Source organism: Lissotriton helveticus, chromosome 2_1 (assembly GCF_964261635.1).
Source record: "Lissotriton helveticus chromosome 2_1, aLisHel1.1, whole genome shotgun sequence".
NCBI lineage: Eukaryota > Metazoa > Chordata > Amphibia > Caudata > Salamandridae > Lissotriton > Lissotriton helveticus.
The window spans coordinates 1,331,060,875-1,331,205,053 of NC_136059.1; the positions used below are offsets into that span (position 1 = coordinate 1,331,060,875).

The 144,179-nt window shown below is 44.7% G+C and overlaps 1 long non-coding RNA gene across 1 annotated transcript; it reads left to right on the forward strand.

Moving 5' to 3' along the window:
- The first annotated feature begins 13,133 nt into the window (after positions 1 to 13,133).
- LOC144819736 (uncharacterized) lies at positions 13,134 to 113,832 on the forward strand. Its single transcript, XR_013607540.1, has 3 exons — positions 13,134 to 13,157; positions 112,719 to 112,856; positions 113,418 to 113,832. It is a non-coding gene; the product is annotated as an uncharacterized LOC144819736 (long non-coding RNA).
- The last annotated feature ends 30,347 nt before the right edge of the window (positions 113,833 to 144,179 follow it).

The window sequence follows — 144,179 nt, forward strand, 5'->3', positions numbered from 1 at the left end:
CAAGTAAGTTCCGCGACCGTTTGCCAGTCAGCTTTCTTCGGTAACAGGCGAGGAGGAGCTTCCACTCGTAACAGCTTCATTTTTTATTTGGTTTCAGCGAGGATCTCTGCCGCGCTGTTCCCGTAACAAATAACTTCAGCATACTGTAATACCCGATAAGGTAGGAAGCCTTCCATTTATGGCTCCAAGCTTGTTTACATCAATTCAATGGCAATTTTACATCACGCCCGTTCTTTTACAGGGCGACCAGTTTTCCAGAGCTCGCAACCAGATTGTAGCCAAGTCGTGGGCACAAGTGAATTCGGCATCCTCCTCCCCACGCCTAATACAACAAGGTACGGCAACACACAGAGTGTCATACACCAATGATTTAGATAGTCCATCAAGCGAAATGATAGCGGTCTCTCAAAACTTTCTCGCTTCTAGGATACTATTGGGCGTCTGTGAAGACATCTTACGACCTATGTGACCTTAGAAGTCTTTAAGAGGTAAAATCCGGTCAGGGTTATAGAAGTCTGAGCAAAAAGATGAACCCTCACAGGTTCAATTATATTGTTACCACTGTTCATTACTCTTGTTTACAGTGACAGCGATCCCCAGTCCGTGTCCTGAGGAGAACCCGAAAATAATAAAGGGTTCGAAACGCGTTGGCTCGCCACCTGAGACAGAATAAAGGGAGGGGCTAATTGGGGGCAAAAAGAATGCACTACAACTGCACAACTGTTCCCACTTATGTATCCTTAATTTGACCCCCTTATAAATAAAATTACAAATCTCAGGCTGGTTTTGACAAGTAGGCTGTTAGAATAAATCCAATGTCCGCTTGTCTGTTTGTGTATATAATGGACGGGTGCCTCACAACTAAGTGATTTGAGGCATTGCACAGTTGTCTTTGTGATTTTGCACATTTATTGGTTGTACATGTTTTTTTCTCATTTGTGTAACATTTTCAGTGTATCTAATTGTTTATTAATGTGTGTTTTTTGATGACATATGATGCATTTCATGAAAACAGTTTTTGACAAAATACAAAAATGAATTTAATTAAACTGTTGTGCAACCTAATAATTCATTGACTAGGGAGCGGTACTAGTAATTGAACCTTTCTGGCCATTTGTTTTTGTTTACTCCATTGTAGAGGTCCAGGCCAGTCAGTGACAGGACTAAAGCCTCCTTGTGTTCCCCTGTTTGTAGAGCGGGCGCTAGTCCGCAAGGCTTCTTATCAACAAATAGATACAATTTGAATTCATTAACTGAATCCAGGAAACTCCCTTCCTGTGATAACAAATATGTCTGAAAAAGACACTTTGTCATTCAGTGAGGATCACATTCAAAAACTCCTCTCAGACTCCTCACTTTTTGCATCAGTCACCCTGAGTAGCACAGCCAAGCAGCAAAATGTTACACATAAACTCATTAGGCTGCAAAAAAAAACATGTGGGAACTGAACTGCATGGTAAATTCCTTCTTGCCAATCTGAAGGCTGGAACCATACCCTGGGGCCTCCAGATAAAAAATGTACCAGTCATATTTACTGATGATCCAATATACAAGAAAGGGTTCAGCTGCATCAGTACTAAATGCAGCCGGAACCTAATGGTACATACAATCGAGACAGCCCACAGAATCTGTCAGAAAGAGATAGAGGAAATTGAGGAACAATTACAAAACATCAAGAACAACAACACCGAAACAGAGGCTAAAGCACTTCTTGAGAAGATCGAAAAGGAACTTACAACATTTAAAGACCACACGATCAATTTCAAGACATCTAAGTTTGAAAAAGACCAAAAGACCTTTAACCTCGAGACTGTGTATCCTTACCTCAAAGATGACTTCTATACACGACCTGACTCTGTTAGGCATCTCAATACGTACCAGGGTAGATCAAGAAAGAAGTTTCTCACTTTCTCTGAAACATCATCTTCGAAATCGTCAGCAGAATCGGACCCGGGAGAGGGGTTTTCCAACAGAAACCCTCAAAAGAGGCCTTTTTTAGGGCAGGGCCAGCAACAACCGCGGATCAAATTCAAACCCCAGCAATGGGAAATGACCACACGCAAACAGCATTACAAGTCGTAAATAAGTCCCCTATCATCAACCTATCGGACAGAACATTATCCAAAGCCGAAGAAGATCTTTTACAACTGGGCTTGTCATTTGTGCCAGGAACTCACATCGACTTCACAAAAATCAAACTTGAAGTCATTGAATTTTTTAGAAAAATCAGACTGAGATGGTTTTTCAAAGACTCGGAGAATCTGTCCCAGACAGAAGTTTCCGGTCTTAGAAACAAGTCCTGCTTCTGCCCGCCTAACAACAACATGGCAAAGAACATAATCACCTTTGAAGGGAAAGTCATGTCCTCACTAAATACGTTGGAAAGAAAGCGACCATTTGTCCCAACCAACCTTTCTAGAAGCCAAAAAGAGGCGATCAGCACACTCAAAAACCAACAAGATGCAGTTATCAGACCAGCTGATAAGAGAGGAGCAGTAGTCCTGTGGTCGAAACAACTGTACAAGGCAGAAGGTAGGAGTCATGTTGACAACCAGGACTGGTATCGGCGCATCACACAGGATCCAACGCCGCAAATTATACAAGATGTATCGAGATTGGTCAATGAGGCGAGAGAGAATGGAGTAGTCGGTCCCAAAGAAGCAGAATACCTGGTGAAAAAACATCCCCGGGTACCCCATCTCTACTTTCTCCCTATAGTACATAAAGATCTGGTGACACCCCCGGGTCGCCCCATCGTGTCGGGTTGCGACTCCATATTGGAACCAATCTCCAAGTTTGTGGATGTTTTTTTTAAACCGTTTTTTCTGGAAGTACCTTCACACTTGCGAGACACGATGGAATTCATCAATAAGGTGGAGGGATTCCAGTTTGCTCCCACGTCACAACTTCTTGTGACAATGGATGTGGCGTCTTTATATACGCAGATTCCCCAACAAGATGGACTGGATGCAATGGAAATCTATCAAGAGAAAAGACCTCGCCCCCACAGAGTGCCGACGTAACTAATCATCAATCTAGCATCCATAGCTTTGAAAAGGAATTTCTTCATGTTTGAAGACGAGCTGTTCCTCCAAGTGAAGGGGACAGCGATGGGTTGTCCCTTTGCACCAGAGATGGCCATACTATACATGGCTCAATACGAAGAAAAATGTGCGTACAATAACAACCCATACAAGGCACACATCCTGCAATGGCTCAGGTATATAGACGACGTGTGGTGTATTTGGAATGGAACGTCTCAACAATTGCAGGAATTCCACAGTTGGCTCAACAATCGGAGCACCGACATTAAGTTTAGTCTCACGTATGATTCAAAATCTTTACCATTCTTTGACGTTGAGATTAAATCAACATCGGAAGGACTTATGTCATCTCTGTTCCTTAAGAAAACTGACAAAAATAATGCCCTGCATTTCAAGAGCTACCACCCGCGCAGCCTTAAAAACAACCTCCCCTATGGACAATTCCTCAGGGTGAGAAGGAATTGTTCACGAGTACAAGACTTTGAAATACATGGCCAATCATTGGTACAAAAGCTCCAAGAAAGAGGCTACCCACGTAAGCTCCTTAGACACTCAATGAAGAGAGCCAGATGGACACCAAGAGAGGATCTTCTGCAAAAGAGAGAAAAAACACCCACTCAACGCATGGTATGCGTATCACCTTTGGACCTCACACCCATCCAGTGCAAAAAATCATCCAGAACAGCTGGCATCTAGTGGAAGAAGTCATCCCCGATATCGGGTCTCCATTGTTCGCGCTCAAAAAGAACTGTAGCGTTGGACAGCAGATTACATCTACACGCCCGGCAATCAAAAAGGACACACAAAGCACACTGTTTAATCTCAGTCCGGTAAAAGGACACCATAAATGTGGCACCTGTTCTGTGTGTAGCATAACGATGGAGGGTACATTATTCACCGATGGAAAAAAGTACTGGCGCCATGATGAGTTCACTAATTGTAAAACCAAGTATGCAGTCTATGCGATTGTGTGTCCATGTAAAAAAGTTTACATTGGCAAAACTACACAGGAGGTGCGACAACGCATAATTCAACATCGCTTCAGAATAAACAAGAAAGTTCTCACTGCACCGTTGGTACCACACTACCTGCAACAAAATCACTCCGCTGATGATTTAAGTTGGACAATTCTATCCGTCATAAGGAGCCCAGCAGGAGCAGGAGGTGACCCCGATTTGCGTCTTTCTCAAAAAGAGGCATATCTAATTTTGAAATTTGATACAGCTATGACTGGTCTTAATGACCTCAATGAACTGAGCAATCTGTAATCTTCAACTTCCCAACAGGGATATCAAGTATCATTCTGCCCTCAGGTGTCTCTCAGGGCTGATCGATCTTAGCAAATGCACTTGGACTACAAACCCCAGAATTCCCTCTGTACGCCACGTATCCTTGCAGTGACGGCCGCCACCTCAAAAAGCGTTTTCACGTTCTTTCTGTAACCACGCGTCATGCCTGGTGTTAGGAGATGGATGCCGGTACTAAGGAGCTAGCAGCAGCTTTTCAAGTAAGTTCCGCGACCGTTTGCCAGTCAGCTTTCTTCGGTAACAGGCGAGGAGGAGCTTCCACTCGTAACAGCTTCATTTTTGATTCGGTTTCAGCGAGGATCTCTGCCGCGCTGTTCCCGTAACAAATAACTTCGGCATACTGTAATACCCGATAAGGTAGGAAGCCTTCCATTTATGGCTCCAAGCTTGTTTACATCAATTCAATGTGCATTTTATATCACACCCGTCCTTTTACAGGGCGAACAGTTTTCCAGAGCTCGCAACCAGAGTGTAGCCAAGTTGTGGGCACAAGGGAATTCGGCATCCTCCTCCCCACACCTAATACAACAAGGTACGGCAACACACAGAGTGTCATACACCAATGATTTAGATAGTCCATCAAGCGAAATTATAGCGGTCTCTCAAAACTTTCTCGCTTCTAGGATACTATTTGGCGTCTGTGAAGACATCTTACGACCTATGTGACCTGAGAAGTCTTTAAGAGGTAAAATCCGGTCAGGGTTATAGAAGTCTGAGCAAAAAGATGAACCCTCACAGGTTCAATTATATTGATACCACTGTTCATTACTCTTGTTTACAGTGACAGCGATCCCCAGTCCGTGTCCTGAGGAGAACCCGAAAATAATAAAGGGTTCGAAACGCGTTGGCTCGCCGCTGAGACAGAATAAAGGGAGGGGCTAATTAGGGGCAAAAAAAATGCACTACAACTGCACAACTGTTCCCACTTATGTGTCCTTAATTTGACCCCCTTATAAATAAAATTACAAATCTCAGGCTGGTTTTGACAAGTAGGCTGTTAGAATAAATCCAATGTCCGCTTGTCTGTTTGTGTATATAATGGACTGGTGCCTCACAACTAAGTGATTTGAGGCATTGCACAGTTGTCTTTGTGATTTTGCACATTTATTGGTTGTACATGTTTTTTTTTTCTCATTTGTGTAACATTTTCAGTGTATGTAATTGTTTATTAATGTGTGTTTTTTGATTACATATGATGCATTTCATGAAAACAGTTTTTGACAAAATACAAAAATGAATTTAATTAAACTGTTGTGCAACCTAGTAATTAATTCACTAGGGAGCAGTACTAGTAATTGAACCTTTCTGGCCATTTGTTTTTGTTTACTCCATTGTAGAGGTCCAGGCCAGTCAGTGACAGGACCCAAGCCTCCTTGTGTTCCCCGGTGTTTCGTCATCATGTCCCCAGCCCGGTAAGATGATACTACCGAGGCGGACTGCGAAGACTTGGCCGTAGGAGAAAGTTCTTATATAAAACTACTGGACGGTACCAGGATCCGGATGAGTTTAAAAAACAAACTTTGGGTTTCTCAGTTATCACTTTTATTCGTGAGGACCCTAGGAATGTTAAATAATCCAATCTAATAATGGGTGTCACAGAGTACAATGACTCATGCCCGTTCTATATTTGGCAACATGTTTCTGCCCTCACAACTTAGAAGGTCTGGGGCATTCATCAGGGCTAGTGGATCCCTACAGTGTTATCCTGAGAGTCACAAGGACCCCGGCTATTAATCTCAGGGAATCCTACCTGGACTGTAACCTCCAAGATTCTGTAGATGACCCTAAACTTTAGGGGATGCCAGCAGGCCGATCAAGGACAGGGTGGTATCTGTTGTGTTTACTTAAGTTAAGGTACCATGCAATGTAATAGCACGCGCGCTGCTTACTGCACGCGCGTCCTGCCAAAGCACTGTGACGTCAGAGGGTTCCATCTGACCTGACAGGTTGACAGTTCATGTTGACAGTTGCTGCGAGAGGCTCTGAGGAGAAGACGTGCCTCGGTGTCAGTTGTTGTATACCTAATAAAGGCAGTTCACACATACTTGTACCATGTGTCATCTTTACAAGTTGGCGATGGGACGGGACTGCTGACACAGCAACGAACCCACCTGAGGCAACCTGTTGTTTATCCTGGGGACGTCTTCTGCCTGCAGAGGTTGCCCTCTCATTTTTGTTTCTGCTTGTCACCGACGGAGTCTCGAGTCATTCTCCAGCAGTTCGTCGAGCGGAGTCTTCAGGGATTGATGGGCAGTTCGAGCTCATTCAGCCAGAGTTTTCATCGATCGGTGTAAAGATCCGCATCTTGACAGCTCATATTCTTCTTGTGAAGTTTACTATTCCTGAAGGCAGCAAGTTGGACTTTGTTCTGTCCACCGGGTGTATCTGGTGAGTTTTGGATGTGTCCTGCAAGTTGTGGATATCCTGCTTGTCGTCGGGATCTCGCATTGAATGATTTCAGGTGTGAGTTGACAGTGTTCTCCCGTGTGGAAACCCGTACTATATGCTGAACACTGTGTTTTTTCTACGTGAGGGGACTTAAAGCATGAGAGTGTGTAACGGCGCTGAGGTCTAAAGTTGGCAGTGGATTCTCGTCTGGTTGGAAGGCACATTCACCTTTGGGGGAAATCTTTCTCACTGAGTGATTGCGGCGAAAGCTTTGAGTTGTCTGACCTTTTCACCCTGTCACATCGTTGATGCCAAGAGAACAGCGCATTCCTGTCAGGATTCCATGGTGCACTTCAGTCGACCAGCTGTCCTGTCAGGGTGTTGAATGACGTCACTGAAACGCAGACGTCTGCCGACGTCGGTCGGCCATTTTTGAAGATTGTCTGCCTCTAATTAAGCGTGCCTCCTACTACGGTGACACGCACACCAAATTACGCATTAAGGAAGCTTCGTGGATTTTTTTTTTTTTTAAGAGCGTTTGCCCTACAGTGAGACGCACACTCACTTTGGTGAAAATTAACAAGTTTTGTTGCCGTTTCTAACAATAGCTATTTGAGCGTGTCTTCCACTACAGTGACACGCACACCAATCTACCCATTGCTAATTGAGCGTGTCTCCAAATACGGTGACACGCACACCAATCTACGCATTAAGGAAGATCTGTTTATGTTTCAAATAGGAGCGTTTGCGCTACAGTGATAGTTACTCAAGCTACACACTTACTTTCTTGAAAATCAAGGGTGTCCCCTACAGCGGTGGCATGCACACCTATCCTTAAAGATATCGTTCTGAGGAACTTACTACTGCTGATTTTTATTCACAAAACAGCCACACACACCAAGTCGAGGAACTGCGTCCTGGGTGAATATTAATAACAAGAGTGACACAAATTCCATAATAGATTATAATGTTTATTCTTATGTTGATGGTAATATTTGTACACTTTGCCTGAAAAGAAGGTTGAATTAACATAAATTCCTAGTTGCATAAACCAGTTCAGTGTTGGTTTGGTACTACCGAGTCAGTCATGGCTTCAGGAAACGTGTGGAATTTATCTCCTCCATTGCCTTTCATACCTTCAACAGGGGATGATGCACTCAAATGGGAAGAATGGCTAGAATACTTTGAGAATTATAGGTCTACTTTTGAAGGTGAAGAAGAATTGACCCCTGAGAAGAAGAAAAAAATTCTTCTTCATTGTTTAGGTGCAAAAGCTATGAAAATGTACAACCGTATTAACAAGAAACCTAGGATGGGTGACGTGTACACGATCGCTTTAGAAGATTTGACTATGTATTTCAGACCCACTATTTCTATTTCAGTTAAAAGGTTCAAGTTTTTTCAACGCAGACAAGCCCCTAAGGAATCTGTGGAGGATTATGTTGCTGCGTTGAAAAACTTGGCACTTACTTGCAGATTTGGGGCATTACATGATGAGTTGGTTCGTGACCAAGTTGTTATGAGGTCCTCCAATAAGCATGTTCAGGAGAAATTATGGGCAAAAGGTGAATTGCCATTAGAAGAAGTTGTGGAAATAGTTAAGTGTACAGAACTAACTGGCAGATGTGCTAAGGCTGTGTTGCAGGAGGAGAAGTCCTCTACAGAGGACAAATCCACTGTGGCGAAAGTAATATGTTCAAAGAAAACAAACAGTAAACCCAGTTCCAGTTATGTACAGAGAAAGGAATCCACTTATAAAGCAAAACTTTCTGATGATAGAAAATGTTTTAGGTGTGGGAGTAGATATCATTTGGCAAATGACAAAGCATGTCCAGCCTTGAGACAAAAATGTTCAAATTGTGGAATAGTTGGGCATTTCATTGCCATGTGCCCAAAGAAACAGAAAGGGGGAAGAAATGTAAAATCAGTGGTTCTTGATGAACAAGAAGAGTTTATCTCCTCAGATGAAGAAGATATGAATTGATTTGTGTTAAATGTCAATGATGGAGGTAGCAAAAAGAAAAAACCTATATGCGACATGAACATTGGTGGGGTAGATATTTCAATAGTCGCTGATTCCGGCTCACCCTATTCCATTGTTAACGAAGGGGTGTGGTTGGAGAAATTTGTTCCTGTCATCGGCAAGAAGTTACAGAGCCCTGATATTTTTCCCAAATCTTTCAATTATGATCCTATTGAAATGTTGGGTTTCATAGAGTTACAGTTTCAATTTAAGTCTCGCCAAATGGTAGGAAAACTGTATGTCTCAAAGGTTGGTCCGTCCGTGTTAGGATGGATCGACCAAGGAGAATTGGGAATAATTCTGGATCCTAACAGCCCAGATCCTGTCCTGATCTTACAAACTGAAGAAGAGTGCAATAATTTCTTTAAGAAAAGGTATCCCAAGGTGATTTCAGAGAAAATAGGGAAACTTAAAGGTTTTGTTCATGAAATCAAACTGAAGGGAGATGCTGTTCCGTGTGTACACAAGTCTAGGAACATACCGTTTTCCATCATTGGTGAAGTGGAAAATGAATTAAGGAGATTACAAAAGGAGGGCATTATTGAGCCGGTAGAATCAGCAGAGTGGGTTTCGCCCTTGGTTATCGCTAAGAAACCCAATGGCAAACTCCGTCTATGCATTGATCTACGCGACCTCAATAAAAATATTTTAGTTGATCAATTTCCTTTGCCAAAGATTAGCGAAATGCTGTCTTATACCAATGGAGCCAAGTGGTTTTCCACTATTGATCTAAGCTCAGCCTACCACCAAGTGGCTTTACATCCTAGGAGTAGGAGACTTACCACATTTGTAACGCCTTTGGGATGTTTTAGGTTTAAGAGGGTACCTTTCGGACTGGCTTCGGCTGCTGCCATGTTTCAGAGGTTAATGAGTGAACTATTCAAGGAGGAGAAGAACCTCCTAATTTTTCAGGATGACATCATGGTAACAGGCGCAACCAGAGGTGAACATGATGCAAAACTGAACAGAGTACTAGGAGTGCTTGAACATCATGGGCTTACAGCTGATTTGCGTAAGTGCAAATTTGCAGCTAATAAAGTTACTTATTTGGGACACAAAATTGATGGCAGTGTCATAAAACCAAAAGAAGAACTGTTATCAGCTATCAGGGAAGCCCCCTCACCCAAGAGCAAGGAGGAGGTCAGAGCATTTTTAGGACTTTCAGAATTTTATGCCAAATTTGTGCGCAATTTCTCTTCCAAAACGTTACACTTAAGGGAACTTATGAAACAGAAAAGCAAATTTGAGTGGAATGCCATTTGTGAAGAATCCTTTATTAGGATTAAAGAGGATATTTGTAATGCTCCATCCCTCCAAGGGTTCAACCCCTCTCTCCACAGCATTGTAACTACTGATGCTAGCAATAAGGGGTTAGGAGAGGTACTTTCACAGATTAATGGAGAAGGAAAAGAGGTGACTGTAGCATTTGCCTCACGTTCAATCACACCCACAGAAGGAAGATATTCCATGATTGAGAGAGAAGCACTGGCGTGTGCATGGGGTTTGAATCATTTTAGACAATATATTTGGGGTTACAAGATCACCCTCAGAAGTGATCATAAACCCTTAGTAAAAGTACTTTCAACTAAGGGTCTTCGAGTTGCTTCCCCCGTTTGTCACGCATATCCATGAAATTGTTAGAGTTTAACTATGAGGTGGAGTACCTTCCTGGTGTTAAAAACAAGGTTGCGGACTGTTTAAGCCGTTTACCTTTACCAAACACAGATGAACAAGTTTCAGACATTGACACTTTTTGCATAGCTAACATTGCAGAAGAGATACCATGTATTTCTAGTGCAGAGTGGTCAACAGCTATGGAGGAGGATGATGATGTACTCCTTGATGCTAAGAAGTATATAGGAGAGGGTTGGCCAGAAAAGAAAAAGGTTCCTGAGCATTTACGTTCATTTTGGGAACTCAAGGATGAGTTGTCAGTTAAAGCTGATTTAGTTTTGAGAAATGGCAAGGTCGTTCCTCCCAAGGGTTTATGAGCTAAACTCCTCGAGATTTGCCATGAGGGGCACCTTGGCATAGGAAAAACCAAGAGCAGAGTCAGGAATTCATACTGGTGGCCCGGGTATGACATAGAAATAGAAAGGAGTGTCAGAAATTGTGCAGCCTGTGAGAATTCAGACAAATCCAAACACACGCTTAGACCACCCCTTCAACCCCTTTCGTGTCCATCCATGCCCTGGGTTAGATTGGGTATTGACACTTGTGGACCCATTAGAGAGAAGGGTGAACTATTATACCTTATAGTACTGGTAGACCATTTTTCCAAATGGCCAGAGGTAGAAGTAGTCCAGGATGCTGAAGCAAAAAGTGTTGTGGGATTTTTGCGCAAACTATTTCTTAGAGAGGGCCTTCCAAATTGCATTGTATCTGACAATGGTCCACAATTTACGTCTGCAATTTTTAAAGAATTCTTGTTAAAACATGGGATCAAACACAAAACCACTTCTGTATATCATCCTGCAGGTAATGGCGCAGTCGAAAGGTTCAATCGGGTGATTAAAGGAGTTATCCAACTAGCAAATCAAAATGACATGTCATGGAAAAAACAACTTAGCAACAATCTTTGGTCATTCAGGGTAACTCCTTGTGAATCTACTGGTACCAGTCCCTTTGTACTTTTGAGAGGGAGGACCCCCATTACTAAGGATAACATGGGTTGGGCAATCCCCAAAAGAGAGTGTTGGTCTTCCGAGGAGATTCAAAGGAATGTACGGAATTCACAAAGTGTTGGTAAGAGATACTATGACTCCAAAAATGCATGCAAAAAGGTTTTCATCCAAGCAGGTGACAGAGTTAGAGTGAGGCAATCAAGATGTTCAAGCAAAGGTAAAAATCACTACTCACAACCTATGGAGGTCAAGAAAGTCTTTTTGTAATTCTGCGCTATTGAGCGATGGAAAAACATGGCATTTTTCTTCATTGGCACTGTGTAAGAATGGAGGGGCAATGTCTCTTTCTCAATGCACTCCCAACAACCGAGATGGGTCCTACACTCAAGACTACGATTGGATTCTGGACCGTGAAGCTATTGGGTGGTCTCGTCCAGACGGCACAAACATTGTATCTTTGGGTACAAGGGATATATTTTCTGGATGTGAGAACACTTCCAGTGGTTCACGGGCAGAGGACAGTAGTAGTAGGCAGAGCGAGGAGACATCGGAAGAGTACAGGTATCAGACCAGCAGTGATATAAATGTTGATTTAGATGATTCAATGTGTGAAGATGTTAAGTCTCAGGACGTCAGTTGTGAGGACGAGCCCACTGTGAGCAGATATGGAAGAGTGGTCAAACCTCCAGCTAAGTTACACGATTTCGTTCGTGATTAGCAGTTGGTTTCTCCTCCTCCCCATAGCCTCATTCATGGGACATCACTGTCATTCTTGTTTTTATTGATGAGGAGATGTGTTGTGTTTACTTAAGTTAAGGTACCATGCAATGTAATAGCATGCGCGCTGCTTACTGCACGCGCGTCCTGCCAAAGCACTGTGACGTCAGAGGGTTCCATCTGACCTGACAGGTTGACAGTTCATGTTGACAGTTGCTGCGAGAGGCTCTGAGGAGAAGACGTGCCTCGGTGTCAGTTGTTGTATACCTAATAAAGGCAGTTCACACATACTTGTACTATGTGTCATCTTTACAGTATCCTTCATTGTCACACTTTCATCAGAAGACACACCATTCGTGTAAACCTGAAAGTTTCCATTCCTTGCGGCTGGTACCTAAAGCTTATGGTCAGAACGGGAAGTTCGAATCCTATAGAGGTAACTTCTACCAATTGTGCACTCATGGTATAAACTTTCACTCTTAGCAGAGGCTAAAACAGAAAGATAAAACTGGAAAAAAGATAAACTGAACATTAAAACAGTTGCACCTAAAAAAATAAAAACGCTTGTCGCACCCAAGACTCTAGTCCTGCCTGCACCCACGGTGCCGGTCCATATTCCGATGAGGCTCTCTGTTTTAATCTGTCAATGTTATCTACTCGTCTTTATTTTTTTTACTGTATTGACAAACCAGTTTCCAATTCAGTCCGCTTGCCGACTTTCCAAATCAATCGAAATAATGCAACTATGTTCTCTTTTACAGCGTCCGGCACCAGATCGTTCAGATTAATTTGAGAAACACCATTTCGTTACCAATATTTTTTTAACTTGCTATTTATTAAGTGAAAGGCCAATGAACAATTTAAAGCGATTAAAGGTTTGCGAAAAGCTTAGCTTCTACCGCCATCTTGTGTGTACAAGATTAGAGCACACTTCTTTCAGTTTCTACGTAAAGTTTAAAAAGGTTCTTTTTGTGTCATGATCTTTGCTGCCACCAAACGGTCATAATTGTGTAATGCAGCCTTTAAATGTTAGAGAAGTCGCACACGCTGGCTGGTAATGTAAAATACTCTTTTTCCATACATCATGAATGATAAATGTAGTGCAGAGTGGCCCGTTTAATCGTATCTTCATTATATTGGCTGAAAAATGTAGTTTGAAGAGCTGGTAACGGTTGGCTAGGCAGGCCAGTTGGGCATTTGATCTAGAACCTAAAGCAGCAAGTCATGTACACCAGCAGGTGCTCTTTTCTGACAAAAGTAAAAAACTTAACATATCAAGGGCTATTTAACATTGGCTATATTTAAACTGGTCTGTGAATATTACCTGTCAAATTAAACAAGTATTTGCATTGCACAGGGGGGCGGAGCTTGCTCGAGTCAGAGATGGCTGCTCGAGCCGGAGTAAAATACTTCATTATCCTTGGCCCCTTCAGCCCCTTCCTTGACCCATAATTTGCGGCTGCTTCAAGCCAGGAAACGCCCCGACGCCCGCTGCCCGGCCTGGAAGGGCGCCTGACGGCCGAGAACGGAGATCAGTGGAGCGGTAGCAGAACGCCGGCGCAGGCCGCAAAGCACCGGCCTTGCGTAATTGAGCTCCCCAGCAACATCACTCTGCATGCGGCCTGGGACGATAGACGGGCCCGCTCTGGATGAATAGGTGCGGCAGAATCGGGCCGCGACCCCGGAATAAGTAAGGCGGACACTATTGGGGGCCCGGTACTCGGGCACAGTTGATCTCGGAGGCAGAAGGTCCCCTTAGCTGAAGACGTGCGCCACCGGCGTGTGCCGTGGGCCCAAAATGGCGTCACGAAGATGAGAAGCGGGGAGCGGACCCTTGCTGTCACAGTAACTGTGTCTCGGTGGAGGTGCGGAGATAAGCACCGGAACCCGGGTTGCCCTTGGGGCTCTGGCTGCGGCTGAGGCGTGGCGCGGTGGACCGACCAAGTGCACAAGCAAATTGCGCCCCTTTCTACTGCGGGGTCCCCCATAAGCGGTCCACGGACACACTACAGGAGGCCCGGAACCACCCAGGTTAGACGATCAGCAGGAGCGGCTGGCTCACTGGAAAGGGGGTGCACTGACGGTGGAACTGGCTGGGCACCATTAGAGCTTAATGAGAATGTAATGGAGAAGCACTCCTCTATAGACTCAGTGTGTTATGTATTTTTAGCGAAGTTTAGATTACTGCTCAAATGCGTGCGACAGTGGTAGCACGCTTGTCCTCACGTGTCCCTTATACAGAACCTTCCTACCTCGAGTGAAATCAAACTCGACCACTGTGCACTGTTGCAAAAAACTTTTTCAGTTTTATTTTTCAACTGTAAACGTATATTCTTTTTTTGAAACAATAAACAAAATGTAACTGATGCAATTTCGTTTTCAACAAATCAATGCATTATATTGATTCATTTTTGATTGTTCGCTATTACATTCATGAGCTTATTTGACAGCAAAACAATTTTTTTTTTTAAATTAACAGAAGGAAAGAATGACTGATTTTACAGGCATAAACATTGTACACTTTTCAAGAATGCCCGATGCATTTCGAGCTTACCCTCCTCGACAGTACTAGTGTGGTTTAGAGTTTGTAGACCAACAAAGTTGTAGATTAGGTTCACTTAGTTTGTTTTCTGCTTTTTTAGTAGAATAATCAGTTTCAGTAGGAAAACGGACAGACTAACGATTTCACCGAGGGTGAGTTTTGTGTGATTTTAAGCTGCAACGAGCTTTGAGAAAGTCCCGCTCTTTAGTAAAACGTAGTTTAACGAAGAGAATTGTTATATTCACTGTTTCAGAGCAAGATTAGGTGGCACGCCACTACGAGGAGGGTAAGCTCCATTTGCAGTCTTTCAGTTTTAGGGATCACTGGGTACTAGGTGGAGGTTTCACACCACTTCCTTTTAAATACACAATCTTTTTAGTTGGTGCACAAGGTGGATAAGACAACCAAAAGTATACTATATGGCCCCATGCTTGTCGAACATTTTCCTTTAACAAAGTGTTTCATGTGTTCAGATTTCAGGCCCCGGAAGAAGAACCACCTTGGGCTCGAAATGCATTGGGCATTCTTGAAAAGTGTAATACAATGTTTATGCCTGTAAAATCAGTCATTCTTTCCTTCTATTAATTTAAAAAAAAAATTGTTTTGCTGTCAAATAAGCTCATGAATGTAATATGAACAATCAAAAATAAACAATATAATGCATTGATTTGTTGAAAACGAAATTGCATCAGTTAAATTTGTTTATTGTTTCAAAAAAAGAATATACATTTACAGTTGAAAAATAAAACTGAAAAAGTTTTTTGCAACTGTGCACAGTGGTCGAGTGTGATTTCACTCGAGGTAGGAAGGCACCATTAGAGCTTGCAATAGTCTCGACCCAGCAGGGAAATAAGAAGCAGCAGGAGCGGACCGAGGGCGTCTGCCACCAGGGGCTGGTTGAGTCCGAAAGCGAGCCAGGAGCTGGTGGTCCCGGTGGTCTGAAAGTCTGGCATAACATCGGTGGCGGAGGTGTCCTGGGACTGGTCTGGGACCGAGTGGGCGCCCACTGGTGTAACTAACCGCATTTCTCCCCTGAGGCCTAGGGTCCTTGGGGCAGCGAGCTGACACGCGTCCGCCTGGATTACCCTGAACGAAGCTCAACTAGTTAGGATTGGGTGAAAACGCTGCCGAAGTCTGGAAGCTAACATGGGAAAGCCAGATCGTGGTCAGTCCAAGCTCCCCTTCACACAGACGCGGTCAAAATCGCAGGAAGAGGGCGTAGGAGAGGACAGCGGGCAGGCCCCGGCTCCAGACCTGGAGCAGGATTTAAAAAGCATGTTGAAGTCTATGGAGAAAGGGCTGCAGGAGGGAATCTCCTCACTGGGAGTGAAAACGGACGTGCTAACATACAGGATGGACAGAATGGGAGAGGCTAGATAAGCACGCTGAACGTCTAGATATGTCAGAGAGGAGAATCACGGAAGTCGAGGAGGCACAGACCACCATGGACACTGAACACAATCAACTTGGAAGGGTGATGCAGGTGCTACAGGACAAGACAGAAGATTTAGAGGCGCATTCTCATCGCTGCAAAATACGAATCCTGGGACTTCCGGAGACCACCCAGACAGGCAGGATGGAGACCTTTGTTGAAAAACTTCTGGTGACATTGTTGGGTGCGGAGACATTCTCCAACCTGTTCATTGTGGAAAGAGCGAATCACACTTTGGCCCCACGCCCGAAGCCGGGGGCACCGCAGAGGCCAATAATTGCAAAGCTTCGCAACTATAGAGACAGGGACGCAGCACTTCGGGTCACCAGGGAAAAACAGACGCTGACGTATGACGGATCTACCTTAGCACTCTATCCAGATTTGAAGTACTGGGTTTTTCGGAACCCAGCGGTGCCAGGGGTACACCCTAAGACTTCAGGTCCTTCCTGTTTCAGACTACAGAAACACAGAGTCTTCTAGGTGAAGTCAAAGATCGAGTTTATTGGCTGCAGCCAGTAACAGATATCCTAGAAGTACAACACGTTGTATATTCTCAGGAGACTGCTCATTCTAACAAAGCCAGCCTTCTATTTTTATACAAAATATTATGCTTTAGGCAAACATTCCTTATTTTACAGTTGAACATTCACATATTTTCACTACAAAGAAAAAGCAGAGTCATGATGACAAGCCCATATTTCAGTTCGTCCAGCCCACAATCAATTACCCGGCAAGGCCCAGTATTTTCATCAGATATCGACGAACCCCCAATAAAAACGGGCACCTCCTCCTCGTAAAGCAAGTCATAAAGAAAGAAACAGAGGCAGGTGTGTGTAAGATTAGGAAGGGTTTGTGTGCGATGAAAGGTTTATGGCATGTTGCGCCTTGATACTATCTCGTTCGGCCACTGGGAAAGGAACTGACCGAACAGGTTTGGCTTTAGGCAGTGGAGTCAGCTTGCCCAGGTCACAGGGAAGTCAGCAAGGGTGTACGTGTCCTTCAGATTCGTTTTTGGCCTTAGTCATCGGCCTATGTGAGGGCAACACACAAAATGGCTGCCGTACACAAAATGGAACCCGAGGGTTCAGGACGAAAACTATGATTTCAGGTTGATTTCGTCACTCGAATATGACGAAAATGCTCGTACATAGTCTACTAGTTATTCTCGGTCTGCTGATATCGAAATCGTCATGATACGACGATGTTTATGACACGGGTCCAGAATTTTCAGTACCACAGACCCTCCTTTTGCCCTTACATAGGCAATAACCTATACTCATGCTAATCTGAGTCCAGGTCTATATTCATAAAGTCATTGAGATGTTGCTGTAGCATCATCCTATTACTTAGCTCGTCCCTTGATACAGGTTTCCTTACACACGATGTAGCACAGAGGCCACATATTGCAGGAGCACACTGTACGCACAGACAGAACAGGAAAAGAATGGCTAAGATCATCCCAATGATCATCAGAATTTTCCATCCCCAGGCGGATATCAGTTCCCAGAACGATCCCATCAATGACCAATCTCCTTTATCCACATGAATAGATTCGGAAATCTTATGCAGTTTGGAAATGGCCTGATACACTGTTGGAGCGTTATCTGGAATGAAAACACAGCAACTCAATTGGATCACTTTACATACCCCACCTCGGTCTGCAAGTATGACGTCTAACGCGACCCTGTTCTGAAGAGTCATAAGACGATCCGACTGGAGCTCAGCAGTCAAATTACTAGGGGCACCGGCAGTTTCAACTACGGTGGATTCAACCACCCTCGTCAATTGCCTAATGTTCCTGCTGTTAACCATGGGTCCCCAAAACGGCAGAAAACCCTTCACGAAGTCTCCAAATTCTTGTCCTGCAGTGTCTTCTTTGCTGAAGACACCTCTAACTATCTTCGTCTTATGGTAATCTGCCGTAGCTGTGTAGGTGGGAGGCAACAGGAACGAAATAAAACATGTGCCCGAAAACTCAGGGGGCAACCATGTATAGGCTCTATCATGGCAGATGAAATAGGTACCCTTAGCTGCTAGGAATGAAGGGGAAGTCTGGGACGCAAAAACATAAGTTTCAGTGCAGATACTCTTCCCTAACTGAGCTCTGGGATTCTTGCCATTACCTTGCAGACATAGGTGACCCTGATGGGGTACAATCCAAATCGGGGAAGATCTCTTAGCTTGCTGTTTCTCACTCAGAGTAACTCCATATCCGGTCACGTTCCATCCTATATATACCAGTGTCTCATCTCTCGGGATAGTCTCATAGGAAATATCTTCCCTAATCATATCTACTATACCCTTAACTAGAGCACTATTCTTAGGATTATCTTTCACAGAACGTAGGGGGTAGACTTCATGTGCGTAGATGAACATTGTTCTGTATGCCCACACAGAACCATTATGGCTGAAAGGCAGGACCAGGTAAGGGATACCTTTATCGGTAGCATGAGGCATAAGACCACACACCCAGCAGTTAGTCGTGTTCACTACTAATTGGTGTTGGTGTAACAGCTGAACAAAGGAGTTATTGATAAACTCTAATCTCCTAGCGGATTCATGTTCAGGAAGAGGGTGAAAAGAATGTGAGGAAACAGTAGAAGGAGGAGGTATGGGCGATGTAGCGGGAGCAAATGTCACTTGAAAGGAGAATAAAACATATCCTATTAAAAACAACATTACACTGAACAACATAAAAATGCATAATATCAAAAAGCGTTTCTTGGTCATCATTCTACAAATTTGATCTTTAGGGTCCGTTTCTTTGGCAGGTTTCTCCATCACGAAAAACTCCATCCTCTCTAATTGCTGCTCGCGATGGTAGGGTGCTCTATGCTAAGGAATGCTTCTGTCAGTCCAGGGCAACTCCCTTAGACCAACCAGAACTGTCGACCTAACGTCTTCAGCCCGCACCCCAAAGACTTCGGCAACCGCGACCCTACAGCTGAACCCGGATGGGGGTTCGAAAAACAAAAATAAAAAAGTTTCTCAGATGAGAGAGCTGCACTTTGGAAAAAAAAAGTAAGGAAAGGGAATGTTTTTTTTTTATTAGTCCATTGTTCTCGGCCTCAGATTATAGCGTTTCTTCCCAGGTACTGTCTGGTCCTGAAACAGGAGTTCTGGTTTTGTAGTGTCCAATCGAATTGACGGCGGCACAGCTTTTTGCAAGAGATTGTCACTTTCTTTTTCAGAAATTGTTCCTTTTACACGTGCATCACTGAAAGGCAGAAAACGAGGCACAGTTTCAGTCTCTGAGTCAGCGACACCCTTTTGGACCCACCAGTCGTACGGCAGAGGTAACGGGGCCCTCTTGCAGTGAATGCCGTGGATCCAGTTCTTCTTTCCTTCCACTCGAACGGCTGATCTTGTTGAGAGAAGAACTAGATGGGGGCCGGTCCAACGGGGCTGGTCATTCTTTGTTAGCTGAAAATTCTTGACCAGCACCCAGGATCCAGGATCGATCGGATGTCCTGAAGCTTCAGAGACCTGAGGCAGAGTATCGTGAACCTGTTGGTGTAAAACACGCAATTTAGCCATCAATTCGTACAAATAATCAAGCAGTACAGGGTGTTCGATCTCACTGAATTTTGTCGGCCTTGGCACTCCCCATATGTTGGCCGGACAGCCGAACACAATTTCATAGGGATTAAGTCCCACTCGCGAATGCACAGTCATTCTTGTTGATAGGAGTGCTAAAGGCAGAGCGTCAGGCCATTTAAGACCAGAGCTCGCTTGAATCTTGGCCAACTTCAGTTTTAGCGTGCCATTGTAGCATTCTACTAGTCCAGCTGATTAGGGGTGATTTGCAGCGTGGAATTTCTGTTGGATACCTAGCCCTTCACATACTTTCTTCATCACTCGACCCACAAATTCACTCCCATTGTCACTCCAGACCATTCTCGGCATTCCAAATCTAGGGAAGAATTCTTTGACAAGGGCTTTAGCTGTTGATAAGGCAGTGTTGTCTTTCAGGGGATATGCTTCTACCCATCTTGAAAAGGCACAAACAACAATGAGTACGTATTTCAAATTGTTGAACCTTTCCATGTGGATGAAATCTAGCTGCAAAACCTCGAACGGATACGTAGGAGGCGCAAAATGACCAGCTGGAGTTGGGGTTCCCCTACCAGGATTGTATTTCAGACACACCATGCAATTCTTGACCACATTCTCTGCACACTTAGGAATTCCAGCATTTTGCCATACTGGAGCTAACAACTTACAAATCCCTTTCACGCTGGTATGAGCCATTCCATGGGCCATCGTAACCACTGCAAGCACATACGCATCGGGTAGCAACCATCGCTGATGCTCTGACAATTCAATCCAACAACCATTTGCATCCATTTTACCCGTACTTTCTCTCCACACACTCAACTCTTTCTCTGTAGCTTCAGCTTGAATAGATTTCACACTCTCTATCGTATCTTCACACATTCCAACTTCACCAACCCATCTTGCAGGGCCTGCAACATACATTCGACTCATCACATCCCTTGCTGCTTCTTTTGCGACTTCGTCAGCAAATGCATTTCCACGACCAACATCATCAGTAACCTTTTTGTGTGCACTGCATTTCACAATCGCAACTTGCAACGACAAAGTAAGTGACTCGAGAAGCTCATTCACCAACTGACCATGCTGTATCTTAGCTCCATGCGAAGTCAGAAATCCACGTTCTTTCCACAATCGTCCAAAACTATGAGCCACACCAAATGCATTCTGGCTGTCAGTATAGATGGTCACTTTCGTTCCTTTCGACAACACACACGCTCTCATGAGTGAAATCAACTCTGCTGCTTGAGCTGAATTATGTGGGATACGTGCAGCTTCAACAATCGTATGCAAAGTCGTGACAGCATATGCTGCAGTCGTATCACCATTCGGAAGCTTGAAGCATGAACCATCCACCCATAAGGTACCATCACACTTCACAAGAGGAGTGTCCTGAAGATCTACTCTCCCTTTCGTTTCTTCTTCTGTTCTGAGAAAACAATCATGCTGTTCTGAAACATCTGTCTCTGCTACAATCGGCAACAACGTAGCTGGATTCAACGTGTTGCATCTTTTTATGTGTACATGACTCGCTAACAGTGTCAACTCGTAACCTGACAATCGAGCACTAGTTAAGTGCTGTGTCTTGGTCCTGTTTAACAACGTGTCTACTGCATGTGGAACCATCACAACCAATGTATTATTCATCACTAAACCAGCAGACTGCTGAATGGAAACAGCTGCTGCCGCTGTGGCTCTCAAGCAACTCGGCAATGCTTTAGCTACCGGATCCAATGTCGACGAAAAATACGCGCATGGACGCTGCTTGTCTCCGAACAACTGTGTCAACACTGACAATGCACAGCCTTCTTTCTCATGGACATACAATGTAAAGGGCTTACTGTAGTCAGGGGTACCCAACACAGGAGCCGAACATAATGCATTGCGCAATTCGGAAAAACTTTTCTGACACTCTTCAGACCATGGAACGGGATTCGGTGTATCTTTACAAGTTAATGCCACCAAAGATTTGGCCAACAAAGAAAAATTTGGTATCCATTGTCTGCAGTATGATGTAATACCCAAGAAAGCGCGCACTTCTCTCTGTGTCCTTGGCACACTCAATTTCGCATTTGCCTGAATTCTCTCTGGGGTCAGTTTCCTTCCCTCCTTCGATAAGAGATGACCTAAGTAGGTCACTTCTTGTCGACAATATTGCAATTTTGAAAGAGACACTTTGTGATGCAAATCAGACAGATGATGCAACAATGACAACGTGGCTTCTTTACAAATCTCTTCAGTATCTGCAGCGACGAGCAAATCGTCAACGTACTGAATAAGGGTAGCGCCATCAGGTAAAACAATCGTATCAAGCTGTGTCTTTAAAGCCTGACTATATATCGATGGACGTTCACAGTAGCCCTGGGGAGCGCGTTTGAAGCGGAAGCTTCGTCCTCCTAAACTGAAGCCGAAAATATCCCTACTCTCCTCGGCAATCGGGATGCTGAAGAAAGCATTCTTCAAGTCAATCACCGAAAACCAGGTCGCAGAAGCTGGAATCATAGTCAATAGGGCAGTGATATCAGGAACAACTGGAAATTGTGGCACAACGATCTTATTCACCTCTCTAAGGTCAATCACAAACCTGTAAACAGGTGGCTGAGAAGGATCAGTACGCTTCAAAACAGGCAGAACAGGACTATTGCAAACGTTACCTCTTGTCTCTTCAATTACATCTTTTTCAATCAAGTCGTAAATGATCGCTAACAGTGCCTTTTCACCTTCATTAGAAATCTTGTATTGAGGCATTCGTGGCATTTTAACATTGGCTTTCAATGTCACAACATATGGCGGTTTTTCCAAGAGACCCACATCATTAGGACCAGTAGCCCAAAGAATATCAGGAAGAAATTACAATTCTGTCGGAAGTTTATCCTTCGACAAATACATTGGGGAGACCACTTTCTTACCCAGTGTTAGTTGTACTCCCGAAGGAGAACAATACAGGGTTGCATACAATCTTTTCAACAGATCCAATCCTAACAAGTTCTCACCACAACCTGTCGTCAGAATAAGGGGTGCTTCGAATTCGCAAGGTCCAACAGAAAGGGACATAGGACTAGAAATCGTGTTCCTAACCGGGGCACCAGAAAAACCTACTGAAACATTCATTTCGCCAGACAAAGGTGCGCCAGGGAGTTTTGAGTGCATAATAGAACTCTTTGTAGCACCAGTATCCAACAGAAAAGGCTCTGACACACCTGATGTAATCACCTCAACATAAGGTCCATTCTGATCTACTGGAACTGAAACAACTCCCTCTCTTTGTCTATGGCTGTCCTAGCCGTCATTACCTTCCATATTCTGATCTTCTGCATAGTAGTCATCAGCATAGTACTGAGCCGTCCTAAAAGACGCGTTATTCTGCTGATCAAAACTATTCATTGAATTTTGAGGGGGAAAAGGACGCGCGTTCTGGGGGAAATTTCCACGTCCTCTACCTCTAGGAGATTGTTGAACGCCTCGACCTCTTGCACCAGAAGCATCATTCGTACGCTGTAACAAAATAGGACAACTATACTTAAAATGACCCTCTTCTTTACAATATGAACACTGATTGGGATCTACAGGAACATGCTGTTGAGGATACTCGAACCTTTGCGAGTTTCTCTGATACTGTTGAGGTTGCTGATAGTTACTCTGGCCACCACGTGGCGGATACACCTGCTCTAACAGAACCTTCGTTTTTAACTCTTTAGTTTTCTTGTCTGCTCTATCCTGCTCATCTTTATCTCTATTTTCGTAGTACTGTGCAGTAGCCAATATCTGTGCTGAAGAGGAAACGGCCCAAGAACTTTCTGAATCCTTTAACTTCTTACACAACTCGGGAAGCAAATTGTGCACAAATTTGTCAACGAACAACCGTTGACCACCTTCTGTACTCATATCTTGACCACTGTGGTCGATAAACGTTTCTTCAAACCTGGTGAAGAAACCAGACACTGTTTCATCTTTCTTCTGCTTACACGCAGACAATTTGTCCCAATTCACACCCATCGCAGGCATTAAAGTCTTCATGTAATTAATTATCCTACCAGGAAGGTCTGCTACTAAAGGCTCGGGTTTAGCACCACCAACTTGTCTATCATTTGCAGCACTAATGTTAGCCCATGAGTCACCTAACTCCTGATCATGATCCGCATGACGAATCTTTCCCCATAAAGGCTGTGGAACAACATTTCCAAACAACATGTCTATATCAGCTAAATTCATAATGCATGAGCCTGCAGTCTGTGATAATTCCTTGTAATACCCTGCAGGATTTTTACGAGGATCAGGCAATGTCTGTTTAAGGGCCAGGACTTCAGCTCGCTTCCATGGAACATGTACCCAAACACGCTGAAAATGTGCTGGTACAGCATCAATATTACGACCCGCATCAGCCTGCACTGCTTCCTTCCATACCGGAGGAACTTCTCTCATTGGATACTGTCTCACCTTCTTCTTAACAGAGGAATCAGACTCAAACAACGACAGAGAAACACCTTTACCCCTAAACGACAACAATGTCGCCACTGCTCTCTCAACATCGGAACCCACAATCGTGCCTTTTGCAAACTTGAACCGTACACGACACAACTCAGGCGGATTAGGCTCCAAATCATTTTCCTCTAAATCCTCACAAAGAAAAGCACACATTTTATCAAAGACATATCTCCGTTTTGGTGCATCCCATTGATGGAAGACATCCATAACAGACTCTAGCTCATATCTTATGGGGTCAGTAACCAATTTATGTGCCAAATAATCCAATGTTTCTTTCTCCCTAGAATCAGGCAGTTGGCTACGTAACTGTTTACGCTCTGAAAAAGGGGTCATACTTGCTGTTCCAAAGAGAGGATATAGAAGACTAGTAACAGTGCTAGTCATTCTCTGGCGAACAGAGGGAGAAGTCGATGAAAGGACAGGTGGAAAAGCAGAGCGAGGCAAGGCAGAAGCAAAGGCAGTGTCAGGAGGAATAACAGGAATGGTAGTCGATATAGTGGTCAAAGTCGTAGGAAGTAAAGGCAGAGCAGATGTCAAAGTCGGTGGCCCTTGAGGAGGCTGCACCGGTTGGAATAGGAGCCAACTGAAGAGGAGCTGGTGGTTGTGGAGGAGCAGGAGGCAACACAACCGGAGGTTGCGCAACTAAAGGTTGCGGAGGTGCCGTAGCATTCTGCGCATAAGGGGGTAGCGAACTCAATAAGTGTGACATTAGGGGGTCTTTTTCAAGTTCTTTTGCTGCATCTTGCTGAAGAGGCGGCAAAACTGGATAGCATTTATCGATCGCCATTTTACGTTGCCTGTGCAACTGCTCACTTGCCTGTTCTTCTTCGTTATCTTTATACCGTATAGCAGCTTGCATTATCGAAATACCCCTTTCTTTCTTATTTTTCTTCTCTAATTTAATTTCTTTCTGTTTGGCTTCCTTACGCCATAGGCGGAAAGAGTCAAACATCGCCGGCCGGGCTTTCTTCTTAAAAAGTCTAACCTCTAGATTATCCAGAACTTCCGTGTCAAAGCTACCGTATTGGGGCCATTTTAAAACACCATCTTTTCTGGTGTATCGGATCCATACTTCATTATATGTGATGGGGCCTACTCCATGTTTCACATACAATTCATAGGTTGGAGTTCCAATCGGAGGAACCGGACATGAGTCCTCCAATCGGGAATCCCTATTACAACCAAGACAAAACAAATTTCCAAGTCTGCTAAGACCAGGCATCTTCGCACTCTAGTCTAGCTTCAAACTTCAAAGGATTATCGAATACGATATTCTCGTGAATACACGAGTCCTTCGGCTTTGGTACTTGCAAGTTCCAAATCAAATATCCCAAGGGGATACCCAAACTAAGAACCAAACTAAGGACTGGGAGACGCTCCACTTATACTTAACTGAGGTATCGATGATGTCACCAGAAGACTCGTCTATTGTTTCGCTCTACCAATCATCAAGGGTCCAAAACAGGGCGATAGTCAGGGCAGCAGTCCTTCGTAGACGTCGGGAAGCGGGGAACCTCGCAGCAAAGACTTTCGGACCACGTCGACATGCAGGGGTCGATGAAGTGACGGCCTTCCTCCAGAATTTTCACACGAAGCTCCTCACGAACCTCTGGCTTGGACCGGTACCGCTGATATCGCCCCACGTGGGGCGCCAACTGAAGTACTGGGTTTTTCGGAACCCAGCGGTGCCAGGGGTACACCCTAAGACTTCAGGTCCTTCCTGTTTCAGACTACAGAAACACAGAGTCTTCTAGGTGAAGTCAAAGATCGAGTTTATTGGCTGCAGCCAGTAACAGATATCCTAGAGGTACAACACGGTGTATATTCTCAGGAGACTGCTCATTCTTACAAAGCCAGCCTTCTCTTTTTATACAAAATATTATGCTTTAGGCAAACATTCCTTATTTTACAGTTGACCATTCACATATTTTCACTACAAAGAAAAAGCAGAGTCATGATGACAAGCCTATATTTCAGTTTGTCCAGCCCACAATCAATTACCCGGCAAGGCCCAGTATTTTCATCAGATATCGACAAACCCCCAATAAAAACGGGCACCTCCTCCTCGTAAAGCAAGTCATAAAGAAAGAAACAGAGGCAGGTGTGTGTAAGATTAGGAAGGGTTTGTGTGCGATGAAAGGTTTATGGCATGTTGTGCCTTGATACTATCTCGTTCGGCCACTGGAAAAGGAACTGACCGAACAGGTTTGGCTTTAGGCAGTGGAGTCAGCTTGCCCAGGTCACAGGGAAGTCAACAAAGGTGTACATGTCCTTCAGATTAGTTTTTGGCCTTAGTCATCGGCCTATGTGAGGGCAACACACAAAATGGCTTCCGTACACAAAATGGAACCCGAGGGTTCAGGACGAAAACTATGATTTCAGGGTGATTTTGTCACTCGAATATGACGAAAATGCTCGTACATAGTCTACTAGTCATTCTCGGTCTGCTGATATCGAAATAGTCATGATACGACGATGTTTATGACACGGGTCCAGAATTTTCAGTACCACAGATTTTACAACTAAGGTCCAGGAAGCGAGAAAACACTTTGTTCCGATGAAACGTCAACTACGCAAGCTGGGCTTAGATTACGCAATGCTCTACCCGGCTAAGCTCAAAGTCAACAAAAACGGACAGACCCACATTTTCACAGAACCGAAAGCACTAAAGAAGGCGCTAAAAGACTGGGCTAAAGACAGGAGGAAAACGCCTGAGCGGGACCTGCTGGATGAAGCGACAGGAGGCGGACTGGAGGAGTAAGACTATGGGCTGAAGCACCACGAAGCTTCTCACAAAGACCACAAGGTCCGAGGGACATACAGCTGCAGGCTGGCGAGGCTGGGAAGAGGGCGGAACACTGGGATTTAAATTGTTTTATCTTTCCTCTTGAATGACTCGCAGCTACCTCCGCCCACATGTGGTAACACCTAACATATTCTTGATTATTTTCCTTTTTTGGGGGGGATGGAGGGAGGGGGGCGAGAGGAGATGACAGTCAATTGTACCGTGACCTAGTTGGGGGAGGTGTGCTGTGGGAGGGGGGGGGGCGGGGGACATGGGGTTGGGTAGTTTACAGTTTACAGCCATGAGGTGTGTCACACTGTATTTTGTACATCAGATACCATGCAATCGTTCACTGTGTGCAGATTGATGGAAAGCTCAGTTAGACATGAGTGATAGGCAGGAAGGGACCACTGACAGGAATCGGAAAGGGAGGGTTGATCGCACTGACGTGGAACGTACGTGGCCTAAACCACCATCGGAAGCTACGGAAGGTCTTGAACTATTTGTCGAGACACCACGTTGACCTGGTCCTCCTCCAAGAAACACACTTGCAGGTAGACTCTCCCAGATTACAAGCCAGGGGACTCCGCGGGCAGAGTAATGCTGCCGGGTTTACATCACATGCTAGAGGGGTGCTCACTTGGGTAAACCCAAAGTCGGACTATTCCCTAAGTAAATTGAGGGCTGACCCAGACGGCAGATATGTCATATCGCAACTAACTGTAAAGGGTATGGATGTCGTGGTAGTCAATGTGTATGGCCCAAACTATGACCACCCTGAGTTTTACAAGACCCTATCTGAGGAGGTAGCGAAGTTTCCTACCGGGCTGTGCTGTGGGGCGGGGACTTCAATATGACTAGAAACCCTGGGCTGGACCGGTCGTGTGGCCCGGACAGGCGACCTGCTAAGGCTGCTAGAGAAGTAAACAATATACTTATTAGTGAGGATCTGGGGGACGTCTGGCGCTGCCTGAACCCATCGCGGGGAGGGTGCACTCATTATTCGGCCTTTCACGACGTACATGCTCGCATAGATTATTGGCTGGCCTCGACGGGACTGCTCTTTCGAGTCTTCAGCTGTCAGGTGCTGCCCCGCACCCTATCCGATCACTTGCCGGTACTGTTGGGCATTTCGCTTCCACAGAGGGCCCTCCCCCCATTTACATGGAGATTCCCGCCATACTCATTGCTGGACTTCGTGTTTCGGGAAGAAATGCATGAAGCGATAGAGACATATTTTGAAGCAAATGTAGGGCCGGTGGACAGTTTTCAAACAATATGGGAGGCGTTCAAGGTCTATGTCAGGGGCGTGACCATGAGTAAACACTCTGGAGTTTTGCGCTCGATTCGCCAGAGGCTATCGCAATTGAAAGCCCAGTTGGCGGACTGCGAGGACTGCCTGCAGACACAAGACGCTGAGGCCGCCCGTGAGGACATGAAGGGACTGCTTGCAGAATATCAGGAAGAAGAGAATGCGGAGGTCAGACACCTGGGCAAGTACGCTACAGCTAGGACATATGGTGAGAGGGATAGGCCGGGGAGGGTACTAGCTAACATGATAACGCAACAAAAATCGAGAGTAAGGATCACTGCGGTAAAATCAAAGGAGGGGGTCTTGCTCACTGAGGAAGAAGAGATAGCGCAGAGGTTTCTCGGATACTACTCTGATTTATACGCGGCGGATGCGACGGGTAGCGAAGAAGAGGTCGCGGATTATTTGGACCACATCAAACTCCCGTTTCTGATGAATGTGCAACGTGAGTTCTTATCGCTCCCTATAAAATTTGACGAGATTCGCGATGCATTGGGGGTATGCAGGCAGGGAGCGTGCCGGGTACTGATGGCTTAACAGTCGAATTTTATAATACGTTCCTGGAATTGTTGCTTCCACACCTATCCACCCTGTTTACAGATATTATTGAGTCTCGGCAGATGCCTTGCACGATGAGAGAGGCACTGATCGTCGCCATCCCTAAGCCTGAAAATCCATGGAGGAATGCAGCTCCTATAGACCCCTCTCTCTACTTAACGTAGATACAAAAATATATGCTAAAGTTCTCGCTACTAGACTTGCACTGCAGACGCCTGAGCTGGTTGCCCTGGAACAGGCAGGATTTGTTACGGGCAAAAATATTACTTGCAACTTACAAACGGTGTTCAGGGCTATACAACACACAAGGCCGGACGCGAGAGCGATGGCAGTCTTCCTTGATATGGAGAAGGCCTTCGACTCCGTTGGGTGGTCTTTCATGAAAACGGTCCTCGCGAGAATGGGGCTGGGACCGGTGTTTTTGCAGATGATTTCGGTGCTATATGCAGACCCGTCAGCACGTATTAGACTGGGTAGTAAGGTAACTGAGCCTATTAAAATCTGTAGAGGCACCCGGCAGGGATGCCCCTTATCCCCGACGTTGTATGCGTTGGTTGCAGAGCCACTAGTGTGCGCTATGCGTGAATACCACTCACACCGGGGACTCAATTTCCCCACTTATGAACTAGTTATAACAACGTATGCGGATGACACTTTACTCTACGTACGTGAACCTGAGACAAACCTGGACCGCTACTACGTGAAGTGGTAAGGTTTGGGGCACTCTCAGGATTGACGGTAAACGGGGACAAGTTTATTGCGTTCCCCCTCATGACAGCTACACAACGGTTCGAGATGGATCACCCCCTGAGGTGGACCACTGAACCGGTTAGGTATTTAGGGGTGCGGCTTCACATGGACGCCGAGACGGTCCTTCGTGAGAATTACGGTAGGGCCGTGGACAGATTGGAGGATAACGTCGAAAAATGGATTGGGCTACCTCTGTCCCTGCTTGGAAGAATCTCGATAATGAAAATGGTCATATTGCCGAGACTGCTCTATCTGTTCACGAATATCCCTATGGTGCTCCAAAAGTGCTTTTTTGCCCAGCTCACCACGCAAATGATTAAACTGGCTTGGGCTGGCAGACAGGCACGAGTACAATGGAAAATGTTGGTGCTCCCATATCAGTGCGGCGGCCTAGGTGCCCCTGACTTTGAATTATACTATCGGGTGGCACAGGCGGCTCACTTACATTGATGGATACACGATAGGGAAAATGCACCATTTGCAAAACTAGAGACACTCTTCGCTGCCCCACTGCCTCTACCAGCGGTGGTCTTTGACACACCAGACAGACGGACAGGTTTACTCGACTCTTTAAACTCTCCTAGGCATGCCTGGCATGCCCTTCTGCAGTATCACGCAGGTGCGCTGTGTCAGATCTCGCCCCCCGGAATGGCAAGGAAGCACAACACCCTCCCCGTGTGAGGAGCAGCACCGAACAATAACAAAACCTTCGAAGGTCGGAATTACAACTACAATTCCCGGCATGCCGAGAATCGCGTCACGCAAGAGACGCTGGGTCCGTTGTACACCCGGAAATAAAGACCGCATTTGAAACCAGCGGCGGCGCCGATAATTCAGCTTAGTCCGGAGGTGTTTATGCGGTAAGCGGTGGTAGCGGTAAGCCCTCGGATCATTGTTCACTTGTGCCCCCGGGACTCTCAGGCGGCTCTTCTTGAGCTGCAGACTCGAACACGCAGGTAGCGTTTGTAATGGACTCCCCGTGATTCTCTCGGCTGAGAGAGGTCATATCCGATCAGAGAGTTACTTCTTGTTTCTTATTTACCGGCGCAGTTGTACAGCGTCGCCCAGAGACTTTATCCATATCCGGATTTACTGGACTGTTAACACGAGAATAGAGGCACACAAGCTTCTAGTATGCAGACAACGTTAAGGATGAATTAACCCTGTTTGCTGTATTTTGTTTTCTCCACAACACTGTTTATTTCTCTTCCAAGCAGGAGAAACGAGAGAGGGGTATCAAGTTCGAGGGGTCCTGTGCTGCTGTGAGTGCATCCCTAAGATGGTATGTGTGGAGCGTCCGAGTGAATAGCGTAGTTATTGTTAGCATCAGGGTTTCATGCAAGTCCTTTTGTCTCTTATACAGCTAAACAGAATCCCGGGTACCACCTCGAGTCTCTTCTCCTTGCGCTAGTCCTTGTTATTTTCCTTTACAGGTATGAGGGAAAGTATGTAGTACATGCTTTGTGTTTAAGTAGGAGGAGTGTTAGAACACAGTGGGTACGGTGGGGATTTATTCTAATAGCTTGTTCTTTTGTCATTACAGATCTCCCTCCCCGCTGTCCCCTTCCTTTCCCTCCCCGGTGAAACTGCCTTAATGGTCTGTGTTTTGACCCGGACATTGGGGTAGTTCTTCGGGGGAAGGTGTGGGTCTTTCAGCACAGTTCCGAAGAGACATAGGCGGAGCCTGACACGCTGTTGTATTCCCCAGTGATGCCCATTGATTGGATGACCTGGCTAGCACCTTGTAGGGACAAAGCAGTGATTAGGGCAATGAAGGCTCTAGGGAGACACATGGCCGGGGACATGTTCACGGACGGTATCCTTAAAAAGCTGTCCGATACAGTTGCGTTTGAGGCACAACCTAACCTGCTACAGCGTTTCCAATTCCATAGAATCAGAGAGGCCTGGCGGGAACAACTGGGGGATGACCTGCAGGAGCCCCCAGAGCTAATGGAACTCACACATGTAATTAAAACTGAAGAATCGCAGAAAGTGGTTGCTACTCTGTACAAGATGACTATGTCTGAACGAGTGGCCGGGTACAACAAGGCACGCTTGGCCTGGTAGCGAGACTTGGACACAACCATCTCTGATGAGATGTGGCGCTACTGTTGCTCTGTCAGAAGAAGAGAGTCCCTGTTAGAGTGTGGCAGACTAGGATCGCTGGAGAAAAACTAAGGGGAGGTAAGAAAGTGTATCTTCTATTACAATTGGGTATATCACAAAACACCCTACCTGGCTCTATCAGGTATGCAATACACTACGACTCAGGAAGTAACTGACAATGATACATACAATTTATAAAAATACGAACATTTTAATATAAACCTCCCAACTGGGTCACATTCTAAAACATAATTCAGACATTTTAAAATAGCATTTAGGATAGCAACAAATATAAAAAGTTACAGTCAAAAAACTTTAAAAAAGGTTGACGCGGCGTTTCGGTGTCACTTTATCTTGGCACCTTCATCAGGACATTAAGTCATTTGACTTCGTATCTATAAGTAAATAACAGTGTTTTAGTATACTGGTGTACTGCATGTTATACATATACTAATTGTTTACCTAATTATTATCTAGATTTTGCTGACACTCTACTCACACCTCCCCCGGTTAAAGAAACCTGTTTTCTCTTTTCTATTAGGATGACAAGATGGTACTACTAGTCATGGTATACTTAGGCTAAGTAGTTACAGACTAATACTTTTGTAATTATACAGTGGCTATATGTACCTGTATCTTGGATTGAGGAAGCTTTTTCAATTGCTATCCACTTTGAAGCAAGTTTGATCAATGGTTGTGCCTGGTTCTTTTATTCGTCCGGTTCTCTGATTCACACAAGGTCACTCTATGAGGAATAAATGAACCAAAATTGACCTATGCTTTATCTCAGGTAACCAATTTCCCCGTAAGCAACCATCGAATCAGAACTGTTACCTTAATGATGGAACTTGTTTTTCTAAATATGCACGGAGAAACCACCGTTAGGGATCGAAGTAGATTTTTCGACAGCTTTGGTGATCTAAGTATAAAGAAGGGGGATCACATATAATAGGACGCATATCTGTTCTGCCCACTGATAGGACCTACAGGTCTCTTGACTTAAAATAATAGCCTATCGGTTGCAACTCACCAGCTATCTTGTAAATATCCTTTGTATATAGTCTTTAAATGTGGTTAGGACGAAATTTTCCCGCTGATCAGGATTGTGTTCAACTGTCAATTAATTGATGGCTGTGGATATAAATGGGAAAAACTGATTATATAGGTATTTTACTATATCCAGGTTAGTAATTAATAGCCCACTTCTTTATGTTAATATTTAGGCAGTATACATGGAGGTTGCATCCAGTCCCCATTTTATAAAAAAACCCACAGGTTCAGAGTTACTGTCAGACTCCACACTCTCCAGTATTATATGGGGCTGTAGTTTAATTACCACCCATAGAAAGAGTCCTAGTTCTAGCTACAATTCTAAAGAGCAGACCCTTAAGATGACATACCTTTTCTTCTTTGGTCGGCCTCCCTGTTTCTCCGTGCTGTTTCCTTCATTTCAATGCGAGGTAAAACAGACGAGGAAAGGGACCGCGTTTTTATACTGACGCTTCCTGCCATGACCCGGAAGTCAGTTTTATTTCGATTTCCGAGATTGGAAAAGATATGCTCAATGCCTTATTATTTATTATTCGGTCCATGTATTTTTGAAGGGCTATATAATACTATCTATCCCTCTTTGTATAACGTAGTATGCACAATCGCGCTCCGGTCGGGCGCTTCGTGCCGAAAACCCGGAAGTGATTGTCACTGTACCGGCAACTTCAATTCGTGATCTTTTCCCCGTTACATTAATACGGAATTGCAGAGAAATGTGTGCCTATTGTTGGCGACTCCTGGTTGTTGGGAATTATTTCCTTATTGTCTAGTTTGCATGCCCCGTTTTCTCAGACTCTGTGTACTATACAAACGTGGCGGCCATCTTGGTTTGGGACGCTACCTTCGTTCGTCATACAATGCAATCTAAGCATTTAGTAGTAGTAATTTACTTCTTCCACTGTGTACAATTTATACATGGCATCAAATAGTTTATAAAAAAAAAACTGTGAATTAGTAACACATCTACATACTGTCTTTAGAACCAATAGAAAAGCATTATATTCGTTATTATGAACGATTGTCATCAAGATGAACAATTTTACTTTATGCCAATTTAAATCATAAAGACCATTTAACTAAGGAAGAGAGCAAAAAGCAGATAACAGATACATGTAGTAGGCTATATGTCTGATTATAGTGATAATGGCCGTCTGGCTGTCTGCATAGTCTTATATAAACGAATTTCATCACTACATATAATTTACCATTTGTTGAGGTAGATAACAAAAAGACAGATACATGAGGCTATATGTCTGATTATAGTAATAATGGTCATCAGGCTATCTACATAGTTTCTGCAAAATGAACTTCATCACTAGATATAGTTGTATACATACACCTTCTATTCTCATCCTTAATGTGGCCATTCTGATCTCAGGGCGCAAAATAGAGGGACGGTCTGAAAGGGAAATTAAGATAATAATCTCATGAAAACAGTCTTTCCCATTCCTCTCTATTGTTAAGACCTGTTCTAAAGGTGTTGAATAAGGACATGTAGAACTGCTCCCTTTTCTTTCTTTTAATATTGTCATCACCTCCTCTGATACTATGGGTAATGACTTCTACGCCTCCCCATTTCAGATCCTCTATTCTGTGATTGTGAGTAATCCAGTGTTCCACTAAGGGAGCTGTAAGTTTTCTAGTTCTAATAGCGGATTTATGCTCTGTAATCCTAGTTTTAACTTCTCTTGCTGTTTCGCCTATATATGCCTTGTCGCATGGGCATTTAATTATGTAGATCAAATTTTTAGTTTAACAATTAATAAAGCTTTTGATTCTATGATTGACTCCATTATAAGTGATTGTGTTGCCCTTCAACTGTGATGTGCAATTACAGCACATATTACATGTAAAATTTCCTGTAGGTAGTTGATTGTTGTCCATGGTACCTTGGGTTATACGACTATTTTCTTTAAAGGTATGGACTAGGCAGTTTCTTATTGTTCTGTTCCTGCGAAAGCTGAACATTGGTTTTGGTATATTGACATTCTGTCTGTCGTTTAATAGTGACCAGTTGCGGTTGATAATGTTTTTAATTTGATTACTCACTGTACTGAAGTTGGTGACAAAAATTAATTTGTCTTTTGTATTGTCCTTTTTCTGTTTATCTTTTTCAAACAGTGCATTTCTATCATAATATTTGGCACGTTTGTATGCCTTTTTAATCAGGTTTTTGGGATAACCCCGATTCCTCAATTTACCCGATAGGACATCTGCATGTTTGTTAAAGTCCTGCATATTAGAACAGTTTCGTCTTATTCTTAAGTATTGGCCAAAAGGTATGTTATCCTTTTGGCTTCTTGGATGATTGCTTTTATAGTGTAATAGAGTATTCCTATCAGTAGGTTTGGTGTAAAGATCAACCCCTAAGGTTGCATTTTCTACTCGGATTTTGATGTCTAGGAATTCAATAGTTTTATTGTTGTAGTTTTTGGTGAATTTAAGATTTCTGTCGCCACAATTTAGCCAAAGAATAAACTCAGTTAATGTCTCAAGGTTTCCTGTCCAAATAAAGAAAATATCGTCGATGTACCTCGACCAGTGCGATATGTTTTCACTAAATGGCGCCATTTCGTTGAATATGTGCTTGTCTTCAAAGGCCGCTACGTATAAACAAGCCAAGCTTGGGGCACAGGTAGCCCCCATGCTGGTCCCCTTAATTTGTTTAAAAAAATAATTTTTAAATAAAAATTTTTTATTTTTTTAAATAATTTTTGCACAATCCAAGATGAAAGTTGCATGGTCAGTCAGATCTTCATGTCCTATTTTTAGGAGGCCCTCTAACATTTTGATGGTATCATCCTGCGGGATGTTAGTGTAGAGGGCCTGTATGTCAAGGGTAACTAACCATTGGTTGTTTGAATCATATGGAAGGCCCTCAATTTTCTCAATCATGCAAGTAGTATCTTTAATATATGCTTTTTGACTCACCACTATAGGTTGGAGAAATTTACCTATGTATTTACTTAGTGGCTCTGTTATCGAGTTAATGCTCGAGACGATCGGGCGCATGGGAGGGTCTGCTAGGTTCTTGTGAACTTTGGGAAGCCCATAGAGTGCTGGAATAATTGGTGCCTCATTTTTTAAAATTTTATATTCGTCCGGGCAAATTATATTATCCTCTCTTGCATAATTCAGTAAGTTATTCACTTTGAGGATTAGATCGTTCCACTCATGTCTACTCGAACGACAGTAGTGCTCAGTGTTGTTTAAAAGGAGCATCATCCTGTTGTCATAATCATCAGTTTTCATGAGGACAATACTGCCGCCCTTGTCTCCGGGTTTGATCGTTAGATTGTTGTTATTTTCTAAATTATTAAGTGCTACTCTTTCATCTTTAGTCATATTATTGCCACCTGAGATCGGGTGTGTTAATAGGTCTGTGATATTGCTTTCTACCACCTTTTCAAAAAGGTCTACTTGCTTGTGTACCAAATTTATATTCGGGGTCCACTCAGATTTGGGTTTTAAACCAGATTTGTTATTGGGGCCAATTCTTGGGGGTTTTTCTCTAAAAAAATCCTGCAGCCTGATTTTTCTGAAAAACCCTTTAAGGTCTCTTTCTAAATTATACTTATCTATTTTGGTGCTTAAGGCAAAACCCAAGCCCTTTTCAAGAACATCTTTTTCGGTTTGGGTTAGAGTAATCTCAGAAAGGTTTATGATTGCTGCCTTTTGATTTAATCCCATTTGGGTTGGCTCCTCGTATAATATCTTTTCTGTTGTTGAGGTTGAGGGTAAAACTTCCCTCTCCCATTGCCTCTCGACTGATTCTGGTGGGTCTGATGGTTCCCGCGTCCCCTTTGGCCTAAAAAAGATAATGATTCTCTATTGGGGGTTGAGGTGGATTCCCCTGTTTTATTTTTGTCACTTGTGTTTTCGTTTTCAGAATCCGTGCTTGTATAAGACGAATCTGTGAACGTCACTCTTTTTTTAGGGTATGTCCGCCGTGGTTGTTGCCATTGGTTTCGATTCTGGAAATTTTCTCTCGGGCGGTCAAAAAAGTCTAATTGGGTATAGGGATAAACTATCTCCGTATTATAGTTCGCCACATCTTTGTTAAATTTATTGCTCTTTTTACCAAAAAGGTAGTCCCTGTAACCCGAGACATCCTTCTCGATTTCCTCGAGTTTCTTCTTTGCCTCTTCATAAGCTGTAGTGTCTAATTTCGCTTCTAACTCATCTATCTCTTTCTTTTCTATTATTAGAATGGCATTTGCAGTCTCTATTATTAACAGCATCCAGTCCCTGCTGCATCTATTAGCAATCAGGGTCCAGTTCTCTATAAATTTCTCGTGTCGTATAAACACACCAGGTTCATTTTTGATCTGTAACCCCCTGGGGATTATGCCTTTCTTTAAATAATCGATTAAGAAATCCGCGTGTAATTCTGTGCGGACTAATTTCTTTTTCTTGTTCCATAATTCTTTCCATTTATCTTCGTCATTATTTATATTTGTTATTGATGTATAATTTTTTGAGGTACCATTTACAATTTTATTGAATTCCTCTTCGGAAAACCCGTAGGTTTTTAAAGCGTCCATATTCAATTGGGTACGCCTAATGGGTTTAATAACCCGAACGGATTTGTTCAAAAAGTATACCTCCCAGCTAACAAGCTGTGCAATTAACCATCAAAGTAAAGGGAGGTTCCCCAAAGAAATATATATCAGGGAGGGGGAAATTCAGTCAGAAGAAGAGAGTCCCTGTTAGAGTGTGGCAGACTAGGATCGCTGGAGAAAAACTAAGGGGAGGTAAGAAAGTGTATCTTCTATTACAATTGGGTATATCACAAAACACCCTACCTGGCTCTATCAGGTATGCAATACACTACGACTCAGGAAGTAACTGACAATGATACATACAATTTATAAAAATATGAAAATTTTAATATAAACCTCCCAACTGGGTCACATTCTAAAACATAATTCAGACATTTTAAAATAGCATTTAGGATAGCAACAAATATAAAAAGTTACAGTCAAAAAACTTTAAAAAAGGTCGACGTGGCGTTTCGGTGTCACTTTATCTTGGCACCTTCATCAGGACATTAAGTCATTTGACTTTGTATCTATAAGTAAATAACAGTGTTTTAGTATACTGGTGTACTGCATGTTATACATATACTAATTGTTTACCTAATTATTATCTAGATTTTGCTGACACTCTACTCACACCTCCCCCGGTTAAAGAAACCTGTTTTCTCTTTTCTATTAGGATGACAAGATGGTACTACTAGTCATGGTATACTTAGGCTAAGTAGTTACAGACTAATACTTTTGTAATTATACAGCGGCTATATGTACCTGTATCTTGGATTGAGGAAGCTTTTTCAATTGCTATCCACTTTGAAGCAAGTTTGATCAATGGTTGTGCCTGGTTCTTTTATTCGTCCGGTTCTCTGATTCACACAAGGTCACTCTATGAGGAATAAATGAACCAAAATTGACCTATGCTTTATCTCAGGTAACCAATTTCCCCGTAAGCAACCATCGAATCAGAACTGTTACCTTAATGATGGAACTTGTTCTTCTAAATATGCACGGAGAAACCACCGTTAGGGATCGAAGTAGATTTTTCGACAGCTTTGGTGATCTAAGTATAAAGAAGGGGGATCACATATAATAGGACGCATATCTGTTCTGCCCACTGATAGGACCTACAGGTCTCTTGACTTTAAATAATAGCCTATCGGTTGCAACTCACCAGCTATCTTGTAAATATCCTTTGTATATAGTCTTTAAATGTGGTTAGGACGAAATTTTCCCGCTGATCAGGATTGTGTTCAACCGTCAATTAATTGATGGCTGGGGATATAAATGGGAAAAACTGATTATATAGGTATTTTACTATATCCAGGTTAGTAATTAATAGCCCACTTCTTTATGTTAATATTTAGGCAGTATACATGGAGGTTGCATCCAGTCCCCATTTTATAAAAAAACCCACAGGTTCAGAGTTCCTGTCAGAGTTACTGACAGACTCCACACTCTCCAGTATTATAAGGGGCTGTAGTTTAATTACCACCCATAGAAAGAGTCCTAGTTCTAGCTACAATTCTAAAGAGCAGACCCTTAAGATGACATACCTTTTCTTCTTTGGTCGGCCTCCCTGTTTCTCCGTGCTGTTTCCTTCATTTCAATGTGAGGTAAAACAGACGAGGAAAGGGACCGCGTTTTTATACTGACGCTTCCTGCCATGACCCGGAAGTCAGTTTTATTTCGATTTCCGAGATTGGAAAAGATATGCTCAATGCCTTATTATTTATTATTCGGTCCATGTATTTTTGAAGGGCTATATAATACTATCTATCCCTCTTTGTATAACGTAGTATGCACAATCGCGCTCCGGTGGATCGCGAAAGTGGATAGCAATTGAAAAAGCTTCCTCAATCCAAGATACAGGTACATATAGCCGCTGTATAATTACAAAAGTATTAGTCTGTAACTACTTAGCCTAAGTATACCATGACTAGTAGTACCATCTTGTCATCCTAATAGAAAAGAGAAAACAGGTTTCTTTAACCGGGGGAGGTGTGAGTAGAGTGTCAGCAAAATCTAGATAATAATTAGGTAAACAATTAGTATATGTATAACATGCAGTACACCAGTATACTAAAACACTGTTATTTACTTATAGATACGAAGTCAAATGACTTAATGTCCTGATGAAGGTGCCAAGATAAAGTGACACCGAAACGCCGCGGCGACCTTTTTTAAAGTTTTTGGACTGTAACTTTTTATATTTGTTGCTATCCTAAATGCTATTTTAAAATGTCTGAATTATGTTTTAGAATGTGACCCAGTTGGGAGGTTTATATTAAAATTTTCGTATTTTTATAAATTGTATGTATCATTGTCAGTTACTTCCTGAGTCGTAGTGTATTGCATACCTGATAGAGCCAGGTAGGGTGTTTTGTGATATACCCAATTGTAATAGAAGATACACTTTCTTACCTCCCCTTAGTTTTTCTCCAGCGATCCTAGTCTGCCACACTCTAACAGGGACTCTCTTCTTCTGACTGAATTTCCCCCTCCCTGATATATATTTCTTTGGGGAACCTCCCTTTACTTTGATGGTTAATTGCACAGCTTGTTAGCTGGGAGGTATACTTTTTGAACAAATCCGTTCGGGTTATTAAACCCATTAGGCGTACCCAATTGAATATGGACGCTTTAAAAACCTACGGGTTTTCCGAAGAGGAATTCAATAAAATTGTAAATGGTACCTCAAAAAATTATACATCAATAACAAATATAAATAATGACGAAGATAAATGGAAAGAATTATGGAACAAGAAAAAGAAATTAGTCCGCACAGAATTACACGCGGATTTCTTAATCGATTATTTAAAGAAAGGCATAATCCCCAGGGGGTTACAGATCAAAAATGAACCTGGTGTGTTCATACGACACGAGAAATTTATAGAGAACTGGACCCTGATTGCTAATAGATGCAGCAGGGACTGGATGCTGTTAATAATAGAGACTGCAAATGCCATTCTAATAATAGAAAAGAAAGAGATAGATGAGTTAGAAGCGAAATTAGACACTACAGCTTATGAAGAGGCAAAGAAGAAACTCGAGGAAATCGAGAAGGATGTCTCGGGTTACAGGGACTACCTTTTTGGTAAAAAGAGCAATAAATTTAACAAAGATGTGGCGAACTATAATACGGAGATAGTTTATCCCTATACCCAATTAGACTTTTTTGACCGCCCGAGAGAAAATTTCCAGAATCGAAACCAATGGCAACAACCACGGCGGACATACCCTAAAAAAAGAGTGACGTTCACAGATTCGTCTTATACAAGCACGGATTCTGAAAACGAAAACACAAGTGACAAAAATAAAACAGGGGAATCCACCTCAACCCCCAATAGAGAATCATTATCTTTTTTAGGCCAAAGGGGACGCGGGAACCATCAGACCCACCAGAATCAGTCGAGAGGCAATGGGAGAGGGAAGTTTTACCCTCAACCTCAACAACAGAAAAGATATTATACGAGGAGCCAACCCAAATGGGATTAAATCAAAAGGCAGCAATCATAAACCTTTCTGAGATTACTCTAACCCAAACCGAAAAAGATGTTCTTGAAAAGGGCTTGGGTTTTGCCTTAAGCACCAAAATAGATAAGTATAATTTAGAAAGAGACCTTAAAGGGTTTTTCAGAAAAATCAGGCTGCAGGATTTTTTTAGAGAAAAACCCCCAAGAATTGGCCCCAATAACAAATCTGGTTTAAAACCCAAATCTGAGTGGACCCCGAATATAAATTTGGTACACAAGCAAGTAGACCTTTTTGAAAAGGTGGTAGAAAGCAATATCACAGACCTATTAACACACCCGATCTCAGGTGGCAATAATATGACTAAAGATGAAAGAGTAGCACTTAATAATTTAGAAAATAACAACAATCTAACGATCAAACCTGGAGACAAGGGCGGCAGTATTGTCCTCATGAAAACTGATGATTATGACAACAGGATGATGCTCCTTTTAAACAACACTGAGCACTACTGTCGTTCGAGTAGACATGAGTGGAACGATCTAATCCTCAAAGTGAATAACTTACTGAATTATGCAATAGAGGATAATATAATTTGCCCGGACGAATATAAATTTTAAAAAAATGAGGCACCAATTATTCCAGCACTATATGGGCTTCCCAAAGTTCACAAGAACCTAGCAGACCCTCCCATGCGCCCGATCGTCTCGAGCATTAACTCGATAACAGAGCCACTAAGTAAATACATAGATAAATTTCTCCAACCTATAGTGGTGAGTCAAAAAGCATATATTAAAGATACTACTTGCATGATTGAGAAAATTGAGGGCCTTCCATATGATTCAAACAACCAATGGTTAGTTACCCTTGACATAGAGGCCCTCTACACTAACATCCCGCAGGATGATACCATCAAAATGTTAGAGGGCCTCCTAAAAATAGGACATGAAGATCTGACTGACCATGCAACTTTCATCTTGGATTGTGCAAAAATAATTTTAAAAAATAACATTTTTTTATTTAAAAATGATTTTTTTAAACAAATTAAGGGGACCAGCATGGGGGCTACCTGTGCCCCAAGCTTGGCTTGTTTATACGTAGCGGCCTTTGAAGACAAGCACATATTCAACGAAATGGCGCCATTTAGTGAAAACATATTGCACTGGTCGAGGTACATCGACGATATTTTCTTTATTTGGACAGGAAACCTTGAGACATTAACTGAGTTTATTCTTTGGCTAAATTGTGGCGACAGAAATCTTAAATTCACCAAAAACTACAACAATAAAACTATTGAATTCCTAGACATCAAAATCCGAGTAGAAAATGCAACCTTAGGGTTTGATCTTTACACCAAACCTACTGATAGGAATACTCTATTACACTATAAAAGCAATCATCCAAGAAGCCAAAAGGATAACATACCTCTTGGCCAATACTTAAGAATAAGACGAAACTGTTCTAATATGCAGGACTTTAACAAACATGCAGATGTCCTATCGGGTAAATTGAGGAATCGGGGTTATCCCAAAAACCTGATTAAAAAGGCATACAAACGTGCCAAATATTATGATAGAAATGCACTGTTTGAAAAAGATAAACAGAAAAAGGACAATACAAAAGACAAATTAATTTTTGTCACCAACTTCAGTACAGTGAGTAATCAAATTAAAAACATTATCAACCGCAACTGGTCACTATTAAACGACAGACAGAATGTCAATATACCAAAACCAATGTTCAGCTTTCGCAGGAACAGAACAATAAGAAACTGCCTAGTCCATACCTTTAAAGAAAATAGTCGTATAACCCAAGGTACCATGGACAACAATCCACTACCTACAGGAAATTTTACATGTAATATGTGCTGTAATTGCACATCACAGTTGAAGGGCAACACAATCACTTATAATGGAGTCAATCATAGAATCAAAAGCTTTATTAATTGTAAAACTAAAAATTTGATCTACATAATTAAATGCCCATGCGACAAGGCATATATAGGCGAAACAGCAAGAGAAGTTAAAACTAGGATTACAGAGCATAAATCCGCTATTAGAACTAGAAAACTTACAGCTCCCTTAGTGGAACACTGGATTACTCACAATCACAGAATAGAGGATCTGAAATGGGGAGGCGTAGAAGCCATTACCCATAGTATCAGAGGAGGTGATGACAATATTAAAAGAAAGAAAAGGGAGCAGTTCTATATGTCCTTATTCAACACCTTTAGAACAGGTCTTAACAATAGAGAGGAATGGGAAAGACTGTTTTCATGAGATTATTATCTTAATTTCCCTTTCAGACCGTCCCTCTATTTTGCGCCCTGAGATCAGAATGGCCACATTAAGGATGAGAATAGAAGGTGTATGTATACAACTATATCTAGTGATGAAGTTCATTTTGCAGAAACTATGTAGATAGCCTGATGACCATTATTACTATAATCAGACATATAGCCTCATGTATCTGTCTTTTTGTTATCTACCTCAACAAATGGTAAATTATATGTAGTGATGAAATTCGTTTATATAAGACTATGCAGACAGCCAGACGGCCATTATCACTATAATCAGACATATAGCCTACTACATGTATCTGTTATCTGCTTTTTGCTCTCTTCCTTAGTTAAATGGTCTTTATGATTTAAATTGGCATAAAGTAAAATTGTTCATCTTGATGACAATCGTTCATAATAACGAATATAATGCTTTTCTATTGGTTCTAAAGACAGTATGTAGATGTGTTACTAATTCCCAGTTTTTTGTTTATAAACTATTTGATGCCATGTATAAATTGTACACAGTGGAAGAAGTAAATTACTACTACTAAATGCTTAGATTGCATTGTATGACGAACGAAGGTAGCGTCCCAAACCAAGATGGCCGCCACGTTTGTATAGTACACAGAGTCTGAGAAAACGGGGCATGCAAACTAGACAATAAGGAAATAATTCCCAACAACCAGAAGTCGCCAACAATAGGCACACATTTCTCTGCAATTCCGTATTAATGTAACGGGGAAAAGATCACGAATTGAAGTTGCCGGTACAGTGACAATCACTTCCGGGTCTTCGGCACGAAGCGCCCGACCGGAGCGCGATTGTGCATACTACGTTATACAAAGAGGGATAGATAGTATTATATAGCCCTTCAAAAATACATGGACCGAATAATAAATAATAAGGCATTGAGCATATCTTTTCCAATCTCGGAAATCGAAATATAACTGACTTCCGGGTCATGGCAGGAAGCGTCAGTATAAAAACGCGGTCCCTTTCCTCGTCTGTTTTACCTCGCATTGAAATGAAGGAAACAGCACGGAGAAACAGGGAGGCCGACCAAAGAAGAAAAGGTATGTCATCTTAAGGGTCTGCTCTTTAGAATTGTAGCTAGAACTAGGACTCTTTCTATGGGTGGTAATTAAACTACAGCCCCATATAATACTGGAGAGTGTGGAGTCTGTCAGTAACTCTGACAGTAACTCTGAACCTGTGGTTTTTTTTATAAAATGGGGACTGGATGCAACCTCCATGTATACTGCCTAAATATTAACATAAAGAAGTGGGCTATTAATTACTAACCTGGATATAGTAAAATACCTATATAATCAGTTTTCCCATTTATATCCACAGCCATCAATTAATTGACGGTTGAACACAATTCTGATCAGCGGGAAAATTTCGTCCTAACCACATTTAAAGACTATATACAAAGGATATTTACAAGATAGCTGGTGAGTTGCAACCGATAGGCTATTATTTAAAGTCAAGAGACCTGTAGGTCCTATCAGTGGGTAGAACAGATATGCGTCCTATTATATGTGATCCCCCTTCTTTATACTTAGATCACCAAAGCTGTCGAAAAATCTACTTCGATCCCTAACGGTGGTTTCTCCGTGCATATTTAGAAAAACAAGTTCCATCATTAAGGTAACAGTTCTGATTCTATGGTTGCTTACGGGGAAATTGGTTACCTGAGATAAAGCATAGGTCAATTTTGGTTCATTTATTCCTCATAGAGTGACCTTGTGTGAATCAGAGAACCGGACGAATAAAAGAACCAGGCACAACCATTGATCAAACTTGCTTCAAAGTGGATAGCAATTGAAAAAGCTTCCTCAATCCAAGATACAGGTACATATAGCCGCTGTATAATTACAAAAGTATTAGTCTGTAACTACTTAGCCTAAGTATACCATGACTAGTAGTACCATCTTGTCATCCTAATAGAAAAGAGAAAACAGGTTTCTTTAACCGGGGGAGGTGTGAGTAGAGTGTCAGCAAAATCTAGATAATAATTAGGTAAACAATTAGTATATGTATAACATGCAGTACACCAGTATACTAAAACACTGTTATTTACTTATAGATACGAAGTCAAATGACTTAATGTCCTGATGAAGGTGCCAAGATAAAGTGACACCGAAACGCCGCGGCGACCTTTTTTAAAGTTTTTTGACTGTAACTTTTTATATTTGTTGCTATCCTAAATGCTATTTTAAAATGTCTGAATTATGTTTTAGAATGTGACCCAGTTGGGAGGTTTATATTAAAATTTTCATATTTTTATAAATTGTATGTATCATTGTCAGTTACTTCCTGAGTCGTAGTGTATTGCATACCTGATAGAGCCAGGTAGGGTGTTTTGTGATATACCCAATTGTAATAGAAGATACACTTTCTTACCTCCCCTTAGTTTTTCTCCAGCGATCCTAGTCTGCCACACTCTAACAGGGACTCTCTTCTTCTGACTGAATTTCCCCTTCCCTGATATATATTTCTTTGGGGAACCTCCCTTTACTTTGATGGCTACTGTTGCTCTAACACGCGGTCTGTCTCCCTGAATGGCAGGCACAGGCTGGTACACTTCAAGTACATTTACAGAGTATACCACACCCCAGAAAGACTGCACTGGTTTGGATTGCGCGACAGCGCGGCATGTGACAGATGTAATGCACCGGATGCAGGTTTCTTACACTTGGCGTGGGAGTGCCTGGGGGTGCAACACTTTTAGAGGGAGGTATTTAGGGACCTAAGTAACATACTACAAGGGGTGATAGTCCCTTCCCCGCCGCTTCCGCTGCTGGGTTACTCCAAGGCACTGCCTAAGGCGCAGCGTAGGATTGTGGATATCTGGCTGCTGATGGCGAAACGGAGGCTAGCAATGTGCTGGATGAGAGGCCCGCTCCCCATGAAAGCGCAGTGGATTGGTGATTTGACATACTGTTCCACACAGTCAGAGAACTACAGCGAACTCCTTCCCCCCAAGAGCAGACCCAAGAACTTCTGGGGATTATTCTTTGACTATAGGAGGAGAAGTGAAGCGGAGACAACAGGCGATGAGGGGGTTGGCCAGGGGAGCTCCCCAAATCAAGCAGACGATAGTGCCGTGGTCCAATGAGATAGTTCTCCTGAGCGCACTCTTCTATGCTAGGAGCTTCACACACATAGGTGGGTCAGGGTTTCAACTGTCTAGCTGGGTTCGAATCGAACCCTTCAAGAAGAGCGACACAGGGTAACGGGATACCTATTGGAACACTCACGCCTCTGGTTTGTTTTTAGTTGGGTTCTTTTTTCGTTTTTTTTTTTCTCTCCTCATTATAAAAGGCAATGTTGCAAAAATGGATGTTCTAAGATACAAGCTGAAACAATACTTAATGTATTGAACACATAAGTTATATGCCGCCCGCCCTCCGGGCTGTGGGCTGAACAGCTGTGTAGAAAACTGGAAAATGGTACGTTTACCTGTCCCTTCTTGCAGGAACAAAAGTTTATATATGTGTAATCTGCATTCATCGCAAAATTTTTTAAAAAATTAAAAAAAGTATTTGCATTGCACATTGGTCTCGCATTTTGAGAGTTAGAGGTATTGGCGCCGTAAATGAGAATATGTTTTACCCATGTGTTTTGGATTTGAGTGGATATATGTGGCGTTGAGTGGAAATATATGGTTTGGAATTGTTAGTGGTTGAAATTGTGTGTGGTGAAATTGTGGAGTGAATTTGTGTAGTTGAATTGTGTGGCGCAGTATGTAATGGAAACAAGTAGATAGTAATTATGTGGTATTAAGTGTACTGGAATTACGTAGAGTGTAATTATGTGGAATGGCATTTTGTGTGGTGGAGTAGTATGTTGTGGCGTTTAACTATCGGGTATGCCCGCCATTCCACTCCTGCTATCCTGGTGGTTTGATTGTCAGACAGTGAGACTCTGAGTTTGCTGTCGTGCTGAGCAGACGAACGGACCCTGGGTCCTCGTGGAGGAAGCAACCAGTTAACCAGACCGGACTAGGAAGTCTGCTTTATCATCTTCTTTGCTGAAGGACAGTGTGTTGCCAGCCGGGGAGCACCCTGCTGAGTCCTTGGCTCTCCATCCTACAGTGCTGCCTGACACGTATCGAGTCCACGGAACCACCAAAAGCACATACCATTGTAGATTTAGGCCATCCCAGGAAGTGACGCACCTCCCTCACCTGCTCTCTCATCACTGACTGCTGCCAGGAGGATTATATCGGTGAGCAATGCAGGTACTTCTCAGAACAGTCGCCTCTCCATGCTCAGGCCTAAGGCAGGCTGCAGTCGACACTGCCCTGAATGGACATTGTGTCCAGGGAGTCAGCGTTCGTGCTTAAAAAGTGGCACAAATCGGGGTCGCCAATATAATTTGTGGAGCCAGTGTAGTGGCACCGGAGCCGCAAGATGTAAGGGGCCCATATGTAAAGTCTACTACTTGAAATGTTTTTGAGTAGCTGCAGCCTCGCAGCTGATTAATGTGTATGATGCAGGATACTAGTATACGCCTATGCAGCCGATGGATCGTAGCTTGCTCAGTTCAAAGCCTTCTGTAGGTCGAGTCCATGTACAGCTTTTTATCTCTGTAACAAAAAACCTACATGACCTTTTACTGCAAAAGAAGCCACCACATCCCCTTTCCACTTTTAGTAAGTAATACAAAGCAAAATGTGCCAGCACTTCATGTGCTCCCCTAACAAGAATTTGAGAAAGGTTGCTACAAAGAGAAAGAGACTGCTTGGGGAGGAAAAAAAGAGGGTTCAGGAAAAGAGATGGGGCAATACATAGGTGGGGTGAATGAAGGGGGTTGAAATGACGTCTGAAGGAGGAGAGAGTGAGAAAGGAGAAATGAGTGTAGGAGGTGGGAGAGTGCAGGGGCATAGCCACTAGTTGTACAGCAGGTGCTGTGCACCCGGGCTGTACAATTGGTGCAGCTGTTAGGGGCCAGCTGCACCAACATTCTAGCTGGGTTTTCTATTAGATTGCTGGATGGATGGCTCGTTTAGTTTGTTTGCACCGGGTCCACAATACCCTTGCTATGCCATTGGTGTAAAGGTGGAACATTGACAACAGTGTTCTGAAGTTTGCCTAAACCACTGCTTTGTTTTTATGTCATCATGTTTATAGTGCATCAAAATAAGTTAGTTTATTGTAATGTACTTTAAAAACAATTATGATAAAAGCAGTGCTTTCGCAAACTTCAGGTCTTAGTTTTCAGTGATCCACCTTTACTTCTAGCATGTGACTGTGAAACTGTGTTCTGAAGCAGGAGTGCTTAACAGGAAAGGAAGGAAATCACAGGGCACACTTGGCAGAAAGCAAGTAACAAACATACAAGGTAATAGAATCAAGACAGCCGGAATAGAAAGTCAGTAAGCTATGAACTGGAACCAAGGAAATTGGAAGAAAAGCAGGAACTGGAAAAGGATATACAGAAGGGGAGACTACACGAGTATACTAGAATAGTGCTGGTTCAGGAATCAAGAAAACAAAGTAGCACTGAAGGCAGTGCTGGAGCAGGAACTAGAATTGACCTAAAGCTCAGGAGTCAAGGTAGCACATCATGGAGTCCTAGTTCAGGAACATGGAATTACTAAAGTTCAGAAACAGGAACATGGAATGCTAAGGTTCAAGAGTCAAGGTACCACTACAGGCAGGAACGAGGAAAACAGCAGAAGCTCAGGAACAAGGAATAACTAAAGCTCAGGAAACATGGGAAACAAAGATATCAAAAGCTCAGGAAGCACTGGAAACAAAGGTCGGTCTCGCTGGTACACAGCTACAATGACCAACACGGGACTGAAGGGAGCTGAGGCTTAAAAGAGCTTACAGTAACCACATGCATCAGGTGTGAGCAGGCTAGCTGCAGCCAGCCACAGGTGAGCTGAATTCCCCCAACCATCCTTGGCCTGTAAGGTTGGGGTCAAAGCAGTGAGCAGGGAATTCTAGGAAATGGAGTCGTAGGCATGAGCTGGCTGGCTTGCACAAAACCTAGCATGGATTGGGAATGGAAGGCAATTTCCAAGTAGTGTCCAAATGGCAATTAGTATTTATATACATGAACAGGAGGGTCCAGAAGCTTATTATGACAGTTGAAAATCCCACAATTCGGCCTCCTGGTGGTGAGTATGAGAGCACAGGGAGCGAATCGTGACAACGAATGCGAGAGTGTCACACAGTATAAGGAAATTATTACGAAGTCAACAGGAATTACTATTGAATACAGTTTGCTGACTGTTATGGTATTAGTGTGGGCCAAGAGGATTATATACTGCATTGTATTTTAATTTCATTTATATAGTGCATACTATCCCTGATGAGGCAGTGAAGCATTTGAAGCCAGTCAGCACTCAAAGTTAGTGTTTGTTTCAGTGGTTATTTGAATTATTCTTGGGCTCCTAAGTAAAACCCTGTTATGCATTTACTTCTTTCTATGTTGTACATCAATTAATAGGAGTTTGGTGTGATCTTTGGAAGGAAGGGGTATGTGAATTCATGCACATGGTTGGCAGTATTAACAAATGTGAATGAAGAAGGGTTCTGCACTCTTATATTTATGCGTTTTTTATATATTTGATCGATAGGTGTGCTGTATTAGATTAGTGCCTGCCCACTAGTGAAATATGTATAAGGCCCAGTGTGGTGAGACAAAGGGACTCTAGTACGCACACAGCAAGCAGTATACCATTAAACCGTTTTAATTATTTTTTCATTTCTTGATGCCAACAAATTTTTTGAATTCGTTATGATATTCATCAAACATATCATTAATAAACTAATACAATATTTTTTCGCAATAACATAAATTCAATATTATGACAACACAGGATTATGAACATAAAAGTTTAAGGAAAAACAACCCAATGCATTTCGGGGCGTAGTCGCCCCTTCGTCAGGGGTCTAAGGAAAAAATGAAAATAAACAAGGAGAATGTTATTCATGGATGTAGGAATTATATGAAAATCTAAATCGTCACAGATGTAAGTTGGTGGTTCTTACCTAAATAATAAGGGACAATGCTTATCCTGCAGTCTATTTGCTTATGTCATTTGAACAATTTGTCTAAGGGAAAAACCGAATAACAGTGTGTAAACAAGGCGGATGTTGTGCTTAGTTATAACCTAATGAATATCAAAATCAGTTTGTAGGTGTGCACGAGGTATTACCTGTAGATGCGTATTCTAATCGCAATTCTGCAAAAATAAATAAACAACCGGTCGACGGAATTAAGCCACCATTCAAAAAAACATGCTTATTTCTTAGAGTGCGAGAAACAAGGGACAAATGGCTCACCTGGTTAAAATGCGAGTCTTTGTATCATGGGAAATTAACCTGTACCGAACAGAAGTTAGATGTCAGTACTCGATAGACTATGTTTGCTTCCTGCTTAGTAATCAAAAAATGGAGGCTTGTTTACCTGCGAGTCTACCGAATTGACTTCGATCTCGCTGGCGTTTTCCCGTAGCGGTGCTAAAAAACGAAAGAAATTAAAGGCTTTTCAATTCCTTTTCGCGTTTCACCAGAAATCGAAAGAATGTATTGCATGCAAATGTCAGGCTAAGGCTTACCGTTTTAACAAAGTATGGGGTTCTAATCCACTGTTCCTTCCGTCGCCTAGCTTACAAGCTAAAAAACCTCCGGCGGGCGTCCGAGTCCTACCTCGCTTTTTCAAACACTCCAAATGATAGAGAGTGAAGATAGACAAAGGCTTGCGTTTGCTAACCGAAGCAAACCATAAACTCAAAACTTGTAATTACTAACGTAACCGAGTTATTTATTATGGCATCCAGTACTAAGATTAATATATTGGATAAATAAACGCGAGAATCACAAAAGTGATTTTTATAGACATGCCTACTCAATCGGCGGTGTTTCCCTCGATAACGCATTGCTTTAAACAAAGCGAACAGCAACAAGAAACCCTTGTTGAATTGTAGGTTGTGCATTGTGTGACAAAAATATAATAAAACAGCCTAAACCTACATCATTATAAACATATGTATAAAAAAAATTTTTAAACTGCAGCATAGTGCGAAAAGTAAATTTCCTGCTTATTTACAATCTATGTCTCAGTGGTCTTATGAACTTATTTATCAACCATAAATACACAGCATATCTACACATTCCCATGATGGCTGTTATTTACATGTGGTGTGTAAAAATATCTTAAATGGCTGTGAGACTTATTGTGTGCATGCGGATGTTTTACATTTAGTAATCTTTATAGGAAACACGACATCTCAATTTTGTCATTTAATCCTAGGGGGACCATTGTTTGTAGTTTCCGAATCCAAAAGGTTTCTCTTTGTAGGAGTATCTTTGCATTATCCATACCAAGTCTCTGGGGTAGTATTTCAATGATTTGGAAACGTAGTTGTGCAATGTTGTGATTGTTCTCAATCCAATGTTGTGTGAGAGGTGACGTTAGATTTTTATTGCGGATCCGGCTTTTGTGCTCACTGAGCCTCGTTTTCATTTTTCGGTCAGTTTTACCGATGTATAGCAGCCCGCATGGGCACTTGATGGAATACACAACATGTTCAGAGTCGCAACTGGATGTGTGTCTAAGTGAAATCTTTTCGCCAGTCCTGGGGTGAAGTAAGATGTTGCCCGTAATCACGTTATTGCAATTTTTGCAATTATAACATCTAGATGTTCCTTTGTATACTGATTCATGTTGTGATAAAGTCGATGTATTGAGAAGTTCTTTGAGGTTTTGCGCTCTCCTGTAAGCGAATAGTGGTCGTTCTTCAAATAACGTTCCGAAATCTTTTTCAGCCAACAAAATTTCCCATCGCTTTGAGATTGTTCTTTTAATGTCTCTAGATGCAGTGGAATATTTTGAAACAAAAACCATTTTAGTATTGGCGGTTTTCTTTTTCCTTTGTAGAAGTTCAATCCTAGGTGTAGTTTTAAGTTTTTCTAAGTGTGCTTCCAATAGTTTTTTTGGATAACCCCTGTCAAGGTATTTTTGCTTTTGTTCTTGTAGACTCTTTTCACATTGTTCTGGATTAGATGAAATCCGTTTAATCCGCATAAATTGCGACACAGGCAGGTTGTTTATTAAACTGGTTGGGTGAAAGCTGGAGTACAGCAAAGCTGTGTTTTTATCCGTAGCCTTTTTGTATAGTCTGGTCTCAATGGAATTATTCTTGATTTCAACCAGAACGTCCAGAAATGGTAATGCAGTGTTGCTTACATGGTGGGTGAATTGTATTCTGGGATCGACTAGATTTAAACTGCTGATGTTGTTGAGGAGTTCAGTTATAGGACGCTTCCAGATTAGAAATATGTCGTCTATGTAACGTCGATAATAGATTAACCCTTGTTGCCATGTAGGATCCTCTAGAATGTAGTCTGACTCAAATTTAGCCATGTATATATTCGCACATATACACGCCCCTGGAAAGCCCATGGCTGTCCCTGTCAGTTGATTGTAATACTCGTCGTTCCATGCAAAATAGCTGTTAATTAAACAAAATTTCAAAAGTTGAAGTATTAGAATTTTTTGCTCATCCAGCTTTTCTGTTCTCAATAGAGCCCACTCCATGGCTTCTAGTCCTTGTTTGTGCGGTATCGACGTATATAGTGCTGTTACGTCTATTGTACACAGAGTCCATTCCATGCATCCTGTTGTGTCAAGCTCTGTGAGACTTCTGAGGAAGTCAGATGTGTCCTGCAGATAAGTGGGCCACTGGCGAATAAACGGTTGCATATGAGTGTCAATGTAAATACCTGGGTTTTCAAATATCGACGAACATCCAGAAACTATTGGCCTGAATGGTGGGTCATTGATGTCTTTGTGTATCTTGGGGAGAAAGTAGATCTTTGGTCTCCTGGGATATTTCTGCCTAAGGTATTGCTTGGTGGTGTTGTCAATCCATTGCAGTTCTTCAGCCTTATCCAAGATTTCATTCAGTCCTTGTACAATCATCGATGTTGGATCGTGCCTTAATTTAACATAGGTGTTAATGTCATTTACATGATCATCTCCCTTTTTTTTGTAGAATGTTGCATCCATGATAACCAGGCCTCCGCCCTTGTCCGCTTTTTGAATCATTATTTCCTTGTTCAGTGACAACCTTTTCAAAGTGCTCTGTTCTGCTCTAGTCAAGTTGTTCAGTTTGCGCTTGTAGTTAATTTTATTCAGATCTGCTTTTACCAGAACTTCAAACGTGTCCAAACTTTTATGTGATATAGGTGCCATGAATTGACTTTTCGGTTTAAGGGGTCGATCTGTTTCATCGGTTTTTTCCATGGGATTTATCACTGTAAAAAAATATTTCAGTCTGAGGACTCTCATGAACTTAAAAAAAGAGATTTCTGTTTCCAGCTCATTGGATTTATATGTCCTTACGAATGAGATGCCTTTATTGAGGAGTCTTTCTTCGAACTCAGAAATTGCAATAACGTGATTACGGGCAACATCTTACTTCACCCCAGGACTGGCGAAAAGATTTCACTTAGACACACATCCAGTTGCGACTCTGAACATGTTGTGTATTCCATCAAGTGCCCATGCGGGCTGCTATACATCGGTAAAACTGACCGAAAAATGAAAACGAGGCTCAGTGAGCACAAAAGCCGGATCCGCAATAAAAATCTAACGTCACCTCTCACACAACATTGGATTGAGAACAATCACAACATTGCACAACTACGTTTCCAAATCATTGAAATACTACCCCAGAGACTTGGTATGGATAATGCAAAGATACTCCTACAAAGAGAAACCTTTTGGATTCGGAAACTACAAACAATGGTCCCCCTAGGATTAAATGACAAAATTGAGATGTCGTGTTTCCTATAAAGATTACTAAATGTAAAACATCCGCATGCACACAATAAGTCTCACAGCCATTTAAGATATTTTTACACACCACATGTAAATAACAGCCATCATGGGAATGTGTAGATATGCTGTGTATTTATGGTTGATAAATAAGTTCATAAGACCACTGAGACATAGATTGTAAATAAGCAGGAAATTTACTTTTCGCACTATGCTGCAGTTTAAAAAAATTTTTTATACATATGTTTATAATGATGTAGGTTTAGGCTGTTTTATTATATTTTTGTCACACAATGCACAACCTACAATTCAACAAGGGTTTCTTGTTGCTGTTCGCTTTGTTTAAAGCAATGCGTTATCGAGGGAAACACCGCCGATTGAGTAGGCATGTCTATAAAAATCACTTTTGTGATTCTCGCGTTTATTTATCCAATATATTAATCTTAGTACTGGATGCCATAATAAATAACTCGGTTACGTTAGTAATTACAAGTTTTGAGTTTATGGTTTGCTTCGGTTAGCAAACGCAAGCCTTTGTCTATCTTCACTCTCTATCATTTGGAGTGTTTGAAAAAGCGAGGTAGGACTCGGACGCCCGCCGGAGGTTTTTTAGCTTGTAAGCTAGGCGACGGAAGGAACAGTGGATTAGAACCCCATACTTTGTTAAAACGGTAAGCCTTAGCCTGACATTTGCATGCAATACATTCTTTCGATTTCTGGTGAAACGCGAAAAGGAATTGAAAAGCCTTTAATTTCTTTCGTTTTTTAGCACCGCTACGGGAAAACGCCAGCGAGATCGAAGTCAATTCGGTAGACTCGCAGGTAAACAAGCCTCCATTTTTTGATTACTAAGCAGGAAGCAAACATAGTCTATCGAGTACTGACATCTAACTTCTGTTCGGTACAGGTTAATTTCCCATGATACAAAGACTCGCATTTTAACCAGGTGAGCCATTTGTCCCTTGTTTCTCGCACTCTAAGAAATAAGCATGTTTTTTTGAATGGTGGCTTAATTCCGTCGACCGGTTGTTTATTTATTTTTGCAGAATTGCGATTAGAATACGCATCTACAGGTAATACCTCGTGCACACCTACAAACTGATTTTGATATTCATTAGGTTATAACTAAGCACAACATCCGCCTTGTTTACACACTGTTATTCGGTTTTTCCCTTAGACAAATTGTTCAAATGACATAAGCAAATAGACTGCAGGATAAGCATTGTCCCTTATTATTTAGGTAAGAACCACCAACTTACATCTGTGACGATTTAGATTTTCATATAATTCCTACATCCATGAATAACATTCTCCTTGTTTATTTTCATTTTTTCCTTAGACCCCTGACGAAGGGGCGACTACGCCCCGAAATGCATTGGGTTGTTTTTCCTTAAACTTTTATGTTCATAATCCTGTGTTGTCATAATATTGAATTTATGTTATTGCGAAAAAATATTGTATTAGTTTATTAATGATATGTTTGATGAATATCATAACGAATTCAAAAAATTTGTTGGCATCAAGAAATGAAAAAATAATTAAAACGGTTTAATGGTATACTGCTTGCTGTGTGCGTACTAGAGTCCCTTTGTCTCACCACACTGGGCCTTATACATATTTCACTAGTGGGCAGGCACTAATCTAATACAGCACACCTATCGATCAAATATATAAAAAACGCATAAATATAAGAGTGCAGAACCCTTCTTCATTCATATTTATTTCTACTGCCACAAAGGGGACTAGCACCAAAACCAAAATGTCTTTCGATTCAATTGCTTCAATTACTGACAATCGAGCAAACATTAAAGCGTATACAGCAGATGAGGCAAGTCAAATTTACAAGCTTATTAAGGAATCAAAAACTTTTGAAACACAAGGAGGATCAGTCGAACAAAAATTAAAACAACTCGAATATCTAACCAGACGTGAATTGAACCAACGCCTGCATGCTACAACTCTGATCCAATATCACAGAGTTAGGAGGATTCCTAGAGGATTACGTTTGGCCATCAGGCCTATGTTATATAGACTGAACAACAATCCAAAATTTATGGAAAAGTGGTTTGAGATCTTAAATAAATGTTCTCTGGACTTGATCTTACTATTGGTGGAAGAACTGGCTAAAACAATTCGAGAATTAGAGGAGGAAATTTTTGCTACTAAACAGGAATTATCCGAAAGATTGGAAGAGGACCAATGGAAAAGAATCTTGGAAGACATCAATATACGGCTAGACAAATATGGCAAAGAACTGCAGGAAACAAAATTGAGAAAGTTTAAACGCGATACTATCGATTATAAACTCAACGAAACATACACGTGGGCAGAAGTCTATGCTAAAAGGAGATTCACCGGTAGAAAACAACAGCCAACTTCCTCTGAAGAGAGTGTAGTATCAGACAGTGAATTAAACACAGCACGTAAAACGATAGTACCGCAACCACCACAACCGATAGCTCAACTATCGCGCAGTATTGAAAGCACGCCAGGGACATCATCGATCTCCGCGATTTCTTTTTTAGAGAAGGACCAATTAGCACACAAACCACCAGATATATACCTTGTACAACAAGAAATAAGACAAGAAGAGGAAAAGGCAAAAGAAAGGGAGATGGAGAAGGAAGGAGAGAGGGAGAAGGAGAGAGAACAATTCAAGAAAACAGGATTGCGGAGCCAGACAAAAAACTTGTAGTTAATATTTCAAACTATCCACTTTCTGAGTTCGAAGAAAGACTCCTCAATAAAGGCATCTCATTCGTAAGGACATATAAATCCAATGAGCTGGAAACAGAAATCTCTTTTTTTAAGTTCATGAGAGTCCTCAGACTGAAATATTTTTTTACAGTGATAAATCCCATGGAAAAAACCGATGAAACAGATCGACCCCTTAAACCGAAAAGTCAATTCATGGCACCTATATCACATAAAAGTTTGGACACGTTTGAAGTTCTGGTAAAAGCAGATCTGAATAAAATTAACTACAAGCGCAAACTGAACAACTTGACTAGAGCAGAACAGAGCACTTTGAAAAGGTTGTCACTGAACAAGGAAATAATGATTCAAAAAGCGGACAAGGGCGGAGGCCTGGTTATCATGGATGCAACATTCTACAAAAAAAAGGGAGATGATCATGTAAATGACATTAACACCTATGTTAAATTAAGGCACGATCCAACATCGATGATTGTATAAGGACTGAATGAAATCTTGGATAAGGCTGAAGAACTGCAATGGATTGACAACACCACCAAGCAATACCTTAGGCAGAAATATCCCAGGAGACCAAAGATCTACTTTCTCCCCAAGATACACAAAGACATCAATGACCCACCATTCAGGCCAATAGTTTCTGGATGTTCGTCGATATTTGAAAACCCAGGTATTTACATTGACACTCATATGCAACCGTTTATTCGCCAGTGGCCCACTTATCTGCAGGACACATCTGACTTCCTCAGAAGTCTCACAGAGCTTGACACAACAGGATGCATGGAATGGACTCTGTGTACAATAGACGTAACAGCACTATATACGTCGATACCGCACAAACAAGGACTAGAAGCCATGGAGTGGGCTCTATTGAGAACAGAAAAGCTGGATGAGCAAAAAATTCTAATACTTCAACTTTTGAAATTTTGTTTAATTAACAGCTATTTTGCATGGAACGACGAGTATTACAATCAACTGACAGGGACAGCCATGGGCTTTCCAGGGGCGTGTATATATGCGAATATATACATGGCTAAATTTGAGTCAGACTACATTCTAGAGGATCCTACATGGCAACAAGGGTTAATCTATTATCGACGTTACATAGACGACATATTTCTAATCTGGAAGCGTCCTATAACTGAACTCCTCAACAACATCAGCAGTTTAAATCTAGTCGATCCCAGAATACAATTCACCCACCATGTAAGCAACACTGCATTACCATTTCTGGACGTTCTGGTTGAAATCAAGAATAATTCCATTGAGACCAGACTATACAAAAAGGCTACGGATAAAAACACAGCTTTGCTGTACTCCAGCTTTCACCCAACCAGTTTAATAAACAACCTGCCTGTGTCGCAATTTATGCGGATTAAACGGATTTCATCTAATCCAGAACAATGTGAAAAGAGTCTACAAGAACAAAAGCAAAAATACCTTGACAGGGGTTATCCAAAAAAACTATTGGAAGCACACTTAGAAAAACTTAAAACTACACCTAGGATTGAACTTCTACAAAGGAAAAAGAAAACCGCCAATACTAAAATGGTTTTTGTTTCAAAATATTCCACTGCATCTAGAGACATTAAAAGAACAATCTCAAAGCGATGGGAAATTTTGTTGGCTGAAAAAGATTTCGGAACGTTATTTGAAGAACGACCACTATTCGCTTACAGGAGAGCGCAAAACCTCAAAGAACTTCTCAATACATCGACTTTATCACAACATGAATCAGTATACAAAGGAACATCTAGATGTTATAATTGCAAAAATTGCAATAACGTGATTACGGGCAACATCTTACTTCACCCCAGGACTGGCGAAAAGATTTCACTTAGACACACATCCAGTTGCGACTCTGAACATGTTGTGTATTCCATCAAGTGCCCATGCGGGCTGCTATACATCGGTAAAACTGACCGAAAAATGAAAACGAGGCTCAGTGAGCACAAAAGCCGGATCCGCAATAAAAATCTAACGTCACCTCTCACACAACATTGGATTGAGAACAATCACAACATTGCACAACTACGTTTCCAAATCATTGAAATACTACCCCAGAGACTTGGTATGGATAATGCAAAGATACTCCTACAAAGAGAAACCTTTTGGATTCGGAAACTACAAACAATGGTCCCCCTAGGATTAAATGACAAAATTGAGATGTCGTGTTTCCTATAAAGATTACTAAATGTAAAACATCCGCATGCACACAATAAGTCTCACAGCCATTTAAGATATTTTTACACACCACATGTAAATAACAGCCATCATGGGAATGTGTAGATATGCTGTGTATTTATGGTTGATAAATAAGTTCATAAGACCACTGAGACATAGATTGTAAATAAGCAGGAAATTTACTTTTCGCACTATGCTGCAGTTTAAAAAAATTTTTTATACATATGTTTATAATGATGTAGGTTTAGGCTGTTTTATTATATTTTTGTCACACAATGCACAACCTACAATTCAACAAGGGTTTCTTGTTGCTGTTCGCTTTGTTTAAAGCAATGCGTTATCGAGGGAAACACCGCCGATTGAGTAGGCATGTCTATAAAAATCACTTTTGTGATTCTCGCGTTTATTTATCCAATATATTAATCTTAGTACTGGATGCCATAATAAATAACTCGGTTACGTTAGTAATTACAAGTTTTGAGTTTATGGTTTGCTTCGGTTAGCAAACGCAAGCCTTTGTCTATCTTCACTCTCTATCATTTGGAGTGTTTGAAAAAGCGAGGTAGGACTCGGACGCCCGCCGGAGGTTTTTTAGCTTGTAAGCTAGGCGACGGAAGGAACAGTGGATTAGAACCCCATACTTTGTTAAAACGGTAAGCCTTAGCCTGACATTTGCATGCAATACATTCTTTCGATTTCTGGTGAAACGCGAAAAGGAATTGAAAAGCCTTTAATTTCTTTCGTTTTTTAGCACCGCTACGGGAAAACGCCAGCGAGATCGAAGTCAATTCGGTAGACTCGCAGGTAAACAAGCCTCCATTTTTTGATTACTAAGCAGGAAGCAAACATAGTCTATCGAGTACTGACATCTAACTTCTGTTCGGTACAGGTTAATTTCCCATGATACAAAGACTCGCATTTTAACCAGGTGAGCCATTTGTCCCTTGTTTCTCGCACTCTAAGAAATAAGCATGTTTTTTTGAATGGTGGCTTAATTCCGTCGACCGGTTGTTTATTTATTTTTGCAGAATTGCGATTAGAATACGCATCTACAGGTAATACCTCGTGCACACCTACAAACTGATTTTGATATTCATTAGGTTATAACTAAGCACAACATCCGCCTTGTTTACACACTGTTATTCGGTTTTTCCCTTAGACAAATTGTTCAAATGACATAAGCAAATAGACTGCAGGATAAGCATTGTCCCTTATTATTTAGGTAAGAACCACCAACTTACATCTGTGACGATTTAGATTTTCATATAATTCCTACATCCATGAATAACATTCTCCTTGTTTATTTTCATTTTTTCCTTAGACCCCTGACGAAGGGGCGACTACGCCCCGAAATGCATTGGGTTGTTTTTCCTTAAACTTTTATGTTCATAATCCTGTGTTGTCATAATATTGAATTTATGTTATTGCGAAAAAATATTGTATTAGTTTATTAATGATATGTTTGATGAATATCATAACGAATTCAAAAAATTTGTTGGCATCAAGAAATGAAAAAATAATTAAAACGGTTTAATGGTATACTGCTTGCTGTGTGCGTACTAGAGTCCCTTTGTCTCACCACACTGGGCCTTATACATAAGTATTAACAAATGACCTACAAATGATTAGGTTCTGTTATGTTGCAGGGGTATGACTTTTAAAGGAGAGGTTGTGATCTTTGAGATTAAGTGTGGGTAATTCTCAGAAATAAAATAATAGGGATTAAGGTGAACATGCACGTGACAGAGTAGGCTGTGCTCAGAAAGCGATATGCAGAGGATGGAAAACGAAGGGGAAATTAATTAAAAAAGAAATAGGATATTTGAAATCAAGGGCAGTTTTTTATTCAGGGTTTTTAGGAATATTGTGGTGGCATTTGGAGATAGCATGCACAACTGTAGGGAGAAGCAACATTATTTGCATCAGACATATTGTTCTCATTACACTATTGCCTACCAGAAGTACCTAATAAAGCACTAAGTGGCGGCTGATGAAATTTGAAAGTAGTGGGGTGTAAATGCCTGTCTCAAGTTGAACATAGCAAATGCAGCAAGCAAACCCAACCTCCACTCAAAAAGTCAGGGAGGAGGGGGTATTCTCCCTCACAAAAATTTGGAAAGCATGGCTACAAATGGCACATTTTACAGCACAAGTTCAAAACAAACTAGATTAAAATCCAGTGATTCTGAAGAGACTAATTATTACAATACTTTCATGGTATGACAGGAAAGCCATATGCTTCTTAGAATAGTTTGTGGTTCACCATCTCTAAGAAACCTTTGGAAATAAGGTGGCAAGGCAACATGTTTTCAGTACAGTTTCCCCATGTATTATTTTTCTGAAGATTACCCATGTGCCACTACCATCTTTGATCAGGACTTACTTATGTTGCTGCAAAGATGATCAAATGGGAACACTGACTTACCAGTACCATTAATCAGTGGTGGGTTAGTCAACAAATTAAATGGGAGAGCTGAGCCAATGCTTTGACTGGACTCTAAGGGCCCGATTCACAATAGTAATCTGAGACAAAATCCTAACTTTACGACTTTCGGTATTCACAAAGGGCATTTAGGAGTAATAATGTTAGGATTCCTAACTTTACTACTCCTAAATGCCCTTTGTGAATACCAAAAAACGTAAATTTAGGATTTTAAGACCAAAACATAAGTTTAACTGAGACAAAATCCTAACTTTACAACTTTCGGTACTCACAAAGGGCATTTAGGAGTAGTAAAGTTAGGAATCCTAACTTTACTACTCCTAAATGCCCTTTGTGAATACAGAAAGTCGTAAAGTTAGGATTTTAAGATCAAAACATAAGTTTAACTGAGACAAAATCCTAACTTTACGACTTTCAGTATTCACAAAGGGCATTTAGGAGTATAAAGTTAGGATTCCTAACTTTACAACTCCTAAATGCCCTTTGTGAATACCAAAAGTAGTAAAGTTGGGATTTTGTCTCATCTTCTTTTGTGAATCGGGCCCTAAGAGATTATGTACAAGCCACAAAAAGTTGGGCATTTAAATTGTTCTGAGAAGTTGGCCTGGTATGAGCTGTCCACTAATTAAAGTGAACAGCATATACCAGGCAACCCTTTCACATTTTGGTGTGCAGCGGTTGGGATTCAAGCCTGCATTGTTTTACCAGATAAATCTTTGTATTGATTAACTGAAAAAAACAGGTACATGTAATACTAGCTTCGAATAAGTACGTTCTACTGAACTTAGGGTTGGGTAAGTCAAGGGTCTAGTACACCCTTTCTCCTGCCTCAGAGAGTGTAGTTCCCACTAGGTTAGGTAGGTGCAATACCTCACCACACTTAGTATGTCTACTAAAGGAGATGCCAGTGGATCTCTGCCTTCTAGATACAGTGAGCTTTCATTCCAAGAATTGAAACCCATGTGTCCCTCTAGAAAGTTGAAGACAGGGAGAAGTGCCAACACTCAATGCCTGGTAGAGGTGTTACTGTTAAATGACCTAAGGTCTGTCCTGTTCATCTGTCCTGGGTTAGATGAACAGGACAGAGTGGGTGAGACAGGGTATGAGGATAGGTCAGGAGGTGACACCTTTTATGACCTAGAATCTAACCCTGACTAGGGAGAACCTGATAGTTCCCACCTGGATACATCAGATCTTCAAGAAGAGAATGGAAGAGGCCAGCAAGGCCCTCTCTTTACTCTTCCTGGAAGAGGGCAGAGTTTACCAAGGAGATCTAGATCTCCATTGCAGAGTCTAATCACTGAGGACAGTCTATAGGGACCTTTGTATCTAGCAAGAGAGATCACTCTTTTGATAGGGAATACCAATTTCTTGAACTTGAGAAAATTAGGCTTAGGCTCAGGCAAGAGCAATTGGCCCATAATGAAGAGTCTCTAGAAGTCCATAGAGCTAGAAAAAAAGTTGGGACTAGAGTCCCATGGTGGCAGCAACAGTGTCCCTAGAGTTAAGGAATATTTCTTTGATAATAGGAACCTGAGTAAGATTGTCCAACCCTACCATGTTGGGGATGACATCCACAAATTGATAACTGCTTTAGAGAGGGCCTGTAAAGTTCAGAGGGTCCCTCAAGGGCAGTGGGCAGCTATCTTGTGACTCTCCTTTGCTGACAAAGGTAGAGATAAGCTCCTCACTGTTAGAGAACAGGATGCTGACAACTACTCAATCTTGAAGAGTACTCTCATTGATGGGTTTGGCTTAACCACTGAACAGTATAGGATTAAGTTCAGAGACACCCAAAAGCCACATAATCAGGAATGGGTAGACTTTGTGTATAGTGCCATAAGGTTCTGGAAGGCTAGTTGCTTGGCAGCAGAGTGAATGATTTCAAGGGATTGTACAATTTGATTATGAGGGAGTAGATCCTTAATAATTGCCAAAATCAGTTAACTGCATCAATACCTGGTTGGCTCTGATCTGACTTCTCCCCAAGAATTGGGAAAGAAGGAAGATAAGTGGGTCAGAACCAGGGTGAAGCAGAAAAACCAGAACAATGGTGGTGACCAAAAGAAACAAGATTCTTAAACTCCAGATAAGGGATGGAGAAATGGGTAAAAATCAAAAACAGTCTTCATCAGGGCCCCAAAAACCTGTATCTGGGGGGGGGGGAGGTCACAATCTAACAAAGGTAAAAGCAAAAAGAAACCTTGGTGTTACTTATGTAAAGTAAAGACTCATTGGACAAGGGATGTTGATTGTTCAAATGCCAAGGAAAATCCTCCTACCACCACTGCCTCTACGGCACCTGCACCCCCAGCACAAGTATAGGTGGTGGTACAGTGAACAAGGGGTTAGTAGAGTTAACCTTGGGCTCTGAGATGGGTTCTGGCCTAGTCAGAACTCCAGCTCAGGTTGTGCTTGTCTGTGATGGTGGCATGGATTTTGCCACCTTATTTTTCAGTCCCAGTAACCTGGGCAAATACAGACAACAGCCTTTAATCAATTGACAGGAGGCCATGGCATAAAGAGACCCAGGTGCAAGTGTCACTATGATGACAGAGAATCATGAGCCCCTGACCAAATCATACTTGGAGAAATGTACCAAGTGACCAATGCTAACAATATTAGGACTGAGCATTCCTTGGCAGTTGTTAATTTCAGCTGGGGAGGAGTAAGTGGCTCTAAGAAAGTTGTGGTTCGCTCAGACCTTCTAGTGGGGTGTTTGTTGGGCACTGATTTGGAAACTTAAGCTTGGGCTGAGGTGGAACTAAAGACTCAGGCAGCAATACTGGGCATCACTGCAGATGTTTTTGCTGTGACCATGTCACAGGCCAAACTGGCTAACACTGAACAGGCCCTGGATCCTGGAACAATGGACCAAGGGCCTTCCAAGAGAAAGAGCATGAGAGGTAAGGCTGTGTCTTCCCCCCCAGACTCAGAGTGAGGATCAGTCTCTTGAGGGAGATGATCTTAGTCCCTGTGAAGGAACTGTCTCAGATGAACTTGAACTTGATCAGGGTGAGTTCTTGGGGACGGGGGGCCCTTCCAGGGCAGACTTGAGTTTGTAGCAGCAACCCTGCCCCTCTTTTGAACCCCTCAGATAGCAAGCTCCTGCTGAGGCTGCTGAGAGTGTCCGTGGAGCCCACGGGATCTGTTGGGATGAGGTACTCCTGTACTGAGAGGGTAGAGACCCCAAGCCTGGTGCCATCAGTAGGTTGGTCATACCTCTGAAGTTTAGAGGCTTCCTACTCACCTTGGCACATGACATTCCCTTAGCAGGATACCTAGGCCAAAGTAAGACTTGGGACAGACCTGTCCCTCACTTTCACTGGCCTCAAATATCAGAGGACACCATGGAGTTTTGTCGCTCTTGTACCACCTGTCAAGCCAGTGGTAAGTAAGGTGGTACCACAAAGGCCCCCCTCATACCACTACCTGTGGTCGGGGTTCACTTTGAGAGGGTTGGGATTGATATCATTGGTCCCATGAACCCTCCTACAGCATCTGGACATAGTTATATTCTAGTGGTGGTGGGCCATGCCACTAGGTGTCTAGAAGCAATACCTCTTAGAATCACCACAGCCCCTTTGATGGCCAGGGCCCTCCTGGGAATCTTTTCCAGAGTGGGATTTCCTAAGGCGGTCTTAACTGACAGAGGAACAAACTCCATGTCAAGTTGTATCACTGCAATGTGGAAGGAGTGTAGAGAAAACTATAAGTTCACCACACCGTATCACCCACAATGCAATGGGTTAGTTGAAAGGTTCAACAAAACCTTCAAGGGCATGATTATGGGCCTCCCATCAAAGCTTAGGTGAAAATAGCATGTCCTGCTCCCCTGCCTTCTCTTTGCCTACAGAGATGTCCCACAGAAGGGGGTTGGCTACAGCCCTTTTGAACTTCTATTTGGGTATCAAGTTAGGGGTCCCTTGTGTTTGGTGAAGGAGGGATGGTAGTTACCTCTCAACCCTCCTAACAAGACATAGTGGACTATGTACTTGGTCTCCACTCCAGGATGGTTGAGTGCATGAAGAAGGCTAGCAAAAACCTTGAAGCCAGTCAAGAATTACAAAAAGCTTAGCATGACCAAAAGGCTGCTTTGGCTGTTTATCAGCCAGGGCACAAGGTGTGGGTGTTGGAGCCAGTGGCCCCAGCAGCTTTCCAAGACAAGTGGAGTGGCCCCCTATCCATCTTGAGCAGAAGGGAGAGGTCACCTACCTGGTGGACCTTTTTTATTCCCAGGAGCCCCCACAGGGTGCTCCGTGTGAACAGGCTCAAGCCATACATAGACAGGGCTGACACGGACTTGCTCGTGGCAACTGTTGAGGGAGAGGAAGAAGAGAGTGACCCTCTACCTGATCTCTTCTCTCAGAACCCTGATGATGGGTCAGTTGATGGTGTAGCTTTGGGAGACAGCCTCACTTACCAACAGCAGATTGATTGCAGGAAGGTCCTCAATCAATATAGACACATGTTCTCTCTGACTCCTAGTCAGACCACCTGGTGTTCGCATGAAATGGACACAGTTGAGAGTCTACCTGTTAAAAATATGTTTTACAGGCAGCCTGACCATGTCAGAAACTGTATCAGGACTGAGGTCCAAAAGATGCTAGAGTTGGGAGTTATTGAGCCCTTGGATATCCCTTGGGCTAGTTCAGTGGTCTTAGTACAAAAACCTCACACCCAGGGTGGTAAGAGAGAGATGAGGTTTTGTGTTGACTACAGGGGACTCAATGCAGTCACTAGGACTGATGCTCATCCAATTCCTATGCATCAACAACAGTTGATGGACAGAATGCAGAACAATGTCATACATTCACCCCAGTACAGAGATCTGGGCCTAAATCCACCTGGGGTGGTGGAGTGAGCTAAAGAATGAGGATGGATTAAACCCAGATCAGTTGACTGGTGGTGAGTGTTTGATTTGCTCAAGCACTCCGTTCATCATCCCCTTTGGTATCGCTTCATCCAATTCCTAGGGCAGGTGAGCTTATTGAAACTTTGGCCTCAGCCAAGTTACTGAGCACATTTGACCTCACTGCTGGCTATTGGCAAATCAGACTAGCTGAGGATGCCCAACCAAAAACAGCATTTTCAATCCCTAGTGGGCATTATCAATTTATTGGGATGCCCTTTGGTCTGAAGAATGCACCTGCCACATTCCAAAGGCTGGTGAGTAAAGTCCTTACAGGCCTGAAAGCCTAGAGTGCAGCATATCTTGATGATATTGCTGTCTTTAGCTCCACCTGGGAGGATCACTTGGCCCACCTGAAGAATGTTTTGGAGGCTCTGCAGAAAGCAGGCCTCACTATCAAGGCTACTAAGTGCCAGATAGGGCAGAGCAAGGTTGTGTACCTGGGCCATCTTGTGGGTGGAGTCCAGGTTCAACCATTACAAAGCAAAATCCAGACCATCATGGACTCGGTTGCTCCAACTACCCAGACTCAGGTCAGAACTTTGTTGGGCCTGACTGGGTACTACAGAAGATTTGTGAAAGGATATGGGTCTATAGTGACTCCCTTGAATGATCTTACATCTAAAAGAATGCCCAAGAAAGTTCAGTGGACAGTTAGCTGTCAGAGGGCATTTGATGTTCTGTCCTGACTACTCCAACCAATTTATTGTCCAAACAGGGGGTAGGGGCTGTGCTGTCACAACTTAATGCAGAGGGTCAGGATCAACCAGTAGCTTTTATCAGCAGAAGGTTGACCCCCAGAGAGAAAGGTTGGTCAGCTATAGAGAGGGAAGCCTTTGTTGTGGTCTGGGCCCTGAAGAAGCTGAGGCCATACCTGTTTGGCACTCACTTCATTATTCAGACAGACCATAAGCCCCTCTTATGGCTATAACAGATGAAGTGTGAAAACCCCAAACTTTTGAGGTGGTCCATTTCCCTACAGGGGATGGACTATACAGTGGAGCATAGACTTGGGAGTAACCATGCCAATGCAGACAGACTCCAAATATTTCCACTTAGAAAATGAAGACTCAACTGGGCAAGGTTAGTCTCATCTCCTTATGTTTGGGGGGATTGTGTAGGAAAGTAGGATCTGCTTCTTATGGTTACTCCCACATTTTGTTAAATGTGATACTGTTTTTGACTACTCTGACTGGGCTCCTGCTAACCAGGACCCCAGTGTATCTGCTTTTTCCCTAAACTGTTATGTTATGTACTTGGGTACACCACAGATTGGATACTGGGGTAGCCTTGTCAGTCCCTAGTATATGGTCAACCATGTACCCAGGGCATAGGTACCCCAGAGGCCTCCCATGGGCTGAAGCATGTGTTATGCCATCCATGAGAGGTCATGCAAAATGGAACTACAGACCTGCCAATGCAGCATGTGTAAGATGGTGCATGCACCACTTACTTTAGCTATATAGGTTCCCTATCTCTAAAGGGTAACTGCACTTGAAACCTATGAGTCACTACATAGCAGGCCTGATAAATCCTGAAGGCAGGGTGCTTGGTTCTCAGTGAGAGGGTGTCCTAGCTTGAGCTGGACACACCTGCAGCCTACGAAGCCCATTCTCCCGGATTGTCAGTGATACAGCATATAGAGTGTCATTATGTGACCGCGTACTGATTTACTCTAAAGTGGCTGAATCAAACCCTATCGTGTGTGGTATCAAACATTGTGGAATCATACCTCCCACACTGGTAACCGATGTGGGAGGAATGATTCCACCCCTCAGAAGCGAGCTTTGTGGGGTCCCTGGTGTTCCCGGTATCAGTCTTCTAGTCCCGGACAGCACAAAATGGATGCTGCCGACCAGAGACACATTTCTGCCCCCCTGCTCCTGAGCCAAGCTTGAGTGAGGGAAGGCAGAACAATGGATATCCTGTCACAGGGAGGTGTGCCCACCTCCCAGACAGGATTTAGTGTATTAGGCCTGGGTGGGTGCGTTTGCCAGTGACGGAAAGTCTGCATGAGGGGCACATTTGGTGTCCCTGTGCATAGTCTACTTCAAACCAGTTCTGGGAGCCGTTGGCTCCCGCTCTGGCGCAAAACTGAACAAAGGACATGGGAGTAACCTTCCTCACTGTCCAGAGCCTCCACTGGGAGGTTCCCCTGAATCTGTCCAACCCTATCCCGTGGTTACAAAAGGGCTTACCTGGCTGTAGGACCCTAGATTTGACATGGACAACATTCTGAACCAGAGACCACTGACCTTCGACCGTCTAGATACTCTGGATTTTGATGGACTTTGTTTGGGCCCAACTTAGTCTCCCTCTTAGTCCAAAGCATCGTCTGTGCCCATGCTCCATACAGGCTCTGTGCAGGACCGGTGGAGCATAAAGGACAACTTATGGGCGAATTTTGCGAATTCTCAATCCGCAAAATTCGCGAACTCTCGTGAATTTTGCGGATTTTTTGTTGCTGTTGTGTTCGCAAGTGTTTCTGCCATTTCGCAAGGTTTTTTTACCAGTTCGCAAACGCGAACTTACTTGTCGGGTAGCAACGGTCGCGACCATGTTGTTTCTACGTCTGGTTCATCACAGCACCCTCTGTTTCACCACTGCCACCCTCTGTTTCACCACTGCCACCCTCTGGCTCACCCATGCCACCCTCTGGTTCATCACTGTAGATTATGGGGGGAAAAGCACACCTGCCCTGCCTCAACTGACATGAAATAATTTGGGGCTGATGAATGTGTCACTGAATTTGAGCTGGCACCTGCTTCCTTAGCTGTAAGTGCTTCCTCATTAATGATGAGCTTGAACTTTTGCACCTGCTAAGTGCTTTCAGTTTTGTAAAATTTGTTAGCACACCTGCCCTGGCTCAACTGACATGAATGAATTAGGGGCTGATTAATGTGTCACTGAATTTTAACTTCCAGTCTGGCACCTGCTTCCTTATCTGTAATTGCTTTCTGTTGCAGATTAATTTTTTTTAACAGGACCTTTGTGGCATACTTGTAGCTATTCTCTGAGCCTGCTGTGAGGGTCAGAGCAGGGTCATAGAATAGTTGCAAGTAGGCAACTGAACTCTGGAGGGGCCCCTCAGGAAGCAGGGAATGGTTACTAATGATAATATTGAACTTTTGCACCTGCTGAGTGCTTTCAGTTTTGCAAAAAATCGTTTTTCTGCAATTTCGCGCGATTCGCGGGGCCCAAATTCGAGCAAGATCGAATTCGGAAGCCGCGAATTCGTGCGAATATACGATTTGTTTTTTTTGCGGCGTGTTAGTTCGCGTGATTTTTTGCGTTTTCGCAAGCCGCTTGTAGCGCAACGTTGCAAAGTTACCCTAGCGGTCGTACATGGGCGCGGCCATCTTGTTTGCGTGACGTATTTCCGTTTCCGGGCGCTATGTGTAATCTCGCAAAGTGTGCGGCTCGCTAGTACAAGTTCGCGGGGGATCGCGAGGGAAATCTCGCGCGAACTTACCCACGTGGTCGTGAACGGGCGCGGACATCTTGTTTTTCATTCATTGCTATGGTTCTGGGCATGCTTTCTGTATCCTCCATCAATCTCTGCCATCCTTTGCTTGTTTGAAGTTTTTTTAAATCTATTTTACTTATTATCTATCCCTCTATTTTTCTAGCTCTATATTTTTGTGTTTTCTGCTACTTTTGGTTAATTTTAAACTACTTTTTTAAACTCTTTTCTTTTCTTCTTCCCTATTCTATTTCTTATTTATTATTTACCTTCCTTTCTGCCCAGACCATGGTAAAGGGAGCTGGGAAGCAGCCTGAGAAGGGAAGGGTCCCGCACCCGTGCCCGGCTCCCGTGCGGGCGTTTGAGGGGGGAGCAAGTCACAGCCTGGGAGATCTTTAGCGCGGAGGAGGGGGCCGCACTAGTGTTTTATGTCCAGCGCCGCCTCCCCAGGACCATCATGGCAGGCGGCAAGATCGCTAGCGGCTCCGGGAGCGCCGGAAGCGGTGGGAGAAGGTGTGCCGGGCCATGTATCAACACTCCCGGGTCCGGCGCACCTACAACCAGGCCACCCACCGTTGGACGGATCTCCTGGACCGGGAACGCGACTTGCTCGTCCTGCTCGGCATCGAGATCCCCGGGCTTGGTGAGTAGTAGTAGCTATTTCATCACTACTCTGTTTTCTCCTGCTCTGTGCGTTATTATATTGCAAATTTTTGTTTTTTACCAAGAGCAATAATGCTGCCGATTACATTGTAGGTAAATTATATTTCAAAATCTTCTGTGCATTTCAGGTGCACTGCTCTCCTTCTCAGTAGCGTTGCTACTATGCTTATTTGTTTTCGATTTTGTGTTCATTTCATTGGCCTGAGAAATTATGTATGAGTGTAGTTTAAAGAACTGCGTAATGCTAGACACTAAGGGTCAGATTTTCAATTACCGGCGCATCCCTGCAAAGTAGCAGGGATGCGCCAGTAATTGTGCGCCACGCCACCACCACCCATGGTGCGCCGTATTTACAATGCGGCGCACCATGTGCCCAAAACGTCACCGAAGCGTTACGCATCTGTGCCGTAAAGGCGGCGCATTGCTGGAGTTGCGTCGCAACGATGGCGCAGCTCCAGCAATGCTCTGAGGTGCCCTATCTCCCCAATGCTGCGTCAAGCCGTACGTCAGCTTCAAGCAGGCGCAGGGTTTGAGTCACGCATCAATGTCCTAAAAGTGACTGATTGAAATCTTGTAGATTTCCCTCAGACACTTTTAGGATGCGTTCCTGCACAGGAACGCCCTCCCTTGCGCCGGAACGCCCCCTGAAGGCGCAGGGCTTTACAACGTGATGCATCTCTCATATGCGTCACGTTGTTAATATACGCCGCACCATGGCGTCTCTTTTGTTCTGCCGCTGCATCACAAAAGTCACGCAACAATGGAGCAAAAGAGCCGCAAGGGGCTTGTAAATCTGCCCCTACAGACTCAAATCCAGTCCTTCCTTTGTACACCTGGCAATAAGAAGAAATAGTGGTGGTGGATTGATAGTTTGAGTATTTTAATGACTGGTTAATGTAGTAGGAAACTTTTTAGTGTTGTCGCTGATCTGCAATCACGATGGAGTTTGTCTGTCACTTCGCGTGCTGCGGACTGCTGCCTGCCAGTCCTAGGCGAACCTTTTTAGTAGTTTGTTTAGTGAGTTACATAACTTTCCAAGTCGACGGTCCGCAAATCAAGCAATACTAATATCGTAGTAGACCACATAAGATAGGTCAATATATCCCGTGGAATAGTTGTCTATTTGCTATTTCGCCAAAATATTTTGTTATTGTTCTTTTGAAATGTTTGATTTGGTTGACAACAATCATCCATGTTTTCGGGTCTTTCTTTCTTTCATGTTGTACATCAGCTCCCCCCAGGGGCAAGAGGACAGAGGAGGAGGGGTTCTCGGCTGCTGCTGCTGTTCAAGGCCAGGATCGGTCAGGCGAGGGCTCCTTTGCTGGCCCTGGTAAGTTTTAATTTTAATATAGAGTACCTATTTTTTCCTAGCGTTCCTCATTCGATTTTTTCTAAATCGTCTTTGATCTTCTTGTAGACTGTATCTAAATTCTTATCCTGCCTCTACTATGACTCCCTGTGGTATTACTAGATTATTCTTATTAGTCTGTCTGTGTAGCTAACTAAGATTGCACATTTGGCAAAAGGTGTTAAACGAAACTCCCATTCTAGTCAGCAATAGCTCTATGCACCGAGTGCAGTCCTCTGGGATTGTCCATAATGTCTTTTCAAGTCTTCTAAATGTTTATGCTTTGACAATTACCAACAATAAAAAGGTGAATGACCACCAAGAAAGAATAAGATACTACTTTACTTTTGGTTTGGATAGGAGGACAATCCATACTACTACTGTTGCAGGGACAAATCTGCACAAACAGAACTATGGACTCTAAATAGTGCATTGTTTATCAATTATAATAGGCGCAGGTAGACTTTCCACATACCTCAGTGATATCCGACTTTGAAGAACCCCCAATCTCCTTACTGACTAGATAGTGTGGCAGAGTCATTCAGCTCCCGAATTCATCGATGATTGATCCCCAATGATGATTATCCAACGCAGGACAAGAGTACGGAGTCAGAGTCCAGAAGTGTCAGAGGCACGGACGCATGCTTGCAAATTGCAAAACCTTTTGCTCATTCACTCTTGACCAAAAACCACAGAGTCTATTTAAGTTTTAAAGCTTTATTAAAAGTAAAAATATTTATTAAAATCAAGCTTGTCATAAAACATAAACGGTTGATTAAAAATGGAAAAGTGCTTAGTGATTTATTTCACACATTTATTGTGGGCGAGCCGAGCCCTCACCTGGTTTGAACTTTAATTTTTCTTTTTGGTGCTGAATCGTTGGTCACTCCGTCCTAGTGATGATGATTTGTTCTTAGAAGTGAAGCTTCTGTCTGTTATGAGAAAAATGGTGCGTGTTAAAAAGCAAGCATTCATAAGTTGTGCCAAAAAGTGCAGCAAGACAACACCCTTCCCTAGAAAAAGGGACATTTTTACTTTAGAGTAGACAGTCACAAATTATTAGATTGGTTTCTGTATTCACATTTCTTCATTCCTAGACAAAATACTAGTGAGTGGTGTATGTCTATGACATCTAACACTCTTAAGTGTACTTTGTAGGTGGAACATCTGGTGCTGGGCCCAGCGCGGAGGTGGAGGAGGACAATTCTGGGGAGGAGGCGGTGCAAGTGCCGGACGAAACTGCTGTGCGGGTTGCCACGGTAGTGGCGGGCAGTGGTAAGCTCTTATATTCCTTACTTATTGAGATTGCAGACTGCATAGTGTGCTCTCTGCACAGGTGTAGTATATATGTTCTACAGTTAAGTTACTATACTGTTAAGCAGACTTTCAAATTTAGAACAAAGTTTTTATCAACCAGGTAGTATCCTCCTCTAAATTTACTTCAACTCAGCGGTGAATTTTTTTTCGAGAATCCAAATCAGATCTGAGATTAACTTGATGGATGGGATGAACGAAAAGCGAAAGAAGGGTGTAAGTAAGTGTGGAAGGACGAGCAAGTTAAAAGTAATGATGACTGACAAAGAAGAATGATACGTGTTTCATTGGTGCCCGAGGTGGCTGGGAAGGAATATGATGCATGACTGGGTGAAGGATGAAGCAAGGATGGGTGGAAGGAGAACAGCCTGGGTGGGTGAAACAGAAACTGTATGTGTGCGCAATATATGCTTTGGTTGAAATTCAAATGCAAGTCAAGCACGGATGTATGGCTTGCGGTTTCCCAAATAAAATGAAAAGGTTGTTTTCCCGTGAGAAAACGTAAGGTTTGTCCAGATCAGAGACATGAAGAAGAATGATTGACATATAGTTTGAATGGATGGATGCCTGGATCATGGTACTATCTGACTCTTAGATAGCATATGTGTATCGAGAGAGAGTAGACGGTCACTGGATGAACTAAGTGTTACTTTGAAGAGCATGTAACACCGCACCCGCATGTCCGTCCCAGTGTAGGAAAGGCAAGGAAAAGAAGTTGTAATTTTGTCCGAAAACTACCATGAATAGTAGCAGTAGTTTGTATTGCAAGCACAGCATATATCCGGCTATTACGATAGCCACTCACTACCTCTGTTAATAAGTTTAGTAGAACTCGGTCATTGATGTGTGGATGTATCACTGTTCACTCAATAAAAAGCAAAGCACCTAAAGTCATCCCATTTGTAAGCAAATACATACCATGTGCAGTGATAGATAATCAGATTATTTATCTTCTTCATTTTCCTTTTCTAGTATTCATTGGCACTGTAGGGTGAAAGTTAAATTAATTAAGCAGTAGCCCTTGTAACAGAGTATTCTCAGTGCCACCCGTAATAGAAAAGTAAGAGCATCACCACCTGCATGTACTGGACTGGTACAGTAACGCCAGTCTGTCTCACTCATCATGGCGGGCGTCTGTTTTTCTCGGGTGCAAGTTGACTGCGCTGGCATTATGCCGGCTTGCAGAAGTTAACGTACCAATTTTGCTAAACAAGAGAGAAGAAGAAGAATAAGACTGGTGTACTGTCATAGCCGACTCTAATGGAGTGAGTCCATAGTGCTCGTAGAATTGATTCCTTAAACTCCCACTAGTTCAGTTCAGTTCAAAGAACTTTATTCGGTTAAAAACAAGTAACCATAAAAGTAACAGACATAAAAACAGATTACCATGATTACAGCTCTTAATGCGAGTTCAATGAGGGGGATCAATAGACACTTATTCAGTAGGAAAAGATTTAAACCATTTCCGTTACCATTTGTTTCCGTAATTTAAAAACACTTTTTAAAAAATTTAAAACCACAGTTACAGTTAAAACCGTATCCATTCTCTGTACTTCTAAAAAAGCTGGGCGGCATCTGGTTAAATTAATTTCTTTTAAAAAAGGGACGATAATTTTTCTACGAGAGGCACTATAAAGTCTGCAAAAGAAAAGGATATGGATATCCGATTGTTGTGAGATGCCATCACACGAGCAAGTGGGCAATGTACGTATCCATGAATTCATACTAGGAAAAGACACCAATCTAAAAAATATACAGAATCTAAAACGAGTTAAAAGAAAGCGATCATAGTTTGTCATGGGGAGGGATAGGTAAGGCTGTACAGACTTAGTCTCACATAGAGTAAGGAGGTGGGAATGTACTGAATGTTTCAGAGTTTCAGCTCTCCTCCTCTTATCCTCAAGATGGTCCAGGCAGAGGGTTTTCAATGTACTCCTAGGGATGCTATCCATTGTAGATCGATCCGAATAATAAGAATAGCACCCGATCTCAGTCAGGAAGCACTTAACATATCTCAGCCATTCTGCTCTGTCCACGTGATCCAGGCTGAGGGTATCCTGTAATAGGGCCCGATTCAGAACGCATTCATTTGTGGTCCATACCCTGTGCCACAACAAGATAGGTTGAATTTTAATAAGGTCTGTTATGTAGGGTTGAGCAAGTTCAGCGTGACAGTTAAATGTGGCAACACACTGTGGGACTGCAAGGACTTCCCTCATGAATTTGTTTTCCACCACCTGTATAGGATCAACATTTGCGTACCCCCACAAGCCTGAGCCATACATAGCCACGGATAAGCATGTTGCTTTATATATAGTTAACATTTCTTTTATCGGCTTCCTGCCCAATTTTCTAACAAAATTCTTTAAGGCCATGATCGTTTTCATAAATAAAAGAGTTCTGGCCTTAATTGCGCTTGTCCAAGAACCTGACTCATGGAATAAAATACCCAAATAAGAAAAGGTTGGGGTGTTATCTAGTGGAACATTGTTTAAAAACATCCGTTTCATCGGTTTACCTGATTTTGGACCACAGTTCATTGTAAAAGTTTTACTACAATTTACTAGGAGGTCTAGATTCAGCATGAAGTTCTCAAAACTTACTACTAGTTTTTGTAGAGCCTGAGGAGTACGTGCCATAAGCACGGCATCATCCGCATACATGAGCGCAGGGATTGCCCTCCTCCCCACCCTGGGCATATCTCTGCACTCCTGCAGCAGGTGATGCTCAAGCCCATTAATGTAGAGTAGGAAAAGAAAAGGTGCTAAAACACAACCCTGACGCACTCCACGACCCACACTGAATTGTCTGGAGCATTCGCCCCCCCTACCGTAGCGAACAGAAGCTGTGGCTCCACTATAAAGTTCCCTCAGGAAACAGATGATGGTGTTGTCCACTCCCAAACTTTTCATTATTGCCCACAATTTGGTGTGTGACACGCAGTCGAACGCTGACGAAAGGTCCACAAAGGTGAAATACAGGCGTTCCGACTTTATCCTTATATATTTATGTTGCAATAACATTAAATTTAGGCCTTGCTCGATTGTGCCAATCCCTTTTTGAAAACCAAATTGCAAGTCGCTCATGACTTCATTTTCCTCCGCCCAGCTTTGGAGTCTTGCCAACACTATTCGTCCCAGGATTTTTATTGAAGAATCAAGAAGGGAGATTGGCCTGTAACAGGCGCAGCTGTTTCTATCCCCCTTCTTGTAAATAGGGACGATGACAGAGGTAAACCAGGAATCTTTCAAGCCCCTCGATAAAGCCGCATTAAAAAGTTGTACCAATAATGGGCCCCAGATTTCAGTGTTTACTTTAAATAGGTCCGCAGGGATCCCGTCAGGCCCAGCTGCCTTGCCTCCTTTAGTAGCTCTTAGGGCAAGTAATACCTCATCAAGTGTTACAATCAAATTAGGGCCTGGTTGTGAGTCCAAACTAATCTGAGGACCTCCACTACAGGTATCATCCTGTGCCTTGTAAAGATTGGAAAAATGATCCACCCAATTATCCTCGTTTATTGCGATCTCAATTCGCGCCATATGGGTTTCATAAGGGAAAGGGGTGTTAATAGCTTTCCAAAATGCGGCGGGATTTTTAGTTTTTGAAGCCTCGCAGAGTGAATCTATTGCCTCCTTATTTAGCACAGTTTTCCTTACTTTAAGGGCCTGGTTATATGCAGACCTGCATGCTCTTATTTCACCTATGTCCCTGGGGCTTCTGTGTACTGCATATTTTAGATTTTTCAGCGCCCTGGTACATTCGTTGTCGAACCAGCTCTTGGATCCCTTACCTCTACGTTTTGACTCCACCCTTAAGCTACTTTTTATGTTTGTGGCTATTATACCAAAGTGCTCAATTATTTGTTCATTACTAGAATTATCTCCCAAACAGGTCATAAAGCTAGTGGAGCACACCTCCCAGAGTTCCTTGAAGAATGTTGCGGGGATTACTTTGCTCCAATTAAGTGTGTACCCATTTTGTCTCCCAAGAACCACATCAACCGCTGCTTCAGCGAGAGGCGCGGCCGAAGATGGGTCTGGGAATAAATCTGCTACCTTAAGGCATTGGGGGAGATGGTCACTTATGGGCAATTGGATATTTGTAACCCCCACCACTCTGTGATTAAGATTACTGGAGGAGATAATAAAATCAATGGTTGACACCAAACCTCTACCAACAAAGGTCGGGGCAAAGGGTGTGGGTTTTAGCGCTGATTCATTAGCAAACCCCAAATCAAACATAAATAGTAATTCGTTCAACAAATCCCCCATCAAAGTGTGATCAAAGTGAGTCAGATACGTATCTCTCTCTGTCATTAGGCCACATAGGCCCTGGCTCCCTTTGGTACAGAGTGAACAGTTAAAATCCCCCCCCCATAAAATTACTAGTTCTCTCTCATTTTTATCTACTTCTAATTGAACTTCCTCCTTGAGCTGCTTCATCGCAACCACTATTTCTTCCCTCGGGACATTATTGTAGAAATTAATAATGATCACCTTTGCTCCTTTAAAATCTCTTAGAATTATGAGCTGAAAGTAATTTGAATATAAATGACATTGAACCTGTTTGATTTTGAGTTGATTTGAAACAAACGTAGTCAAACCACCCTTTGCCCTTCCAAAATGGCCTCCAACTGCTGGGGTAAAGAAGGTTCTATAACCATTTACGTGAATTGGGTCCTGAATCCATGTTTCTTGGAGGGCCACTTTCTTGGAGGGCCACTAACTCCCACTAATGTTAGAGCAAGGATGAAGAAGTGGGAGGTTAGATAGATACTGGCCACAATAGTTATGTACTGCGCTTGCAAGTTGCTAGTTCTACTGTGACACAACGTTCTGCTGAATCATTTTGTGTTAATCTTAAAGAGCATTGGTTACAGACTATGTCTTTCTTTCTTCATATAGATGCTCCTTCCAAACCAACACGGAAGGAGCTGGCTAAAAGGGCCCGGCAACGGAGGCTGAAGGCCACTGTCGCCAAATATCGGCGGCTGGTGGCCCAGGAGGAGGAGGACACGCAGAGTACGTCGACAACATCCACGGCGACACCTGCATCCTCCTCCGCGCTCCCTGGGTCAGCCAGTCAGCGCAGCAGGTCTCCAGCGGTACGGAGCCGGGGTACCGCAGCCACCCGCCACCGCCGAGCAGCAAAGAAATCAGCTGCCCCCCACAGCAGGTGCAAGGCACGCGTGCAACGCCTTTCACTTAGGGTGTCCTACCTCGAGCAGGAGCTCCTCAACACCAAAACCCTGCTCGAGACCCTCCGCAAGGAGCCTGCCGACCTGGCCCGAAAAGTCAACAGCCACCAGCAGTAGGGGGAGACTGTCCCTTGCCCCTTTTTTAAAGACTTCTGGGGGGTGGGATTTGGGAGTTGGGTTTTCTACTTTTTCGGACTTAGTTTTCACGGACATTCGTTGGGGTTCGGGAGGGGGGGTGGGTTGGGTCTTGCGGGAGATTATTTATGTTAGGGATTTATAAATATACTTTAAACTTTATCTTAGCATACGTGTTTTTTACTGCTTTTGAGGCTGGTGGGTGGGGGTTTAACAGTAAGTTTGTTTTCCTGAAACTTAAGCGGCATCTTGATTCAAGTTGTGTAAGTACTAGTAATTGCCCAAATGTTTTCAAAACTAAGTGCCTGTCACAGAGTAAGTGAATTCAATAGTCCTAGGACCGTCAGTCTCTCGTCTCTCCTAATACTCCATTATACTACCTCCCCCCAAATGCTTATCTTACCTGTAATTTGTGTTTGGAAATAGGGCTAGGCACAGGGCTGGCTGTACGGGAAATGGCGATTAAGGTTGGCAATCCTGGGCGGATGAAATGTCATCATTGCAGTGGTACTTGTGGTGTTACACAGTGGCAGTTGCAGCATCTGGAAAAAAAGAAAATAAAACCTTGTTTGTCTTTACCGTAGCATTAGAACGGTACGATAGAGAATATAGCAGGTGACAGTACACTAGAACAGTGCCACAATGTAGCCTAACAAATGGTAAAGTATTGAAAGTATAACTAGTACTTGCGTTGAATTTCTTTGACATTGGCTACTACTACAAGAAATAGTACTGAAGGTGAAGGACACAGCAGCGTAATAATTTGCCACATCTAGGAGGAGGATGTTCTTGATGACCAATCAAGTTGATGGCGAACATGAAAATCTGCTTTCATTTGCCAATAGTGACTCAGTGTCAAGTTGAGTAAGAATATATCCTCGGATTCCTTCACCAGCCTGTTGCTATGACCTTATCCTCCCCAGCAAGTGTGTGGAATTATTGCTGTCATTTAGTCACACATCAATCAAAACCACACAGCCCGGGGGAAGAGGGTTAGGGTTTGGAAAATGGATGGGAATGGGGGTTTTTGGGAAAGTTTTGTTGAGAGAAGAAAAAAAAAGCACAGCATGGACAAACAATAATTGAAGATAAACAAATCTTTGGGTACAAAGCTATCCATAAATCTTTTAAGCGACATAAAGGAAGTGCATGCCCTACTGCATGCATGGTTACTGAAAAGTAAGTAGTACTTTCGACAACCGTGAATGAAAGAATGCGACAGTACAGGGCTGCTGTAATAATTATGGGTTTTCACTTGCCTATCTCTGCACTCAGAGAAACACTTCTTACATTAAATTAGGTTTAAAAAATAGCAGAAGTAAAACCTATAGAATGGCTGTAGGGATGAATTTAGAAGCAGAGATCAAAGAAATGCAGAGTCACACTCATAGAAGTTCACAGCAATAACATTACTTAAAAGATAATTAGAAAAGAACGGATATTGTATCTGTATGTTGTTGTAGTTGTCCTGTTAAATGTGGTAAGTTGCATGCATCCAACCATTCCTCTTATTTGCGGGACTCCTCCATTCCATCTGACGCTCCATCCATCAATGTTGGTGACCAGAAGACACCCTGTCCACTGCCTGCCTGGCGGATGCTGAATTGCGGCTTGCTAATGTGAAGCCTGACTTCATCCTTTTTTTCCCATTGCACAGACTGAAACCCGGCCTGTAATTATTGATGGCAAAACAGGAAGTGATATTAGAACACCACTGACAAATAAATATAAGGTATGTACGCTGTGTAGTGCAAAAAGTCACACTTTGAGTTTCCTAATAGACAGTACAATATTTTTGAAAGTGCCTACTCTGTCTGAGTCTCCTTTTGAAGGATAAATAAGTATGGGCGAATTAATTTAGCGGATCTTTCCCCTCAAGCTAGGTGTACTGTAAACTGTGTTTTAGAACAAAATTAGACCTTCCCAGCAGTGCTCCCAGACCCTTACTAAACCCAGTCTCAAAAATGTAGAAGACCTCCAAAAACGAGGCCTAGTAGAAAATGGTGACAAAACGTACTTTGAAAGTAAAGTAGGCCCAAATCCCCCCTTACCCACCATGGATTGTATTCAAACCACTTGCAAGCAAGCAAAAGTATCCATACCCAGCATTGCTCCAAGACTCGCAAACCCCCCCACAAACACCAGGAACCCCCACAAACAGCCCCCCGAAAACAGTAGAGTGAGCGAAATCTAAGAAAATGCAAAAACCTTTTCCCCAGGGATCGTCTCCAAAACACTTTTTTTCGGGTATTAGACCTTCCCAGCAATGGCCCCAGAACTGTCAACCCGGGCGAAAACAAGTTTAACCCCCCACCCCAACAAGCCAAGAGGCAAAACCCGGGAAAAGCCACACTTAAAAAACTTTGGGCCTACCTGGAATTCAGTCCAAATGCGCTCTGCAGCTAGGCCCGAACTCCCCTTTTCCACCATGGATTTCCTGAAAAACAAATGCAATCAACATTAGACTGTGCCAGCAGTGCTCCCAGACCCCAAAACCCACCCACAAACACCCAGAACCCCCCCAAACAGCACCTCAAAGACAAGCAAGTCAGCAAAAACGCAAAACAATTTTCACCTCCGATTTTGTCCAAACCACTTTTATCCGGTGTTAGACATTCCCAGCAATGGACCCAGACCCGTCAACCCAGGCGTAAAGAAGTAGAAGACCCCCAAACAGCCAAAAAGCAAAACGACAAAAATGGGGACTTTGAAATTTTCAGGCAAATTTCCAAAATCACTCCGCACACGCTCTGCAGCTAGGCCCTAACTCCCCTTTGCCACCATGGATTTGCTTCAAACCTCTTGCAATCCAAAGTATCCATACCCAGCAGTGCTCCCAGACCCCAAAACCCACCCACAAACACCCGGAACCCCCCCAAACAGCACCTCAAAGACAAGCAAGTCAGCAAAAACGCAAAAAAATGTTCACCTCCGATTTTGTCCAAACCACTTTTATCCGGTATTAGACATTCCCAGAAATGGCCCTAGACCCCTGCAGCCACCCGCAAAAAAGCAGAACACCCCCACACAGGCAAAAAGCAAAAATGGGCCTACTACCTTCAATTCTGTCCAAATACGCTGTGCAGCTAGGCCCTAACTCCCCTTTTCCACCATGGATTTCCTGAAAAACAAATGCAATCAACATTAGACTGTGCCAGCAGTGCTCCGAGACCCCAAAACCCACCCACAACAACCTAAAAGCCCGCCAAACAGCACCCCAAAGACAGGCAAGTGATCAAAAGTGCAAAATCTTTTTCTGCTCCGATTTTCTCCAAACCACTTTTATCCGGTATTAGACCTTCACAGCAATGCCCCAGACCCGTCAACTCACCCGCAAAGAAGTAGAACACCCCCACAAGTGCAGAGTCTTTCTTCATTGGGCGTAATCCAGCCATCTGCTTTGAGGGAAATATGAGTCTGGAGGAGGAGGATAGAGGAGCATGTTCTTGTGAACTTGTGAACCTGAGGAATGCAGACTGCAGCACCTTCAAATCAATAAGCAAATAAGTGAAGACAGTTCTGCTGATGGGCTTGTTTTTGTGATTAGGTGATTACAGTTTTTTTTTATATAGATTTTGCAAAACAAACACAGACACACAGACACACAGGAATAAAAGTGAATAAGGACGAAAAAGAAAGTTAGTGATTCATTGACTCATTTTCAGGGCTCTGTGTCAGGGAAGAAGAGCTCGTCCTCAAACTCTGCTAATTCAGATGGGAGTAGGTCAGTTAACAGGGAAGAACTTCCCTAATCTAAGTTGGTGTCCTCCTCGTCTTCTTCCTGCGTGCATTCTCGTATTTTGTAATTTGGTGGTATGAAGTGCTGATTCATCTTGATCATAGTTAACCTCTCCACATTTTTGGGCGAGAGGCGGGTCCTTTTGGAAGTTACAATGCCACCAGCAGCACTGAAACCACGTTCAGAAGACACGCTTGCGAGTGGGCAAGACAAGTAATTTATAGCCAGGTTGGTGATCTCTGGCCACACATCTGTTTTCCCATGCCAATACGCCAATGGGTCATGAGGAACATGGACCTCTGTTGAGTCATTCAGATAGGCCTACACCATCGACTCAAGGTTCTCCAGGGTTCCTCCACTTTGCTTACTTTTTTCTGGGACCATTTGAGAAGCAAACCCAAGCTGAGTTAGCCAATCCTCTTCTTCACACAATATTACTCTTGTGTCTGATGCAGATGATACGGTTGCTGGTGTCGTTAACGGCTGAAAGGGAAAATCACTCACTTCTGCCACAGCCACAGATGCAGAAGTGGATTTTTTTGACTGCAGATGGCCTGCTGATGCTGATGTACTGCCTTTTTGTCAGGTGTCAGTAGCGCCAACAATACTAAGCCACTAACCTTCAGAACGGCCAGCAGGAACGACGCCGTGAAGAGTAGTTCCCAATGTCCCCTAAACACTACACCCACCACAATGTAGCTGTGCACTATGGGTAGTGAAGTATTCTAGGGAAAAGGGGAATGGGACAAAATAATAAAAGAAGCCTGTTCCGTCACAGGAATAGGAGACCTTTTTCTATACTCCCTCTGGGACCCCTGCAGTAGGAAGAAAACAAGAACAGAAATGAGTAGTACCGCAATCACTCTCCTAATCCTGTACAGACAAACACCATCCGTACGCACTTACATGAAATTGTCCTGGTTATCGTTCCACAGGACTGTTTTTAGTGCAGAGGGGTGTCTTGTAAGGAGAGCACCGTTAAGCGCTGGTCTTTGCGTGTGGTGAGAAAAGAACGCAGGCAGGCGCAGTCTCTGTCTCTCCAGTGGCTCCTATCTCCGGGGCAACTGCGGTACACGAAGGGTGGCTTGCCAGGTCTGTGGGGTCACCGGTAAATCCAATGGAAGAAATGCGTGCCAAAGAAAACATATGTCAGCAGTTCAATGTCTCTCCGGTTCGGTTCCAGAACCGGGACTGCTAGCTAGAGAAACAATGTCCTGCTGTAGGGAGGTTAACTACCACGCTCCCACACAGCGCAAAGGGTCGGCGTCTCCTGTTCGGCTCCGGGGAACAGAGACGCGGCTCCTCCCTCGGTTCCGCGGAATTGGCCGCGAACAAAGGCAGGAAATCTGAAAGCGCGGTTGCGCTTCAAGGAATGCGTTTTTTATCCAGGCAGAAACGCAAGTCGGCAGGACTTCGGGAAACGTAGCAAGGAAACGGCAATCAGGATCCAAGCTCCTTCCTGTCAGTCTGCGATCTGCCTCTTGGCCTTATGGGAGATGTAGTCCCTGATACATTCATACGTGTCAGGCGCAACCGGGAAAGGTGAGGGTTGGGGGCTGCATTCCGACTCGTGACCATGACACTTTTCCTTCAATTTTCTGCTGTTCTCTTTCAAACCGAGTGGCTGACACAGCTAGCCAATGTTTGTACTTTGTAACATCTGCGTCATCAAAAGGAAAGAATACTGTGCCTGCCACTGCCTTTTAGTACCGTGGATCCAGAATAGTAGCACAAATGTAATGCTGTTTCGTGTGGATCATTTCAAGATGATCATCGCGAAGTAGGCGGTGTAATAACTTCTCCGCCAACTCAAATGCTTCTTTCTTTCCATCTTTTTCAAACTTAGAACACACCGCCTTCAGTTGGTGCTCTAGCATGCGCAACAATGGGATAGCTTTTCCCAAATTACAGTCCTCCCTGCTGACTGCACGCGTGAAGACCTCAAAAGGACGAAGCATGTCTGTCAGGCTTTTAACTAGCTCCCATTGCTCCACCTGTATCCTCCTGTCTATCATACGTGTACCCCGTTTAAAGAAATACTGATCGACTACCGCATACTGCTCATACAGACGCTCAAGCATGTAGAAGGTTGAGTTCCAACGTGTTGCCACCTCCTGGATGAGTGCTTTCACTGGCACTTTAAGTTCATGTTGCAGGCACCTCAGCTGCTTCCGGGCCTAAAAAGAATGGTTGAAATGTGTGCACATTCTTCGGCAGGTTGTCAGTAACTCGGAGACTGGACTTACTTCACTCAAGAATTTTTTAACAACCAGGTTTATACAGTGCGCCAAACATGGCACTCTGAAATAGTTACCCATATCCATGGCCTTAACTACATTGGCGCCATTATCCGTGGAAACACAACCAATCATGCGTTTTCTTGGGGACAGCCATTCAAAGACCTTTGTGTTAAACTCATGCAAAATGTTTTCTCCTGTATGACTTTTCTCCATGGCAAACATGGCTATTGTTGCATGTTTCCGAACAGCTTTATAAACTTTGTCCGCGTCAACACCTGCATTTATCTTTGCTTTAACCCCTGAAAAAGAGACCCAGCGTGCAGTGATGCACATGTAATCAGTGGCTGCGCAACTGGTCCACATGTCTGTTGTCAGATGTATAGTGTGAACAGCACTCTTCTGCAAAGCTGCCCCAATCACCTCCAGCACATCTTCATGTAGTGCTGGAACCGCAACTCTGGCAAAATAGAACCGGCTAGGAACCTTCCATTTAGGGCAGAGCGTTGCCACCATTTCAAGAAAACCCACCCCTTCCACAAAAGAAAAAGGGAGAAGGTCCAGTGCTAGCATTTTAGCCAGCTTAGTGTTATACAAACACGCCATTGGGTGGTTGCGTTCAAATGGCGCATCTGAAAACAACATGCTTCTAATGGTGGGCTGGACCATTGTACGGGATGATGATGACTTCTTCGACCCAGTTACGCTCAGTGATGATGAACTTTTTCGCATTGGTGTTTCACTCTCGCCCACACTCTTAGTTTGGCTCATATATCTTGCAGGGGGTGTGCTGCTGACAGGGGTACTGGGTGTACCTGAAGAAATGTTTGACGCTTCTTCCTCCTCGTCATCAGCAGATGAAACATCAACGGATACAATTTGTTGACTTGCAATTCGGTCTGCCTTGATCTCCCTTAGGTGCGCATGCCATTTGACAGTGTGCTGTCTCTCAAGATGACCTCTCTGGCCTCCGGTACCATAGTTGGTACCAAGCTTACCACGACTAACTCGAACCTTACAAATGGTACAAATGGCAACATTTCACTTGTTGGGCTAACACTAAAGAAGTCCCAAACTGCGGACTTCAAATGTCTGTGGGGGGCGGAGAAGGCGATACTGGGAATGCTGCTAATGCCAGATGAACTGGAGGATGTGTGTTGCCGAAATTTAGTACGTTGTGCACTTACAGCACCACTAATTGAGGAAATGAAGGTCGAGGTGGATGGAGGTCCCTTCTGGCGAGAAAATATGGAAGCTGTAGGTGGTGGTGTACTAGTTAACTGCATTCGTGGTGGTCCCATTGCCACGTCGCCATCATCACGCTCAGCAGCATTTCGGGATAGGGTAAAAATGGCTGTTTGCTGCATGCCCGCTGAGGCTGGAGTGACGTCTATGATGACTGCGTCGTCATCGTGAGAGTCTTCATCAGCAGGAGTATACGCCACTTCTTGTTCAGCGTCATCATCACACTCCATAACTCTGAGACTTTCGGGGACCTTCCTTTTACGCATAGCTACCTTTGTCAGATCATGGTGTGCCTCACTCTCAGACCACACTGGTGGTTCCCAATTTTCATCCATATCATCAGAAGGAAGGGGGCTTGAAGAACATGTAGACACCATCCTTGATCTTTTCCTTGCTGGGGATCTGGAAGACAATGAATCATCAGGAGGAGTGGCTTCCTCATATGATACCTCGGCTTGAATGTCAATTTCCTGATGTGCCCCTACTTTGGGAGGAACAACTATTGTGGGCACTTGTGCCGCTCCAAGCACCTCTCCTTGCGCCTCTCCTTGTGCCGCCTCTCCTTCCACATGTACTTGGGCTTGTACTACTTGCACATGTGGTTGTTGTTGCAGCTGTGGTTGTTGAACACTCGTCAGATGAGTTACAACAACCTGTGTTGATTGAGGGATGCTGCTACTTTCTTGCGATGAGCCAACATCACTGCTCGATGGTGATTGAACAACTATACTGGCTGCCTCTGCAGCACTCAAGGGCTTGGACCTAAGTTGGCGTGGTGGTGGTGGCACTGAGCCCAATGGAGCGGAGGTGCTGCTCCCAGCTTGGTCCCCAGCAGACCCCGCTGCTGCTGCAGGCGTACTTTTTTTTCCCCAAAAAATGCGTCGGTCGGCACACCAGTCTCCTTGATAAGTGGCGCCACTTGCTTCTTCTGCTCCTTACTGGCAACTTTCTTGCTAGAGGAGCTATGGGCAACTTTTTTTGGGGCCATCTTCTTCAGATGTCAGAACAGCAGGCCGCAGTCGCACAAGTTGCAGAGTTGTCTGTGGCCACACGTGACGTTGTGCTGCACACACCGCAGCAGGACCTCTTCCTGGCACTGATGAGGAACGATGAGGCTGATGATTCGTCTTTCTGCACCTAAAAGCAAACGAAGCCAGAGGAACATCAGTTAAATAAATGTTGCATATGTAGCGCTTCAATTAATAGTTTGCAAGTAAGCAGTTTTATTATACCCACCCCCCCCAAAATGAAAAGACCAATAAAATGCACCAGTGACAGAGTACCCCTGGGCATAATGGATGAAAGCATGTCAGACTGGGTGCAGGCCTATGGCACAACAAACTATACTGCCTGGCTTCAAAATGGCCAGGCCATCCATGCCAATGATGTTTACATTCAAGACACCCCACAGAAAGACTAGGCCCATGCACCACTGAGTAACCCTGGGCATAATGGATGAAAGCAAAGCACATTGGATGCAGGCCTATGGCACAAAGCACACGGCCTGGATTCAAAATGGCCCGTGACCCCCACCACATGGCCAGGCCCTGCCTGTACCAGTCCTCAAAATGGCCCCCACCCACATGGCCATGCCCCACCAACACCCCAAAAAATCAAAAAACGTACAAAGATCACCACAATCCAATGCCATCCATGCCCTCCATGATGTTTACATTAAAGAGACCCCACAGAAAGACTCAGTCCACGCACCACTGAGTACCCCTGGGCAAAAGGCCCCAACAACAGCCCAAAAATCGAAAAACACACAAAAATCACCACAATCCCATGCCATCCATGCCCTCAATGATGTTTACATTCAAGACAGCCCACAGAAAGACTAGGCCCATGCACCTCTGAGTAACCCTGGGCATAATGGATGAAAGCAAGGCACATTGGATGCAGGCCTATGGCACAAAGTACACTGCCTGGATTCAAAATGGCCCCTAGACCCCCACCACATGGCCAGGCCCTGCCTGTACCAGTCCTCAAAATGGCCCCCACCCACATGGCCATTCCCCACCAACACCCCAAAAAATCGAAAAACACACAAAAATCACCACAATCCAATGCCTTCCATGCCCTCCATGATGTTTACATTAAAGAGACCCCACAGAAAGACTCAGTCCATGCACCACTGAGTACCCCTGGGCAAAAGGCCCCAACAACAGCCCAAAAATCGAAAAACACACAAAAATCACCACAATCCCATGCCATCCATGCCCTCAATGATGTTTACATTCAAGACACCCCACAGAAAGACTAGGCCCATGCACCCCTGAGTAACCCTGGGCATAATGGATGAAAGCAAGGCACATTGGATGCAGGCCTATGGCACAAAGCACACTGCCTGGATTCAAAATGGCCCCTTGACCCCCACCACATGGCCAGGCCCTGCCTGTACCAGTCCTCAAAATGGCCCCCACCCACATGGCCATGCCCCATCAACACCCCAAAAAATCGAAAAACACACAAAAATCACCACAATCCAATGCCATCCATGCCCTCCATGATGTTTACATTAAAGAGACCCCACAGAAAGATTCAGTCCATGCACCACTGAGTATCCCTGGGCAAAAGGCCCCAACAACAGCCCAAAAATCGAAAAACACACAAAAATCACCACAATCCCATGCCATCCATGCCCTCAATGATGTTTACATTCAAGACACCCCACAGAAAGACTAGGCCCATGCACCTCTGAGTAACCCTGGGCATAATGGATGAAAGCAAGGCACATTGGATGCAGGCCTATGGCACAAAGCACACTGCCTGGCTTCAAAATGGCCCCTAGACCCCACCACATGGCCAGGCCCTGCCTGTACCAGTCCTCAAAATGGCCCCCACCCACATGGCCATGCCCCACCAACAACCCCAAAAATCGAAAAACACACAAAAATCACCACAATCCAATGCCATCCATGCCCTCCATGATGTTTACATTAAAGAGACCCACAGAAAGACTCAGTCCATGCACCACTGAGTACCCCTGGGCAAAAGGCCCCAACAACAGCCCAAAAATCGAAAAACACACAAAAATCACCACAATGCCATGCCATCCATGCCCTCAATGATGTTTACATTCAAGACACCCCACAGAAAGACTAGGCCCATGTACCTCTGAGTAACCCTGGGCATAATGGATGAAAGCAAGGCACATTGGATGCAGGCCTATGGCACAAAGCACACTGCCTGGATTCAAAATGGCCCCTAGACCCCCACCACATGGCCAGGCCCTGCCTGTACCAGTCCTCAAAATGGCCCCCTCCCACATGGCCATGCCCCACCAACACCCCAAAAAATCAAAAAACACACAAAAATCACCACAATCCAATGCCATCCATGCCCTCCATGATGTTTACATTAAAGAGACCCCACAGAAAGACTCAGTCCATGCACCACTGAGTACCCCTGGGCAAAAGGCCCCAACAGCCCAAAAATCGAAAAACACACAAAAATCACCACAATCCCATGCCATCGATGCCCTAAATCATGTTGAAATTCAACAAAACAGTTGTATCATGCACCCATAACTAACCCTGGTCCTACTGGATACTACTGTGGCTAACCACAATATATTTTATTTAATGTTCTGAAAAAGTTCCAAAATTGTAGTTGCAGCAACTGTAATGCCCCAAACAAACTTACTTGTGAAATTTCTAAACCAAAAGTGATCCAAAGAAAGTCAAAAAGGCCTCACTGCTGGTGGATTTCTTGTGCGAAATTGCAAATTTTGCAATTTCGCAATTGCGAGATTGTCGCTGCCCGCCGCATCTACGTGTTCGCAAGTGTTTACTCCCGCGATGCGTGATCACGGGCCTTTATGACGTACTCGCGTTGAAAAACTCTCGCTGTGCAAGGTGGCAAGCCGCGATGACGTAATCGCGGTCGACAAACTCCCGTGGGATCCCACAGCAAGATCCAAAATGGCGCAGCATACGCAAACATGGAGAAAAACAACTCTTCAAACGCTGAATGACGGTAAGTGAACGCCGCGAGCCGCAAAATTGTATAATATTCTATTTGTCAAGCGCGACCAAGCAAAAAAATCCGCTTCGTGCGTATTTGCGAAAGTTCGCGGATTGCGAATGTGCCGAGAATTTGCCGAAAATCCGCAAAATCCGCGAGCGGAATGGATTTTACGCCCATACTTATCTCCCTTGGGGTGAAGGAGTCACTCCCCTGAATCTGCAGGCACCACATCATGACTGACTGGTCTGCTGCTCCTGAACTCCTACAAACCCTGAGGCTCCAGCAACACAGGAGGTGGGTCCCTATGTCCCTCAAGGTCTGAGCTGCCCTCTCACCAAGTTGGAGGTCAGAATACCTTGTGGGTGCTGCAATACCCATACCCCTGTGCACAGCGCTCATTTGCAAGTGTATATGTATGTTGGTGTTTCCCGAACAAGTGCACTGGGTTCCGTGTAGCCCCAAACTCTGTCACCATTTCCTACCAGGAACTTCAGCCTTCTAACACCGAGTTCTCCATGGGCTGCTGTTTGGTGAAATCGCTCGAGGTCCTCGCCCAACTTCTATGCCTTTGGCCTGTGAGTGCACTTGAGGGTCAATTTTGCTTTACTTGCGCTCCCCTGGTTGCTCCAGGACTGCCCCCTTGCTTTAGTGAGTCTCCTGGATCTTTTTGGTCCGAACCGTAACCTTCTTTGAACTTCTGTGTGGGTTGCTGTTGCCAAGGCTTGTTGGTGCTCCCGCCGGACACCAACCCCTCATCCCTCGACATCCTTTGTGGGACAGGTTATCCAGCTCCTGGTTGTCCTCGACATCTCCTGGTCCCCATGGCTGCAGAATCAAGAACTCCCTTGACGCACCTGAAGCACCCTACATCTGTGAGCATTTGTCTACCAAACCCCTGGTCACTCCTGAGTGACCCACACTATGTCCTCTTTTCTTTCAGGTACTCTTTGACCAGAATCCACCTTTGGATTCCAACTGACACTTTTCGTCCTTCCAGAAGTGGCTCTTCTTCGAAGTCCTCCATTGAGATCGACGGCGGATTCCGACGCCACTTTAGACCTATCCACCCAGTTCCCCTGGGATAGGTAACTCTGGTATAGTGATATCCACGGATGGGGTGTCTCTCCAACCTCCTATCTTCCAAGGGGTGTCTTTGAAGTCCAATGGGAAGGTTCCTTAAACTTTAAAACTTCAACTGTGACTTCCCCATAGAATTGTACGTCAGAGGCGGTCGTGTTCCCACACTGCACCCATCCTCCGTGTGGTCCCTACTTACTCACCTTGGGTGGGTCCTTGGGGTCCCAGTGATTCTACGTCCTCTAGATACCGTCCTGAGTCAAGTTGTGGTTCTTATGCCACTATTTTAATATATGGTTTGGTTCCTCCCCCCGGGCCCACTGTGTATTAGTGCTATTTAGTATTGTTTCTGTGCTACAGTATTGTGTGATTTGTGATTATATCTGTGTAGGATATACTGTGTCATACTAGAAAGTGTTCTATTAATAAATACATATTTTTATAACTACTGTTTGGTTCTACTTTAATTTAACCAATACTATAAGATTGCATTCTTGTAAAACAAGCTGCTTAACATTCCTTCAAGACTAAGCCTGAAGGCTGCTCTCCACAGCTACCACTTGGATAGCTTTCTAAGGTTATTTATCACCTCTTAAATCACCTTAAGGGTTGTTTGGACTCGTGCAAGATGCCCACTTTAATTAGTGGACAGCATATACCAAGCCAACAGCTCACAATCGTGCAACAAACGTCTTAATCAAATATACTAACGCATCTCCAAAGTTCAAAAATGTATTTCTTTAACACATGGAAGAGTTTCACCTTAGTACATTCAATTACATTGGTGAAGGAAAGTAGGATCTGCTTTAATGGTTACCCACACTTGTTGCTACAGTTGTTCTGTTTTATGATTAGTCTGACTGGGATGCTGCTAATCAGGACCCCAGTCACTGTGCTTTCTCCCTACATTTGACAGTGGTAAGTACTTTGGTACCTTCTCAATTGGCTACTGGTGTACCCATGTAAGTCCCTAGTATATGGTACTAAGGTACACAGGGCAGAGGTACCCCAGGGATCTTCCATAGGCTGCCCCATGTGTTATGTCACCCATGGGAGACCACTCAAACTGTGACTACATGCCTGCCATTGCAACCTGTGTGAGTTGGTGCTAGCACCACTTACAACACATATAAGTTTCCTTATATCTGAGGTCACTGCACATAAAATATACAAGTCAACCCTAAGGCAGGCCTTTCGATCCTGAAGGCAAGGTGCTAGGTTATAAGTGTAAGGGTGCCTTGCATGCACAGGACACCCCATACAAACCCAGAGTAAATTCTCCAGGCTTTGTAAGTCCAGTCAGCCATGATTATACATATAGTGGCTATGAGTCAAAACTATATATTGGTTGGGCTAAACCTGGGCATTTTTGGTATAAAACATGTTAGAATCATACCCCAACACCGTTACCGGTGTTGGGGTATGATTCCATGCACTGGAGGGCTCCTCTGGGAAGCTCCCAGTATTCCTGGTAACAGCCTTCCAGGGTCTGCCAGCACGCTAGCGCTGCTGCCGACCACAGACATGATTCTGCCCTCCTGCATGTGAGCTTGAGCAGGGGAAGGTAGAACAAGAGGTTTCCTGTCACAGGGAGGTGTGACCACCTCCCAGACAGGACTTAGTGTATTGGGCTGGGCATGGGGCGCTTGCCAGCGCCACTAGACTGCTTCCAAGGGCACATTTGGTGGACTCTTTGCATACTCCAATTTGAGCCAGTTCAGAGAGCCCTGGGCTACCACTCTTGCCCCAAACTGGACAAAGGAAATAGGAGTATCATCCCCTCTGTCCAGGCCCTCTTCTGGAAGGGACTCTTGAATCGTTCCAACCTATTTCCTGGGGTACTTAAGTGCTTACCTGTGAGTGGTTCTTCAGATTTGTTGTATGGCAAGATTCAAACACAAAACCACATCAACTTCGACCATCTGGGCACCTTCGACTTTGCTGGACTCACCTGGAGCCAAGACTGTTCCAAGAAAGGCTCTTGCTGTGTTAGGTTACCACCCACATGAAAACCAGGTTGTTCCCTTGGGGAGATACAATGCTGAAACCCAATACCCTGCCTCAGCAAAAGTGATTAAAACACTCTGTGTCAAGGGAGAATCCCAAGGGAAGGGGGAATGGGACAAAATAAAAAAAAAGAGAAAAGACACTGCGACCTCTGGTTCGTAGTACTTCTGGTGCACTGACAAGCTTCCACCTTTAGCTTCGTTTTGGCACTATTTCGTGTACTGTGCTTTTGTCTCTAAACAATAAACAAGATATAGGTATTAAATGCTGGATTCAGATTATTCATATATCAACTAGTGAATAAAATCAAAATAGGTTCAATGCCTTCTATTATTAATACCTCTCTAATAAAGGTTGCAACTCTTACAAAACATTGCTGTCCATCCAATCATTTGTGAAGACATTCTTTGGTAGTGTTTCTTAATTACACCTAATGCTAGGAAATAAACAAAGCATATCAACCTTTACACAAGCTTAATTATTGGTATATCTGTCTCTCATAATAATTCAAAGAGTAATTGTCAATAACTTACTTCTTGATAACAGAGTTCTTATTCAAATACGCCTCCTGCTTTAAAATGCAAAAGAAACAACAATCATCGCATTCCAATAAGTCTGAACTTAATTCTTGTCCTGGAATTAAATGTTCTCTGATTGCAGTTTGCGAGTAAGAGTATAAAGGAAGAGTACCTGTTAAATCTTGTGACCGAATTCGCAAGACACGAACACAGGGAAATACCTCGTTCTGAACTTTGTCCTCTTTCTTTTGTTTTGCTTGTTGATTAGCTGCTGAGGAAATCCAGAAGAGATGCTGGAATCTGGAAGGTTACCAAAGCAACCGGAGCCAAAGAGTGAATGACGCACAGGAAGTCCAGACGGAGAAGATGAGCCCAGGAACCGAAGAAATAATGAGGCCAAGCGTTTCTGCTAGAGAGACATTCCTTTGACTCATCATCAACTGGCAGAGTATTGCATGTGGAAAATGGGTGTGGCAGCACATGTGGAGAAAACCTGAAGGCCTTAATGAACAAGTTACTTACCTTCGGTAACAATATATCTGTAAGAGACATAGATTAGTTATGGATTTCTCACCTTAGAATTACTCCAGGCGTCAGACTGGATTAAGATAATTTTTCTTCAGCAGTACCTCTGCGGATTGGTGGGTGGCGTCGGTTGACTCCGCATTCATCATTGGCATCGGGGTCGCTGGAATGACGTCAGGGTATCTACTTAAATGCTGCCCCTGAGCGCTGACATCAGTTCTTTACATGACATTCCATGCCAGAAGCGCAGAGCCATGAAAGACACTGGTGCACAAAACTTGGGCCCTGAAAGGAAGTCCCTTACCCTAGTAGTCACTTCGCAAAATGGGGAGGATGGGTGGGGTGGTGAAGAATCCATAACTTATCTATGTCTCTAACAGATATATCGTTACTGAAGGTAAGTAACTTATTCATCTGAAAGAGACAATTAGTTATGGATTCTTCAACTTAGAATAGATACCCCCGCAATACCAACCCCGGAGGTGGGTCAGCGAACCAAGTTCACACCAGAAAGTCCTGGAGAACTGAACGGCCAAAGAAGCCATCTCTCCAGACTTGGCTGTCCAGGCAGTAGAGTTTAGCAAACCTGTGCAATGAAGCCCGCGTAGATGCCTGGCAGATGTCATTAAGTGGGACTCCATGTCCTAAAGCAGTAGTGGCTGCTGTCGCCCTGGTGGAATGGGCACGTAACCCCACTGGAGGCTCCTTTTTCACTAAGGAATAGCATATTTTTATGCAAAGAACGACCCTTTGAGAGATGGTTCGTTTTTGCATGGCCCGACCTTTTTTCGGAGCCCACGTAGCCAACAAAGAGTTGTTCATCCACCCGGAATTGTTTTGTGTGATCCAGATAGAATGAAAGTGCACTGTCAAGGGGTCACTGACACGGACGAGCAAGGTGCGAACATTAATCCCTGTTCGTTTCCGCCCCGTCCGCAGGACCCTGTCGGCCCCTTTAACGTTTCTTGGGTAACGTCACCACACTTGCCCTCGGCAGCAACGTCATCTCTCGGGAGCCAATCAGCGGAGCCGACGTCATCGCCATTTGACCAATTGGAAGCGTCGAGGGCGGATAAGGAAGCTGGTTCTTTCCTGGAACACGCGAACGCCGCGAACGGAGCTGGAGCAGGAGAGGAGAGACTTTCGGTGATCGACGGAGTGCCTGACGCCGCTGTGGACGACGACCCGGTCCTGCCTGCCGACAAGCCAGGAGGCCACCGATACCATGCGCCGCCCCGCCACGCTTCTGGAGAAGTGTGGCTGGACAAGGTACGGGGCCGCTTAAGGGGTCTGTTCTCTTCACGAGGTGGGACGGGTTAGGGGTGGGTGAGGGAGGTCATGGGGCTGTTTTTCATTGGTCCTCCTTACCACCTCTTCTTGGCCATTTCTGGTTTTGCTTGTTGGTGGATGTTGGAACCCCGGTGATCCCCTCACGTCCCCATCCCTCCTCCTTCTACATTGAATCCCCAAAACCACACACTAAAACAGGGTGTTCTTTTCCTTTTCTTTTGAGCAACCCTTCGGAGAAGTATCCGGAATTCCAGAACCGTCTGTTTGTCATCAGAAGCCTCTTCAGGAGCTTAAGCCAGAGCCAAGAGTGGAACTTAGTGTGGAGCTCATTCCTTTCTGTGTATTGTTTCGCTTATGTTTTGACACCCTTGCTATCACAAAAATAAAACAAAAGACGCCACTAAAGACTGCAGTCTGCTTTTTAGGTCCCTATCCCAGTCAGAATCTCACATGCACATTTTGGATGCAGACGATGGAGCCTCTCCTCCTTTTTAGAAGGATGCGGAGGCGGAAAGAACGTGGGCAAAGTGATGGTCTGTCCTATGTGGAAAGAGGTAGCCACTTTGGGAAGGAAAGAAGGCTTAGTGTGATGGACAACTTTGTCGGGATGAACAGCCAGGAAAGGAGGTTTGGAAGAAAGAATATGAAGCTCACTCACCCTGCGAGCAGAGGTGATGGCAACCAAAAAGGCAGTTTTGAGAGTTAAAGCTCCGAGAGGACAGTTATGCAGCGGCTCGAAAGGAGCGCACATAAGGTAGGTCAGAACCAGGCTCAAGTCTCACAGGGGCATTATGAAATGAATTGGAGGCAACAAGTGAGTAATGCCCTTAAGGAAGTGATTTACAATAGGGGACTTGAAAAGAGACGGCTGGTCATGAAGCTGAAGAAAGTTCGAGATGGCAGAAAAGTAGCCTTTAAAGGTGCCCAGAGCAGAGCCCTGCTGGGCCAAAGAAAGAAGGAAGACGAGAACATCTGAAAGGGGTGCAGAAAGGGGATCCACAGCCTTTGCAGTGCACCATGCCACACATTTGTTCTATCTACAGCCGTATACCGTTTTGGTGGAGGGACGCCTGACTGCCAAGATAACATTATAGACTTCGGGAGGAAGGTCGAAAGCTGTCAACTGTTGCTGTTCAATCTCCATGCAGAGAGGAGAAGGAGGCTGGACAGGTTCGGGTGGAAGACCGTCCGCTGATGCTGCAATGGAATATCCTCCCGAAGGGGCACTCTGATTGGAGGATTGATTGCCATGTGCAGAAGCTCAGGATACCAGACTCTTCGAACCCAGTCCAGAGCCACAAGAATGACTTGGGCCCGGTCACGTTTGATCTTCTTCAGCACTCTGGACAGCAGTGGTATAGACGAAAAGGCGTATAGAAGACCGCAACTCCACTTGCGATGAAAAGCGTCCCCTAGCGCATGCCGCCTTGGAAATTCCGACGTGCAAAATTGCTGACATCACACGTTCTCTTCAGTGGCGAATAGATCTACCAAGGTTCTCCCCACCACTGAAAGAGACCTTGCACCACCTCCGAGTGAACACACCATTCGTGATCCATCATGCACCGGCGGCTGAACTCGTTCGCCCTGGTGTTCAGAGAACCTGCCAGGGGTTCAACCACCAGGGACATGCCCTGATGTTCCAGCCACTTCCAGAGATGAAGTGCCTCCTGACATAGGGTCCACAATCCCACTCCGCCCTGTTTGTTGCAGTACCACATGGCTGTGGTGTTGTCCGTGAACACCTGCACTACACTCCCTTTGACAGAAGGAAGAAATGCCTTCAGTGCAAGACCGATTGCCCAAAGCTCCAAAAGGTTGATGTGGAGCCTGGACTCCACCAGAGACCTGAGGCCTCTAATCTCCACCTCTCGTATGTGGCCAAACCACACCAGAAGTGATGCATCTTCCACCACTATAAACTCTGGTTGGGGAAGGAAGAGGGATCTGCCGTTGACCCAATCTTGGTTTGTGAGCCACCACTGCAATTGTTGTGCAGTGCCCTCCGAAAGATTCCCCTGATGCTGATTCTAATGCTGTGCCCACTGGAACTTCAGGTCCCACTGCAGAGCTCGCATATGCCAGCAGGCATTTTCCACCAACAGGATACAGGACACCATGAGGCCCAGTAGCCTCAGGGTCATTCTGACCGAAACCCGGGATAGCGCTGACAGATCGGAATCATAGCCCGAATATCCCGGACTCGCTGTTCGGGAGGATAAGCCCAAAACTGAGCTGTGTCCAGAACCACTCAGATAAAAAGGAGCTTCTGAGAGGGAATCAGGTGTGACTTCGGCTCGCCGATGGTGAACCCCAGCGAATGCAGGAGGCCGGCCGTAGTCTGGAGATGGGAGACACCTTCAACAGCCAGTCATCGAGTTAGGGGAAGACTGGAACCCCTTCGGCAGGAAGGGGATGTGAAAATAAGCGTCCTGCAAGCAAGTCCAACGCTACCATCCAGTCTCCAGGGTCGAGGGCAGACAGGACCTGAGCCAGAGTCAACATTTTGAACTTCTCCTCCGGAGGAAGCAGTTGACATTCCGGCGATCCAAGATATGACGCAGGCCCATGTCTTTCTTGGGTGTCAGAAAGTAGTGGGCATAACAACCACAACCTACTTTGGGGCAGGAACTCATTTGATAGCTCCCTTGGCCAAGAGAGCTGTAACTTCCTGTTGTAGAAGGGCCAAGTGATCCTAGACATGTGATGGAATCGAGGTGGCATGGAGGGAGGAGTAGTCTTGAAGGGAACGGAGTAGCCCCTTCGGACTATCTGCAAAACTCACCTGTCTGACGTGATGTTGAGCCAGTGGGAGAGGTGTTGGCGAATGCTTCCGCCCACTGGCGAATGGTGGCCCTGAAAGGTCAGACTAGGAGGGTTTGGAGGCTGCTGCAGAGGGGGCGCTGGTGGACTGGCCCACCTGCTGGTCCCCAGACCCATGACGTGGGACCCACGTCCCCGGCCGTGCAGAGGCTGGACAGCTTTCACAGGCCTGTGGCTCTGGGCAGAATGTGGCGGGGCATCTCTTCCATAGCCATGAAAGGAGCAAAAACCAGACTGCACTGGGCGGGAGGTGAAAGCGAGGTCCAAGAATCTGGCTGTAACCCTGGCGTCCTTAAAGCGTGTGAGAACATTTTCTGCCTTGTCACCAAAGAGGCGACCGTCGCTTGGACATCACCAAAAAGCCAGTGAACCTCAGCCATACATAGCCTCCCAGGACCACTGACATTGAAATCATCCTGCCTAGTGAGTCGGTGGTGTCCAGCCCACATCTTATGGCGAAATTTGCTACGTCTCTCCCTTCGGCAACTGCATGGGAGAGCACGGCCCAGGCCTCCTCCAGGCACTGTGGCAGCACCTGCGTATCCCAGTCCCATACCGAGTGGGAGTAATGGCCCAAGAGACATGCAGTTTTTAACGAACCGCAGTCCTAAGCTGGAGGAAGAAAACATCTTCCCAAGGTGGTCCAGCTTCTTGGAATCCCTATCAGGTGGTGCAGAAGGGAATGTACCCTTGGAAGTAGAGGCTTGGACCACCAAGCTCTCAGGGGTGGGATGTAGAGAGAGGAAAATACGGTCTCCTGGGCTGGGTGGTGGCGTCGAGCAATCATCCTGTCCACAGGAGCCCCTGTGTTGGGCTTGGACCAAGTGCCCAAAAGGATGTCTGTTTGGGCCTCATTGAACGGCAGTAGGGGCTCCGAAGAGGCCGCTGCTGGCTGAAGCACCTTGGTCAGGAGGATAGTCCTAACCGTCACCTTAGGAAGCTCAAGGTTTAAGGTCTCAGCCACCCTACGCAACACCACTGCCTAAGATGCACCCTCCTCCGTAGCTACGGTAGGGGGAGAAATCATGCCAAGGTCTGGGGAGGTGTTCAGACCACTGGCCTCACGAAACTTCTCTCTCCAGTCCGGTACCTCCAACTGGTCTGCCAAAGGGTCCACAGACTCCTCTCAGTCCTCCTCACCCTCCTCTGGTAGCCACTCTGGGCGATAGGGAATACCAGGGGAGAACAGTGGTACAAAAGTACCAGTCATTGCCCGTCCCGATGTCTGTCGATGCCGGAACAGCTCCATGTCCACATCGAGGGGGAAGCCGAGGTCGACGTCGGCAGGGGACACAACCGGCATCGGAAGGGGCAGAGGTATCGCCACTGGATTCGGCGCTGGAGGAGGTGTCACGAGGTTGAGCGGCACCGATACGGATCCTGGCCTGGATCCCTAGGGGCCCTGCAGTGCCTGAGCCGAAGCCACCGGCATCAAAGGCCTAGAGCCCCCAGCTGAGTTTGCGGGGCCCGAAGGTGCGCCGGCAGAGTCGGGATGCCCAAAGATGGAATGGAGGGCTTTGTAAAAGCTACGTAGTTGGGCAGGGGTCGTTCCAGCTCCAGGGAAGGGAGGGAAGGCCGGGGTTGACCCATTAGGCTCTGCAGGCGAAGCCGGATGACTACCTTCCACTTCCAGCATTCCGACAACTGACATACGGGGAGAACGCGAAGAGCGACAGTGCTTCTTCGCCTTCTTCTTGTGCTTTGACTTACCCGAAGATGAGGCGTGGTGGTGATGACTCCACGACCGGTCCCGCGACCTCCCTCTCGACCGGGACTTGAGCGGCATGGAGCGGAATGCTGGGCCTCGAGAAGCTTTCGGTACTACTCCCGCAAAAACTTCGGGTTCATGGCCCGGCAGTCGGAGCACGACTTTGGGTCGTGGTCGCACCTCAAATACCAAAGGCTCACAAGGTGCGGATCAGTAAACCACATCAGCTTGTGACAGGAGGCACAAGCCTTGAAGCCAGTTCGAGGACGGGACATCCCTGCGTGCACCCGGAGTCAAACAACTCAAAAAGAAGTCGACAAATGTAGCAAAAAGAGTAAAAGATTGACTTGAGGTACCGCTCTCTTTGGATCTGCACTGGCTGGCACGGAAAAAGAAAGACCTGACGTCAGCACGCAGGGGCAGCGTCTAAGTAGATACCCTGGCGTCATTCCAGCGACCACGACACCAATGACGAACACAGAGTTGACAGACACCACCTACCGATGCACAGGGGTACTGCTGAAGAAAAATTCTCTGGATCCAGTCTGACGCCATAACTAAATGTCTCTTTCAGATCATGCTGTCAGAAAAGTCTTACTTGATGTATCCAGAGGAACCCCACTGGAACAGAATGAGGAACTATTCCCAATACCTCCTCGAGTCTCCCTCCACGCACCAAATGAAAACTCTAGTAGGGGGAAAGGGAATGGGACAGAAAAGAGACTGCTGGTCTTCAGTAGTGTCTTCTACAGCAACCTTCAATATTCTTCTTGGGCGCTGTTCACACTGTAATACATAAACAGAATTACAACCAAAACCCTAATGACCAACTCTTCTATTATCACTCTGTCATCTCTAGAGGGACTACTACCTACCTTTGGGAGACCAGGCATTAGCCCCTCCTCTATTTGGATATGAATGCCTTTGGGTAGTTGCTTGTGGAGTAGTGATGTGGCAATGTATCCTGCAATTTACAAATGCTGAGATAATTAACTGCTAATCCCTTTCTAAAGTTTACCTCCATTTTCTATTTTAAATCAAATATTCAGAAATTAACCTTTAACTTTCTTTCTTTCAGCAGGAACAAATTTGCGCAGACGAATACAGAAAGGTAAGTATAAGTCTTGAATTCTAAATTATTCACCAATCAACATTTTTTCAAGAATCGTATTAGAACTAAACTTGCCTTTCTTCTTTTAACAGGATAGAGCAGACACTGGCCTTACTAGAATGTAAGTTTAATTTCTATTTACATTTTTCGTTTTAGAGACAAAATGCAAGCCTAAAACTAAACTTTTATCTAAACATTTCCTTTCACTTGAACTAAAATATAAGTCTAACAGAAACTCTCTCTCTTTCTCCTATTTGCCCTCTAGGTACTTGTGTGACTGGATACTGCAGGAAGCACTGAAGCGAGGAGTTCTGTGGAGAGCAGAGGAACGACCAAAAGTGACCGGAGTTTATCACTGCTGAGAACCGACGCGTAGATAACTAGCCTACCGATGGTAAGAAATACGAAGATATCGCCTTGCTACTCTCACCATCTACTCGAACGCAGACAGAAATCAACCGATTCTTCCAACGATCTCGGTGAAGTGCGCGGCACTCAGAGCCAGCGCAAGCCTCAGCTGTGCTCTAGAGCAGTCTCGCGCAGCTCACCAGAAAGGCTGCAGCGCTGACCTAGCGCTGCGCCACCATATTTAGTAGGTACTTTCTGACTAAAGCGGACCAGCCCCCGTGCCCTGAAGATGGAGGAAAAACTGTGACCCCAACAGATTGTCCCTTAAGAGACTTGACTTCCCTGACACATGCTTACCATTCGTTTCCAATACACCAATGTTATTTATTCATATAAAATAAAACAAACAAAAGAACACGTTCACTTTCTAATGTTTTGCACAACTTCAAGGCATGTGTCTGACCGTAACCTCAACTCAAAGGTCTTGCTTCCTGTCATTCTGTGGTTCCAGAATTGGTTAAGCTTCTTGGGTAATTCCTAACAGTCGCTGCTCTCAAACAGCGTCCCACTGTACGTGGTTTGTGAGGACATCTAAGCTGAAAATGGCATATCAATTGTGGTGCATTAACAAAAGAGGCCGGTTCCCATGAATTCTCACAAGCATCATAACCTTTCCAGGTTATTGAATAATACAAGCAACCACTAATCTCTTAGAGTCAAGAATACATTGGACTTCATATTCTAAATGACCTTTTACTGGAATTGGTGGTGGAGGGGGTTCTTTTCTTGTTTCTGGGTTAAAGAATTTTAATATGGATACATGGAAAGTAGAATGTACAGGGTATTCGGGGGGTAATTCCATTTGAACTGTGACTGGATTGAGAATCTTTATTACGGAAAAGGGTCCAATATATTGAGGTTGTAATTTTATTAGACCTTCTAATTTTAAATGTTTGGTGGAAAGCCAGACATTATCTCCTGTTTTAAATTGTAGGGTGGGTTCTCTTTTCTTATCTGCTTGTTTTTTCATACCTTCTTTATATTTATTTAAATAGATTTGAGCTTTTGCCTGAATATCTGATCATTGTTGAGGTCGCTCAGTGACTGCAGGAATGAAAGAAGTATCAAAGGAAACTGGTAGAGCCTTGGGCTGATGCTCAGTTAAAAAGCAAAATGGAGTGCAATGAGTAGCTACATGGGTACTGTTATTGTAAATAAGCTCTGCAATGAGTAAAGCTTTAACCCAATCACTTGTAATAGTTGCCAGAAGACAATGGAGAATCTGAATTAGAGTTTGTTTCATCCATTCCATCTGTCCATCTGTTTCTGGGTGAAAGGCAGTAGATAATGCTACTTCCATGCCTATGTTTTTGCACAATTCCTTCCCAAATTTTAATGTGAATTAACCTTCACGGACTGATATAATTTTAGATGGTAAACCATGTAGTCTCACAATAAGATTTATACAAATATTGCTAAACTCCAGTGATGTAGGTAATTTATGTAGGGGAAAAAAGTGCCATTTTAGACAGATAATCTACTACTACAAGGATAGTAGTGTAACCATTTGCTGGTGGTAAGTTTGTAATAAAATCTAGACTAATGGTGAACAAGAATTGGGGGGGTAGTTAAAGGTTGTAAAAAAACCTGCAGGTGCTTTATGTGAGACGCAGATTGGACATGTTTCAACATATTCTTTGACATCCTTAATTATTGATGGCCACCAAAATTGTTTTTTTTACAATTTGCTAAAGTTTTTTGATTTCTAGGATGTCCTACTAAAGCGGAATCGTGATACCAAATCAGGATTTGTTTTTGTAATTCTGGAGTGGGTACAAATACACAGTTCTCATGATATAGTATTCCATCTTTGATTGTGTTCTTTGCCTGTGATAACCATTTGGGTATATCCTGTTTTAGAGTTTCTTGTTTTAATAAAAGTAGGAAGACTTGTTGATATGTTGGTGCAATAATGTTGTCAGCAGGAATAATCAGAGGAATAGAACCCTCATGTTTAGAGTCTGCTGTATGACCAAAGCATGAGAGGATATCTGACTGTATTTGTTTGGAGCCTGGTCGATATGTTATCACAAAATGAAAACCACAAATGAAGTGTAACCATCTCATCTGTAGAAGTGTTAATGCTTTGACTCAACTGAAGCATTGTAGGTTTTTATGATCAGTAAATATGGTGACTGGATGTTTAGTCCCCATTAAATGATGGTGCCATTCTGTGAAGACCAATGTTATGGCTAACAACTCTCTCTCTACCACTGTATAATGTTGCTCAGCAGGGAGCAATTTCTTTGAGCAAAAGGCTACTGGGTGTATTTGTCCATTGATTGAATTTCTTTGGGAGAGAACACCTCCTACGGCGACCTGAGAAGCATCAGCTTGAACAAAAAAAAAAAGATCTGGGTTGGGATGTCTCAGTATAGGTGCAGATGTAAACTTCTGTTTTAATTTCTGAAATACTTGTGCAGCTTCCTCTTACCAAAGAAAAGGTTGTCCTTTTTGTAGGAGTTTTGTGATAGGTGAGACGATTTCTGAAAAATTATGAATGAAAAGTCTATCGAAATTTGCAAAACCTAATACCTTTTGAACTTCTTTAATTGAACTAGGTCCCGGCCAGTCAAGTATGACAGTTATTTTCTTTGGGTCCATCATTCCCATTGGAGACAGGAGGTATCCCAAAAATTCTACAGGGTCAGTGTTGAATGTACATTTTTCCAATTTAACGAATAGATAATGTTCTTGTAAACGTTTTAACACTGCCCTGACTTGCTGAGTATGTCCCTCTCTATTTTTAGAATAAATTAGAATATCATCGATGTAGACCCCCTACACAAATGTCAAGAAAGTCACTTAATACTTCATTTACGAAGTATTGGAATGATGTAGGGGCATTACACAGGTCAAAGGGAATGACAGTGTATTCAAATAATCCAAATTCAGTTCTAAATGCAGTTTTTCACTTGTCACCTTCCTTGACCTGTATAAGATGATATGCCCCACGTAAGTCCAATTTTATATAGATGGTTGAATGATCCAAGACTTCAGGAATCAGTGGTAATGGATATTTATTTTTAATTGTTACCTTAAGTCCGTTATAGTCAATACAAGCCCTCAAGCCTTGGGGAGACGATGTAGCCTAACGGTTAGGGCGATGGACTTCAAATCTGGGGAACTGGGTTCAAGTCTCGGCAACAATGCTCATCATCCTGTGATTCTGGGCAAATCACGTAATCTCCCTGTGCCTAACCAAAATGAATGTGTCCTCATGTAACGCAACTGGTGCTCATGTAAATCGCTGTGATACCTGATTGCAGGTCAAGTTTGCGCTATATGAAACTTTGAGAAAAGAAAGGAAAAACCTCTATCCCATTTTGGGATGAAGAAGAGAGGCGAGGAGACAGGCGAGGGGGAATGACGAATGAAGCCTAGTTCCAACAGTTCGTCTAAGTACCTTTTTAATATTGTTTCTCGGCTTCAGTGAGTGCATACACTTGACTATTAGGTAAATTGGTACCTGGCAATAAATTGCAGTCATATGACCTATGTGGAGGTACCATAGTTGCCTTCACAGGATCAAAAATGTCCATACATTCTTGATATTCGTTAGGTAGTGTATTTAAAAGAGTTGTGGTATGAGCACCATGAAGTAATGCTGTTGACTCTCCATGTGCTTCTTGACAGCAATGTGTACGACAATATAATGAGTCTAAAGTAAAGTAAAGTGCTTCCCAGGACACTCCTTCTAAATATCTCGCCAGTGGAGACCCTGTAACGGACTCTGTATCCTGCTTCTTGCCATCCAACCCAACAGACAGCTCGCCGGACCCGCTTCGCGGGTCCCGCTTCGCAAGGACAACCAGCGGGAGTCTGCAGTGCCTCTGGGGTTGTTAAGGGGGGTATCGGCACAGCAGCAGGGCTGCGAGCGGTGCAGCAGGGACTCCATATCCCAGGAATCTCTGCCGGACTAACGCGCACCACCTGAGCCGCTCTCCCTGCTTGCTCCGTCCCCTGCTTGGGAAGGTAAATACCCCTGTTGGAAGCATACCTGCGGGACACTCCTTCTAAATATCTCACCATTGGAGACCCTGTAACGGACTCTGTATCCTGCTTCTTGCCGTCCAACCCAACAGACAGCTCGCCGGACTCGCTTCGCGGCTCCCGCTTCGCAAGGACAACCAGCGGGAGTCTGCAGTGCCTCTGGGGTTGTTAAGGGGGGTATCGGCACAGCAGCAGGGCTGCGAGCGGTGCAGCAGGGACTCCATATCCCAGGAGTCTCTGCCGGACTAACGCGCACCACCTGAGCCGCTCTCCCTGCATGCTCCGCCCCTTGCTTGGGAAGGTAAATACCCCTGTTGGAAGCATACCTGCGGGACACTCCTGAATATCTCGCCAGTGGAGACCCTGTAACGGACTCTGTATCCTGCTTCTTGCCGTCCAACCCAACAGACAGCTCGCCGGACCCGCTTTGCGGGTCCCGCTTCACAAGGACAACCAGCGGGAGTCTGCAGAGCCTCTGGGGTTGTTAAGGGGGGTATCGGCACAGCAGCAGGGCTGCGAGCGGTGCAGCAGGGACTCCATATCCCTGGAGTCTCTGCCGGACTAACGCGCACCACCTGAGCCGCTCTCCCTGCTTGCTCCGCCCCCTGCTTGGGAAGGTAAATACCCCTGTTGGAAGCATACCTGCGGGACACTCCTTCTAAATATCTCGCCAGTGGAGACCCTGTAACGGACTCTGTATCCTGCTTCTTGCCGTCCAACCCAACAGACAGCCCGCCGGAACCGCTTCGCGGGTCCCGCTTCGCAAGGACAACCAGCGGGAGTCTGCAGTGCCTCTGGGGTTGTTAAGGGGGGTATCGGCACATCAGCAGGGCTGCGAGCGGTGCAGTAGGGACTCCATATCCCAGGAGTCTCTGCCGGACTAACGCGCACCACCTGAGCCGCTCTCCCTGCTTGCTCCGCCCCCTGACTTCCTCTTTCCCTATTTACCTGGCGAACCACACCGCGGCGCGGGAGCGCCCGGGGCTAAGCCCGGGCAAAGGGCGGGCCGTCCACGGCCGTCAAAGGCCGACTAGGGCCGGACTGGGCCATCTCCCTTACTTCTGGAGAACCAATAAATTAGTTACAATGCCACTTCGTTCAGGCAAAGAAAGGAAAGTAACTCTCACTTCAACAGGAGGGGCGATGACGGGCACATTGGATGACTTCTTCACTAGAGCGACGTCAATTGTAGCTAAGGAGATAGCACTTACTGAGAAGAGACTTTCTCTTGACTTAATCAGGGGTAAGCGGTCTTCCTTGGGTGCCATCGGGGGTGCTGCTTCCCCGGTACCTCCTACAAAGACGAACCGTTTGGTCACCATCGTGGATGTTCATCCTGTGGCGGAACATATTATTTTGTCTAACGATTCGGGGGACTCCAACAATGTCAGTATTGACATGCACTCCAGCTCACTTACCGATGCCTCTACTCCGGATCTCACTTCCAACCCCCCAAGTTTACTAATGCAAGAGTTGCCACCGTGTATTCGCAAGCCCAGTAAAAGGAAAAGAGGAGGTGGAGGTTCCAGGGGTGGTCGGTCTAAGCTATGCAAGAAGAGTGACGAGGTTCCTCCTGTCCAGATACGTGCTTGCCCTTCTAGCATAACTTCGCCCCCAATTACTGTGACCGAGGGTGCCCCAAGCAATCATAGTGAAAATTCCGGCCTACTATTTAATATAGAATGTCTTGTGAAATCTTTGTTGTTACCATTGTTAGAAAGAACTAGGCTGCTTTCTACTAAGTAAACTGAAATTGAGAAACAAGTTTTAGCTAATTCTGTTAAACTTGATGGTTTAGTAAGAGGCTCGGGGGGGTTGCAAACTTTACTCCCAATGCAGATGGTGTGGGGCAGGGTACGGATTTGATGGTGGTTAACCCAATCCATGTACAAGACACCACTATCCAGCCTCCTAATGTAGGTCCTAAAAAGAACGCAGGTGGAGCAGTAAGGGCCAATAACAAAGCAGGGGTAGGACCAAAAGAGGGGAGACCCTTGCCAGAGACAACCATGCTAAAGAAGCCAGTTGGCAGTAATCCCTTAAGTTACCCAACAGTAGAAAAGAGGACGCCCTTACTAAGCCCCCCTCGTGTGAATCTCCCCCCAGAGGCCGTACCCTATACGATTGTAATGGTAGGGGTCTGCCCATTGGGGGAGGAACAGAGGGTAGAATCTCACGAGGATTTGAAACACAAGGTGATACACTGGTTGAATAAAAATAGAAGGCTCCCTCCTGCCTGTAATGCTGATATTTTGGGAGTCAGAAGAGTCAGTTGGCTGGGCAAAACTACAAAGGATCTGGAAGGGGACTGCATTATAGTAAACTTCAGGGACCCCTGGGTGGTAGGCCATATCAAAAGAGTCCCGAGATTTGGAAGACAAGGTGATGTTCAAACCTTGGGTTTGGAATACTTTTACCCTGGGAGTAATAGAGGCCCAAAAGAGCCACTACATAGGCAGCTCTATAGGCAACGGACTCATATCCAAAATTATTTAGATCCTGTAGGTCACTATCCTTGCTTATTTAATAGATTTGATCCTCTGTCCAATTTGGATGGGGTGGATTGACTTAGCTCCCCCCAGTTGTTTGCCCAATCAATAAAGAACCCAAAAAATTAATATCTAATGATGATGTACAGGATGTAACGGCATCTCAGGTTGGGTATGAGGAGTCTGACTTATACAGAGGGATTCATGGCACAAGTTTGGAAGTAGATAAGGTTGTCTGTGGAGTTGGTGTAACTAATAACATCTGCTCCCCCCTTTGGAGGGTCGATGTACCAGCAGAGGTCACTTTAGGCCAGAGGGATGGTGACACTACACTATCTAGCGTGAATGTATCCGCACAGGTGGATTTGGCAAACCATCCGGTCCCACTGAAACTTATTTCGTGGAATCTAGCCGGCCTACGCAATAAGGTACAAATTGAGGAGTGGGTGGAGCTGGTGAATAATCAGGATATTTTAACATTTCAAGAGACCTGGGCGATTGACCCCATCCATCATCTTGGGTTTCTCAATTTTTTATAAACCAGCCAGTAGGGCAGGAGCGGGCAGACCAGTTGGGGGCCTATGCGTCTGGATAAGGCAGTCACTGGATTATCCTACCGTAGAGGTGCCCACCACAAACCAGACATCCTTGTGATCAAGCTTTCAAGACCTGGTTCCCAGGCGATACTTATTATAAATGTTTATGTACTGGGAATTACGGGTGGACGCAGTCCAACTGGTATGTTTAATGATTTAGAGTTTATTCTTAACCAAGTTGGAAGGGAATCCTTCATTATCCTGGCAGGCGATCTAAACTGCACTTTTGAGCCCTACTTTGGAAGTGAGATGGACTTCCTGGTAGAAGAAGATAAACTTTGGAAGGTTCCATCCCTAGAATTAGCACCTGTCAAGAAAGCGACAGAAGCAGCTTTCCACTGGATGGGGTTCTGCCTAGAATGGGGTCTGAGAGCTGTGAACGGTCGTACCCCTTCAGATAAAAATGGGATGCATACATTTGACAATGGCCATAGGTCGAGTCGGATTGATTATATCCTTATTAGGGCTGAGTGCTGGTCCTCTCTGGTTGATATGATAGTGGTGGATCGCCCAGAGAGTGATCATAACCCACTGGTGCTCAGCCTAGTTCTTGATAGAAATCACCTTAAGGGAGCTCCGAATGATTGTGCCACGGCAGATGTGTTCTTGGAGAACGATAGGAGAAGGGTGCAGTGGTGTAGGGTTGTGGAGGAGCCCGCCATCCTAAAAATAATCTCAGGGAAAGTTGTGGAGTCCACGCTTGCTATGGAGACTACGACTGATCTTGTTGATATTTGTGGGCTATATGATAATCTTTTTAATTCACTGAAATCCCTCTTGTTTACTTCTAAAAAAAAAACGGAAAGAAAATCCAATCACCTTTGGGTGGGTGTAAGTGGTATAATCGTAGGTGTTGCCAGGCCCACACTGGCCTAATTGCGGCACTTAAGTTACGTGATAGTGCAGCAATACGGAAGGGAAGGCAGGAATACAAAAAGTGCCAGAAGGAGGCCAAAATAGCATGGGATGATAAACACTGGCAGGATCTTTATGAGGCCAGTTTATCTTCCAATCAATCGAGGTTCTGGCAGGTTCTCAAATGGGGGAATTCTTATGAGTCTCAACTTCCCTCCAACCATGTAGCGGCAGAAGATTGGGTAGCACACTTCGGGGCACAGTTTGGTAACCTTGGTCCCTCAGTAGTCTCTGGCGCAAGTGGGCGTTTGGCCCTGCCTAGAACTCCGGGCTTAGTCCCTCTCTTTGACCGTACAGATGTAGAGCTAGCCTTAAGCCTGACCAAAGTGGGGAAAGCTCCCGGTGTAGATTGCATTCCCTCAGATCTTTTCAAATTTGATCAAGTGGCTTGGGTTCCTTATATATTGAAAGTTGCTAATGCTGTGGCAGATGGAGCCCCAATACCAGACTCATGGCAGGGGGCGGAAATCCTTCCAATCTTTAAAAAGGGGGATCGCTCACTGCCAGTAAACTATCGTCCGATTAGCCTAATCGACGCCATCCAAAAGATCATCTCACGGATGGTGCTGTTTAAAATCTCAGCATGGATGGATGAAATGTCAATACTGTCACCCATGCAGGCTGGCTTCAGGCCCTGCGTAAGCACAATTGATCAGGTCCTAAGATTTATTCTTATATATTGGAAGGTGGTGGTTTTAGGTGGAGGAGTGATCTATGCGGCTTTCGTGGACCTAAAGTCCGCCTTTGATTTAGTTCCAAGAGCCAAATTGTGGGAAGCTCTGACACTCATGGGACTGCCGAAGGTTCTGTTGAACATAATCATAAGACTTCACGAGAAAAATTATGCCCAGGTTAGATGGGGTATGCAGGGCCAAGTCACCAAAAAGTTTCCGGTGACACGAGGAGTCCGCCAAGGGTGTGTCCTTGCTCCAACCCTTTTTCTTTTATTCATTAGTAGAGTTGTTGAATTTTTCTCAGACACACCCACGGACGCCCCTAGCTTGGGCGGTATGAAGTTTCCCCTCCTCATCTTTGCGGATGATACGCTCATACTTTCAAAAACACAAAAGGGGCTACAATTGGCACTTAGCAAATTTGAAGAATTTTGTGATGCTAACGACCTGCAGGTTAATACAAGTAAAACCAAGTTTATGGTTCTCATTAAAATAGACCAAGAGTAGGCCAAGTAAGTCTTAATGGCACAAATCTGGAACAGGTAAACAAGATGACTTACCTAGGGGTGGTACTCGATTACAGATTAAGATGGACAGCCCAGCTAGATGTACTGTCATTAAAATTCTCCCAGTTGAGTGGGATGCTTATTAAGGAGCAGAAATCCTCCCTTACCAAGAGAATAAGCCCAGCACTTAAAATTTATAACATCAAGATAAGATCGGCCATTGTATATGGAGCTGATCTTTGGGGCTATGTTGACCTGTCCCAACTTGAGAAAATCCAAAATAAGCTTTTACGTAATTTGGTGGGTCTCCCTCAATCGACCCCTATGCTACCATTATTGTTGGACTTGGGTTGTAATCCAATAGAAGAATTGGCAAAACTGAGGATTATTTTACTTTTGAGGAGAATTTGGGTAACTCCTGAATTGGCTACTTTTGCTGGGGGACTAGATGATCTTAGACACATAGTGGGCTGTGGCAATCTTCCCTGGTTTAAAGCAGTAAAATCCATCTTGTCAGATATGGGTCTTATTCAACTATGGTCTGACCCCATGAGTAATGTGTTCCCTTCAAAAAAGGATCTCAAGGACCAGTTCTGGGCTGTTTATAGAAATAAGTTGATTGTGGAACATCGCTCGTTAACTCTTTCTGGCAGGTTTTTGAGTCACAAGGTGGATCCAGTTCTGGAAAGCTACTGGGACGCCATAACAAAGAGTAGCGACAGAAAACTTTTTCACCAATTTAGAGTAGGAACGCTACCCCTGAGATCGTTCACACATAAATGGAAGGGTGGGTCTGGGAATTTGTGTCCGTGGTGTTAAGATCAGGAGGAATCTGTGGGACACTTCTTTTTCGTTTGTCCTGCATATGCCGCCCCACGGAAAAAATGGCTGAAACTAATTTGTAGAAACCTAAACACTAGAGGGGGCAATGAGGCCTTATGGTTGTTAGGGACGGTAACATCACTCCCAGTGGCCATAGCAGTAGCTAAATTTCTAGGCTGGTCTTGGGTCATTAGAACTAGGTACCCACAGCGCTAGTCTATTTGAATACCCTATGAGTGATGTTTTCCCCTTATATATATATATATATACATATATACCTTTATCTTAGGATTATTATACGTACGTCTTTTTGATAAAATTTTATTAGAGTTTTTAAATAAATCCCTTGGTTAAATACAATCAAACAGTTTCCATCTAAAACACGGACTAAGATGTGACTTTGTATTATGTATTGTGTTTTCTCTTTTTAACGTTTTAACTGTATTTTTGTGATGTCTTTTATGGTGAATTTTACCGAAATAAAGACGTATGAACTGAACTGGCTTCCCAATCTATTTTACGGCTGTGGAAAATTAACCATGGTACTCCAAGAATGACTCCAAATGTGGGTGTGCCAATTAAATCAAAACTGATTTGTTTTGTTTGACCGTTCTGACAAACTAAGGTAATTTGACTCGTTTTATTGGTAATTAGACTGGATGATAACTCAGAACCATCCAATGCATGGACTGGTTCTGGTTGCGTCTTCAGGACTGTAGAAATACCCAATTTTTTGGGTAACTGAATATCAAAAAAATTGCCTGTAGCCCCAGAATCTAGAAGTACCGAAATTGTGTGTCTTAATTGGACAGTCAAATGAGAGTAACCTGAATTGTGAAATGCCATGGTATACGTGCTACGATATTGGGCAAATGTTGGGAGATCTTTAAATCTATTCCTCTCGACAGGGCAGCCTCCTTTCCTGACAAGAGTTCTCGTTTTCCTGAGTGATGGCAGCCACAATGTTGAGCTTCTTGAAACCCTTTGGCTTAATGGAACGATCTCGGCCACAATGCCTAGACTTTTCCGCAGTAGAAGCACATATTATATTTTCATCTATGTTCCTTTTCTTCGGTAGATAAAGGACCTTTTATGCCCACTATTTGCATAGGTTCAGGATCTGGCATTTTTCTTCTTTTCTTTCTGTTTTTATTGTAATGATTTTACCCTCAAAATGTGACCTTTCTCCCTCGCGTTCACCTAAACGGTGATCCAACTTCACAACAAGATCTATAAACTCAGAACAATCGTCTGACAATTCAACAATAAGAGGCGTGGCATCCTTCAAATCTTGTTCGCAGTACTTCTGGTGCACTCACAAACTTCTACCTTCAGCTTCGTTTTGGCACTATTTTGTGGCACTGTGCTTTTGTCTTTAAACAATAAACATGATATAGGTATTAAATACTGGATTAAGATTACTCATATATCAACTAGTGAATAATATCAAGATACGTTCAATACCTTCTATTATTTAAACCTCTCTAATAAAGGTTGCAACTCTTATAAACCATTGCTGTTCATCCAATCATTGGTGAAGACATTCTTTGGTAGTGTTTCTTAATTACACCTTATGCTAGGAAAGAAACAAAGCATGTCAACCTTTACACAAGCTTAATTCTTGGTATACTGTCTCTCATAATAATTCAAAGAGTAATTGTCAATAACTTACTTTTTGAAAACAGAGTTCTTCAAAAAAGCCACCTGCTTTAAAATGCAAAAAAAAACAACAATCGTCGTATTCCAATAAGTCTGAACTTAATTCTTGATTGTCCTGGAATTAAATGTTCTTTGATTGCAGTTTGCGAGTAAAAGTATAAAGAAAGAGTACCTGTTAAATCTTGTGACTGAATTCCCAAGACACGAACACAGGGAAATACCTTGTTCTCAACTTTGTCCTCTTTCTTTTGTTTTTCTTGTTGATTAGCTGCTGAGAGAATCCGGAAGCGATGCTGGACTCTGGAAGGTTACCAAGGCAACCAGAGCTGAAGAGGGAATGAAGTACAGGTCCGGACTGAGAAGATGAGCCCAGGAACCAGAGCCGGATAAACGCGCTGAAAAGCAGGTAAGCGGGAGAAATAGCAAGGCCAAGCATGTCGGCTAGAGAGACATTCCTTTTTATAGCTCTGGGACGGGTGGGGTTTACTCATGCAGGGTGTATGATTCATCATCAACTGGCAGAGTGCTGCACATGGAAAACGGGTGTGGCAGCACATGTGGAGAAAACCTGAAGGCCTTAGTCATGCTTACAAATAATTATTTGACACATTACTCATGCAGGGTGTTTGGCTCATCTTCAACTGGCAGAGTACTGCACATGGAAAATGGGTGTGGCAGCACACGGGGAGAAAACCTGAAGGACCTAATCATGCTTACAATTTGTTTCCAATACACCAATGTTATTTAAGCATATAAAATAAAATACAACAAACAAAACAACATGTACACTTTCTAATGTTTTGCACAACTTCAAGGCATATGTGTCTGACCGTAACCTCAACTTAAAGGTCTTGCTTCCATTCTGTGGTTCCAGAATTGGTTAAACTTCGTGCATAATTCCTAACATGCTGCTCCTGGTCTTGATGTTCTGCAAGTCTTTCATTGTCTGTGCCTGTGCTTCTTCCAGGTTCCTCTTCATGTCTGTGGGTATCAAAAACATCAGATGGAATTTCCCTTGGAGTGAAGGAATCACTCACCTGCATCTGCAAGCACTGCAACAAAGCTGACTGGGCTGGTCCTCCTGACGTCCCATGGACAACAAAAGGCTCAGCAACACAAGTAGTGGTTCTGCAACTCCGTCAGGGCCTGACCTGTCCTCTTAGCATGTTTGAGGCAAGTATCCATCATTGGAGCCGCTGGAACTTAACTACTGTGCACCGCATGGACTTGCTGTTTCCAAGGCTTGTTGGTTCTGTACTCCAGAGATCTTTGGGCTACAAGACGTTCCAGCAGCTCTTCCTGCCAAGATATTTGTCCTCACCGCATCCTCTGCACAGTGGGCCTGCATCTTTGGTAAGCTGCTTGAGGTCCTGTTGCGATTACTGTGCCTTCGGCCTGTGGGTCCTCTTGAGGGTCTTCTTTGGCTTCAGTGGGCTCTCCTGCTTGCTTGGGCCCTGCTCTGACTCTCTTGAAATTGGTGAGTCCATTGGACCATGCTGGTCCCAACGTTGTACCTTTTTTGTTTACCCAACCTGTTATCATTGCCAAGGCTTGTTGGTACTCCCGCTGGACACCGACCCCTGGTTCACAGCTTCTGACGTGGAACAGCTTTTGAACAGGTCCTTGTCTTCCACAGCATCATCTGTTCCTCACAGTTGCAGCAACAAAGTTACTTTCACCCCTCCTGCACCTTCTGTCACCGGTATTCATTTGTCTTCCATGCCTACTGGTCACCTCCGAGTGGCATAGACTCTGTCACCTCTGCTTGCAGGTACCTCTCTTCAATAATCCATCCTTGAATCCCACTGGACTCTTTCACCTTCCTCGCAAGGGGTATCTTTCCTGAAGTCCTCCATTGTGGACTTCGGCTGTTTCCGACTTCACTTCCCTGGTGTAGGTATCCTGGTTCCTAGGGTATCCACATGTGGGGTGACTCTCCAACCTACTGTTTTTTACTGGGTTTCTTCAAGGTCCACTGGGGAGATTTGTTCTGCTTGAAAACTGCAACCGCGACTTTACAGTTGACTTGCATTGAGTACGCAGCTGTGTTTCAACTCTGCACACAGCCTCCATGGAGTTCCTGGGTACTTACCTCGGGTGGTTCCTTGTGTCTCCAGCTCTTCTGAGTCTTCTGGTCAAAGTCCTGACATCAGTTGCAGTTCGTACTTCACTTCTTTATTATATGATTTGGTATCCCCTCTGGAGACCACTGTGTATTTGTGCTTACTTTCCTGTTTATGATTGAAGTATTGTGTTGATATCTCCGGGTAGGAAATACAAAAATTTGTTAGTGAGAGTGTATAATAAGTATACTCTTTTTTATAACTGCACTGTATGGTTCTTTTTTGGTTAACCTACACTTTATGATTAGTTCTGGTAAAACAAGCTTCTTAACACTACTTCTGGATTAAGCCTGAAAGGTGCTCTCCACAGCTACCACTTAGAGAGCTTTCTATGGTTGCCTAAGACCACTAAAATCACCATACGGGTTGTCTGGATTAGTGCAGGGTGCTTCTCTTAAATAAGTATGCAGCATATACTAAGCCAGCCTCCTATATTGGTGTGCAGCAGTTGGGATGTAAGCCTGCACTGTTTTACCAGCTAATCTAAGTGTGGATTAAAGGAAAAACCATCACTAGCATTAGGCACATATAAAAATGTTTTTGTAACAGTAAGTTCTACTGACATTTTAGATTGGTTGTTAAGGGCCTAGCACAGCCCTTTCTCCAATCTTTTTTAATTTTAGTTTTCACTAGGGTAGGTAGGGGCAACATCACACTACACCTAGTCACAATGTCTTTAATGGTGAATCAGAGTGGGTTCCAACTCTCTAGATACAGTGGTCTTAAGTTTCAGGAACTAAGGACCCGGTGTGACTCTAGAAAGTTAAAGACAGCTAGCAACCCTAACACTAAGCAACTCTGCTCAATGACCTCCAGGATCGTGATAGGTCAGAAGGGCAGGACAAAGTGGGTGGGGATGCTCCAGAAGATGGGTCAGGAGGGGTTCCCCCAGTGACCCTAATTCTGAGCGTGACCAGGAGGAGTCTGATGACTCCACATTGGTGAACTCTGAGGGTACAGAGGGAGCCTCTAGAGGTAGGTCCTCCTTTATTCCTCCTGGGAGGGTTCAGGGAATGCAGGGGAGGTCTAGATCCTCCTCTGTCAATTCCAATGCCTCTAACAAATCCATAGGGGCCTCCATCTCTGGCAAGAGGCAGGATTCCATAGAGAGGGAATACCACCAACTCAAACTTGAGGGAGCAAAGCTCAAGCAAGAGCAGTTGGCTCTTGATAAGGAGACCATGAAAGTTCAGAGGGCTAGGAAGGCACCACTAGTGTAATTAGAGTCAGTGAAACTTATTTTGATACTAGGAACCTGAGCAAGATAATCCCTCCTTACCAGGAGGGGGATGACATCCATAAACGGATCACTGCCTTGTAAAGGGCCAATAAGGTTCAAAAGATCTCCCAAGGGCAGCAGGGAGCTATCTTGTGGCTCTCCTTTGCTAACAAAGGTAGAGACAAGCTTCTCACTGTTAGAGAAGAGGATGCAGATATTTACTCCGTCTTGAAGAGTGTCATTATAGATGGGTCTGGTTTAACCATTGAACAATACAGGGTTATGTTTAGGGAAACACAGAAGGCACACACACATGAATGGGTTGATTTCATACACAATGCTATTAAGGCTCTGGAAGGCTGGCTTCCTGGAAGCAAGGTGCATGACCATGAGGGACTGTACAATTAGTTGATGAGAGCACATCCTTAATAACTGTCATAATCAGCAACTGCACCAGTACCTGTTGGACTCTGATCTGACCTCTCTCAAGAATTGGGAAAGAAGGCAGACAAATGGGTCCAAACCGCCGTTAAGCAGAAAAATAATGGTGGTGGAGGTGACCAGAATAAGCAAGATTCTTCTAAGGCCCAAGAAAAGGTGGGGAGAAAGCTAAAGATAAAAAGGAGTCTTTACAAGGTCCTCAAAAATCTGCCTCTGCAGTGAGTCCCAACCTTCCACCTCCTCTGGAAAGAATTCTTGGTGTTACCCATGAAAGGAAAAAGAGCATCGGTCAAGGGATGCTAACTTCCTAGCATGAATACATGACCGTGTTCTGCATTCTGTCCATCAATTGTTCTTTTTGCATTTGTCAACCTGAGTGGGACGGGTATGCCCAGACATGGGTCCCGTGCTCTCCATGCCACTGGAGTCAAGCTATCCTGGCTGATGAGGGCTGAAAGCCCGAAACCTGTCCTAGGATGCTTGTTTCCAGTCCAGGGAGGACCTGGCCTGGAAGTACGGACTGGACTGTTCCCATTGGGCGCAGGATCCAGACTGATTTGCATACGGCTGGGTCCAACCTGGAATGGCATGGCGAGCAACAAAAATGATGGATTTAGGCCCAGATCTCTGTACTGGAGTGAATGTATGGCAATGTACTGCATTCTGTCCATCAATTTTTCTTTTTTCAACCGTCCTAAGGCCAACACTAAGGAAGCTACCACCGCTACTAGCCCACCTAGCACCAGTGCAAGTGGTAGTACAGCCACCAAGGGATTAGTAAAGTTAACCTTGGGTTCTGGCCCAGTCAGAACACCCACTACTCAGGCTGTCCCTGACTGTGACAGTGGCATGGACCTTCACCACTTTACTTGTAAGTCCCACAAACTTGGGCAAGTACAGACAACAGCCTTTAATAAATGGTCAAGAAGCTATGGCTTACTGGGACATAGGGGCCAGTGTCAGAATGGCGACAGAGAAACTTGTGTACCCTGAACAAATCATACTTGGTCAACTTTACCAAGTGACCAATGCCAGCAATGTCAGGACTGATCACTCATTGGCAGAATTTAATCTCAGCTAGGGTGGATTAACTGGCCCTAAAAGATTTGCAGTTTCCCTGGACCTACCTGTAGACTGTCTGATGGGGAATGATTTAGGAATTTCAGCTTTGTCTGAAGTTGAGTTCCGGACACAGGCAGAGATGATGGGAATCTCTGCGCCTGCATTTGCTGTCACCAGGGCTCAGGCTAAACAGCTAGGCACCGAGGGAACACTGGATTCTGAAAAAATAGACCAGCTGGCTGCTGAAAGAAGGAGCAGGAAGGGTAAGGACTTCTCCTCTTCCCAAACCCCCAGTGTGAGTCAGTCTCGTGAGGGAGATGACCTCAGCTCATGTGAAGAAACTTGGGCCTGACCAGGCAGAGTTCTTGGGGGCAGGGGGCCGTTCCAGGGCAGACGTGAGTTTGGAGCAGAAATCTTGCCCCTTTCTTGAACAGCTCAGACAGCAAGCTGCTGCTGAGGAAGCAGGGAATGTCAGCGGGTCTTATAGGATCTATTGGCAAGATGGGCTTCTGTTCTATGAGGGTGGAGACCCCAAGCCTGGAGCCACCAGCAGGTTGGTAATACCTCAGAAGTTAAGGGGTTTTCTTCTATTCCTAGCATATGACATTCCCTTTGCAGGACACCTTGGGCAAAGCAAGACTTGAGATAGGCTTGTCCCTCATTTTCACTGGCCCCACATGTCTGAAGGCACCAAGGAGTTTTGTCGCTCCTGTGTCACTTGCCAAGCCAGTGGTAAGTCAGGTGGCACTACAAAGGCCCCCTTATTTCCACTCCCAATGGTTGTGATTCCCTTTGAGAGGGCAGGGATTGACATTGTTGGTCCGTTGAGCCTCTCCAACTGCTTCTGGACAGTTACATCCTAGTGGCGGTGGACCATGCCACTAGGTATCCACAGGCTATTCCCCTTAGGACCACTACAGATTATGTAGTGGCTAGGCCCCTTCTGAGAGTCTTTCCCAGAGTTGTGTTCCCTAAGGAGGTCTCAACAGACAGAGGTACAAACTTTATGTCTAGTTATATCACTGCAGTGTAGAAAGAGTGTGGTGTAAACTACAAGCTTACCACACCGTACCACCCACAGTGTAATGGGCTTGTTGAAAGGTTCAATAACACTCTAAAGGGTATGATCATGGGACTCCCAGAAAAGCTCAGGTGAAAATGCGATGTCTTACTACCCTGCCTCTTCTTTGCTTGCAGAGAGGTTCCTCAGAAGGAGGTGGGCTACAGCCCATTTAAACTTCTGTTTGGACATCCAGTTAGGGTTCCATTGTGTCTGGTTAAAGAGGGATGTGAGCAGCTCCTCCGGGAATCCCCCAGTGCTCCCAGTAACAACCTTCCAGGGCCTGCCAGGAAGGTAGGCTGCTGCAGACCCCAGACACGATTCTGCCCTCCTGCTGCTGAGATAAGCTCGAGTAGGAGAAGGTAGAACAATAGGTTTTCTGTCATAGGGCGGTGTGACAACCTCCCAGACAGGACTTTGTGTATTGTGATGGGGGGCACTTGGTAGAGCAACCAGACTGCTTTAAAGGACACATTTGGTGCCCTCCTTGCATACTCTAGTTTGAGCCAGTTCAGGGAGCCCTTGGCTCCTTCTTTGGCGAGAAACTGGACAAAGGAAATGTTAATATCCTCCCGTCTGTCCAGCCCCTCCTCTGGGAGGGACCTTGAATTGTCCCAACCCTTTCCATAGGGTATCAATCAATCAATCAACTGCACTTTATTCGTTTTCTGTATAAAAGTATTCTAAAACCGTACGTAGTATCAAGTATAATCTAATGCAATATATTTCATCAAAAAGCACATAACTAGCAAATCTAAATTCAAATCGCAATACAGTTCATTAAAATAATATTATAAAGTGCATACACAATACATCATTAAAAATAAGAGAAAGCTGGGCCTTTCCCTCTTGGCCCCCTACATGGCTTCTCCCTGAGGTTTGGCGAGAACTCTCTCTCTGATGCTACCCCCTATATTTTGGTCAGTCGCTATGCCCTCATCGCATAAGTGTTTTTCCAGGGTCTTAGGACCAATGGTTTATTTTGCCACCATTTTTTGCTGCCCCCCCTTGCCCTTCATTCTTTGCGGTATGTGTAGTTTTCTAGCTACATGTTTCACCAGCAAGCCTAACAAGGCGATACACCATCATTTATAGACAACTTTTAATTAATCGCAACAGGCTCTAAGCCTTATTGCTGATTTCAGAAAATTAAGAACACAAAGGACAGTATAACCAGACAACAATTGTAAGTAAATAAAAGCTGGTCGCACCTGCATAAACTCCAACTTTTTTAGAATTGGGATGATAACACTTTTCAGAGGGGTCACATAGTGCTTACAGAACATTAAAAAGTGAATCATATCCTGTGGAGACTTGCCGTTGCAGCCACAGGACTCTAGGATCTGACCTCTGCTACACCCGCGTGGCTCAGCCAACAGAATGTGGAAGAGATCACAGCAGAACATGGTCAATAAGAAATGTTCATAGGTACTAAAGAGGCCCTAAAAGATATGGCTTGGTCAAATGCACAGTTTTCAGAATGATGAATTTACGGACACCAGGTTTCCTCAATTCACTCGGGGAATGACCTTTACATCGCAACTTTTACAACGAAGTACCATTACAACGCAACTTTTACCCCGCAGGTGCCATTACAACGCATTCCTTTACAACGCATGCCATTACAACGTAGGTGCTTTTACAACGCATGCCATTACAACGTAAGTATAGGTAAGTATTTAATTTTAGTATTTTTTTTTAGTTTTATAAATTAATTTATTTTAAATAATTATACACTTTTTTATAATATTTTTTTAAATTATAATTTAATTTTTTAATTAATTTGTAATTTTTTATTAGAATTATTTTACAATAGTAATTTTTACCCCTACACTATCCAACACTTACCCTACTATTACACCCCCCCGGAGTTAGAATAGTAATTTTTACCCCTACACTATCCAACACTTACCCTACTATTACACCCCCCCGGAGTTAGAATAGTAATTTTTACCCCTACACTATCCAACACTTACCCTACTATTACAGCCCCCGGAGTTAGAATAGTAATTTTTACCCCTACACTATCCATCACTTACCCTACTATTACACCCCCCCCGGAGTTAGAATAGTAATTTTTACCCCTACACTATCCAACACTTACCCTACTATTACACCCCCCGGAGTTAGAATAGTAATTTTTACCCCTACACTATCCAACACTTACCCTACTATTATACACACAAAAAGTTAACATTATTAATTAAAAAATATATTAAAAAAATTAAAATTAATTACAATTATTTATTGAATAATTTTAGTAATTTAATTAAAATTTAATTAATTATAATAAATATATATACTTACCTATACTTACGTTGTAATGGCATGCGCTGTAAAAGCACCTACGTTGTAATGACATGCGTTGTAATGGAATGCGTTGTAATGGTACCTGCGGGGTAAAAGTTGCGTTGTAATGGCATGCGTGGTTATTGCATGCGTTGTAACGTCATACATCCATTCACTCTCTTCCCTATATAGTATCCTCTGATTATAGAAAGCCTATTGCACCCAAACCAAGTTTATCTTTATCACTAATTCTGGGTTGGTGAATAATTCCCAGTCTTCCAAAACAACTCTTTATATGGTTAAGCTACGGAATATGGTGAGCATGATCAAGAGCAATGCACTCCTTCAAGATCAATTTACTTAAAATATGACCCTTCGCTTAGCCAGATCTTCAACCATAATATTAAAGGACGAAGAGCCAACAGGTCAGAAAGGTAGGGCACCCCCAATTCTTCATGTACCACCATATTAGATGTTCCCTGAGGCACACATAAAAGATGTTTCAGGAAAGTAATCTCAGCCACTTGTAATTCATTTTCGGCACATGACCCCATATTTTGCTACCATAAGAGGCTTTAGTGACACATTTAGCATGAGATAACTGCAGGAGTGCTGCGATTGGTCTCCTGGCTAATCTTGAAGCAAAATTAAAAATATCTGTATATGCGTGCACTAAGTCTCCTCTCTTTCTCTGTTTTAATGGCCCCCATTTCATCTTAGTGTGGTGTAAGACACGCACCGTTCAGTAAACAAAAGGTTGTATGGATTAAAAGTTGTTGCGTGCAAACCAGGGCTTCGCTGTCTAGACAAATCAGCGTTGAAATAAACACAAAGTTGCAATCTCCCAGTGGGAGTTGTCCCCCAGTGCACCGCGTTGTGAGATACCCATAGGTTTAATGAAGTTCAAACACACACCAAGTTCATTCCAAATTGATTAGTAATTGTAATCTTCAATTCTTCATTACAAATTCATTTGCTTTTCCATATGTTAGAAATATTCCTCAGATGTCAATGAATATATCCATGGTTTTTCTTACTACATCCCTATGCATTTCGGGCTTGTCCAGGCCTTCGTCAGGGGAATAGTCTGTAAACAAAATGAAAGTGGACTGTTTTCAGAGGTGATATCTCCTATGCATCGTTCAAACATACACAACATGTTACCCATAAGTGATATTCAAAAGAATGATGTATCATGACTTTCAATCACGATCAGTGTCCGCAGTTCAATGGCTACCAAGTAAAATGTCACAATAAACTATAAGTTATACAAACAGTGAAAAGAAGAAAACCATAACCAAGGTGAATCATAGTTCAAAAAGTACCGTCATGGGGCGTGGCCAAGATGGTGACGGAGTGAGACGTGTAGTGAAGTCCCTCCGGCGCCGAATCCTGCTTAGCCTTGTTTAAGCCCCCGGAGCAGCGAACTATTGGCGCCCCTCCTGCCTGAGACGACTCCTACTGCCAGGGAGCACGATCCGGTTGCGGAATTTGGGCCCCCGGAGGCGTAGCGACGGTGAAATCTCGCCGCGTGGGCTGCAGCGGAGTGAGGCCCAGAGATCCTCGGCCTCGAGTAAGAGAAGGGGCCGGGCTTCCGGAGCTGCGACGCGGAGGGCGGACGCCGGCGGAGGGACGTGTGTGGGAGTGACCCCGGCTCGACTGGGGCTGTGCCCCCCTTTTCCCGGCGACTGCCGCGGGTGCCCCCAGACCCAGGGAGCACTGCCGAGAGGCCGCATAGGTGCCTACGGGGGAAGGCCGGGCGCGCCGCCCTGCAAGGTCGAGCGGTGGCGCTACCGCGCCACACCTCCCTCCACCTTCGGTCGGTGAACCAACCCTACACTTGGAGCCGCCTTGCTGGTGTGGGCTGCTGGGACGTGCAAGGCCTGCTGGGGACACCAGGAGTACAGACTTGCCGCCCCTTCCCCGTCCCCGGATGGTGGGCCGTGCTGCTGCGGGGAGCCGCCGTTAGGGTGCACGGACTTGTGGTCGCGCAGTGAGCCTGTGGGACGACGGAGCACCTATCCTGTTGCTGCAGTCCTGCGGAGGGCCCCTGGTACCGAGGGGATTCCGTGGGGGCCTGGGCCTCGGGACCACCTTGCCTATCGAAGAGCCTGGACTGGCGGAGGCCGGAGGTGTACAGCCCGCGGAGCTACCGCCGGTGGCGGTTGGGGTGAGTGGCAGTGGCGAGCGGTGCCCCCGGACCCCTGGGGAGCCTGGATTGCTTGGTGGCCCCCGCCGACTGGTCATATTTGGGTGGCTCGTTCCCCGGAGTCTATGTGGTGCCATTCCAGGCCAGTTCCGATTTCGTGTGCTAGCAACTCAGGTGGCGCGGTGGACCTGCATAGGCGCCCGGAGGGTGTGGAAAGTGAAGGGCGCCATATCCCGCGTGGAGAGCACGATCCTTGCCAGTGGTCCGCCGAACAGTACCTCTAGCTCCTGGACCGGGATCTGGACAGTATCGGTGTAACGTCCGGCCTGTGGTGCTACGGAGGTGGCGGACGGTGACCCCTCGCCCTGCTTACCCGAGCGAGCAAAGGTGCCGTGATGTATTCCACGCAGCGAAAAGGGAAGCCCGGTAAAGATGGCCCTTCCAAGGGATCCCAGCAGCCGGCGTCCCCTGGGCCTAGCGTCTCGCCTAAACCGAAGGACGATGAAGCTCCCGCCACCAAAGCCTTTATGATGGAGCTTTTTGCCTCCATTAAGGAAGACATCTCTAAACTCCGTTCTCAACTAGCTTCGGATCTCCGTGAGGTGAGGAGGGACGTGGACGGTATCAGAGAGCGGGTAGCTACTTTGGAAGATCATGACCTAAGTGTGGCGAACGATGTCCACCAATTGCAGCAAGATGTGATTCGGCTCACGGAGCAGAACTTGGACCTTCAAGCACATGCGGAGGACTTGGAGAATCATTCCCGCCGGAACAACATTCGCATACATGCAGTACCCTGGGACGGGGAATCAGGTGATCTACGGGTCTATGTTCTGGCACTCTTCTTGCAGATCCTGGATGATGAAGACCTACATGACATCAAGATGGACAGGGTCCACAGGGTCGGTCTGCCTAGACGTGGAGGGGGTCCTCCACCCGACATCTTGGTCTGCATTCACGATTTCCAGTTGAAGGAACGCATTCTTCGAAAGGCACGGGAGATTCCATCGTTGCAGTTCCGAGATCACCACCCACAATTATACCAGGACTTGGGGGCATCGACACTTCAAAAGAGGCGTGAGTTTCGTCCTGTGACCACCTTTCTGCGGGATCATAATGTATCCTACTCCTGGGGCCACCCCTTCCGCATCATTTTTAGATGGCAGAATAGACTGGCACAGATCCGATCTCTCCAGGTGGCGAAGGACCTCCTGGGCCTTGATGACACGCCCCCCCCCAGAGAGCGGAAGCTCCCCATCGCGGAGAAGACGGCGGTCCTCCTCATGGCAGAGAGTGGGTCGGAAGTCGGATCGGAGAAGACCTGATCGTGCGACCAGTCTACAGGAAAGGGGGGCAGCGGTGGCTTCCGTGGCCTCGGCGGCGACATCCCAGCATGTCTCCAGGGCGGCTTGAGTCCTGAGACATCAGTTGCTTGGCGCCGGAGGGACACGGATTTGTAGGTACCGTGGGTAGACCTGTACTTTTTGGGAAGACACCCCGGTCTGTGGCCTACGGGGCGCTCCCTGTGGTGTCCCGTCCTCGCCCCCTGGAGGAATTCACAGACTTCTATGTACTAGAAATGTTCAGATCATTGTTCCTCCATGTTTTTCTTTCACCTCTTGCTGCTTCCTATTGTTCTATTGGTTTTGGGGCGGAACCATCGTTCCTTTGGGGGGGGGTGGTATTATGGGGAGTTGTTGGGGATATGGGGAGGGGGGGTGCGGCGGGGGTAGTGGTGGTGACAGGAATGTATGGTTGGCTGTGCTTTTTGTGCTATGGCATGTGAATGTTGTGTCTGCAGACGGTGTGCGTTTGGCCTCAGGGGCTCCAGGCATGTACTCTTTGACTATGGGGGGCTGGGAGGGATATCTGGGAGGCTGTACTGCATTACCTGTGGTTACCAATGGTGGATGTGGTGAGGAAGGGAGGGGTGGTGCGGATGTAGCGAGAGTGGGTTTGTTATCTAATGATGCCTCTTAGTATTGGGACATGGAATGTCAAAGGCCTAAACTCCCCGCAAAAACGTCAGAAGGTGTGGAAGTACGTGATTGATCACTAGCTTGATGTCGTGGGTCTCCAGGAGACTCACTTGGCGCGTAGGGATGAGCTGCGCCTCCGGCACGAACTTTTCCCCCTCATATATAGGTTGTCTGCTTCCACGAAACATAGGGGGGTAGCTATTCTCTTTCGTGCGGCCCTGCACTTTCAGCCTATGGATGTACGCAGTGATAAGGAAGGCCGTTGGCTGATGGTGAAGGGTCTAGTCCATGGTAGACTGAGCACTTTTGTGGTGGTGTATGCCCCCAATACGGGTCAGAATGGCTTTCTCCAGGGCCTGCTGCGGAGGGTGGGAGACTTTGCTGAGGGACACCTGTTTCTGTTGGGGGACTTTAATTTAGTGTGGAGTAGAGAGATGGATAGCTCTGGTACCCAAAGGGCTGATGCAGGTCTGTTTTCTGCTGAGACACAACGGCTTATTGGTGAAATGGGCTTACTCGATGGTTGGCGTTCCATGCACCCTCTGTCCTGAGATTACACCTTTTTATCCCATGTCCACCGCTCCTACTCCCGCCTGGTCCACATTTTTCTAAGTCAAGCCCTCAGGGGAGATGTCCTCGACTCTAGTATATTCCCGCTATCAGTCTCTGACCATAGTCTACTTGTGCTCGGACTGCGCTGGTCACCAGCAGGTGACGGACAACGAAAGTGGTATTTCCCGGCTTCAGTAGTCAGGGACGACACCTTGAGCAAGGAGTTACGGAAGGCTATCAGGGACTTTTTTGCTCTCAATCCTGTGTCCGATACGTCACTATCCACCACCTGGGACGCCTTTAAGGCGTCAATTAGGGTCACTTGCCTAGCTCTTAATGCTAACCTCAATAAGATGCAACGAAAGGAACGAGAGGAGTTGGAGTCAGAACTTGCAGCCCTTGAGCAAGCCCACAAACTAAATCCTTCTAGATTGACCCTTCGCCACATGACGGCGGTTAGGGGGAAATTGAGGGCCCACTACAACAATAGGGCGGAGTTCACTTTGTTGAGACTGCGGCGCCTCTCGTACTCCCACGGGAATAAGGTGGGGAGACACCTGGCTCGCCAACTTCGAGGCAAGAGGGAGCGGGATTATATAGGAGGGATTCAGGACCCGATGGGTGAGCTGCAGCACCGTGATGAGACTAAGGCTGCTCTCTTTGGCCGCTTCTATGCGGAACTCTATGCGGGGGACGCGCTCGATCCCGATGACCAGCGGGAATACCTACGAGGTCTGCCCATACCGCAGGTTTCTAAGGAATGGAACGAGCTACTAGCTGCCCCGTTCACTAGCAGCGAGGTGCTTGATGCCATTAAAAACCTGAAACTCCATAAGGCTCCGGGACCGGATGGCTACACCACCCTCTTTTACAAGACGTATGCCACAGAAGTGTGCGACTTTCTGGTTTCCCTTTTTAATGACATGGCTGAATCCGGCACTACAACCGGCTCGCTCGCTGAGGCCGTAATTTCAATTATACCTAAACCCGGGAAAGACCCCACTCAGTGCTCTTCGTTTCGCCCGATAGCCCTCCTCAATATCGACGCCAAGCTATACTCCTCGATCGTTGCAAGCAGGCTCCAAGATTTGATGCCGGCACTCATACATCCGGATCAATCTGGATTTATTAAGGGGCGTCAGACCCATGATAATACACGGTGGGTTGTCCACTTGATAGAAAGAGCGAATAGGTTCCGGATACCAGCGGTACTAGTAGGCCTTGATGCTGAAAAAGTTTTCGCCCGTGTGAACTGGGGCTTTCTATTCCACACCCTAGCTGCCTTTGGCTTCTCGGACAAATTCATCTCGATGGTGAAGGCGAACTACTGCAGCCCCCGCTCTAGAGTGGCAGAGAACGGCCATCTATCTGCATTTTTCTCACATTCCCGCGGCACCAGACAGGCCTGTCCTCTCTCCCCCCTGCTCTTTGCCTTGAGCATTGAACCATTGGCATTAGCAGTGCGGGAGCACAAGGAGATACGGGGTCTTCCCTTAACTGGAGAGCAGCACAAAATTACCCTATTTGCGGATGATGTACTGCTCTCTATTATGGACCCGGCACGCTCTCTACCACATGTCCGAGAGGTGTTATTGCGCTTTGAGGAGGTGGCCGGCTTCAAGGTCAATTATGACAAATCTTATGTGTTAAATCTCACACTTTCACCTGCAGAGGTGGATCAAGTGTGGCCTCTCACCCCGTTGGCTTGGGCCTCCAGCTCCATCGTATATCTGGGGGTTAATTTGAAGCCCACGATTGGGAAATTGTATTCAGCGAACTTTCCACCGCTATTAGCAAAGACCCGGGCGGACTTGGATCGGTGGAAGCCCAAATACTTATCATGGCTGGGCAGAATTCACGCCATTAAGATGGTCCTCCTCCCCAAATACCTGTACCTCTTTCAGGCGCTCCCTATTCCTCTAGAAGTAGACTTCTTTCGACGCCTTAAAACTCAGATGCTCCGGTTTGTCTGGCAAGGGGGTCGAGCGCGATTCTCCTTCAGTTTTGCGACGCCCACGGGGGGAAGGAGGTGTGGGTCTTCCCGACATGCATCTGTATTAAAAAGCAGCACAATTACGAGTACTGGTGGAATGGTCCCAACAAACCTCGAAGAAACACTGGTTACACATGGACAGGAGTGTCGCAGGTAGATCAATCTGGGACCTGGCCTGGAAACCCAAGAAAGACAGGCCCCAAAACGCTTACATTAGTACTCCCACCAGTACCACTCTGAAGGTCTGGGACACGTTGGCCGCTGATGACCGTTGGACCACATTTCCATCTCCGTTCACACCCATACACTTTAATCCGGCATTTCTGCCGGCACTACAGGAGGGCCCCTTCAGGGTGTGGAGGGAGGGGGGATGTAGGGCTTTAACCCACCTATTTCACGGCTATACTCCGCTCTCCTTTGATAACTGTATGAGGGACTATGGTGTCCCACCGTCGGAATGATTCCACCATGTCCAGCTGCTGCATTGGGCCATGTCACCTGAGGTCCTCGATGCGGCTACGAGACCTCCCTCACCCTTTGAGGCTTTCATCCTCCGGACTTCTGCCATGAAAGGTGTCGTTTCCTTCCTTTACCAGCTACTACTTACCTCAGCGGTGTCTCCTCGTCCCCGCTACATGGGGCAATGGGAGGAGCTCCTGGGGCAGGACATTTCAGACAAGGAGTGGTCGGCACTGTGGCGCGATATTGCAACGCATAACCATTCGTTAGACCCGAGAGAGGCCCACCTTAAGACGCTCATGGACTGGTACTTGTACCCGGCCAGATTCCATCGTATATTCCCGGCTACCTCTGACAGATGCTGGAGGGGCTGTGGTCTGCTTGGGGATTTCCGCCATATTTGGTGGGATTGCCCGATTATTCGCCCGTATTGGGAAGAGATCCTCTCCCACATTAAGGAGATCCTTGGTTATCCGGTGGCGGACTCTATGGCCTATGTCTTACTGGGCCTCCGAGATCCCGTCCATGAACATCAAACGCGTGCGGACAAACACATTTTGTGTCTCTGTCTTGGAGCTGCCAAACTTACTCTGGCCGCCGCCTAAAAAAAGCCGGAGGCTCCGGCGATCTCCCTATGGCACGCAAAGCTGTGGAAGCTGCTTAGCATGGAACGAGTGGCGGACATCTTCCTGGGCAACTTCAAAAACTTTCAGTACCGCTGGGGTCCCTTGGTTCGCTTCCTCTCAAAAGGTCTACCATCTGCAGTTTGCCCATCCTCCATACGAGCACTCCACCTATTTCAGGTTTAATGAAGGGGCCACATGAATGACTGAGGAGTGTTGCGGTCACCACCACTAGGGGGGAGGTGGGAGGGGGGGCTGGGGGGGGGGGGTTACCGCGTTTTGTTACTTGTTTGTTTGAGGCACCCTCATATATGATCGAAGCATTTCAGATCCGGACACGATAACTATCTGGGCACACGCGGCTACGCCACCTAATGCTGAGCCTTCAAGTGGATGGATTTCTTGTACTATGCTCACGCCGAGACTGCTTCTTTGCCCTATGGCATTGCCCTGCTGCTATGTCCGGTTGCGGGTTGCTATTGCTTATCACCACTGCTAAGTGCCTTTGCTTATGCCCCCTGTGTGGGACGATGTGCGGGATTGCCGCTGTTTCTTTCTTTGTTCTTTCTGATAAACTAAAAATAAAACTGTTATAAAAAAAAAAAAAAGTACAGTCATAATGAGTATAATCTTAACATGTGAACCTCATGGTTATCAAAAAGTGCAGATAAAGTTTTAAACTGAGTTGATACTCGCTAGAAATGCCATGTAAACACACCGAGTATCACGGATTATAGTTCGTGTGTGCCAGTCAAAATATAAAACACCCAAAGCAGATACTCACTAAAGACGTGATATTCACGCGCTGTTAATCACGGGCTCCTGCTCGCGTATGCAGTGCAAATCAACTGATCTTGGTGTTTAATGCGGCACGCCTGGTGCATTCTAGAAAACATTAACGACGGACTGAGGAACAGTCCGAAGTACGGGGGCCATTTTGGAATGGTGAAGAATGAGTGACGGTGATACGCGCGGAGGAATTTGGGAACAGTGAAAAGAAAAAAATAATACGAGTAATCAAAGTGGTGTGTAAAAAGACATGTGGGAGTAATAATAATCATAATAATAATGGAAAATCATGACCCAAAAATGGGGTTCCAGACGGTTACAGGAAAAATACATGAAAAAATAAGCAGTCACATATAATATCCAATATCAAAATACTGAATAATTCTAATGGTCAAAGTTCAGAGACATTATTAATCAAAGATAACAAAGAAATTCCATGCGATCATTCAGCCCTGTGGGCTGCATCGTGCTCAAGTAACGTATCCAGAAGTTCTCCCTTTGTAACAGTTTATTCTTGGGATTCATGCCCTCCTGATTGACAACATTCTCCAAGATCATGAATTGTAGCTGAGCTACATTATGTCTGCGCTCCAAAAAATGCATAGCAACAGATGATTTTGTATTAGCAGTTCTTATGTTACTCTTATGTTCCAGGATTCTGGTTCTTATCTTCCTTTCCGTGTGTCCAACGTAGCACAAGCCACATGGGCATCTTAATAGATAGATCACGTTAGACGTGTTGCATGTCGCGTTGACCTTCAGTTTGATTTTATGACCCTTCATGGGGTGGTGTAAAATATTACCCTTAATTACATTATTGCAGTTACTGCAACTGAAACATGGTTGGAGTCCTTTGTATCTGAGGGTGGGGCTTTCAATTTTGCGATTGGTTAACAGTTCTTTAATGTTCGGACCACGAGTGTAAGCAAAAATAGGTTTTTGTTCAAACAATCCTCTGAAATCGGGTTCCTTGCTTGATAGTGGCCAATGTCTTAGAATATTATTTCGATATTTGTTACTCATAGTGGAATAATCAGAAACCACTGTCATACGGTTTTGTTCCATTTTGGATTTTGATTTGAGCAAATCTTCTCTCTTCATCAGCTCATATTTAGATCTGGCATTGTTCACAATTTCATTGGGATATCCTCTGTCCCTGAATCTTTGACACATGATATTTATTTGTTGTTCGCCATCAGGGTCATTAGAGACAATACGTTTAATTCTCATTAGTTGGGACAAAGGAAGATTGTTCCTGAGGTTCTGTCTGTGAAAACTCGTATAGTGAAGAGTACTATTACGGTCTGTTTCTTTCCTGTACACAGTAGTTCGAAATTTCAGGTTCTCCATAGTTACCTGTACATCAAGGTAATTTACACTGTTCCGATCGTTCGACCATGTAAATTGTATTCGGTCATTGATATCATTCAAACTTTCCAGGAAGTGAACCAGTTTCCTTTCCGATCCAGACCATAGTAGGAAAATGTCATCAATGTAACGAATATAAAGTCTCCCAGATTGAGCCCAATCTGGTAGGTTGAGGATGTTATTCTGTTCAAAGTAGTGCATAAAGAGGTTTGCGTAGACTGGGGCAGCACAATTGCCCATTGAAGAACCGTTAAGTTGTAGGTAGCATGTATCTCTCCAGGTGAAATAGCTTTGATACAAAGTGAATCCTAATAGTTCCATCAAAAACGGTTGAAGTGTCGGGCTGATATCAGAGTTCTAAATGGCATTTTCTATGGCCTCAATCCCCAAATTGTGCGGAATAGACGTATATAACGCCTTGACATCAACTGTGCATAGCCAATATTCTTCACACGCTGATAATTCTAAATTTTCACCATTCCAAAATGGCCCCCGTACTTCGGACTGTTCCTCAGTCCGTCGTTAATGTTTTCTAGAATGCACCAGGCGTGCCGCATTAAACACCAAGATCAGTTGGTTTGCACTGCATACGCGAGCAGGAGCCCGTGATTAACAGCGTGTGAATATCACGTCTTTAGTGAATATCCGCTTTGGGTGTTTTATATTTTGACTGGCACACACGAACTATAATCCGTGATACTCGGTGTGTTTACATGGCATTTCTAGCGAGTATCAACTCAGTTTAAAACTTTATCGGCACTTTTTGATAACCATGAGGTTCACATGTTAAGATTATACTCATTATGACGGTACTTTTTGAACTATGATTCACCTTGGTTATGGTTTTCTTCTTTTCACTGTTTGTATAACTTATAGTTTATTGTGACATTTTATTTGGTAGCCATCTGACTGTTCCGCACAGGAACAGTCAGAATCAAACTATCTAGGAACTTGAATAGAGGGTTGTCATACAGGGGCACTGAGAAGGTCTCTTATTTTAGCGAAAATGGTCTTAGAGGCTTCCTAACCTCATCTGAAGGTGGTAATAGTTCCATACACAATGCTAACTCGTTAGCACATGTGGCGGGTAGTGATTCAGAGTGGCTCTGGAGTTATCCACCGTCTGTTATTTTCACTACTCTGCTCTGCCCAGCCCCCCTCGATGTACCAGTAAAGGCCCACTGATGTGAATACAAAAGGGATTATGGTCACTATGTATACTGGCCTGGATTGTAAATCCCGAGATTTGTTCAAGGAGTGGCATTGATACCAAAATTAAATCAATAAATGAACCTCCTCCCACCGATCAAAAGACAGAGTGAGGGCCTTGTTACGGGGACTTAATGTGCATATAGGTGAGGATAAATCAAATTTGTGTAAAAAATCATTAAGTGCATTGCCTTGTGCGGTTTCTTCAAAATGAATCCCCCTCACATGTGGGCAGCCCAAATCAATCAAGCTAGTAGTCCTTGGATCCCCACATAAATGAATATTAAAGTCCCCGGGGCTCACAAGATTTTTAAAAAATACACTAAGCTGTTTCCTTAAAAAGGAGCCCAGCAAGGAGATGTTACACATGCCCTTGGCACAAGACATTGCATTATAACAATTCAAGAGCTCCAATTTATAGGAACCCTTACACAACAGCAACAACTGTAAACATGGGCTCTCAGTGGACAACACTGATGTATTACACTCTATTGCTAGAGAAAAATAAATTACAAGACCACCCCTGGATCTTCCTGAGGTTGAGGGAGTAGCAAGAATGAAAAAGGATTTATAACCCTTCAGGTGGAAACTGTTCCCAGTCACCCATGTTTCTTGCAAACAGATCAAACTAAACTTTTTTATGAATACGATCCATGAGGGGTCAAGGAACTTTTTTGCTAAACCTGCAACATTCCATCATATAAAATTACAGTTTATTCCACCCAATGTCCTGCTGTCTATCTGATAGTTATCATACTGAATATTTGATAACCCTGTTTCCGCTAGATCAGCTCCACTCAGTCAAGCACAGGTGTCCAAAGCATCCAACGGTGCAAAGAGATTTGATAGCTCCATAAGGGATTGTACACACTGCCGCCCGCCTTGTGAAGTTCATTGGGTATGGTTTGAATTCAAGTTTATGAGCCTGGAGGGTGGGTGAGAGGGCATCTGCCTTCCAAACGTGGCCCCACTGTGATGGATCCTATTATTCCAACCGGGGGGGGCGGGTCAGGTTTATTATAAAAGAGGGAGGGCTATAATGGACATCTGGGGGCCAAAATGCACACCCATTGGGGCTGAAGCCAAGATCCTTTCAGCGACATGCAACCTATTAAAATTAATAATGACACAATCTCCTTATAGGTATTATTGGATCATCCTACTGAGTTGACCCTTCATACCATATTGATGTGTTTTCCACCCTTATACCCAAGGCAGTATTCCAAGACAGGTTATATATTTACATTTTGCTTGTGCACAACCTAGTTTAGGATGATAGCTATAAAGCAAGTTGCTCTGTTGTGGTGTGCTCCTGGGGCAACGTACTCCGTTTTGGGACGTCTTTAAGTAAGGATCTGTAGTTGCGCCTCTGTATATTGGATGCATCCCCCTGTGCACTACTAAAGCCCCATGTGAGGGTTTCTTTTGTTGTTGATGCCGATGGCTGACTATCAGACACAGTTAAACCGGTACCTGAAGGACAACACAACGCTATTCCCTGATGAAGGGTGATTGGCCTGAAATGCATTGGAATACTATATGAAGCACTGGGTAATAAGCTGAAAGAGAACATAGAAATTTGAAAGTATTATGAATTGAATAATACCCAAAAATGTGGATTAAAAATGAACAACAAACATTTGGAAAAATTAATTTCTTAAATTTCATTTGGATTCTTCCAAAAACAGAATATCATCAACAACAAAAACCCTCACATGGGGCTTTAGTAGTGCACAGGGGGATGCATCCAATATACGGAGGCACAACTACAGAGTATTACAGGACATTCAGTGTAGAACTTTGTTCATCATTTGAGAATAATCTTCCTTGATACCCGAGAAAAGAGATGGCACGTTCCCCAAGATCACAACGTACTGCGTTGATTCCGGCGGGAGATGTACGTCAACTAGGTTCCAATCAGGATCCTCCCTCTCCACCACGGGATATTACACCCGCTCCGTGGCTCTCAAGATTAATTTGATCTGTGGTGGGCGCTCTACCCGCGGCTCCTAAACATGAGCCTGAGCCCGTTTGATTCTGTGAAGAAAGTGGGGACCGTGGGTTCTGTGAGCGATTATTGGCAAATCCAATAGGCCGCTTTGGGGGAGAATATGGATGCTTCCTGATGTTTAAATGTAAAGCAGCCGGATTAGGTCCCTCAGTTACCAGGTGGCTCATCGGAGTCCTTGATTCCATATTAGAAGCCTCCCACCTCGAAGAGATAAGGTGTTTGAAGTGAGAAAGCTCCTTTTCTATAGAAGTAAGACGTTGGAAAACTGAACAAAATTTTAAGTCCAATATAGCCCTTAATGAGTCCTGAAAGGTTACCAGCATAATCGCCAAAACCTCCTTTGTAATTGCTTGGTCATTGGGTAACTTCTGACATGTCCCCTCAGCTCTCGGCCTTTTGGCCTTACTCCCAGGAGTTTTGCCCTATCTTTTCAAACCTGATCCTATCTCTTCCCCACTTGTTCTCCCTTGTGAGAAAGGTGCAATGGTTGTTGGTTGCTTATCACGGTTACCATCGGCTCTATTCTGGATTTGGGTTAATTCAGTGACCTCAATGGGGCGTGAAAGGGGAATGTGCTGACCAGCCATACAGCTGACCATGCCCTCTACTTCTTGTACTGCTGATCTATTTGATAGACCAGTAACTTTATCAGGGATTGTAAGCATCCTGGCTGGATTAGGAGGAAAGTGATTAACAGGGGACCGAGATAGACGCCAAGTTGCCAGCTCCATCTCTTTATCCTGCCACCCTCTGTAGCAACTACCACAACAACACAATTGCCAATACTGTGCTAATTAACATCTTATTAACAAAAAAAACTGTTTTGAACAAAACAAATCAGTCTGTTTATGAATAACATTCCTACTTCATTTTCATTATTTTTCCGTTCGTCAAAATATTTTTTTCATTTATGGAAAACAATTCTTATATAACTGTACAACACATCCACCCAACAGCTTTCTCACCACATTTATTCAACTTGCATTCCAAAAAAGAAAACAAACAACATATACCTCTGAGGTAAAGGCCTACGTCAACAGAAATAATTCATTCAACTGAGTAATCATAACCCTGATTTTCACAATTTGTAAGATTGGAGATTTTTAAACCAGTTTCAGTTAGAATAGATCTTATATCATCCTAATAGCGTTTTTCTAATATTGTTGACAATAGACCAAAATGGTCGACGCGTTTCGAACCCCCTATTCCAGGGTTCTCCTCAGGACCAAACCAAGTTTCTACAAGAAAAAAAAACGAAAACCTAATTAGATTTACTAATCTATCTGAAAGCGTATATGTTACACAAACACAGCCACCAAACGGCTTCATCCCGCCTACCTTAAACCTTCTGTTACGGATCTAACGGGGGACTGGTGTAGGTTAGTAGAATTTATCTAAACAATAAAGACAGAGATACACATGTAGCTTACTGGTCACAAGGAAGGGCTGTATAAACAGTATTTACACCATCCGTGGTAGTTAGGACTCACCCAACGTCATTTGTCTTTGAAAACGGAGAGCCTGGTGGGAAAAACGGATAAAACATAAATTTGTTGGTGGCTGGGCTATGTTATCCGTGGTGGGTTCAAAGAACAGCTTATCTGAATGGGGCTTACCCGGACTTTGCTTTGAGCTCGCGAAGCCGGGCTGATGATTGTGTAGCGGGCGTATATGTGTCCCTCAGCCGATACGTTCCCGGTCGTCAACTCTGCCCTGCCGTCGCCTATAATGTGTAACGAAGCCTAGTTAAGCTTCCATTATATGCCCGCAATCCTTAAACACCCGGCCGACCCTGTTTGTTACCAGCTCCTTACTTTTTTCTTTGCAGCGTCTCCCGGTGAAAACAACTCCGTGGTTTCTCAGTCTTTCCCACCATCCAGCGGACTGCATTGTTACGTGGTCATGTGATCACGTTTATTTTTAAAGGGGAAGCACTGTAATGTTAGAAACTTAGTTATTATTTACAAACAATCCTTCAACTATAAATGGACAACGATGTCTGTATGGTGAAATTGACCTTATAATGACTCAACTTAATCCATATTTTAAACGGGCTCAAAGATCCTTTTGCAATCGTCCTTTCCCGCGTGGTGCATCATGGTTAACTGAGTGCCGATTTTGTTGTAAGCTTAAAGGCGTCAGTATGAAACATGCCGGGCCAACAATTGTCCTATTTTAGATTCCGATATAGTTCTCCAAGCTGAAAGCTCATGTGCCATGTTCAGACCTGCCCCTAAAAAACCGGTATCTGCTTCTCAACCATCCTAGAAGACAGCACTCTTATAGATCTCTGAAATCTCGTTAAGTCCCGTCATTGCAGTGTTGTATTTCATAATTAGGAGGGCTTCCCGCTGTGCCAGTTTGAACTCGATATCTCCTCCTCGTGGGTCATGGTCAATTTTTGAAATGATTGTCCACCTTAGGTCTTCTTCCTTATGTTTATGCGAAATCCAATGTTGGACCAATGGTGCATTTGGTACCTCTCTTCGTATTCTCGATTTATGCTGGGTGATCCTCTGCCTTGCCTCTTGCGTAGTTTTGCCAATATATAGTTTTGGACATGTACACCAAACTCCATAAATTGTATTCCTTGTTTGACAATTTGTGAAGGACGAATGTCTCCAGTGTATTCTGTTAAAGGTAAAGATAGATCATTCCTCCGTTGATTCGCAACAAGTGCAATTGCCGCATTTGTGGTGTCCCACCACTGGCGGTAGCCCCAACATGCTCTTTAGTGTTGATTGTGGTTCTCGGGGTAATGCTGCTCTTACAATGTGATTTGCCACACTTTTCTCCTTTTTGTATGCAAAGAGGGGTGGTTCCACTAAGTCGCTGTGTAGATTTTGTACCAGGTGCCAATTTTGCATGGTCATTTTACGCACTTGGTGTGTGTTGGGGCCAAAGGTGGTAACAAAAACTATTCTTTTTTGTTCCTGTCGTGTTTGCTTTAGTAGTAATGTTTCCCTCGGCACCCACCATGCTCTTTTTAGCGAGTGTTTTAAGAGTTTCTTGGGGTAGCCCCTTTCAAGTAATCGTTCCTTCAGGCTGTTGGCATGTTTAGGATATTCCTCTTTGCTGGAACAATTTCTCCGTACTCTTAAAAACTGCCCAAAAGGCAAGTTCTGTTTAAGGCTCCTGGGATGGTGACTAGTGTAATGTAATGCTTTGTTTCTATCTGTTGGTTTACGGAACAAAGTTGTACCTAAAGTACCATCTGTTGCATAAACTTGAACGTCCAAAAAAGTGATGCTCTGATTTGATACAGTATAGCTGAATTTAATGTCCTCTGTTCTCATATTGAGCCACGTCATAAATTCAGTTAGTTTGTCCTGTGGTCCCGACCAAATAAAGAACACGTCGTCGATATATCTCATGTATTTTGTGATATACCCAACGAAGGGGTTATTGTTGTATGTGAACCTATTTTCATATAGGCCCATAAGCAGGACGGCTAACTCTGGGGCAAAGGGGCAACCCATTGCTACCCCCTTAGTTTGATAGAAAAACGCAGTGTTGAATTCGAAATAATTTTTCTGAAGGGCAAATTTAGAGAGCCTCATGATAAAATCTGTGGGAACTCTCACCGGTTGCTCCCTTTGTTCAAGAAAGAACATCAAAGTCTCTAAAGCCTGCTCCTGTGGTATTTGCGTATACAGGAACACGACGTCCATTGTTACCATTAATTGATTCAATGCATCAAATTCAATAGATGTTATCTGGTTAATGAATGCTGTCGTGTCCTTTAGATGCGCTGGCACTTTCTCAACGAATGGTTTTAAAAAAAAGTCGATATATTTTGATACCGGTTCTATCAGAGACCCACAACCTGAAATAATTGGTCGTCCAGGGGGATCATTTGGGTCCTTATGCATTTTTGGTAAAATATAAAATACCGGTGTTCTAGGGTTTTTATTCTGAAGGAAAGCCAATTCTTTGGATCCAAGAATTCCTAAGTCATAACCCTCTTGAAGGATGTTGAAGAGTTCATTTTGTAGCTCCATCACTGGGTTGCGGTTGATTTTTCTATAACAGGTTGGATCGTCAAGCTGTCATTTGACCTCTTTCTTATATCTGTTAATGTCCCAGAGGACCACCGCGCCCCCCTTGTCTGCTTGTTTGACTATAAGCGACTTGTCATTTTTTAAGGAAAAGATGGCATCTTTCTCATTTTTACTTAAATTGTACTTCACAAACTGGTTCTTCTTTTCAAGCGCAGTTATTCCTGACAATATTGCCCTTTCAAAGGCTAACACCTCCTTAGGGGTTTTGCAAGCTGGTGGACAAAATGACGATTTCACCCGGAACCCTGTTACTTCAGAGCTTGTTTGCTCAGGTGAATCCTTAAAGAATGTTTTTAGGCGTACTTTCCTACAGAATTCTGTGGCTTCCAGTTTCATTTTGACGTAGTCAGTTGGTCTGACGGGTACGAAGGAGAGACCTTTTTCAAGAACAACTACTTCCGCCGAGGATAGCACCCTATTCGATAAATTGAACAGAGGTGATATCGTTAGCTCCTGTAATATTGGCACCTGGTCCTCATTTCCCATGGTTGGTTTCCAGGCCGTGACCGTCCTGTTCCCCGCTGTTGGCCTCTGTCTAAAAAAGGTTGGGGATTTTGTTGTTTATCGGATAGGGTGCTATCCTCGGCGGAAGTAGCTGTTCTTGAAAAGGGTCTCTCCTTCGTACCCGTCAGACCAACTGACTACGTCAAAATGAAACTGGAAGCCACAGAATTCTGAAGACCACTGTGTATTTGTGGTTACTTACCTCTTGACATTTGAAGTATTGTGAGTATTGTCTTGATATCTCCGGGATGGAGATATACCAATGTGTTAGTGAGTGTGTATAATAAATATGCTTATTTTTATAACTACACCGTGTGGTTCTTTTTCATTTAACCTACACTATATGATTAGTTCTGGTAAAGGAAGTTACTTAGCACTCATTCTGGCCTAAGCCTGAAAGCTGCTCTCCACAGATACCACTTATGGTGATTTTAGTGATCTTAGACAATCATTGAAAGCACTCTAAGGGTTGTCTGGATCAGTGCAGGGTGCTTCACTTAAATAAGTGTGCACCATATACTAAGTCAGCCTCCTAGAAGGCTTGTAGTAAACTGGCTTTTTATATACTACTAGCTTACCCGTCGCGCGTTGCTGCGATCTCCGTAGAAAGGAAATTCAAGGAAACTCGTCATGATAACATTCAATTTATATTGTGTAATTTTTACTGAAACGTATTCATTTTAATATGGAAAACATTTCAAAGTGTCGTTTTAATTTTATTTATTTATTCGAGTGCTTGTGGATACACGATTTTTTGTTTTTCCGTCTGGTGCGTACATCAGTATTCAAAAGATTATGAGGGCCCTGGGGGGCTGATATTTAAAACATTTTTATGCCAGAAACCTTCGCTGGAGTGTACTCAACAACTTCCCAAAGTTTCCTGGCGATCGGATTCTATTTATTTATTTAAGTGCTTGTGGTACACGAGTTTTTGTTTTTCCGTCTTGTGCGTACATCAATATTGGAAAGATTATGAGAGCCCTGTGGGGCCGATATTTAAAAAAGTAATTATAGCAGAAATCTTCGCGGGAGTGTACTCAACAACTTCCCAAAGTTTCATGGCGATCGGATGAATGGTGTAGTAATGCATAAAGGACAAACAGACAAACAGACAGACAGACAGACAGACATGGGGGAGGTGACGTTGAATCCTGCCACCCACTGGCATTTGATGGGCCTGAAAGACCGGACAAGGAAGGTTTTGGGCCAGTGGTGACCAGGATGGAAGTGGACTGACCTGCCCGTTGGCCCCATGACCTGCCCTGTGGGTCGCACGTCTGCGCTGAGACTGCTGCGGCCTGTGGCTGTCAAGGGGACATGTTGGGACGCCCCTTCCGTGGCCACAAAAAGAGAGAAAAGCAGAAGGCGGAGGAGGGCGAGTGGCCAAAAGGCCCAAGGATTTGGCCGTAGCCCGCGAGTCCTTAAAATGCTCCACGCACTATCTGCCTTATTGCCAAAAAAGCGAATGCCATCAAACGGCATGTCCATCAGGGTGTTCTGGACATCCCCGAGAAGCCAGTAGTCCTCAGCCAGACATGGCGGCGGCGCACCACTGTCGTGAATATCGCTCTGCCCAGCGAGTTGGCGGTGTCAAGGCCACATCGTATTGTGAACTTCGCTGCATCTCTCCCATCAGCAATAGCTTGAGAGAGCACTGTCTGCGCCTCCTCTGGACACTGAGACAGCACTTGCGCCACCATATCCCACACAGAGTGGGAATAACGGCCCAAGAGGCATGCGGTGTTTACAGATCGCAGCCCTGAACTGGCGGAAGAAATAATCTTCTTCCCAAACTGTTCTAGTCTCTTAGATTCCCTGTCCGGGGGCCCGGTAGGGAATGCGCTCTGGGACGTGGAGGCTTGGACAACCAAGCTCTCAGCGGTGGGATGTTGGGTGAGGAAAAGGGGACGCCCGGGGCCAAGCGATGGAGTCGGGCCACTTTCCTATCCACAGGAGCGCCTTATTGGGCCTGGACCAGGTGCCCAAAAGAAGGTCACAAAGTGTCTCATTAAAAGGCAGCAGTGGCTCCACAGAGATTAGAAGCCGGCTGAAGCACTTCTGTCAGCAGGTTTGTCCTGAGGGCCACTGTAGGGCGGTGGAGGGCCTCGGCCGCCCTATGCAACACCACTGCGTAACTTGCACCCTCCTCCGTAGCCACGGTAGGAGGAGTGAGCATGCCAAGGTCCGAAGAGGTGTCCAGACCACTGGCATCCCCCAATTCCTCTGCCCAGTCCAGGTCATACCCACACTGAGCTGTGAGAGGGTCCACATACCCCTCCCAGTCCTCCCCTTTCTCTGAAGGCTGATGAACAGGCCTAAAATAAAGAGGCTGAACATAGGAGTAGAAAGGCTCGGGCAACGTCGGATGTGGTGACAGTGGGGTCGACGTTGGTGGAGGTGTCACAAGGTCAATCAGCGACGACCTGGACCCAGGCCTGGATCCTAGGGGACCCTTCAGTGCCGGAGCAGACAGCGATGCCGAAGCCGCCGACAGTGAAGGGCGAGGAGCACAAGTTACTACTTCTGTAACGACATATCTGTAAGAGACATTAGTTAGTGATAGATTCCTTACCTTAGAATATCTCCAGGCGTCAGACTGGATCTGGAAACTTTTGCATAGTAATACCCCTGCACGTCGGTAGGCGTCGTCCGCGGCCGTCGTTGGCGTCGTTAGCGCCGGAATGACGTCGCCGGAGTACTTAGACGCTGCCCTCGCGCGCGGACGTCAGTTCTGATACATAGCATTTCCGCGCCAGATACGCAGAGCCATGATAGAACCAACACTGGTGCCATGAAACTAGGGCCCTGAAAGGGGATGACCTTAATCCTAGATATCGGTTCGCAGAACGGGGAGGATGGGTGGGTCGGTAAGGAATCTATCACTAACTAATGTCTCTTACAGATAGATCGTTACACAAGTAGTAACTTGTGCATCTGAAAGAGACACGTTAGTGATAGATTCCTTACCTTAGAATAGATACCCCAGCAATACCAACCCCGATGATGGGTCTGCGAACCAATAATCACACCAGAAAGTCCTGGAGGACGGAACGGCCAAAGAAGCCATCCCTCCGGACTTGGCTGTCCAGGCAGTAGTGTCTTGCAAACGTGTGCAGCGAGGCCCATGTAGCTGCCTGACAAATGTCCTGCAAGGGGACTCCTCGGCCCAGGGCAGTAGTAGTCGCCGTGGCCCTAGTGGAGTGGGCCCTCAGCCCAACAGGGGGTTCCTTTTTAGCCAAAGAGTAACACGCTTGGATGCACAATATGATCCACCGAGAGATGGTCCGCTTGTGCACCGCCCGTCCTTTCTCAACGCCCACGTAACCAACAAAGAGTTGGTCATCCACCCGGAACTGGCGTGTGCAATCCAGATAGTAAGACAGCGCACGTTTTGGGTCCAGACAGTGGAGCCTCTCTTCCTCTTTAGAGGGATGCGGAGGCGGAAAGAAGGTGGGCAAGGCGATGGACTGCCCGATGTGGAAATCTGTGACTACCTTGGGCAGGAAAGAGGATCTTGTCCGCAACACAACCTTGTCCGGATGGACAGAAAGTAAAAGAGGTTTGGAAGAAAGAGCCTGGAGCTCACTCACTCTCCTGGCAGAGGTGATGGCAACCAGGAAAGCAGTCTTTAGAGTAAGAAGACGGAGAGGACAGTTATGAAGTAGCTCAAAGGGAGCGCATATCAGATAAGTAAGTACAAGGTTCAAGTCCCACTGAGGCATCACGAATGGAACAGGAGGAAACATGTGTGTGATGCCCTTCAAAAACCTATTTACAATTGGGGACTTGAACAAAGATGGCTGATCAGGTAGCCTTTAGAAGGCGGAAAGGGCAGAAAGGTAGCCCTTGATAGTGCCCAGAGCAGAGCCCTGCTGGGCAAGAGAAAGAATGAAGAGGAGAACCTCAGAAAGGGGGGCAGAGAGTGGATCCACAGCCTTTGCTGTGCACCATGCCACAAATCTGTTCCACCTGCAGGCGTATACCGACTTTGTGGAGGGACGCCTGCATGCCAGAATGACATTACAGACTTCAGGAGGCAAGTCAAATGCCCTCAACTGTCGCCGCTCAATCTCCAAGCTTGTAGGTGGAGACTGGACAAGTTCGGGTGGAGGACCGTCCCCTGCTGCTGCGACAGAGTCCTCCCGAAGAGGCAGACAAATCGGGGGATCGACAGACATGCTGAGTAGCTCTGGATACCAATATCTTCGTACCCAGTCCGGAGCCACAAGGATAACCTGGGCCCGGTCGCGCCTGATCTTCTTCAGCACTCTGGGGAAAGGCGTACAAAAGACCGCAACTCCACTCGCGACGAAAAGCGTCTCCGAGCGAGTGCAGAACTGATGACATTGCGCGTTCTCTTCTGTGGCGAATAGATCTAACCAAGGCTCTCCCCACTGCTGAAATAGACCTTGCGCCACGTCCGAGTTCAGACGCCATTCGTGATCCATCATGCACCGACGGCTGAGTTCGTCCGCCCTGGCGTTCAGAGAACCTGCCAGGTGTTGAACGACCAGGGTCACGCCCTGATATTCTAGCCACTGCCAGAGGCGCAGAGCCATCTGGCATAGGGTCCACGACCCCACCCCGCCCTGTTTGTTGCAGTACCACATGGTGGTGGTGTTGTCCGTGAACACCTGCACTACACTCCCCCGGACAGAGGGGAGGAATGCCTTCAGTGCAAGACGGATCGCCCACAGCTCCAGAAGGTTGATGTGGAGCTGGGACTCCGCCGGAGACCAGAGGCCTCTGATCTCCGCCTCGCCCATGTGGCCCCCCCAGCCCTGGAGGGATGCGTCCGTCACAACTACGTGCTCCGGTTGGGGTAGGGAGAGGGATCTGCCGCTGACCCAATCACGGTCCGTGAGCCACCACTGCAACTGTCTTGCAGTGCCCTCCGAGATCAAGATATGGTCGGACAAGTTGCCCTGATGCTGGGCCCACTGAAACTTCAGGTCCCACTGCAGAGCCCGCATCCGCCCCCGGGCGTGATGCACCAGAAGGATGCACGAGGCCATCAGCCCCAGAAGCCGCAGCGTCAACCTGACCGAGACTCGGGATAAAGATTGAAAGATCGGAATCAGAGCCTGAATATCCTGAACCCGCTGTTCGGGAGGATAAACCGGCAACTGCGCCGAGTCCAGAACCGCTCCGATGAAGAGGAGCTTCTGAGAGGGACACAGGTGTGACTTTGGCACATTGATGGAGAACCCCAGCAGGTGCAGGAGGTCGGCTGTAGACTGGAGGTGGCTGACGACTGTCAGGGGCAAGCCCGCCTTCAAAAACCAGTCGTCGAGGTAGGGGAAGACTGAAACCCCTAACCTGCGCAAATGAGCTGCGACCACCGCCATCACCTTCGTGAACACCCGTGGGGGGGCTGGAGGCCGAAGTGCTCATGTAAACTGAAAGTGCTTGTGGCCTACCGTAAACCGCAGGTAATGCCGGTGGGCCGGCAGGACGGGGATGTGAAAATAAGCATCCTGCAAGTCCAACGCTACCATCCAGTCTCCAGGGTCTAGGGCAGCTAAGACTCGAGCCAATGTCAGCATCTTGAACTTCTCCTTCCGGAGGAAGCCGTCGTCGTTCCGTAGGTCCAAGATAGGGCGTAGGGCCCCTTTGCCCTTCTTGGGTACCAGAAAGTAGTGGGAGTAACAACCACACCCAACTTCTGGCCCAGGAAGGCGCTCGATGGCCCCCTTGGCCAAGAGGGCCGTAACTTCCTCTTGTAGAACTTGCAAGTGATCCCCCTACACACGGTGGTATTGCGGTGGCATGGCTGGAGGGGTCGCCTCGAAGGGGAGGGAGTAGCCCTTTCGGACGATTTGCAGCACCCACATGTCC